We start from the raw sequence: 133,279 nt of genomic DNA, 5'->3' as shown, positions 1-133,279 counted from the left end.
CCTACTACACATACGTACATCTTTCTGCACAGTGAAGCTTAAACATCAAAGCGTGGATACCTTTTCATTTTCAATCTGCTCTTTGTATAAGCGCTGGTCCTCTTTCAGATCCTGGGCCAGTTTGATGGAGCGTTGCTTGAACTTCTCGGTCATGTCCCGCCGGTCGTCTCTGCTGGCAGCCAGCTCCTGCTGCTCCTGGATCAGCTGTTCATGCTTTTTCTGTGGACACAAAAGCTGAAAATGAACATACTTTACCAAAGTAAGCAAACACAGGTGCATCCTTTTACGTACATTTCCCCAAATTCAACCTGACATGTTGAAGCCTCTTTGAAAACTTATTTTGAGCATGACACAAACCCACTAAATTGTCCTTTTATAATTCCCCTTAACTAAGAGGGAATGTTATCTTCGGGTTTAATTTATTGCAATAAAGTGTCTTAGTCTTCTAATCTTCATTTTCTTCAAGCGCTTTTTGTGGGCTAAATGATGACGTTAAAGCCATATGCCACATTTGTTAAAGCTGACGCTGCATGTCAAATGGATAATTCCGTTGGTTCAAAATGGGAATTTTGGCATCTTTGGAAACTATGGGAAGTTAAATAATATGCAATATGAGTTTGGATCTGAATTAAAGAAGTTAAATAGGGCGTGGATTTCCCTTCAGTGTGTCTCACATGGTGGTATGTTGCCACTTTTTATCTTTTTAATATTTTACTGCATATTTTAATTTTGGATTTTTGTTTTTTAAAGTGAGAGTTCCTATTGTACAAACAACACCATTGTATAAATTCCTGTTTCCTAAAATAAATGACAATAAACTTGAACTTAACTGTATTGTTATACATACAGAAGCCTAAAGCATGTGTAGAATATGGCATTTAGATACAGTGAATCTGTGTGAGTAACATCTCTTGTATAGCCTATGTCTATACTTGTTTCCAATATTCAATTGTCACAGATATTATCTGTATATCTGTATAATATTTGAAAATTCTTGTTTTTATTTAGTGCTTCTATTTCTTATATTATGTGCTGCTCTGTGCATGGAAACCTGTTAATTGGTAAAGTATAATCTGCTTCATGTTAAAACACCATACACTGCAGTGCATGCCACACTATACTGTCTACACTGTACTGTACTACTGTCCGATACATGAGTTTAGTGCACCTTGTAGTTGGTGATTAAAGTCTTTATTCCCTCCAAGGTGTTCTCTAATGGCTGTGGGTCCGCCAACACCAGAGAGAAATCCTGAAACACATTGACACACGATTAATGGAGGATAAATAAACTCATAATTTTCATATTAATGTAAAAAAATCCTCTAAGACCTAATCAAGACCCAGGTTGTATAATACGGAAGAGCTTTAAGTTAGGTAGACTTCTTGTTATGAGGATAAGTTAGTAAAAACAGTTCATCTCACAGAGGAAATTATATGTAACATGAATATTACAGATAGGCCTAAATTCAGTAAATTAGCCTATAATGTGTATATATTTTTTAACAACGTAATAAGGAAGAATAACAACACGAAGAAGCAAAGTGACGTCTCACCTCATCTGAAGACATAGTGAAAGTAATCTGAAATAAATCACAAAATATTACAGTTTTTGCATGTTGTCAGTCAAAGTCAGTGTATTAAATGTAGTTAATAACATATGCCTAACAAAGACGGTGTGTCAGTCAGGAATAACACTGTTAAACAATAAACTTTTGGCTATAGATAACACTGTAGGCCCCATTTTCAGATAAACAAACCACCGACTCTTCAAATATCTTTTAATACGTGAGAATCATTTTAAATAAGTCACATTCAACAAAGAGTTATAACATCTGAAAACTAACATTCTATCGTTTTATTAATGTGTTGAACCAAACTTAGCAATATTTAAGTTTTTATTAATAAGCAGTTAGATAAGAACTTACATCCAGTCGACGATCTGTGCGTAAGCCGCGTTTATTCTTTCGGTTTCTTTTCCCGAGCAGCAGTCAGAAGCCTATATATGTGTGGTGCTGCATTCAGGTGCTGTCGGGAATATTCTCTCTTTACATTTTAACAAGCGCAAAGCACCAAACTTATAATATTTAAATAATAATAATTAGGTCTACATTTTTATTGTAATTATGACGACTTATAGTTTAACCCATTGTAGTGTAACATTTAAGTTTTACTCCATCTTGCAGCTGTAGTTACTAGTTACATTCAAAGCCACTTCAAAGTACTGAAATATTTTATGTAAAAGTATAAATCACAGCAATATCCTGTTACCAGTAAAAAGTCTGCATTCAAAATCCTAATAAAGTAAAAGTGCAAAAATATACTTACTCATTAATGCAGAATGGCCCATTTCAGAATGATATTATAATTAGTGATGCATTAATGTGTTCATCACTTTAATGTTGCAGCTGATAAAGGTGGAACTAAATTTAACTACTTTATATAGAGTATGATTTAATAATACATCTTAATTTATTAGTTGATTTATGTTTTGTATTAATAGACCTTTTTCACGGCAGACACTTTGACATGTAGTAGGAAAAGCACAGGTGTATTCAAAACCATTAATGATGGCTGCATTCCACTTAGGAGAGGCCCTGGTATTGTTCATGTTGACTCACTGAAATAGCTTACTGGGACACTTGATGGAATTGAGCCTTCGTTAAGGTTATCAATTTCAGCTGTGCTTTTCCTACTATGACAAGTCAAAATGTCTGCTGTGAAAAAGGTCTATATTGTAAATCTGCAAAGTAACTAAAGTTATCAAATAAATGTGGTGGAGTAAAAAGTACAATTTGCCTCAAAGATACAGTGGAGTTGAAGTATAAAGTTGCATAAACGGAAATACTTAAGTAAAGTACCTCAAATAAGTACAGTGCTTGAGTATATGTAGCATACGTAGTTACATTCCCCCTCTGCTTTGTTATTCGTCCACCACACAATTCATGCTGTGAACAAATTAAGCATTAAAATATATAGCTAACATCATTTCTTTTTATTAAAGAACAGTTTTTTCTTTTAAAAAAGAGAAAGACCATTTTAGCAGTGTGATGCATTTTTAAAGAAATAAATAAACAACGCTCTTTATCAACAGAAAGTTACACACGGAAGTGACGTAGGTGGATCAGTAGTGTCAAAGGTCACAAAAACCATCTCGGCTTCCTTTCCTGTTAGCGGTGGCCGTAGAACAGCATCAGTGAGTGAAATTTCCCTTGAAACAATCTTCATCCATCGCTCCTAATCTGGATAATTTAACTGTTTTTATCATACCACACGTACGACCATCACTCATTTAGCTGAGATGAGTCTGTTATTTTCGTGTGTTTTGAATTGACAAAGGTAGAAAATAAGCGTTTAATGCAGCGCTTCGTCTCAGTAGAGCTCATTTCAACATGGCAGCTTCCTTCATGTTGACGCACAGTTTACATTTGAACCATCTGTTGAAGACGCTAACTTTATATGTTCACACTGTCTTGTGCCATTTGGTTTTACTATAACTTAACTAGATGTAACTCTATCAGTGGCGTGTGAAAATAAATGTTAAAAGGTCTAGAAATTGGTTGATAGCCGTACCTTAGCCAGATGCTAATGCTACCTTAGCCCGCTAACCAGGCAGTGACAACGAGCCGAGAACTGATATTTCCCCAGGTTTCAGTGTTTGACTTAGTCATGTTCACATCAGTAATGTTGCTAGTGACGTATTGGATTTGATGAGGTTACACACGGGTTTGACAATATTTTCTTTGTGGCAGAAATGGGCAAGTTCATGAAGCCTGGGAAGGTGGTGATGGTCCTAGCTGGACGCTACGCCGGGCGCAAGGCTGTCATCGTCAAGGTAAAACATGGCTATGGGTGGATTTTATCCGCTGCTTAATAGGCCTGCCAAATACCTGTCTGTATATATACATGTTCAGAGCGGACATGTAGTAATTCATTCACTGGTAGGTCTCCCATGTTCACCTGCAAGGGTTTACTGACTTTTCCAGTACTGTTATATCCACCTACCTCATGTAACTTGACGTTATAAAGGAACCTATTAGCTACATTAATCATTCCAGCAGTTTACACCAATGCACTATTGTCTTACTGTTTTCAAATGTCAATTTTATTGTGCATTTGTAGTTAAATGCTTGTTTTACCGTTGCTCAGCTTTGTTGTTCTTGTTTTTAGCTGCAAGCATTGAGAACAACGAAAAACCAGTGTTATATTTGCATGTGTTCACATACTTGGCAAATAAAGCTAATTCTGATTATTCACATGGTCTAACACTAACATTAATCAGTTACTCTTTGCCAAATTCAGATGTTAGTATGTGAAATAAGCAGCACCACTGTATGTTTAGTGTCTGCCTGACATCAATCGTTTAATATTTGTCTCTTTGCAGAACATTGATGATGGCACAACCGACCGTCCTTACAGCCATGCTCTGGTCGCAGGCATCGACCGCTATCCCCGTAAGGTGACCACAACCATGGGCAAAAAGAAGATCGCCAAGAGGTCCAAGATCAAGGCCTTCGTCAAGGTGTTCAACTACAACCACCTCATGCCCACCAGGTTGGTATCTTTTGTCTATTCACATTACCCTATGATAGGAGATTCCATTGCTAACTTACTTATTTTACTGATGTGCGGCAGCATACTTAAAGCGATTATTCCCCAACAATACAAATGTGGTAGTAGGTTGATAAAGCAAAACATTATTTGCAGAATAAGTGATGCACTTTAAGGCTAATGATGATGGACATGAAACTGTCCTTTTTTCAATTACTGTAAAAGGAGATTAATAGTACAGATGTATAAATCGGTGGGCATAAAAGTATAAGAGAAACAATCTGCAACTCCCAACCTGCATTTTGTTAGGAAACATTTAATTGCTGAGCCTAAAATTAAATTTCATGTGCTGCTAACTGCTAGATTAAAGCTACCCAAACAGTCATCACTTTAGGATTTTATGAGAATTTTGTATAAATTATGCAAATATGAAGCAGCATTTTGTTCCCAACTACCTCTTCATAGCAGCAGTGATCTAGGCTCGTGTCTAGTGTCGCATTTAGAGCTGACCGCCAGATAAAACTGAGGGAAGAACAAGTTCTCAAACTTAAACTGATGGCCATAATCATTTATTGCTGAATTAACCAGGAGATGGTGTTTCTGTCTTAAGGAAAATAAGGATGTCATTAACAGAAAACTTATTTAAAAATGTGAATTTACGGGGGGGGGGTGGGTGCATCAGAAACCAGTGTCTGCTTCGCAGTACTATTGTCGATTTATAGAATTTACATGAGAAACTTGTATAACAGCCATGTGTTCAGTCATTCTGGTCTTTGTGTTGCTTCTATGGATCACATACCCATACACATTAAACCTCCTCACCCCAGCATTACTGACTCACTCAGCAAAACAATATGAAGACAAACCAGTTCTTAATTTACAAAATGAATCGGTATATGAATGTCTGACAGTCCAAACATTGTATCAGCGATTGTTTTCCTGATGTATATACTCTAGACCATAGCTTATACATTTACTTTTATAGACATTCCAACCTGGAGGGGTTGGAAAGTTTAATATATTCATTTAACTATTAGCTATGATGCAGGAATCGGTTCATTTTTATTGTCACATTGTAAATTTGATGATGCTTTTGCAATGTCATTCTGGAGCAATATTTAAACATGACAAATATTTGAGTGAGACAAAGAGTGGCTGTTGACTAAACATGTCCACTGCTTAAGTGTGTTTTGCCTAAAATGTTGCTTCTTTTAATCGGCTGCATAACTTCAAGTAACTGTTTAATTCCTCTGCATATACTGAAATGCACATAGATGTAATGAGCAGGTTTATGATCAGATTGCAAGTTTGTGTGACACCCAATGAGAATCTGAGCTGTGATAAAGTGTTGCTAATCTTTAAGTACCTTCAGCTGCTCTTGTGTGAAGCACTTGTGTTCAGATGTAAAACAGTATAAAGAAAGCTATTCTGCTGAATAAACCTCCCTTGGTTAAGTGGAGGATTTAAACCAGTTTTTATCGTTGTGTTTCCTTCAGATACTCTGTGGATATTCCTCTGGACAAAACTGTTGTGAACAAGGACGTCTTCAGGGATCCTGCTCTCAAGCGCAAAGCCAGGCGGGAGGCCAAGGTCAAGTTTGAGGAGAGGTGAGTCCATGCAGTTCTGATGGCTTCTCCCATTCAGTGTGCATCTGATTGGACTTTAAGAGAACATTCAGGCAAATGATGGTAGAAAAGTGTCTCTTAAATAGAAGTTCAACCAGAGATATTGCCTTCACCACATGCCGTTAGTGATGTGACACACCTTATCATAATGCCCGTCACTAATAGAACAATATCTTTTGTGAATGCATAATTTGCTTTTGTGTAATAATCCTGATGGCAAACATCAGTAATCAGGCCAAAAAGCCTTTCTATTGCTGCAGTGTGCTTTTTAGAGATCAGTTGCCCAGATTTTGGTGCAGGTAACTTTGAACACCGACAGGTTGACCTCTCGGTTCTGTGACGTGTTATCAGATCCAGTGTGCTAAACTACCGTGTTCTGTTTTTAGGTACAAGACGGGCAAGAACAAGTGGTTTTTCCAGAAGCTCAGATTCTAACTTCACTTTGGTTTCACAAATAAATGTTTAAAAATGGATTTTGACTGTTGACTCTTTATTTACATTTTGAAGTATTTTTACTGTCTTTGCCAAGTTCCCCAGTCTGTTAAATTAAGGATTATTGGTCTGGTTCCTACAATATTTGTGAAAATCCTTTTGAAATGGAGTTTCAGTAGCTGTACTGCATGTACTGTGGAGAGGTTTAAACCCATTTTAGGAGCACTAGTAAGTACCACACACAGTTGTGTTCAGAATAATAGCAGTGTTTAAAAAAAGTGAATAATGCTCAAAATCCTTAGAATAGCTTTTAATTCCATAATATCAATGCATTGGGAACACTGCACATTCAATTCCAAATCAAAACATGACCAAAATTGATCAAGTTTGTGTTATACCTTTACAGAAAGTGAAAAAAAGGAATATTAGGCTGTTCAAAAAATAGTATTTGCATTTTTCTTTACAAACTCAAACATTTACTGTATAAACTGAAAAATGTCTCAAGGGTTTGCTTTACTTTGAATTACTTCACTAATATTTAGTTGCATAACCATTATTTCTGAGAACTGCTTGACATCTGTGTTGCATGGAGTCGACCAACTTCTGGCACCTGTGAACAGGTATTCCAGCCCAGGACGATTAAACTACATTCCACAATTCCACTGCATTACTGGGTTTTACCTCAAACAGCATTTGTGATGGCACCCCACAAGTTTTCTATGGGATTGAGGTCTGGGGATTGGGCTGGCCATAACATCAATCTTGTTCATCTGGAACCAAGACTTTGCTCGCTTACTGGTGTGTTTTGTGTCATTGTCTTGTTGAAAGACCCATTTCAAAGGCATTTCCTCTTCAGCATAAGACAACATGACCTCTTCAAATATTTTGATGTATTGAAACTGATCCATGATCCCTGGTATGCAATAAATAGGCCCAACACCACACTATGAGAAACATCCCCATAACATGATGTTTGCACCACCATGCTTTACTGTCTTCAGTGTACTGTGGCTTGAGTTCAGTGCATGTGGGTCGTCGGACAAACTGTCTGCGGCCCCTAGACCCGAAACGAACAATTTTGCTCTCATCAGTCCACAGAATGTTGCGCCATTTCTCCTTTGGCCAGTCAATGTGTCCTTTGGAAAATTTCAACCTGGTCAGTACGTCTTTTTTTCAGCAATGGGACTTTGCGGGGGGCTTCTAGCTGATAGCTTTGCTTCACATAGCCTTCTGATGGTAACAGTACTCACAGGTACGACCATCACCTGCAAGGGTTTACTGACTTTTCCAGTACTGTTATATCCACCTACCTCATGTAACTTGACGTTATAAAGGAACCTATTAGCTACATTAATCATTCCAGCAGTTTACACCAATGCACTATTGTCTTACTGTTTTCAAATGTCAATTTTATTGTGCATTTGTAGTTAAATGCTTGTTTTACCGTTGCTCAGCTTTGTTGTTCTTGTTTTTAGCTGCAAGCATTGAGAACAACGAAAAACCAGTGTTATATTTGCATGTGTTCACATACTTGGCAAATAAAGCTAATTCTGATTATTCACATGGTCTAACACTAACATTAATCAGTTACTCTTTGCCAAATTCAGATGTTAGTATGTGAAATAAGCAGCACCACTGTATGTTTAGTGTCTGCCTGACATCAATCGTTTAATATTTGTCTCTTTGCAGAACATTGATGATGGCACAACCGACCGTCCTTACAGCCATGCTCTGGTCGCAGGCATCGACCGCTATCCCCGTAAGGTGACCACAACCATGGGCAAAAAGAAGATCGCCAAGAGGTCCAAGATCAAGGCCTTCGTCAAGGTGTTCAACTACAACCACCTCATGCCCACCAGGTTGGTATCTTTTGTCTATTCACATTACCCTATGATAGGAGATTCCATTGCTAACTTACTTATTTTACTGATGTGCGGCAGCATACTTAAAGCGATTATTCCCCAACAATACAAATGTGGTAGTAGGTTGATAAAGCAAAACATTATTTGCAGAATAAGTGATGCACTTTAAGGCTAATGATGATGGACATGAAACTGTCCTTTTTTCAATTACTGTAAAAGGAGATTAATAGTACAGATGTATAAATCGGTGGGCATAAAAGTATAAGAGAAACAATCTGCAACTCCCAACCTGCATTTTGTTAGGAAACATTTAATTGCTGAGCCTAAAATTAAATTTCATGTGCTGCTAACTGCTAGATTAAAGCTACCCAAACAGTCATCACTTTAGGATTTTATGAGAATTTTGTATAAATTATGCAAATATGAAGCAGCATTTTGTTCCCAACTACCTCTTCATAGCAGCAGTGATCTAGGCTCGTGTCTAGTGTCGCATTTAGAGCTGACCGCCAGATAAAACTGAGGGAAGAACAAGTTCTCAAACTTAAACTGATGGCCATAATCATTTATTGCTGAATTAACCAGGAGATGGTGTTTCTGTCTTAAGGAAAATAAGGATGTCATTAACAGAAAACTTATTTAAAAATGTGAATTTACGGGGGGGGGGTGGGTGCATCAGAAACCAGTGTCTGCTTCGCAGTACTATTGTCGATTTATAGAATTTACATGAGAAACTTGTATAACAGCCATGTGTTCAGTCATTCTGGTCTTTGTGTTGCTTCTATGGATCACATACCCATACACATTAAACCTCCTCACCCCAGCATTACTGACTCACTCAGCAAAACAATATGAAGACAAACCAGTTCTTAATTTACAAAATGAATCGGTATATGAATGTCTGACAGTCCAAACATTGTATCAGCGATTGTTTTCCTGATGTATATACTCTAGACCATAGCTTATACATTTACTTTTATAGACATTCCAACCTGGAGGGGTTGGAAAGTTTAATATATTCATTTAACTATTAGCTATGATGCAGGAATCGGTTCATTTTTATTGTCACATTGTAAATTTGATGATGCTTTTGCAATGTCATTCTGGAGCAATATTTAAACATGACAAATATTTGAGTGAGACAAAGAGTGGCTGTTGACTAAACATGTCCACTGCTTAAGTGTGTTTTGCCTAAAATGTTGCTTCTTTTAATCGGCTGCATAACTTCAAGTAACTGTTTAATTCCTCTGCATATACTGAAATGCACATAGATGTAATGAGCAGGTTTATGATCAGATTGCAAGTTTGTGTGACACCCAATGAGAATCTGAGCTGTGATAAAGTGTTGCTAATCTTTAAGTACCTTCAGCTGCTCTTGTGTGAAGCACTTGTGTTCAGATGTAAAACAGTATAAAGAAAGCTATTCTGCTGAATAAACCTCCCTTGGTTAAGTGGAGGATTTAAACCAGTTTTTATCGTTGTGTTTCCTTCAGATACTCTGTGGATATTCCTCTGGACAAAACTGTTGTGAACAAGGACGTCTTCAGGGATCCTGCTCTCAAGCGCAAAGCCAGGCGGGAGGCCAAGGTCAAGTTTGAGGAGAGGTGAGTCCATGCAGTTCTGATGGCTTCTCCCATTCAGTGTGCATCTGATTGGACTTTAAGAGAACATTCAGGCAAATGATGGTAGAAAAGTGTCTCTTAAATAGAAGTTCAACCAGAGATATTGCCTTCACCACATGCCGTTAGTGATGTGACACACCTTATCATAATGCCCGTCACTAATAGAACAATATCTTTTGTGAATGCATAATTTGCTTTTGTGTAATAATCCTGATGGCAAACATCAGTAATCAGGCCAAAAAGCCTTTCTATTGCTGCAGTGTGCTTTTTAGAGATCAGTTGCCCAGATTTTGGTGCAGGTAACTTTGAACACCGACAGGTTGACCTCTCGGTTCTGTGACGTGTTATCAGATCCAGTGTGCTAAACTACCGTGTTCTGTTTTTAGGTACAAGACGGGCAAGAACAAGTGGTTTTTCCAGAAGCTCAGATTCTAACTTCACTTTGGTTTCACAAATAAATGTTTAAAAATGGATTTTGACTGTTGACTCTTTATTTACATTTTGAAGTATTTTTACTGTCTTTGCCAAGTTCCCCAGTCTGTTAAATTAAGGATTATTGGTCTGGTTCCTACAATATTTGTGAAAATCCTTTTGAAATGGAGTTTCAGTAGCTGTACTGCATGTACTGTGGAGAGGTTTAAACCCATTTTAGGAGCACTAGTAAGTACCACACACAGTTGTGTTCAGAATAATAGCAGTGTTTAAAAAAAGTGAATAATGCTCAAAATCCTTAGAATAGCTTTTAATTCCATAATATCAATGCATTGGGAACACTGCACATTCAATTCCAAATCAAAACATGACCAAAATTGATCAAGTTTGTGTTATACCTTTACAGAAAGTGAAAAAAAGGAATATTAGGCTGTTCAAAAAAATAGTATTTGCATTTTTCTTTACAAACTCAAACATTTACTGTATAAACTGAAAAATGTCTCAAGGGTTTGCTTTACTTTGAATTACTTCACTAATATTTAGTTGCATAACCATTATTTCTGAGAACTGCTTGACATCTGTGTTGCATGGAGTCGACCAACTTCTGGCACCTGTGAACAGGTATTCCAGCCCAGGACGATTAAACTACATTCCACAATTCCACTGCATTACTGGGTTTTACCTCAAACAGCATTTGTGATGGCACCCCACAAGTTTTCTATGGGATTGAGGTCTGGGGATTGGGCTGGCCATAACATCAATCTTGTTCATCTGGAACCAAGACTTTGCTCGCTTACTGGTGTGTTTTGTGTCATTGTCTTGTTGAAAGACCCATTTCAAAGGCATTTCCTCTTCAGCATAAGACAACATGACCTCTTCAAATATTTTGATGTATTGAAACTGATCCATGATCCCTGGTATGCAATAAATAGGCCCAACACCACACTATGAGAAACATCCCCATAACATGATGTTTGCACCACCATGCTTTACTGTCTTCAGTGTACTGTGGCTTGAGTTCAGTGCATGTGGGTCGTCGGACAAACTGTCTGCGGCCCCTAGACCCGAAACGAACAATTTTGCTCTCATCAGTCCACAGAATGTTGCGCCATTTCTCCTTTGGCCAGTCAATGTGTCCTTTGGAAAATTTCAACCTGGTCAGTACGTCTTTTTTTCAGCAATGGGACTTTGCGGGGGGCTTCTAGCTGATAGCTTTGCTTCACATAGCCTTCTGATGGTAACAGTACTCACAGGTAACTTTAAGTCTTCTTTGATTTTCCTGGAGCTGGTCATTGGTTGAGCCTTTGCCATTTTGGCTATTCTTCAATCCATTCAAATGGTAGTTGATCTTTCAGGCTTTGGATGCCATTTCAAGGCATTTGAAATCATTTTGGCTGAGCAGCCTATAATTTTCTGCACTTTATACGTTTTCCCCTCTCCAATCAACTTTTTAATCAAAGTCCGCTGTTCCTCACAGCAATGTCTGGAACGACCCATTTTGCTGAGTATTTCAGTGTGAAATGCACTATAACCAGCATGCACAACATTTGCTTCCTTCCTTCCTTAAATATGGGCCATAACTGACACCTGTTTCTTCACAGAATCAATCACCTCACTAATTGAACACAACACTGCTATTATTTTGAACATGCCCCTTTCAATTACAGATTCAATTACACAGAATGAGCAGCATGACTGTTGGGTCTGTTGGTTTTCTATGACTCTACAACAATTACTAGTAAATTATTTGCCGTGTAAAAATATCACTTCTACCAAAACAATTTATTTATGACGTTAGTGATGTTGGACTGCTATTATTTTGAACACAACTGTACATTAAGTTTCGTTTTGAGGTTCCTGTACTGACTGGAGTATTTTCTAGTATTAGTTATGCTACTTTATGATTTTCCTCCACTACATTTGTGACAACTTAACTAATTTACTTTCTGTTTTGATTTTACAAACAAAACTTATGAGCATGTAAAAATATTCATTATAAACCATTAAAGTTAAAATCATCACTTTAATAATTAACAACAAAATACTGCTCACAGTACACATGAATGCATTAGTAATAGTGTATAAAATGTGCAGATTTTTTTTTTGCGTGAAGTGATACATTGTAAAAGTCCTGTATTCAAAATTTTAAAGTAATAGTACAAACATATTGCCATCAAAATATACTTTAAAGTACTGAAAGTAAAATTACTCCTGCAGAATAGCCCATTTCAGAACAATCTATCATTGGATTATAATAAAGTCGGGGCTAATTTGAATTGATATACTTTTTTTGTGATTAAGTTTATTTTTAACACAAAATACAATTTACAACATGAACATAGCCCTCGTCATCACCGCCCTCGTCATCACCACCCTCGAGTTGATAAACTTTATCAGCTTGATCGTCCGAAGATCAATACAGTTTAATCTTTATAATGCGTTTATAAGTTGATTTATATTTTGTATTCTGAATCTATCAAATGTAATAGAATGGAGTAGAAGTATAAAGTAGCACAAGTATAGTACTTGAGTAAATGTACTTGGTTACTTTTCACCACTGATTAAAAGTACAGTATTGGCAATAGATACTTCAATATCAAAAGTAAAAGTTGTCATTATGCAGAAGGATCCTCAGTTGGTGCGTTACTTGGAATATTAATACAGATACATAACATAAAGCATTCTCTATTGCAGCTGGTCAAAGTAAAGCATATTTGAAAGTCTTTATATACTGTTGGGTAGTTTAATCTATAATAAATTACAATATAAATTATACAGTTTGTATGTAAAACCTTGATCTTGAAAGTACTTATTTTAGTTATAAAATCAATGTAATGGAGTAGAACTGTAAAGTAGCAAACAGAACTTGTGTTTAAAAAGTTAAGTGGGAGTAACTCAAATTGAACTTCAGTACAGGACTTATAATAAATAATTCAGGACAACAAACACAATTCGGTTTCTCCCAATACTTATCTTTTACAAAATGAAAATTACTCCACATGCAAAGTTTGTGTGGAACTGATATTCCATGGCAGAAAACACAGCTTTCATATATCTGTTATTCCAAATTAATTGAATACATTACAAAATCTTAAGTATTGAATATCTTACAAACTTAAATGTATTTTTATATTTCATTTAAGATTTGTAGATGTCCCCAACAAATGTGATTTTTGATAAAGACAAAACATTTTCATAAACAACATTCTGGAAGATGGATTATTTCGCCCATTAAACAAATGTTTTTGAAAATCAATACAAGTATTTTCATTTAACAAATACAATAGATGTCTTCAGGAGATTCTGTCCCCTTTGTTCTGCGTGGAATGGGTTCAGATAAAGTTGGATAAAAAATGCTTGCCATTAAAACAAAACTAAATCTATAATGTGTAAAGTTTTTTCTTGATTTCTTTTAAACTGAAAGGATAAAGACTCAAAAGCATCACAGCAGTTGTTTTTTTTACTGTTTAATTTGTTTACATCTGTACAGTAGTTATGCATTAAACATGATAACACTAAAGAAACTCAATTCAAATCTCCCAATATATTATTTGTAATTAAAGCAGTTAAATAAAAATGACATAAATAGCAACATTTAAATGATTGAGCGTGTCTATTGTTTCTAGCTACTTTAAGTGCTAAAACACACTATTATTAAATAAGTACATGAATCACAATGCAACAACAGCTGAACAAAAATGGGGAAACTAGGAAACTAAATATAGCATTATATTTACTACACATAGCTCAAATAGAACACAAAGGCTCCAATTACACAGTGACATAAAATAAACGATAAAATGTGTCTCCAGTCACAAAGTGCACAGCTTTTCATCTCGGGAAATACAAACGCAGGTTTGTCACATACCTGTACATGTGGGCCCAGAAACACTGACGTTTCAATCCCATAAACACCAGGGCAACATACAGCTGATATAAACTCCACCTCAGTTTAATAGCATCTATGGTTTGTACATTCAGAATTTAAGGATATGATTCGTGCAACTCAGCTGTCTCAGGAAGATAAAAACTACTTTTGCTGAAAAAACAGAAAACAAAACTAAACCTCTTACATCCTACAATCATGTTACATACGGGATATTACATCATTCTTATCATACGGTCATTTAAACGTCACCTGAAATAGGAGAAAAGCAGCAGTTCATACAGGGTCTAACACACCCGAAACACAACGTGCTTAAGTGAGAACAGCTTCAGACGTTGGAGTCATTGATAGCTGCGCACATGTGGACAATGTTACACAAAACTTTACATTTGAAGAGTGCATTATGATGGAAACTGTAAGAGGTGTAAGACATTTTAAGTTGACCTGATCAAGCAATCTGCTACACATGATTTAGTCCCGGTACTTTTTCACTGTGAACAATGGACCAATACATCACGAGCTCTTACTTACTGTGTAGAAGCCTTTCTGCTCATTTTTTTCTTCTTCCTGGATTGTCTCAGCAGTGAGCACATTACAGTATTGAATACTGTACGCGTCCAACCTCTCTCTTTGTTGCACGGGTTAGGATGATATCATGTACACGGGGGAATGATCCGGTATGATGAGCACAGGTCAGGAAGGCTTCTCTAAACACAACAACAATCTCCATTCTAAGGCATGTTTACAGTACGCGTAGCATTGTCATCTTTGACATTTTGGCATCTTAAACATAGTGGGATATGCAGATTATGGTTGCTCGTGGCTGACACACAACACAATCATCCATGCATGTACTTTAGACATCACATACTTGCACTTTACTTAAGATGGGTGGCTACTTAAAAAACCTTTAAAAAAGGTTACATACTTGAAGCACAAAGTCATGCTTTTGGTCCTGAACGCCAGGTAAGAGCAGTGTAGTTTAGCTGATAAAAATACTTGATATCAGAGACTGATGTTTTCGTTACTTTTTTATGGGATGTGTTGCCTCCTCAGAAAGCATCCTTAATGTTCTTCAGCTGCCGAACAGCCAGGTCCACCGGGAGGTTGAATTTGAGGTGGCTGATGCGGCCCAGGATTCGCAGGGCTCCTTCGAAGCCGGTCTGGGCCATGTAGCTCCAGCACTGGTAGTGCGGGTGTATCAGAGTACCAGACTTGCACAGCAGGTTGAGCCACGACACCAGCCGCTGCTCGTTCAGAGCCATGCACACCAGCGCTTTGAACTCGGTGTCTGGCCCTCGTTTGTAGCGCCCGTGCTCCTTCAGCACGTTGTGGATGGCCCACAGCAGAGACTGTTTTGGGGTGACGGTCACCGAGCCGCCCCCTACAGGCAGGCTGAAGGACTGTGAAAGCTGGCGGGCCGGTGTCTCCACAAATGCTTTCCCGTTTTTGGAGTGGTAGAACTTAACAAAGAGTTCCCATGGGTGCATGTTCTGTGGGGCTGGTCTGTAAGGCAGCAGGCAGGAAATGGGGGCCAGCACCAGGCTCATGGTCTGGGAGGGGGAGAAGAGGCCGTGAGCCAACAAGTCTTTCAGAGCGACCGCCAGCTCCTTCCTCACCGACGACGTCAGCTCGTCTCGAGGTCCCAGCGCCGAGTTGCTGGTGTAGTTGACGACGTGTTCGAGGGATGGCTGTCTGCACGAGCCCAGCACTCGCACCTTGTCCACAGCTGCCTCCAGACGCTGCAGCAGGGGCCCGTAGTCCTGCTGCATCGACTCCTGAGGCCACGTGTTCTGAGGAAGGTGGCCCGGCCCGCAGCCAAACTGGCTGGCAGCGAAGATCTGCAGCACAGCGAGGGCCTTCTGGATCAGCTGCAGGCCGGTCTCTCGCATCCTGTGGGCCTGCTCCGAGTCTACTGCAATCAGGGATGAGAACCAGAAGAACATACGTATACTGGACAGCAACACCGGTGGTTTTAAACACAACATCAAGTAAACCTGCCTCATTTAGAGCTTACCAGTTAATACATCTTTAAAAACAAACATTTAGGCCATTGGTTGAACACTGTAAAGCCGGGCAGATTCAGCCAGATCTTAACTCCAAATCTTGTCTTCTACTGGTTTTTATTACTACAAACATGAAATGGTACCTGTAGTTAGAGATCTGAGCTGACTGACCTTTCTTCTTCACTCCTGGAGTTCTGGCATTGGCCCCTGCTGCTCGTGGCTGCTGGCTGTGTCCATCTGGTAAGAGAGGGTTCCCCACCTCATCTTTAGAAAGGAAAAGAAAAATCATTAAAACAACTTAAATTTAAAAAAAAAAAGACAACAGCTGTGAAATGAAAACAAGCAGGCACTGCGATGAAACAGGAGATTCTCATCCACTTGACAGACAGTTTGGACTGTATCGGAGACTGTGTACCCTGGATGAAGTTGATGAACATCTCCAGGTCTCTGATCTGGGTTTTGAGCTGATCCACCAGCTGCTCTTTGACCCTGGCTGGGTTCACTATCTGAGCGATGGCAGCGTCCACTCTCTGTCTTAGCTCCTCGGGCGACATGTTCCCGATGTCCTCGTTCAGGTTCACATCCAGCTTTTTGATCAACTCGTCAATGATGACCTGAAAAGACAGATTGAAGGCTAAATAATAGACTTGTTATAGGCTAAACCACTGTGTCTGCAGTGGTAGATTTCTATCGGTGTTGGTGTACATTTTTTTATTTTAGCACAGCAGTGTAAATTACAAAACTTACATCAGAACAACATCCGTTTCATTTTCTCTGCTGTCAATTTTTTTTTGTTTTTTCAAACATAAAGACGACAGGAAATGAATACAGTCTGGGAGAGGTAAGTGTAAAGTGCAGAGTGTTTAAAGGAAACAGAGGGTGAGACCGGGGAGGACTTAAAAGAACTTGAAAATAGAAAATATTAATAAAAATCATACTATTAACAGAAAAAAACAAGAGGGACATTTCAACATTACATTACAAAGTGGTGTTGGTGTTCTTAATGTGTTGGTGGGAAGCTCGATCTTCTGACACTACATAGATGGTTGCAAAGCAGCATTGCATTCACAAAGCTAACTTCTTAGTAGGGAAGTCATTTTTTAGCCATATTAGCAGCATGCGGTCTGTCCTCTACTTTGGTCCAGACTGAAATATCTCAACAATTACTGGATGGATTGTCAATTTTGTACAAACAGTCAGGGTCCCCAGAGGATGAACACTTGTTACCTTGGTGATTCTCTGACTTTTCCTCTACAGCTACCATGAGGTTGACATTTTACTTATGTGTAAAATATCTCAACAACTGTTAGATTGGGTATGGATTTGGTTTATTACAAAATGCTAGAAAAACTTAACATTTCCATTAGCCTCAGCTGTACTTTGCTGATGAGCAAAGGTTAGCATGGTCAACATTACACATGCTGACCATCAGCATGTTAGCATTGTCATTGTGAGCATGTTAGCAAGCTGTTGTGCCTAAGCACAGCCTCACAGAGCTGCTAGCATGGCTGTAAACGCACTCTTAGTCGTTCTAATCTGGTAGACCTTTTAGTTCATCTACACTTTAAAAGGAAAGGAGTAAGAATACAAACATTTGAAAAGCAGGTTTGGGATTTGCAAAATGTATTTGGATAGGCTTTCTGAGAGAATTCTCTATATGAGAAACACTACAGCCTGCAGCGTTTTAGGAACAGACTCGTTACACCTGATCTGAAATAGGTAAACACAATATTATGTGCTCAAACATAACTGACATGTGATAATTAGGATTCAAAACAAGCTTGTATATGTGTTGGGCCTCTTATCACCTCCGCCAAGGAGGTTATGTTTTCGGTTTGGTTTGTCCGTTTATTTTTTTGTTGGTTGGTTTGTTTGTCAGCAGGATTATGGAAAAACTACCCGCCCAATTTATGTATTTATTTATTTTTTTGGGCTTTTCTACCTTTAATGGACAGGACAGCTAGGTGAGAAAGGAGAGAGAGAGGGGGGAGACATGCAGGAAATCGTCACAGGTCGGACTCGAACCCTGGACCTCTGCGTCAAGGCATAAACCTTCATGTATATGTGCGCCTGCTCTACCCACTGACCAACCCGGCCACACCCGCCCAATTTTCCAATGAAACCTGGTGGAACTGGAAGGGTGTAGCATGGGCCAAGGAATGGTAGGAATTACATTTTGGAGCAGATCCAAATCACGGGGTGGATACACTATATTTCACTTTCGTTTACTCTGCATTCATGTGGTGTTGGAACAATGGAAAAATTCACACTGTATTAACACTGTGAGATAGGGCATGCCTTGGAGGAGGTCTGCGCTCTCCGAGGGCCCTTCTAGTTTGGGATGTTGTAATCATCATTTTAAGTATGAGGATTAAAGGCTGATCAGACAACCTGATGCCAGTATGACACATCTACACATGATAGGATTAAACCCAGATTCAGTGGCAATTTTTGCATCAGTACATTTCCACAATCCCACCTTCTGTCTCTCCATGACGACAGACTGCGGCAGCGAGTCGTAGCTGCCCTCCTGATAGGCGTAGCGCTCCAGATCATCCAGCTGTGTCTTCAGTTGGAAAATGAGATCCTTCTGTTTTTCCCTCTGAGCCTCCAGGCGCTCCCTCTTCTCCCTCTCACTCTGACAGGAGGGAAAACACACAATTATTAATATTTATTATTATAAGGAGTCACAGTTCTTTGCAAAAAAAATGTATTCCATTTACAGTCTAGCAGCTTTTTGCAGTCAAGATGAATTCAAGTTTCATTTACAAGTCCATGTAGCAATTTATCATATATTTTAGCTGCATCTTTTTGTACTTGTTGTGTCACAACATTAACACAAAAATACACACACCAAACTCTCAGAGAGACATCAGGTATCATACTCACCAGATCCCCCTGTAAGTAAAGCATGCAGCAAGGGAGAAATGACATAAAAAAGACCTTTAGGGTGGGAAATATGGTGAGAAATAATTCCAAACAATAATTACGTGAGGCCGAGACTTTACTTCAGTTCAGACTAAATGTAAAAAGGCAGGAAGTCAACAATGTCAGCGACAAAGCAGGTTGCTTCAACATGGTTGTGTACACACAGAAGCCTTTATTAAACAGATAGGGATCTGCTGGAGGCATTTTCATTGAGCCTGCAGCTCAGTGCGTCAACACAAAAGCAACGTTTTCCAACAGAGATAAGAGATCAATGGGAACACACAGCAGAGGTGGGCGCAGCAGCCTCGAGTGTGACGTAACAAGCACGCTTTTTATCAGAAACCTCACAGCTACTGAGGTGAAGCACTTCAGGTAATATGACTGGGATTAACACCACAGAGACTCACTGTGCATGTGTGTTTCACGTCTGTATTTATACCTATGCATTTCGTGAGTACAGTGTCCATCTATGTGTCTATGAGTGTTTAATATATCTGAGAGGATCTGCACAACCTGCAATTAACCACTACTTTCATTATTGATTAATCTGACTTTCTCAAATCATTGATTATTACTAGTTTAAAAATGTCAGAAAATAGTGAAGAGTATAGATTTTGTCCAACTTACAGTCTTAAACACAGACATTTGCAGTTAACTGTCACATACGACCATACAATCCTCTTGATTAAGAGGCAGGAAATAGGGACTGTTATGCACTTTTGCCTAAACAAAAAAAACAACCGATTATAATAGTTGTTGATTATTATTTTTCTGTCAGTTGACTTATTGTTCACACACACACACACACACACACACACACACACACACACACACACTCCAGCTTTTTGGCAGAGACTCAGACGACACAGTTGTCATGAATGGAAATACTACACTACAGTCCTAAATCTATGCTAATATAAGTAATAATTTAAAGATTAGAATATCTAATTCAAGGATATTCTATTATTTCATGTCATCTTTTCCTGGCACGCACTCAGGGTGTGTAAAAGAGTGTGTAGCATCATGGTGGTTATATTTTGTGTGGTATCAAATCATGACCAGCAGTCTCACCGAGTTCTCCAGCTGTTTGGCATCTTGAGCTCGGCAGCCCACTACATGCGGGCAGCCCCTGAAGGCGAACTCCTCCAGCTCGGCCAGCATCCTCTCCTTCTCCTCGGTCTGGGCGTGAACTATCTGCTTCAGTCGGAACTGAACCTGGGCAAAGTGTGAGGTGAGGGCAAGGAGAGAGGAGTTCAGCAAGTCCTGCTCCTCTTCCAGCTTCTCCAGCCTGGCGGCCATTTCCTCATCAGTGGCCGAGGACGAGCCTCTCTGCTTCGGCTGGCCAGCGCTCCCGCTCTCATCCTCGGGACTGGCCACAGCGCCTACCGGTGCCCATCGCACCCCTGCGCCGGCGAAGGCAGCCTCGCTGTCCGAGGCTGACAGCTCCTCTGTGGACATTTTGGATGACGGAGTTCTCTCCAGCTGTTTAACCACGTCTCCAGTTTATTAAAAGTCCGTTCCTGCTGCTGTTTTCTTACGTTGCGCAGACAACAACAAGGATCACCACCGGAGAAACAGGTGTATCGCCATCTTGGTAAGGATGATTCATACGTCAAAGCCAAAAACGGAGACACGTCAAGTCAACTGTAAAATAGTGTAGCACGGAAGTCTAGCACGTTTTGGTTTCATAGTAAAAGTGTCCCTATTACATAAAAGCTCCTGTTTCAATGGTGGAAGAAGTTTTCAGATACTCAACTTTAAGTTAAAGGAGCAAATCCACAATTAAAAAAAAAAAAAAAAAAAAACATTTAAAAACGTATTTTTTTAAGATGGCATTTTTATAGTGTTCTAATCTAGGTCTCAATTTATAATAGGCTATATGAATGTAGAAAATGCAAACTATGGCATATCCCTGATAACAATTTAGCATTTAAATTATGGAGGATAAACCGGGAGAAACACTTGATTTGTTTTGTACAATAGTTAGTAGTTTAGGGGAAATTATTTTGTTCCTAAATTAATTTTTCACACTAAATTCCACTAAATATTGTATTGTATAGTGCGTGTAAATACACATTAGATATATTTGATGAATAACACAATAACATATATTTTATGTATATTGCATGTATTATTCATACTTGTCCCCATATGCTTTGTACAAATCATGGCTACTGGAGTTGCACTAGCCTACTGGATTTCGTTAGCACAACTATTTACACAATTCATTTGTAGAGCTTAATCGATTGTAATGTATAGATTTGTGAATATGATTTCTCTATATTATTGTTTTTCCTAATTCATTTCATTCAAACACGTCATTCTTTTTCAGCTTCTCACCTCTAAACCTGCTTTAACAATAAAGTATTTGCGGGATGGATATTTTTTGTATTTTAAGAAAATAAAAACATTTATTTTAGGCTTTTATTTTGAATTGTATAATCGGAAGTGTTTTTACTCCAACAGAGCTTTACACTGCTCACAAAGGGGAGGCCCTGTAGATATACGCCCAATGGGAGGCCTGAAAAGGAATTCCAACCCGGAAGTATGGATAAGGAAATGAAGAGTCTTCTTCTTTGATTAGTCTCGCATTTCTTTCACTGTCAGACCTCCTGTCTCCACAGCGTTGATAGAAACCAGGAAGATACTTTTCCGATAGTAATCATAAAGGAATGATTTGACACGTTGTAATGTTGTAACATCAGATCTTGTTTATTAGTTTTATGGAAAATGTAGAACAAGCATGTTTTTTTATATGTTTGCCTCACGGTGGCAACACCATGCACAAAATGAAAACACAGATTTTAGTGGACACCTCTGATTCAATTGTGAGTAATTATTGATAGAGAAGTGTACTTTACAGCACATGGTAGCTAAAGCAGAAGATACAGTTGATTGACAGGGAATACAATCACATTGCCTGTGGAGTGTTTTTTTTTATGGATGGAGTAGAGTTTGAAGTAGCTTGTAACTGTGCTTGTAATAACAATGATCTGACTTTTAAAAATAGTTATTAAAGTCTTAATGCCCTGATCTTGTTGCATGTAGTTGTTGCAGAACATTATAACTCCAAAGTGCAATTCAATGTCACAGTGTCCCCTTCTCCCTGTACTACTTTCCTCTTAGAACAAAGCATTTAAAAATGATCATAAAATCCCTTTGACATTATTTTCAATTAGTGCGTTGCATGCAGAAACAGATGACAGTGCAGGGGAGGTGTTTTCACAAAATTAAAGCTCTCTTTTTGTTGCTGAGGAACACGTGCCAGTTGTGCCAGGGGAGCCAGCTGTCCTGTATGCAGTCTCCAGTATCGGTGCAGGTGTAACCAGTGGGACAGCAGTGCTTCATGTCGTTGCAGCACACCGCCTGTGGAGAGGACAGAGGGAGGAAGGTATGTAACACAGTCAACTCTAGGTAAGTGAAAGTAGTAATACCACAGTTCATACATACTCTTATACAAGTAAATAATGGCCAGAAGTACAAATGTACAGACGTATTAGCAGCAAATCAGCAAATTTGATTAAGTATCAAAAGTACAAGTACTCATTAATGGCTGCTTTCAGAGTGTTAAAAACATAAGCAGTATTTTAATGATGCAGCCAGACTAGCTGTTTACCCTGTTTTCAGTATTTGTGCTAAGCTAAGCTAAGCTAACCAGCTGTCTGCAATAGCTTCATATTTACGCCGAACTACTCCTTTTGAAGATTGACGTTATGACTGCAAATCGTACATTAGGAGATGGACAGCAGCCCCATTCAGTAGGGGAGGTCCTGCAGCAGGTCTCGTTGTCTGGACAGCTGAACTGTTCATCACACGGGACATCTCTTTGCTTTGAGGGAATGAGCAGGGGTTGATTTTCGGGCAGAGACACCAGTGTTAGCGGGAGGGTGTCCAGCTGCAGCATGATGACCTTCTGACAGGAGTTAGAGACGATGTTACAGGTGTAACCCTGTGGGCAGCAGTGCTTCATGTCTTGGCAGCACACAGCCTGCAGACACAGCACGCACAAAGGTTAGTGAACATGACATGCCTTGTTTTACATAGGCAAACTGACAAAGATAGCTGATAGTGTTTCTTATTCAGTAATTTCTCCACACACACACAGAACGCTCACATTTTGCAGCGGGCAGCAGCCCCACTCGCCCGTCAACAGCTGGCAGCAGGTGGTGTGTTGGGGACATTGATGCAGCCCGTTGCACTGCACAGAGCTGGGATCAGCCTCGATGCTGGAGGTGGCTGGCAGCTTGGTGTACCAGGGAATCACCACTTCCCCTTTGACACACGAGGTCTCGCTCTCGTTGCATGTGTAGCCGTTGGGACAGCAGTGGCTCCCGTCAGCGCAACACACCGCCTGTGGGGAGAAGTGAGAGTGGAAGTGCTACTTTCACATCATCCGTTCTGTTTTTAAGTTCTTCTTTCAAATGAATAAACTGAGAATGGTGAAAAACACAGGTGGTGTAGTCATAGGAATAAAATGGGTGTAGTGAGTGCATTAATGACTCTGTAACTGCCATAACTTTAGAGTGACAGCCTGATGGAATTGCACAAGTGATTGTGGCCTATGGCTGATGGATGCCACTGTAGAAGAGGAACTATATCACCATGCAAAGTAATACTACCATCATTTATCTCTTGATGTTTGAAAAAACACATTGTAATATCGGTCTCTTTCGCTGCTGAAAGCTCCACCGTGTTCACCAGCTGGTCTCTGACTGTGTGCTGCGACCAAAAAACGACATTATGAGAGTGGTAAGAGTGAACCAAAACGGTAAAGTTGTGGACTGGAAAACCAAAGCCATGAGCTTTGTCTCCTACCATTGAAACTGCAAAGTCAGGTGATAATTCTCTCTGGGTTCACTAGGAGCGACCCCTTTCACATTACACATAGTCATGTAATCCATCGTTCATATAAATATATAGATTATAGCTATTTTAAATAAATTATTAAACAAAAATGCAGTACGTTTAAAGGTTTCTGCTTCTCCAACATTCAGATCTGCCGCTTTTCTTTACCTCACATCTTTATAAACTGAGTTTTGTGGGGTTTTTTAACTGTTGCTCACACACAATATGAGATTGTAAGATGACTTAAAATGATTTGTTGTTGGCTGGGTGTTACTGGAGGTCGGTGCTCACCTGTGGCAGCGGGCAACAGCCCCACTTTTGAGACGAGGTCATAAAGCAGCAGGTGGTGGATGGAGGGCACCTGGTGTGGGCGTCACACTGAATGCCTTCCTCCTCATCATCTTCCTCATTCTCCTCCTCCTCTTCGTCGTTTGTCTCCTGTGCTTTCATCACCTCCTTTGTCTCGGGCTCCACTGTTTGCTCTGTGCTTGTTGCCTGACTTTGGGTTGTAGCGCCCACTGTAGCGGGTGCCGCCGTGGCAACCGCAGGTTTCTTCTGCATCATGGGCGTTGAGCCCAAGGTGCCGACACACGAAAGCGTGGTCAGGTCACAGGTGGTGCCAGCAGGGCAGCAGTGTTCATGGTCTTCACAACAGACCGCCTTTTGAACAAAGTGACCAGAATACTTTCAGTCACAAACATTGTTGGATGAATGAATTTGCACAAGGAGAGAGAATTGTCAAAGTAAAGTTCAATGGCAGACAAATCAGTGCTAAAGGGTGTGACATGTGGTCAAATACACTACCTAACTTTAAGGAATAGTGTTTTGAGAAATACGCTTATTAGTTTTCTTGCTGAGATTTAGACGAGAAGATTGATGATACTACTTTTAATGTTTGTACGTTAAATATGAAGCTACAGCCAGCAGCCAGTTAGCTTAGCATAAAGCCTGAAAACAGGGGGATACTGCTAGCCTGGCTCTGTCCACAGGTGACAAAATCTACCTACCAGCACCTCTTAAGCTCACTAACAAACACATTATATCTTCTTAGTTTGTACTAATCTGTACAACAAACTGTTGTGCTAAGTTAAGCTAGCTCTTTTTGCTAACCTGAGCTAACCGGCTACTGGTGGTAGCTTCATATTTACCATACAGACATGCGAGTGCTATCAATCATCTCGTCTAACTCTCAGCAAGAAAGCAAACGAGCGGATTTCCCAAAATGTTGAACTGTTCCTTTAAAGAAATAATGTGTAAAACCACTAGAGCCATACGAGAACCGAACACTGCCAAACACAGACTGTCTACGCTGACTATCATCAGCACTACAATATGTCACAGCTGCATTCCAACTGTATTCCGACCTTTGTATGTACAGTAGGCTATATACTAGTCTCGCTTTGCCAGACCCTCCTCCAAAGCGCACTGAAAGACAGTCTGGCTACTCCACATAGCATTTGGGTATGGGAGGAAAACGTGCTCTGGTTTAATGGCATTTCTTTAAACCAATCAGAATCATCATGGGCGGTGCTAAACTCAGCACAGAGCCACTGCAAAATAGTCATGCGAGAGAAAACTCAGATTGGACAGATAGTCTAGCTAGCTGTCCCAATTTACCATGCAGAGATCTGAGGAGCAGTTAACCATAGTCCTCATAAATCCACCAAATTTAAAATTCCAACACAAAGAAAGCGGAAGGGAACGGAAAATACATGCATCCTGCGGAATTTCCTCTAGCACCCGGAGCAATCCTGGAAGTGGAACGCGAAGGATATAGACTAGCTACGTACTAACACTGCACAGATGTTTACATTTTAACCACACCTTTGTATATTCTTTTGTTTGTACGTATTTATTCCCAACCGTATTACTTGAAGTGGCATTAAAAACTTTTTTTTAAGCCACAGCCATCAGTGTATGCATGTCGCTCTGTGTGTTTACCTGAGGTAGAGGACAGCAGGCCCAGGTTCCTGTTGTGGTCTTGCAGCAGGTGGTTTCATCAGGACAGGTGGTGGTGGAGTCACATGAAACATTCCCCACCTGTGCGCCCTGTCTGGGGATTGCGGGTACCTTCACGCCCTGTCTGGGGATTGTGGGTACCTTTTTGAGCCACGGCACAGAACATGTGTCGTCTTCGCAGGTCTGAGCAGCCAGGTTACATTTCTTACCTTTTGGGCAGCAGTGAATTAAATCTTCACAACATACAGCCTGACATGGTCAGAAAGACAAATAATCATTAATGCATTGTCAAAACCTTTAAAATAAAAGTTAGGACTGTGTAAAAAATGCTAGCCAAAAAATGTACCTCGGGCATAGGACAGCAAGCCCAGCCGCCCTCTTTGGTTTTACAGCATGTGGTGTTATCTGGACAGGATGCTGTATCATTGCATGGGACATTATTGCCTGGAAAGAAAAAAATACCAATATTAATATTTACTACATATCTAAAATTTGCCCTCATAGTTAGACTAAAACTCCAGCAGAATTGAACATTTTCAATGACAAAAAAACGTCACCGGGCACCGGGGTCATCTATTTTTGATTAAAATAATTAAAAAATATAGCCAAATAGTTTCACAGATGAGCTGAAATTCCAGCTTCCTGGAAGACACCTGAGACCTAAACCTGTCCGGAAATAAATGTGGCTGCCTGATGAATGCATTGCCTAGGCACCGTGCCTTTACAGCAGTCAGGTTGAAAGAAAAAGGGTGCAGGGCCAGTCAAAGGGGTTCAATTACAGTAGAGAAGCAATGATAAAAAAGAAAAGAAAAAATAATTTTGTTTCAGTAGTTAACTATGCAAAAAATGGCAAAAAAAGTAATTTAACTACTTGAATCATTGCATGCAAATATGAATGTAGTTGAACTTCCAGCTACTGCAAAACGTAGTCAAACTAGTTTAATTATATGTCGTTCACTGCTCCCCAGCACTGCCAAAATATGATACATTACTGATACTATAACTGATGTTAAACAGTCATTGGTAATGGTAACCTACTACTACCATACTGCATGCAGGAACAACTTTTTGAAGCTTAAATATACCTTTCCCACAGCAGACATTTTATCTTGTCATAACAGGAGATGTTGCAACTTATACCATTTTGTTGTCCGAGTAAGTCATGGGACTCACTGACACGCCTACATTAATTGGAAAGCAGCCATTAATACTGTAATGTTATTATTTAGAACGTCTGTTGGTACCTTTACCTCATATATATATATATATATATATATATCAAAAACTGCTTTGTGGTGGATATAAAGAAAATGCATCTGGTCTTATTATGTACATCTGATGATACATCTGTGATGTGCTTTATTTTTTAGCTGTGTGCTTGTTCTGCATTACTTTTGATAAGTATGATAAGCATCTCACCTGCAGCTGCCTTAGTGACAGATAATACTTCTTTCTCTAAAGGAGGAACTGTAATCACTGTGGGGACTTCAGGGTTTTTTTCTGAGCCACTGTCAACAACTGTCTCTGCGGTGGATTGTTCACCTTTTGGTATTGGAAACAAACAGAGATCAGGGCTGCATGAACACAAACACCCATACTCAGATTTAGACAATGAGTAATCAGAATGAGGAACAAAGATTCACAGAAAACCAATCTGACCCTTCTGGTTCTCCCAGTCGGCTCTAATCCTGGCAGGAAGTTTGGCCCACATTGGGGTTTGTTTTTTGGTAGATGGGGAAATACATTTTGAGTGTTCGACATCACATATACTCCCTTCAGGACAGCAGTGTGTCTTATCCTCGCAGCACACAGCCTGTGAGACAATAAAGAAACACAGAGTATCACCTTATGATACGACACCATAAAGTCACGATAACTGGACATCCTGGCAGGACATGCAAATCCCTCATTTGACTTTCTCTTCATTCATAATCTCAATTATGCATTGAATAACATTAGCATTTCTATAACATTTGTGTATGTCTATAATGAAAAGATCAGCCATTTTGTACCTTTGGCATGGGACAGCACCCCCACTTTCCTTCTGAGGTTTCACAGCAGGTGGTTTCATCTGGACACTCTGACACTCCGTCGCTGCACAGAACCGTAGACACAAGCTCTGCAACAACAAAATTGTAACATTTCATAAAAATGTACGTATGATAACTTGAGGGGACTGTGAGATAAAACTAACCCCATATGAGAGTTAGGCAAGTTAATCTGTAAAGCACCTTTCATCAACCAACCAATTCATAGTGGTTTGCATAAACAGGCATTGAGAAAAATATACAAGGAAGGAGGCAAATAGACAGAAGGCAAAATAAACAAAAAAGTTACAGCTACAGTCCAAAATGTGAATAAATAGTTCCAAATGTATTCAATAAAAGGCAGAACCAGCAAAGTGTTCCGCCTCGATTTAAAAGAGCTGTGTGTATATGCTTATGATGATAGTGGGTTGATTTGGGAATTTTCTTAATGTGGATGTTAAAATTGAAGTCCACGGCTACACAATGATTTCTGGCTTGGTTTTTGGTCTTTAACATTAGCGACTAAAGCTGAGCACTGACTTTTAATTTTTTTTTTTAAATAATTATTTCTGTGTTGTTTGTTTAGGAGGACATTTTGGCACATCCAATCACGGCTGAACAGAAGAGGCCTGAGACTGAAGCCTTGGGGAACCCCACATGTCATTTTTGTTCACTCAGATTTGTAATTACCCATTGACACAAAGGGGTCCCTGTCCTGCAGATAGGATTCACACTAGTTTAGCGCTGTGCCAAAAAGTCCAGGACTGTTTCCAGACTGTAATAATGTAGTAGTGAGTAGAAGAGTTTCACCTTTTTTGATGCATGAGTGGCTGTCTGCGCTGCACTGGTGGCTCTCAGGACAGCAGTGTTTCCCATCAGAGCAGGGGACTCCCTGTCAGGGGTTGGGAAATCACAATTCACTTAATAGATGCAATACAAATTGGAATCAAATGGCTTATGGATTTCCTCTTGTAATCATTTTTACTGAACAATTCATTAATTAATGGTTTGACCTTAATGGTACTTCTCCACATAGTTAGAGCATTTAAGGTGCCATATAGCAAGCCTGTACTGGTCTCTGCACTGCATTGTACATTGTTGCCGTAAAGCATACAGCAGACAACTTAACAGCAACCCATATAGAAACTGCTGCCTGGCCAGGGCTGCAGCTTTTGTATTACAGTCCCCAAAATAGCAGACATCACTTCCTGTCGTCTTCAGTGAAGTGAAAAAGCTTAGTTTCTTAAGCCAACCAGCAAAGATCCGCTTTTGAATAACACATTTTGAATAACACATTTTGAATAACATATGTAAGGGATAATGTTGAGCAAGCCGGTCCTTATTGCAAATTAGAAACCCGACAGGATGATGCACCAGTCTAACTGTATGAGTGGTTCACCAATGGACTGTACCATAGACTTCATGGTTTTATGTGGACTTAAATTATGTAAATGATGTAGCAATTCGGTTACACTTTACTTGAAGGTATCTACATAAGAGTGACATGACACTGTCATGAATGTGTCATAAACATTATAAACAAGTCATAAACGTTTGGTAGGGTCTTATGTTAGGTTTGGGTTAGGGTTAGGGTTTATGTGTCATGACATTGTCATGTGTTCATGACAGTGAACATGAAGACATGTAGATACCTTCAAGTAAAGGGTTACCAGCAATTCTTTGGAGAAAAAGACCCTGTTAAAAGAACAATTTATCAATGAACTTTGTGTGGTTGTTACTTCTGTTTTCCGGATAATTGTACTATTATTTGAAAATATATCCATGTTTAAAAATGCTACACGTTGCATGTTGGGGGTTACTTTTGATTGCAGCATGAAATTTTACTAGCAAATCAGTAATGTTGTTAGAATGAGCTTTTTCTAGCTTTGTCTCCTGGCTAAAGTTAAGCCTTTCCTGAGCAGGCACGACCTAGAAAAGGCTATTCATGCCTTTATTAGTTCAAGGTTGGATTACTGTAATGCTCTTTATGTTGGTCTGAATCAAACCTCCATCTCACGCCTTCAACTTGTTCAAAATGCTGCTGCTCGCTTTTTAACAAATACATAGTAGACGTGCACACATCATTCCTGTCCTCTACACCCTACATTGGCTCCCTGTGCATTTTAGAATAGAGTTTAAGATCTTATTGTTTGTTTTCAAGGCCTTAAATGGCCTGGCCCCGGAGTATTTGTCCGAGATTTTAACCCTGCGTGAGCACCACCGGTCATTGCGGTCCTCAAATCAGCTGGTTTTAGAAGTCCCAAGGTCAAGGTATAAACGTTGGGGTGATCAGGCTTTTGCAGTTGCTGCCCTCAGACTCTGGAACAAGTTACCCCCTGATACTCGCACTATTACAGATGTAGCTCTTTTGAGGTCCAAACTCAAAACCTATTTGTTTAGACTGGCTTTTAATATGTAGTAGTGGTGTGACAATTTCACTCTCCTGTTTCTATGTAACCTTTTCTGATTTTACTGTGTTATATGTTTCATTCTTTTTATTGTATGATATGTTGTTTTATACTTGATTCCTGATGTAAAGTGCTATATAAATACATTTTGATTGATTGATTGATTGATTGTGTTGGACACGGTTTGATTACCTGAGCTAGGGGACAGCAGCCAAACCTTGTCAAAGCCCTCAGACAGGAATACTCAGGTGGGCATCGTGACTGATCAGGACAGATGTTGTCGTCTTCCTCCCCCATGTTCGCCTTGATCATCCTGAAGGACTGCAGGCACAAGGTGGGAAAGGTGGGCTCTCACCTTAAATACGTCAAACTCTCACTCAGTATCTTATCATGAAAGCAATGGATGTCTGTTATTCTTACTTTCGAGAGTCTGGGCTGCTCAGCAGAAGCTCTTTCCACCCAGGGGATGGAACCAGTAGAGTTCAAACAGCTGGACGTGGCATTATCGCAGAGTGTTCCCATAGGACAGCAATGTATATGATCCCCACAGCACTCAGCCTTCGAGGACAGCAGTAGTAGGAACACTTTGACTACCAAAGTTTAAAAACTGTTATCACATTAGCTAAATGAGGCCTGAGCTTGTATCTGGCCCATAAAGTAGTAAAACACCACTGAGCATGAAGTTAAAATTTCTTTTTATTTTAGAGTACACGAGAATGGTTATCTTATATTTACATTTAACTATGTACATTAAACTGAAGTTGAATGACTTTGCTGGGGTTTATCTTATTAAGAAGATAAGTTACTTGTGCTGCCCTACAACAGAAAGCAGTAACTTCAACTGACAAAAAGGAGTTCAAATGTTTCGGCTGGATAGGATGCAGTTCCTTAATTTTATGTATTTTTTGTTCTTTTTATTATATGACAACAAAATGTATGACATATATATTGGAAAACAAATCCAGTATCAACAAACCAAATGGATTCTTTCAACTTTCCGTAGTTTCTTGGAAGAAGTGCATCTGCTCAGGTTAAATTATAGGATGCGGAACATGCAGGTGTACAACCATGTCTACCTGATCAAACGGGCAGCACTCAAAGCCACTGGACGGGTCGTTGCAGCAGGTTTGGCCGACTGCACATCTCCCTCCATCTGGACACTCATCAGCACCAACCAGAGCCAGGAGAACCCAACAGATCACAGCCCACCTCTGCATCTGCGCACACACACACACACACACACACACACACACACACACACACACACAGAGACAGAGGTCATAAATGAAAGTGAAAGGTGTGCATGTGAAATCCCCTTCTCCACTCAGACTAACATGTTTTGCTGAAGCTATTGGTCAAAGCCTGTAACAGAGAGTATATTAAGCACGCTCAGATATTTCAACATGTTCATAAACTTGTGGCTGTCTGTAAAAACTAATCTTGAAAATTTGGTGATTTTAAACCTTTACATTCAATCAAACATTTCCCAGTCATACACCTCAAAAACAAAAATGCAAAGGATGTCTGAGACTCAGCTCTGTCTTCATTTATTTTCTGAAAGTGTAATTGTTCCCTTTAGAGGTGTGTTACTGACTTTATTTCGCAATGAATAAGCAAGTCAAAACACAATAGGAGTTTAGAAAGGAAAAGTGCTAGTTCTAAAAAACATCTCTACTAGTCAGAACAAACGGTGGGCTTTTTACACATGAGGGTTTATCATTTACAACAAAACGATTAAAACAATGCAAGCAATCTAAAACTAAAATAAATAAATACAACAGATGTTCGTGAATCATTAATAAACCTCTTTACTCATTTGTCTAAAAGGACTTCCGTATTTGCCAAGAAAGTATTATGCAAGATTCTAAAAAAAAGTTTATTCTGCTCTTACCTTGATAGAAGACTGAAGGGCTGCTATGAGGAGTCAGGTTTTTCACAAGTGTCTCACCACTGGAAAAACACAAATTATAATAGACCTGCTTTTGTATTGAACACGCCCCAGAGAGAGAGAGAGAGAGAGAGAGAGAGAGAGAGAGAGAGAGAGAGAGAGAGAGGGTGGGGGGGCGGAGATCCTAATTTCTCTGAATACCTTGTAGCACCTCTCCTGGCCTCTTCCTTTAAATCAGCTTTTCTAAATTAAATTTTGCTGATAAAGTTCAATGAAGTTGCTTCTGTTTAGCGGTTTGCTACACTGAACAGGTTGCACTTGTTTACATGTATGGGACAGCTGTGGCGCAGCCAGGGTCCTGTCCACCAGGCGGCGCCAGAGCTACGACAGCAGCAGAGGACGGGGGGCGGGGCCAGGCGAACCCTGACATTTTACATCAGATCTCCACATCATGCGCACGATCTATCTGAATCAGTAACAAAGGGCAATCGCTAAGCTTAGTTTTTTTTAAGTTTACATTTTGTGACTTCCCCCGCGTCGAGCTTTGCCCGTCTCCAAAAAACATGTTTACGGGGGTTATCCGCAATGGAGAACCCGAATAAGTTGCAGCACGACAGAGTGGTTTAAACGTTGGCTCTTAAATGTGGCAACGTAAGTGAAATGGGTGAAGACGCCTCTATTTCACAACGACGCTGGCAGCTAAAGTAGAGGTAAGTAACATTAGCTTGTAATTAAGACATTAACATTAAAGCGTTGCCTGGGAAGCTAACGTTAGCTAACGTTACCCAGCTATTTCACTGACATGCTGACAATCAGCTATAACGTTAGCTAGCTAATCTACATGATAACGTTGGGTTACTGACTTTGAATTCAAACATTTGCTCCTCTCCTCATGTGTGGGTCAAGACATATTTATTTTGTTTGTGTATACTGTTAGCTAGCTAATGGTGGAGAAAAGGGACACAGTGTACTATCACAGAATAACATCCTGTCTATACAGCTAACGTTAGTGTTTACATAACGCTGCACTGTATACAATAAGTAGCTATATTTCATTGATTGAGTTGCAGAATTCAGTGAAACCTTAATCTTATCAAATTTTAAATTATTTTCTGTTGTTTCATTAACTCGTCCTGTCAACATGACTGTCATCTAGGTTTATTCAGAACGAGATATGGTTATGCTTCTTCTTCCAACGTTGTGTAATTACGTGAAGGTGACAGGAAGACCCCAAACACCCTCTCAGTTTAGGACAAAACTTTGTTTTGTTTTGAACACTTGTTTGGCAAAGCAGCTTATTGGCCAGACGAACCCTGAGGGCCAAGCTGCTATAACTGTCACACTTACGTCTAATCTAAAGTCTAAAGTCTAGAAATAGGACAAGCCAGGGGGAACAAATGGCAACCACACAGGTAGTGAAACAGGAACGTTTGAAATGTTACTTATCTCTTTAAGAATATTCAGCCAAGCCATCTTGGCTGCTACTAGTGATGGATTTGTTGCCGTTGTTTTATAATTTCCTAAAAACATGAACAACTTAGTTAAAGACAGGGATTCCCTGGGGACACAATTTGATTTACTTTCATTAGTTTTGGTTCCATTCCAGTATTTAATGTTAAATGTTTATTTATCTGTTACTACCCCCTCCCTCAATTAGGAGTGGGTAGGGAGACGGGGATCTCATTGGCTGTCTGCTGACATGCACTTTGTAGATAAGCTATCACAATGTTTCACTGACCCCAATATAACAACTACGCCTAGAATTACCCAGCTCACTCACTGAAAGTCTGACTTTATTAGACTGTAATTATCTTGACTTTTTAGTGATGTTTCTGAAGGACACCAGTATAAATTGCAGTTATTTAACTTCTAGTATTGATGGCTAACACTTTAACCTATTTTTTGTTGCCAATGACACTAATTACTCACTAATAACTTGGAGCATCTCAGGAGCAAGTGTCACACAATCAGCATTCTGATGTAACAGGACATAAACTCAGTGTTAGGTTTGTGATCGTGCAGGACGCCAACACTCCTCTTTAGTTGTTACTAAACAAGGAGACAATAGACACCTGTCTCCAAAAGTTCAACAGGGTCAGAAGACACCTCTGTTAAGTTACAGAATGTAATGTTCCAACTGTGAAGTGGTTTGGTATTCTTTTTGTGGTCTGACAGGTGGGCAGGATGGGGGAGCGGGCCGTCAGCAGCTCGGTGGCTGCTATCTCTCCAGTGCAGCAGATGCTGGCTTCTGGCACTGGAGCCCTCCTCACATCTATTTTTGGTGAGATCATGGGAACAATGACTAGAAAAAAGCAACTTGTATGCCTATTAAGTGTAATTGATATTTTATATTGGAGTTTCCCCACAGTGTCTTGTCTTGTGCACTTGCTTCGTGAAAGTTATAATGTTCAGTTTTTGTTGAAACGGTTGTACAGAGGTGTTGATTCAGCCGTGCGATCATTTTGGAGGTTTTGTAGTTTGCGGTGCTGTTGGACCGTACTGCATTACAGAGAGCAGTGATGTTGCTAGGTACGCGTCCTGCATCGCTGACGCATTAAAATCCAAAAGGACGCAGTAAACTCAAAACATTGTAAACTCACTATTTTTTACCTTTACGCTCTTATGTATTTGACCTGATAATGCTACATTGTGAACAACACATTTGTGTTGAAATCATAGAAGTAAACAAAAGAAACCTCAAAACCACAAAAGAACGTTCACACTGCTCAATTAAAAATGAAAGAACCCACTCAGTTTCCCCGACTCACTTAAATCACCGCCTGTGAGTCCCAGGGACTCACTATATTGAAAACCTATTAACATCACTGACAGAGGTTCTGTTATTTAGTCTACTCTTATTGATATATAGTGGGCTGGACAAAATAAAAGAAACACCTGCAAGTATTATGAAACAACTAACAGCATCACAAACTACATCCTCCAGAACAGTTTTGACAAAAACTGAACATTATAACCTTCATGAAGGGAAGATTTATTGCAGGCGTGTTATATCAGACGGCGTTAGTTTTAGCTTGGTGTACCTAATAAACTGGCAACTGACTGCATGCCATTCATAATAATTGAGTCTGTCAATGGGTTTGTTTACAGTCACACCGCTGGACGTTGTGAAGATCAGGCTGCAGGCTCAGCAAACACCGTTCCACCAAGGTAGGACCAGGAGCTTGTCTTCTTCTGTTGTTTTAGGTCATACATTAACTAAGGTAATGAAGCACTGGCTTTGCTTTTAACAGCTGCTTGTGGTCGCCACGTGTACCTTGATGCTTTTAACCCCACAACACCTGTTCATTGTGTCTTCATCTTTGTCCTCTCTGCCTTCCTCTGCCCTGCCTTTTGCTTTGTTTTTTAGCTTTAGCGTGTGAATCGGCTCCGTGGGGGGGCGTCATCCGCCCATCCAAGTGTGAGTATCTGACCCACTGTCGCTGCACGTTGAAATTTGGCCGCGGTGAAAAAAATACTGTAGTCCAGCACGACGCTCTGTGTGTACTAGGCACATGCTCGGCCGACAAACATCTCTTGCCGAAGAAAACACAATAAGCCCTTTCTCAAATAGAGCCATATGTTTTCTGTCCGCTCAGATGTATTGGAGAATCTCTACCATCATAAACATGCATATCTTAAAGTTAAAGGTTTAACCTTTAACCTTTTTAGATGTGCATGTTTATGTTTCACTTCTTGGCCTTCAGTCTTATTCGTTTGTTGTGTGGCTGCAGTTTTTGTACCTGGCTTTAAACTACCATTTTATGTTGGTAGATATTCTAAAGTTTGGTAGCTTCAAGAAATGCAAAACAACACTGAACATGTTCCCTAACTCCAGTCAGCCTTTCTTTGTAGAACACTTTCTTTACTCCTGCTCACTCATTACCCTTTCCGAGTAAATGTTATGTTTTTTGTTTTCTGGGATATTTCCGCAGGGTCAAATTTGTAGTAGGAGCAGGTTGTGAAATTCTTCTTCTTTTTTTAGAGTTTTTTTTTTTTTTATTTAATAATATTTCTTGTCAATAGCCATCTCTTATACCAGCTCTAAATAAACACGCAAAGTAAGCAGTGACAAGGACAGCCCTGATGTTATCTTCTCAGTGACACCGCAGTCATTGCCATCCCATCTATTATTAGTCACATTTCTCTCCTCTGTCAAAGATTATATAATTCAGTTCAGAAAACGTGAAAACTTAACAGATTGAGTCATACTAATATGCGGATACTTGTTTAACTAGAATATGTTTTAATTATCTGGTGATTGCTGGGAAGGCTTGTGTCATACAGCATTTTGAACTCTGCTAACCGCTGGTTGTTCTGTCTCTCACAGGGAAGTGTTTCCTGTATTGTAACGGACTGATGGATCACATCTATGTGTGTCAGAATGGAACCAGTTGCACCAGCTGGTACAAAACACCAACACATTTCAGTGGGACACTTGTGAGTACAAGTACATCAGCAGCTTTGCTTCTGCCACAAAATGAATCAAAATGTGTTTACGTACGTTTGTTTGTTTAATCCATAGGATGCTTTTGTGAAAATCAGCCGACATGAAGGACTCAGGTCTCTGTGGAGTGGACTACCACCAACACTGTGAGTGTCGAAACTCTCATCAAGAAAAAATACTTGTAGAATAAATGTGTAAGAACTGAAATTCAGGTTTGGGTGAGAAAGACACTGATGTAAGTGGCCAATGGTTGTTTTTATTCTGATATTTAGTATTTTACCATAAAAACAAGGGTAAAGGTTCCTCTGTAAATGTAATATTTTCCAAATGAAAACAGCATTTGGACTCATTGAATGCTGCGAGGGTTAAGTTTTTAAAACAGGATGACCCGCCACAACCATGCACTTGCAGTGAGAACAGCCAATCATTTACAAAATGTCTTGAACAAATGATTAAAGATAATGTCCCAAGAATTTAATTTGACTGTAGACAGAAAGTCCAAGGTGGTGCCTTTTTAAATGTCTTGTGTTGTCAGAAACCAAAAAAAAAAAAAAGAAAGAAACTAAAACCCGGAGATATTCAGTTTAAATAATATAAAACAGAAAGAAGCAGGGAATCTCCGTATATGAGAGGCTGAAAACAACACTTTCTGCCATTTTTTCATGTGAAATAACTTCTTCAGTTTACCTCTAGTGACACATTTGCATCTTTTTTTGATATGGAAACTTTCTATTGATATGGCATACAGTGTACAAATGTTGTCCTTGGTTTATTTGAATGTGCAGGGTTATGGCTGTACCTGCCACTATCATCTACTTCACCTGCTACGACCAGCTGCGGGACTTCCTGAGATACGGTCTGGGTTTCCAGGGCAGCCACATCCCTCTTGTTGCTGGGGGTCTGGCCAGATGTAAGTCCATTAGAGCACACATACTGTAGATACCCTAACTATAATATGTTAGTGGGATTTGAACTTCCAACGTGTGTCTGTGTGTCTGTGTCTGTCTGTCTGGGTCTGGTTCTGGGTGTGTGTGGGGTATTCCGACACCGTGCCTGCATGCGGTTTAATATTTTCGAGTCAATTGATTTCACATACCAATCGTATGAGAGAAACGCAGCTCTAACTAACGCAGGGCTTAAAGTATTCGGGCCTGGTGACTGATTTCTGGTGTTTGACTATTTTAGAAAAAATAAATAAATTAAAAAGTCCACATGGGATTTGTTTTTGATGCGCTGGATTTAACCAATCATCGAACTTCCACCTACCAATGAAACAAGTTCTAGCCAATCAGATGTAAAGTAGGGCGGGTCTTTGCCGAAAAGTGAGAGTGCGGTGTGGTCTCCGTGGTAACGCGGCTAAAAAAATGGAGGAAAAGTTTATCAAACTTGGAGCATGTAGATACAGCTTTAGTTGAGAAAGGAGTTTAAAAACAAATGGCGCTGGGCATGAATAGAGGACAAGAGGAAAAGGGTGGAGACGGGAAGCCGGTTAGCACTTTGCCTCAAATTGAGGGAGCCGGGTGTTTGCTTCTGCAGCGCATGTTGAAGGAAGATACTGTACGGCAGCAGCGGTAAGACAGTGCTCGTCACAAAGCTTCGGTCCGTGCACTCTGTCATACGAGTAAGTTACCGGCAACGCTGGCTACCGCTACCACTGCGACTGCGCCTTCACTGACCGACCGTGGTTGTGATATAAACAATACGTGTGTGCACGTTCATAGCGGAACATGATTTGTCATTAACGATGGCCACTGTGTAAAAGCTATCTGAAGCCCAAACTGCCTTGACAAAGCTGTCTGTTTGGAATCAGCATGGCAGGTATTTAAACATAACGGCCTTGTCCCAGAGTTTAGACGTCTAGCTATATGAAAAGATAAACAATGCAAAGTTTTTAATAAATGTACATGAAGCAACTAACGTCAACATGGACCAGATCATGAATGTACTAATTCTCTTTTTTGATGATGACCTGGCCAAAGTAACACATCTAGAAAGTTTTGTTTTCACAATGATTCATTGTAGGATTATGATATGATTGCAACATATACATCTCCATTGACTGTTAATTTAACATATGATTGGAAGAAGTACAAATTGATCCAAAACTTTTTACTTCTTAAAAATGATGACTTTTATTATTGTGTAATGGAAGAAGGACTTTAACCGTTGAGTTAAATGAGTGCATAGTGAAACATTACACCCATTGTGTGTGTGTGTTGCAGTGGGGGCAGTGACGGTGATCAGCCCTCTGGAGCTGGTCAGGACCAAGATGCAGTCCCGCCGGCTGTCCTACAGTGAGCTGCGGGTGTGTATCCGCTCTGCTGTGGCTCAGGACGGCCTGCTGTCGCTGTGGAGGGGCTGGGGACCCACCGTTCTCAGAGATGTACCCTTCTCTGGTGAGAGCCCCCCCCACAGAATGCAGAGATCACAAATGCACAATCTACCCAGTTTTATCAAACCTTTTGTTGACTCCAAATGTGGCTGTAAAAAAAAAATTGGTTTCTTCATTTTGGTTACAATACGCTGGAAAATGTATCTTATCCTCTTGTCAAACCTCTCCTGCAGCATATTTCTCTCGTCAGCTGTTATTTCATATCTTCAGTAGGTTTCAAACACTCGTCTTTTCATGAGTTCACAGCTGAATACACTGTTACCGTGTTTTACTATCTGCATCCTTGAAGTTTATGTAAATATTTTAAAACTTCTTAGCTAAGTCCATTTTATTCATACAGCCCAATATCATGCAACACACGTTTGCCTAAAGGGACTTTACAATCTGTACAGCATACGACACCCTCTGTCCTTAGAGTCTCGATTCTGATAAAGACAAACTAATTTTAACAGGGACAAGACAGAAGGAAAAACAGTACTGGTTTTTTTTTTTTGGGAAGGTGTAAAACGTGATTTATGCTTCTGCGTAAAATCTACGCCGTGGCTACGTGCGTTGGTACGTGGAGACACAGACCTACGCCGAACCCTACGCCGTAGCCTGACGTGCACCTCCCGAAAAATGTAACTACACGACGCACATCGCTCGGCTGTGGCTTGGTAGCGTTGCATTTCCCCCGACTCATTTCCTGGTTCTCCTTCTCCATAAACAACATGAAATCAAGAGGAGGGTTAACTTTTCCTGCTACACATTTCCCACCGTGGTCAGAAAGCACAGGGGAGACACTTTGTTTCTCTCACTGTGACTCTAGAGTCGGCACTCGCTCCGAAGCTAATCACCGTCACTCTCTCGCTTTCTCCACACACACATGCCGGCCCTGCTTTTCTTTTAAAGAGATTGACGAACACACCAACGCACAAGTATAAACTTCAGGCCACTTACGTAGGCTACGGCGAAAGTTCTGCGTGGAGCCTCCGCAGGACCATAAATCACGCTTGAGATGACTGTAGCTTGAAGCAAAGCAACAAAACGAGCTGTTCCTGTTTGTGTGTATTTGCAGCTTTGTACTGGTTTAACTATGAACTGGTGAAGGCCCGGCTGTGTGAACGGTCCCGAATGACTCAGGCCAACGTCTCCATCAGCTTTACTGCAGGAGCCATCTCTGGAGCTGTGAGTACTCAGCTTTACTGTAAAGACCCACCTGTCCTCTGTTGCAACAAGGACACTTCTCAGTGCTCATATTATGCTTTTTGGCTTTTCCCCTTTCCTTTTATTGTGTTATATATCTTTTTGTGCATGTTATAGGTTTACAAAGTGAAAAAGCCCAAAGTCCACCCCAAAGGGACCATCTCCAACAGAAAACTCACAAACTGCTCCAAACAAACATGCGTCACGTAACACACGTTATAATGCTCGCCTAGCTGCTAGCGTGGCACACCCTCATACTCTGCTTCTGACTGGCTGGCAGTACTTACTGCGCATGTGCGACTCTCAACAAAGATGGAACAGAAGTGAGATGCCTTAGCCTGACGTCGTCATACTCCGATTCTAGTCAGAATAGGAGTCTGATACCGCTCCATTGGGCTGTGATTATTGGGCGCGTTTCAACCGAACCAGGAAAGAAAATGCCTCTGCACTCAATTGGATAGACCTACAACCAGTCAGAGCAATGGAACTCAACTCAACTGTCAACAGAACCATAGCAACCACTCTTTGCACTCCCGTCCTAACTTCCGACTTCTAGACTTTTTTGTAGCTGGATTATATATCATTTGTTTTGTCTAAATATGAACGTGGATAACATTAGTGGCCGTGAGATGCTTGCTACAGTTGCATTTCTAGAGATGAATCGGCTAAAACATTTTATTTCTCTGATTCACGGCTTTGTTCTAACGCCGCTGGGCACTCTCTCTCTTCAGTCACTCTCTATCTCGCTTGACCAGATAACCTTACCGTGCTTTCGGGCGGACTTGAACAGTTGAGTCTCAGCGACACCATCAGCTGGTTTGAGTCGAGCTGAGACGGGCCAGTTGAGGATTTTAAAATGAATGCGCTGTCGATATCTTCTATAACAACGGAATCTACACAACTCAATTCTCCGAATTCAACCCAAGCGCTCTTTGGTGACGTGGTTGATTCCGTTAGTGTTGATCATCTGTCCATCATCGTATAAAGCCCACCCTGACAATTTGATTGGTCCAAACAGCTCTGGTTGGAGCACAGTTGCTCCACAACGGATCAAGTCCAGACCGAACTTCCCGACCTCAAATGTTGTGGGTGGGGCTAAGTTTGGATGGCATCCAGGCTAGAGATGCCTCACTCTGTAGCTAAAACAGAGCGCTCAACACACAGGGTGAAAAGAGGAGCTGCAGCAATGTGTAGTACGACAAAAACATGGTGTTTTCTGAAAATGAAACCACATAAACCTATTCTGGTACAACCTCTAAATACAATTATGAACCTGAAAATGATCATAATATGAGCCCTTTAATAATATCCTTGTTGATGTTACTTAACATAGAAACACAAGATTCTCCCGGATAAAGTAACAGCCCTACAGGTTAATGTTTAGGCTATATATACCGGTTATAATTATTTCTGAAATTAATGATTATTCTAAATGCACAAATAATATTTAACAGTTTGAAGTGTAATGATTGGCTGCACCTGTGTATTGTACATTTTGTGTGTCAGATTGCTGCGATCCTGACGCTGCCTTTTGATGTGGTGAAGACACGGAGACAGATCCAGCTAGGAGAAATGGACACTCTGGGAGGTCTTTACTTATATCTATATTTATGTTACAGTATGTGAAATGTATTTACTTGTGTGTGCAGCATGTTCTAAACAGTAACTTATTGTGATTCCTCCTAGTTTCCTTAAAGAAAACCACGTCCACGTGGCACATAATGAAGGAAATATGGGCTGAGATGGGCTACAGGGGTCTTTTTGCAGGTACACGCTTACTGTATGCTGTTTTATGTTAAGTAAAAATACGTTTGCTTTGCTCAGAAGTCAAAACAATTGTATTTTCTCCAGGTTTCATGCCCAGGGTGATCAAAGTGGCCCCAGCCTGCGCTGTCATGATAAGCACCTATGAGTTTGGAAAGACCTTCTTCCAAAAGATGAACCTTGATCGCGAGGGACTGGGATCCTGAAGGCTGTCTGTATGGTGCTGGGTGATAGTTCACAGCAGCACATTCAGACAGTGTTATCAGGACAAAGTCTTCTCAAACAGAAGCTTGAGGAACAGTCGGGCCTGCATTTGGTTTTGTGTGAACATAAAATATGAAGAGTCACCCACAAATCAGGGATGTTTCTTCTTTCAAATCTGCTCTCTGGAAATGTAAACAGATTGATAAGACTTGACACACCGTACATCCATGAGCTGAATAACAAGCTTGAACAACAAGCAATGGTGATAAACCTGTTCAGGACATTGGTGTGCGGTTTAATGCTTGATGGGAAAATGTAAACCCTCTTAAGGGCTAAACTGCATCAGAACTGAAGCATGAATAAGATGTTCTTACTCCCACATGTTTTTGCATTGCCTGAGACCAACTGCATGGTGTGTACAACCCTCTTCAATACAGAATCCAGATACGCTGGTCCACCCTGCATTCGCTTTACTGCATTCTCCTGCATTCCTGTAGCAGTAAAGCATGGCAGTTTTGACATCTGTGAAATGAAATCTTAAAGATAAATACATGTTTTTATGTTAGTTTATGTTAGTCTCATCTCGTCTCATAACTGGAGGCTAAGCTACAGTATATGAAACACGAGGCCTGATGGCAAGATTAAAACAAGCCTTCTTGGAAGATATGTTTTCATTGGTACATTAATTTACCCTTTTTATGCTATTATATTACAACAACAACAAATAATTCATGAACATTTTGAGCACAATTATTTTGTGAAAGCTGCTGCAGCCAGCTTCCCAAAAAGCACCCAGATTTTGTTAAACATTTTTTTTTAAGACTTTTTATGTAATAAAGAAAACACAAGAGGCTTCCCAAACTTGCCCTTGATGGTATTCTGGTGATGAAATGCTTTGAATATCTTCCCTACAATAAACATAACATCAAAATGTGTGGAAACACTGGATCATAAAGAAAAACATTGCTGCCTTAACCTGAAAGGTGTAAATCTTTCCTCTTGTTTTTTTTTTTGTTTTTTTGTTTTTATAAATGAAATGGAAATAAATGTTAAGACAGCTTGATTTTTATGCTGTGTGATTCATTCCTTAGGAGGAGTTTGTAAAAGACCAACATCATTTAAAAACATGTACTAGTTGTGTATTATTATTATTATTATCATTATTATTATATGTATTAGTTATGATTGAGGGTATTTAATATATTGTACACGAACAAAGGCATAAAATACACAAAACAAACACCAAATTGTACATTTTTCTCAAATTCACACACAAGTTCAAAGACAGTTGTCCACCTCTGTAGACAATAAAGTTATATTTTTAAAATTGAAAACTCGCTCATATTGTTTCCTAACTAAGTTATGTGTAAGATGTACAGCACTTGAATGTGCAAATCAGAAATATTAAATTAAAATAGATGTCTCATTTGTACTGTTTAAGTAAAAAATAAATATTTAAATATAAATATTTGTTTGGTCAATTAATGTGCAGATACTTTGTAGCGCCAAACAGCGACATCTAGTGGCCGCTGGGTTTAATAACATCTACAGGGTGAAATAAATACCGGGGGGAAGGTCGTCTTTGAGGATAGTCTCGTCGAGTCCCGCGATATTTGCTGGTGTATATATATGAGGTGTTTCCCTTCCAAAGGCCTCTTTGAATCGGATTGGAGACAAAATGGTGAGTGAGTTCGACCCACAGCGGAGAATCTGTCTCACATCTGAGGCATCCTTTACCTTTGACTAATGTCAGACTCTCAGATTACTTTAATGGAATGTTTTAAGTAATATCTTAAATAGATTACGTGACATTTCCGTCCATTATTGCACTTTTTGGAGATTCAAACATAACCATACCGGCAACTCAGGATCCAAAATGTCAACTTGACATAGGCCGCTGTTAATTTCTAAGGAACTGTCTTACGTTAAACACTGATTGCATATAATCTAGTTTTACTTATGCATTTTCTGGCTACTGAGAAAGCTTAGTTTATTTCTAAAGTCAATTTTTACATCCGTGCATACGCTAACGTTAGCTAGCCATGCTAACAACGTGGTGAACTCCTGTTCCCTTGCCATAACTTTAAATTAAATTACCTCAGCTTTTAAATTTGGTACCACTGTGCAGCTATGTAACTTCACGTCCATGCTATATTCGTTACCTACTATACGAACGTCAAATGTTGTTAGCAAGCACTTGAACATCGTGGTCAGCTTATCAAATGGACTAGCTAGCTAACGGTTTCTTCCCTCCACAGTCTCACCGTAAATTTTCGGCTCCGCGCCACGGATCTTTGGGCTTCTTGCCCCGCAAGAGGAGTCGTCGTCACCGTGGTAAGGCCAAGAGCTTCCCCAAGGATGACCCCAGCAAGCCTGTTCACCTGACTGCCTTCCTGGGCTACAAGGCCGGCATGACACACATCGTCCGCGAGGTTGACAGACCTGGCTCAAGTGAGTCGAATGACCTCTTATAAACTGATCTACTTAATAAGGATATAAAAGGTTGTGTATGGGGTGGTGTATAGTGTTCTGCCTATGATGAGTCTCTCGACGGGCGGACATAATGGGGTTGAACTCCTTGCTGAATGTCGAGCACTGAGCGCAGTCTATACCATGAAATGGTTCACAAAATGCAGTTTTGAAAAGTTCAGAGCTTTTGAATATGAAGTTTTTAACGGTTGTATGTATTTTTTTTTCTGCAGAGGTGAACAAGAAGGAAGTGGTTGAGGCTGTGACCATTGTTGAGACTCCACCTATGATTGTTGTCGGAGTTGTGGGTTACGTTGAAACACCCCGAGGCCTGCGTTCCTTCAAGACCATCTTCGCTGAACATGTCAGCGACGAGTGCAAGCGTCGGTTCTACAAGAACTGGTGAGACACTATACAATCACTTTTACTAGTGTTTGAAGCAGGTGTTAGTTGCACAGTGGAAATTTTAAAGATTTGCATTTTCACTGAGTGAGTCTAACATTACGGTGGCCCCTGTGGCAGCTCCGCTCAGGTGCCATGTGCCCTGATGAGCTCCGGGCTCCTCTGGCCAGTGGAAAGAGCTTCTTAGAAACTGTGCCATGAGCCGAAATCATTAGCTGATGCAGCATCCCTGTCCGCATGGAGGGGAGGGCGCGCAGCTTTGCACAGTGTTCTTCCGCTGGCCCTTGGGGTTATGAAGGACCTGTGCCAACCCATGTCCTCTCTGCACTGCATGCTCTCAGGTACAAGTCCAAGAAGAAGGCTTTCACCAAGTACTGCAAGAAATGGCAGGATGATGACGGCAAGAAGCAGCTGGAGAAGGACTTTGCTTCCATGAAGAAGTACTGCCAGGTCATCCGTATCATTGCCCACACACAGGTTAGCATGTTTATTAAATTACCAATGAGATGTTTACTGCTTGTCTGTCTGTGATGAGACCACGGATCTTGCGTCAGGCATGGCGCCCGACTTAGATGAGGATACCTTCCATGCTGCCTTCCTTCTGAGACTACAGCTAAACTATTCACTGTACATGTTAATTATGTTATGTACATTTTCTCTGTTCACGTTGCATTGTATCTGTGCAGATGCGTCTGCTGCCCCTGGCGCAGAAGAAGTCTCACCTGATGGAGGTGCAGCTGAACGGTGGCAACATCTCTGACAAGGTAGACTGGGCCCGTGAGAAGCTGGAGCAGGCCGTCCCTATCAACACCGTCTTCACTCAGGATGAGATGATTGACGTGATTGGTATCACCAAGGGTCACGGATACAAGGGTAAAAGCAGCTATAACGTTAAATCGCCACATGTACTTTTGGTTAAATCAGTATTTAGTCTGGACTCTAACAAACCTCTCTTATCCTCCCAGGTGTCACCAGCCGATGGCACACAAAGAAGCTTCCCCGCAAAACCCATCGTGGTCTGCGTAAGGTGGCCTGTATCGGAGCCTGGCATCCTGCCCGTGTGGCCTTCTCTGTGGCCCGTGCTGGTCAGAAGGGCTACCACCACCGTACAGAGATCAACAAGAAGATCTACAAGATTGGCCAGGGCTACCACACCAAGGATGGAAAGCTGGTGAAGAACAATGCCTCCACTGAATATGATCTGTCCAACAAGAGCATCAACCCCCTGGTAAGTGAGTCATGTAACCTGTACTTTTGTTGATGCCATCTCTACTTGAAGTAGAAGATCTGACCCCCCCTCCTTTCTTTAAAGGGTGGATTCGTCCACTATGGAGATGTTCACAATGACTTTATCATGGTGAAGGGCTGTGTTGTGGGGACCAAAAAGAGGGTACTGACTCTGCGCAAGGTTAGTTTTACATTTTACACTTTTTTCTTTTGACTGCTAAACTGACTAAAATTAGGAATTAATGGTTAGTCTACCATATAGAACTAACATGAATCGTAAGTATTAAAAGTAAATATAAATAAGTATTGTTGTACTAAAATTTGTTTCCTTTCACCAGTCTCTGCTGGTGCAGACCAGCCGTCGTGCCTTGGAGAAGATCGACCTCAAGTTTATCGACACAACCTCCAAGTTTGGTCACGGCCGCTTCCAGACTGTGGAGGAAAAGAAGGCGTTCATGGTACGACTTTGTACTGAGAGCCAATTTTTCTTGTCGAAGATCTTAAGCGACTTATTGAGACCAGTCATGTTTTGAGGATCAACATGAGATGCACTTTTCTATCATACGCTAAGCACTTATTCTTAACTAATCCTCAAATGGGATGTAGCATTACCACATTGAGCTAATGATAAATCTGAAACCTTATGACATAATTCCATACAGCCTGCATGTTTACTGTTTTCCCGCACTGTTCGTAACCTGGTTCAGTCTCAGTGTGAACTCTGGGTTCCATTCCAGTGCCATAGTGAATTCCAGTGAGGCAGGGGAGCAGTGCCTGTTTGTGCTCGCTCCCTGTTCACTCTCTGGGAACATTTGGCTGCTTTGAGACAACACATGGACTACATGTGCAGCAGACTGCTAAGTGCATACAACTAATCTTTTGTTCTGTTCCTCTAATCTCACAGGGACCACTCAAGAAGGACCGTATCACCAAGGAAGAAACTGCTTGAAGTCTACAACAAAAGGCTCTGCTGCATTGACTGACATCACCATTACTGTTGTGCAGTTATTTAATAAAAAACAAAAACCCAAAGAATTTGTCTTGTCCATTTAAAAAAAAAAAAGCATATACAAACTAAGATGTGTAGGCTTATGGTCATAGGAAACAGAGATGGGAAATGTGGTCAGCTGATTGTGTTGTAGATGCACTTGAGTCAGCATGTTGAAAGTTGCAGGTTGATACTTTGTTCAATTTATTTGGCACACTTAACTGATGGCTTACAAAAGGCAAGGCATCTGAATAACTTCAGTCAGTACAAACTGGCTCATGAAAGTTGCCCACTGTAACAATTGTGGTCTATTGGCATTTGTAGTGCAGTTGTCGTAAAAGCCGTGTGAATTTCAGTGGTGGGGGGTATGTGTATTGAGCACATCTCACCTCCATTTTAAGAAAATAATGGCACTGGATTGCAGATAAATTGTCCTGTGGTGACAATTATTTTGAAAGCAAAGTTCCTTCACTGACTTTCAGTTTATACCTTTAGCGCTTAGTTTGTAAAGTGACTAAAGTTGGCAAATGTAGAGAACATGAGGTACAATATTTCCCTCAGAGGTATAGTAGAGGTACAATGTAGCATGAAAATACTCAGAACAAGTACCTCAAATGTGTACTTGAGTAAATGTACATAGTTACTACTCTGAGCTTGTAACGTGCTCTGACTCCCAAGTCCAGCCTCCTGTATGGCAGTTTAAAAGCTCGAGAGCAGCAGCAAGACACTTAGTTTAGCTAACACTGCATGTTTTAACTGGCTATATGTGTCCTTGAGCTGTAAGGCTTGTATTCGGCTGACATGAGAACTCTAGCAGTCACAGTACAGTAATTAAGGCCCAACATCATCCATTCTGACTCATCACTGCCAAAACTAAAACCTCCACTTCAGCAGGTAATGAGAGACCCTGAGAGGGCTTCACAGGCCATTTTGATGTCCTGCAAAATGCCTCTCTGAGACATATCTGCATAATATTCAGCACTCTTAGCAGAAATGTGGATTTTCTGCAAGGATTGTCAAGGTCCCACCTTCTTTCCATTAACCTACAGTCGAGGGAGTTGAAGCACAATTGTTCTCCGTTGAGCATCATTTCAAGAGTTTGAGATTTTCTCTACCAAAGCAGAACATATCCTCTAAAGGATATTGTGATAAACTGAGCCCTGAAAAGAAGTTGTACATGTAGAGCAGCGGGAGGAAGAAGCAGGGTGAAGCCCCATGTCTCTGTGGCCAGAGGACAGTCATGGAGATGGCTTTGCTGTTACATAATAACCTCCAGAGGCGCTGGCCTCTGCCCTGCTGCAGAGCTGCAGTTCAAAGCTCTCACACAGCCCTGCTTTACATAATGCCCCCTCTGCTGAACGGGACCGTTAACAGTGCAGAAGTATGCCATTAATTGCTCCCTCTGTCCCATTCAGGTGAGGTTGGGTGTCCTAGCAGGCGCTCTCTTTATGACCCTGTACATCTGCCCAAACAGCATCTCTGTGCAATTTCCATAAAGGCCTGTTCGTACCATTTCCCCCTATTAGTCCAGTCCTCCATCATCTCAAATGAGCTCTCCTCGGAGCCAGAGACTAATGAAGCAGGGGAGGGGGGCCAGACTGGGGCACAGATTCAAAGAAAGGGGGCACATTTAAAAATGAGTAAAATGCTAAGACTAAAATTTAAAGTGCTGATTCTTGGCACTAATAAACTGTACATTTTGAATAGTTACATTATTTATCCAGTGTAATAAATGAATAAACAACTTTTAAGCAACATTGTGTAACATTGGTATTTTTTTGCAATTCGGCTTACTTGAATGTAGCCTACCTTAACTGCTCGGTTATAACTATGACTTTATTTTTTAGCAAAAAGTAGTGTCTGTTTTATATCTGAAACACATTGTAGTGAAGACGCTGTTTAACATTAATTGCCAGAGCAATCCAGCTGTAATTTCTGTTATCACGGGTGAGAATTTGGAGTTTAGGGGATCGCTATATATGTAATTAACATTATACTTTCATGCACGCTAGATTTCATTAGCAAGCCAGCTAATGTTTGCATCACTTTGTGGTCATTTTGTGTGAATTTGTGGTCATTTTTCATCTCTGTGGTTTGTTTTATGGTTGTTTCTCTAGTAATTGTCCATCAGTTTATGGCTATTTTGCATCTCTGTGTGGTTGTTTTGCATCTCTGTGTGGTTGTTTTGTGTCATTTCTTGGTTGTTTGCATCATTTTGTAGTCATTGTGCCTGGTGGTTTTGCGTCTCTTAGCAGTCGTTTGATTAACTTTCCAACAAGAAATGTTATCACTGTCACTTTATACTGAGGTTCAGTTTCGGGGGACCCTGGACCAGCATCCAGTTCAGTGATCCATCCATGATACAGGCCTACTACCTATCACCTTCTGATTCTGGTAAGGGGACACCAGAGGCCTGTACTACGAATCAACACAGGAGGAAAGCTGGCAAAAAGCTGACGCTGTTATGCGTAAATCACAACGCTTATCAATATCACTTCCCCATCAGTCAGGCACTAGATCTGACCATAATTACACTTTTGCTTTCAATAAAATGTCATTGTTTTCACCTATTATATTATCAGTTGCAACCCTGGCAGTGGTAAGCAATCGTGAGAGAAAATAAAAAATATAAAAACATAATTCAAACCGATGTGCGCATTGGCAACACACGGCTCAAGAAGCCGAAAAATAGCCTATACGTAATTACCTCCAATGAAAAACTATATCTTTCATAAAAATACCCATCAGGGAATGTTAACGGGGTTGTCGGTCTCTAAATGTTTAAACTTTTCTGAGTGCACCTCTCTCTCTCTCTCCCTCTCTCTCTCTCTCTCTCTCTCTTTCTCAGGGGAGTCACCTCTGACCCTGATGGTTTGCTCTTTTATCATGAGCTCTGCTTAGACGAGCCAGGGACAGCTGAAGAGTGTGTGTGTGTGTGTGTGTGTGTGTGTGTGTGTGTGTGTGTGAGAGAGAGAGATCCTGCAGTGGATCCACCAGTCCAGTCCTGAGGTAGCAGCTGTTGCTAGTGGGACAGCGGCCAGGTAACCAGGATGCATGCTGGGACAGCAGAGAGAAGGGCCAATTATTTGATTTATGTGAGTGTGTGCAGTTGCTTGTACGTGTAAGTAGGTGTGTGCATCTGTGTGTTGGTGTGTGTCCTGGCATCGTGGTCCGCCGGCTGGCACAGAGTCAGCAGCAGGCTGTCCTGCAGAGTGAGGGAAGTGCCTGGGTGGGGCTGCAGCGCGGCGTCTGACAGGAGGACAGACTGTGGGAGGGGACGACCACAAACGTAGCACCATTATTACACACGATGGAGGCCACAGGCTCGGCTACTACTGGTCCAATGGTGACTATCTGACTGCTTGACCAAATGAAAATTGTCTCAATGGCCATCTTACTAAGAGGGGCTCCTGCATGAACACACGATTTAAAAAAGTTATTGCGTATTTGTATCCATGTCTGTGCCTTTCTCACTGATTTAAAGTCTATATCCACGACGTTCCACTTCTGGGATTGCTCCAGTGCTGCCAGAAATTCCACCAAATTGGTCATGCACTTCCATGTACCAATCAGGGTTTAGCAACGTTCAAATGTCAATCTGATAACAGTTGTTTGAAGCAGATTAGCTGAGTTGTATAATAATACAGTATAATAAATAAGACTTTAGCTTTGATTATTGCAATTTGAGTCATTCATATTCAAGGTTATAGAGAAATACTTAACATTTCAGGGGTTCTGAGTCATTTATCAAGCAATATTACTAAACATTTGCTTGTTCCAACTCCTAAAATATGAGGATTTGCTGCTTTTGTATCAGTGTAAATTGAATATCATTTTGGTTTGGGCTGTTAAGCTATTTGTAGTTGTCACTGCAGGCTTTGGGAATTGTGATTGGCTTTTGTCAATGTTTTCAGAACATTTCCAAACTAAATAATAAATCAGCTAACCAAAAACATTATCTGCATTATCACTAACCACAAATAATCACTATTTGTAGCCCCAGTGTCTTTTATTTTTGAACGGTAGAATTCAATGCACCACAGGTTGCTGCAGGGTGGAGGAGCTGGAGATGGTGCTCCGTCTATATATTTATCTGTTACGTGGATGAATGGCTTCAACATAAAAACGTGTTTCACGGCTTGTATTGTTGAACACAATTCTTTTGGCTACACTCCAAACAAGAACATATTTACATTTCACGCTTTTTATACCAGACTGAGCATTAGTCACAGCCAAGTCACAAATCAGGATGTAAACCGGTGGAAATCATTAACACACATCAAAAGATTCCCATCCATATCGTATGTAACACTGACTAAAGCTTTATTGTATCACAAAGGAGGCAGCAGCCCTCTGTGTCTATGCAAAGGACAGTGAATCTGAGCGTTCCTCCTGGGCCTGCCAGACTGCAGCTCCTGCACCCCTGCACTGTGGCATCAGTATTCCAGGCCCGTTCATGGACGCAGCGTTCCCTGAGCTGACGGAGGCAGCCCTGCACTCCGTGTCCCATCACACCACCAGAGGGCAGAGCGCGGCGCTCCATTTGCTTCACGCATCCCAGAGCACTTTGTGTGCTGCAGCCTACTTTGGTTCCTCCTCTTTATCGCTCTCTTTTTTAAAAAACTGCCCTCTATTCACAGCTGCATCTAAAAGCTTCAGATGATTTGTGAAATAGCAATGACATAGCTCAGACTCTTTAGTGCATATATTTTTTATTCAGGAAATGGTAAAGCTTCATACTGCTTGTATCAGCAGAGGTGGTGATGTGAATGTGTCATGTCAGACTATGTTTGCTCCAATGATTTTTTCTTCTTTTCTTTTTCAGTTGGTTGACTGTGCTTATAGCTCTCTGTTGCCATTCAACTCTGCATGACCCACAAATAACCAGGGGTGAGCGCAGTCAGCAACTGTTTTCTGGTCAGCACAAACAGGCCGCACACACACATTTTGCACATGCAGATTCACAGTTTGCACGCACAGGAAAAAGAAACATTCCGCTGGTAAAAATACACACACACACACACACACATTTTGCATTTTGTTGCCGGAGTGGTAATTCACAGAGTGAATGTCGAACGCTGCAGCCCCCTCCTCAGTGACTTAAAGTTGGCGGTAGCTTTGGAGGCTTCAGGTGACGCGCCCACACAGCTCCCATGGGTGCCTGCTCACTCTGTCCCAGAACGTTGTCCAGTAAAGTCAGAGAAAGGTCATTTGTCGGTTTGATGTGAGGTTATGTAACTTCACAGTCTGCCAGAAACTCAACGCCATGCTCAGAGAGAGAGAGAGAGAGAGAGAGAGATATTGCTCCTAATATTCAGAGCCAGGAAAGGTGTGAAAGGGAATTCAAAAGGGAATTGGGATAAGACAACCACGGTGCGAGGGGACTCCGACTGTCCTTACACTCGGCTGTAATCATGCAACGGCGGATGTTATTGACGTGGGTCTGCCAGCGCATCTGGGTACTTCGCCCTGTGCGTTCTAAACATCATGTTTCATGCAGGCTTTTATAAACGTGGACAACCCGGTGGAAAATATTACTTCATCACCATTTTTTTCCCCTTCTTATTCTGCAATAAATATGTCGTTTCATGTGAAGCACTCATAGGTTGTATGAAAGGTGTTCAGCAAATAAAGTTTATTTTCATTGGTTGCTCAGCTCACCCTCCTGTCCACTCATTCTGATCCACATGAATCCCAATTAGGATAAATGTATGAAAACAATTGTTACATGTATGCAAGATAAGCAGAACGCGTTAGACCTACGAATCTACTGTAGGCTACAGATTCTATGTTATAAGTGTTAGATGGTTGCGGGTGGGTGACAGAAATACATTATTAATGAGGACAATATTCTTTAAACTGTAAATAGAGCAGAGCTGTCTGCTGCTGTGCGCATTTATACACAAGGACAGCAGTCAGCAGCGTCAGTCCATCGAATATTTCATAAGCTAAAAGTCGAGTAATGTTTTCTCTGTCAACTTTATAGCTACAGTTTTTAATTTTGCTGTTTAAATGTCCCACGATATCAGCTACAGTGAATTACTGCGCACATGGAAACATTTACAGATACTAAAAACAGCTTTACTCATCATTACAGTAAATCTTTGAAGAAAACACTGATACATCACGACAATGCATCATTTAAAAGCAATAGCCTACAGAGACTGTAGAAAGGGTGCAAGTAACTTATTTGGGAAGGTGTGGGTGGGGTATTTCATGTAATTGATTTGAATGCCGTCAGAGCCGATCTGCACATTCTCACATAATATTCCTATTTTCACACATAGGACGTCATAATAATGTAGTCATGTCTGTAGTGAGTTTTTAACAAAACATATATATTGAAATAAGCCATGATGGGCAAACAGGTAACTTGTTTCAGACGCTGCTCTGGGCTCTAAATAAACCAGTGTCCGGTGCGCTGTGTAACTTTGGATTCAGCGATCCATTCATTCACAGTGCTGTAAACACATGCTCACTGTCATGTTACGCGTTGGACAGGAGAGTAAAATTCTCGCATTAACCGGTTTATTAAACCACTCAAACAGTGCCATGAAGTACATTATCATTATTAGGCCTATTAGATGTGTTGCAATGTCTCACTGAAAATAAAATGCACACACGGTGCGTACAGGATTACGGCGCTACTGCGCACCTTATATTGATTATGAACAGTGAAATGGTGATGCGTCGCTTTGAATGTGCTACCGCAAGGACTTGTGGGAAGGCATTATCTCCTTTACTAGGTAACAAAGGACGCAATGAAGCACCTTTCCTTATCACTTAGACAATTCGAACGGCTCTTATCATGGCAGCCACTTAACTACTTCCGGGTCATTTCACTCCGTTAGGAACCTTCCTAATCAAATTTGACTATTCAACCGCAGCCAGTGTTTCTCAGGCCTCACCTCCTCACCCCGATACCTCCCCTCCAGTGACCCCACCCCAACACCCAGCACCAGGCTGTTCCCCTCACTTTTCTTATCACACGGCACTGCAGAGACACTTGAATCACCACAGCAGGGATGAGAGAAAGAGGGAAGGAGTGAATAAAGGGATGGGGGAGTAGAACAGTGGTCCTGGTGATGAAGGCTAATTCCTCCCATCGTCTTGCACACCAAACTGCAGATCTCAGAGCTCCCCCACTCACTTGAAGATTAAATTTAAGAACTTCGCAATTGTTTGCCAAGATTTAAGGACTTAAAAAGGGCATGTTTTGGACTAAATCAAGAGTCAAGTCAGAGAGGCCTCTTTTTATTGTGATCTCTAAAAGTAAAAAAAATCCTGGTGAAATCATTAATTTGCTGTCTTAATGCAAAATTGTCCTCATTTTGTGAAGCGTTGAACCATGTATGGACAGAAGGCCCAGAGAGCTGTGCTGTAGCCCAATCAGAACCAAGAATTTTAAAAGGATAATTCAAGTTTATTACAACTCTGGGCTTTTTTTTGTAGCTTTAGCCATCATTACCTTTGCCAAGGTGGTTCAGTTTGTTTGTTTGTCTGTCTGTCAGCAAGAATAAAGAATAACTACTGGCCTGACTGCCATGAAACTTGGTGGAAGGGTGTAGCATGGGCCAAGGAAGATCCCATTTCATTTTGGAGCAGATCCGAATTACACGGAGGATACACAAATTATTTTTCACTTTCGTTAACATTGCGAGATAGGCATGGCCTTGGTGGAGGTCTTCTAGTTTCTATTGGTTTTGATGATTTTGAGGTCACCAAAGTCGCTGACATCTGGGAAAACAGTGACAGCACCACTATAAAGACTGACCTAGCATCAAACATGAGCAGTCAGAAGATCAGACAGGTTGTAAACAAGCCAACAGTTTAGTCAGATTATTTAAACCCCTTCATTTCAAATCCAAGCCAAACGTCAGTAGTAGGCCTAATACTTCTTTACTGCAGTCTCGGTTAGAGACAGAACAGAGTGGAGCATTTAGCAGCTAAAGAGACCGATATTTCCTGCAGGAGATGGTAGAGACCAAAAACGAAGCTAAAAGAGAGAGAGAGAGAGAAAGAGAGAGAGAGAGAGAGAGAGAGAGAGAGAGAGAATATTGGACTTACATTCACCAGGTGGACACAAACAATGTTGCTCCTTATCTCCTGGATTTGGTAAATTGGCAACTGTTTGCTGACAAGTTCACCACATCAACCTTAAAGGTGATTTGTTTCTACTGCCCCCAAGTGGCCAAATAAATCATTTATTGTGGGTTTAAAATGTGCTTCTTGCTCCATCACGTGTCCCCAGATGTCAGCAGTAATTACGTAAGTAGGTGAGTACATTTATTATCACAAAAGATAGAAATGCTAGCAAAAACGAAAATCGAGTTATCCTTTAAGGGACTATTTAACCATTTAAAAAAAGAAACCAAACTTTCAAGACACTATTTTATATTTTCAAATACCAAGGACTTTTAAGGCCCATGAGTGAAGGAAGGACACTTCCACATCCACACACAAAAACACAATAGAAGGCCAGAAGGGAGTTTTTTCCCCCTGCCCTCTCTCTCTTTCTTCTTGTCCTATTTCCAATAAATGACACTTTGTGCCCTCCAGCATACACAGCATGGAAATCTGGCCTCTGTGCATTACAGGGCCCCGCTCCGGCTGGGGGTGGAGCTGTCATCAGTTTCGAGAGCTCCAGCGCTATAATATCATTAGTATTAGTGATGGAGCTCTCGCCCTGACCCTCCCTGACATCACTGAGCAGTGTCCAACTCTGTCAGCCTGCCAAAGAAAAAAAAGAAAAAGGCTTTGACTCTTCAAGGGCATGTCTCCCTTCCTCTGGACTCCAACTCCGCTCTGCGAGGAGCCAGAGGATGAGGAGAAGGGAATGTTTCTTCATCCCACACCTGCACAGTGAATCAACCTGTCAGGAGCTGCAGGAACATAATACAGATTAATGTCACTTGCAGTCTTGTGACTGTTCCAATTTTTTTTTTCACCAGATATGTTTGTGTTGTTTTTCACCATTTCACCAGCTGCGCCTTGAACTCGTGTCCCAGTAAAAAGAATAGTTTAACAATCAATCCTCAATATGTATTATTTTCCTATTATTTACCTGCAAACCCCACATAATAAAGGACAGTCTGAAACCCCTATATTGATTTAAAGGGTTAACAACTCCCCAAATTAGAAATAAGGGCTGAACTTGTCCTCCATCTCCCAATCTGTGATAGCACAGGTGATGTATTGTTTATGTATCATAGTGAAATATGTGACATGTTAAAAAAAAAGATGAGAAAGAGACCTAAGGGGAGGATATACGAGAGAGAGAGAGAGAGAGAGAAAAATAAATATACAGACTTATTCATTCCTAAAACATATTTAAAAAATGAGATTCAGACACCTGCACTGGGGCCAGGTGCTGCTTTATAAGAAAGCCAGTATCTCTAAGCCTCCTCCCCAACACACACACGCACACACACACACACACACACACACACACACACACACACACACACACACACACACACACACACACACACACACACACACTCTCTCTTTAATGTAATCTAGGCTTGTAAAATGACTTATGCTTATGAATTCTGAATAAAAACGGCTATACATAAAAAAAGACCTATTCATTTAGACTGCTACGTTGACATATTTTCCCGTCAAATTTATGTAGAGCGGCTTGTGTCAGTGAACTCAAGATAAATGGCAAATCAGGATCGCAGCACTTTTTCTAATGGAAACTTTTTCTTATTTGATGAATCTGCTGGCCTCTAAACTCCGGGGAGCACATACTGTGCATACTATCAAACATAATTCATGCTGTGAATCCCTTTATTTTACTTATTTAGTCTTTTCTAGACGTCTCTCTGCACTCAACACATAACATAAAACACACCACATTCCTGAAGAATGAACCACTTTTGTCTCACAAACAGATTTGCTTTGTATCTGCATATTTGAGCACTTCCTCACACATACACACTCACAGCAGTATGTTAGACCCTGAAAGCAATGCTTTTAGGGCAGCGGTGTAGAAAGGTGTTGGATGTTCCCTTTACAGTAGAGTAAACTTGGTGGTGTTTTTGCAAACCTGTGTTTCTTTCTCAGGGATGTCTAGAGAGATGCCATGACTATCTGTGTCTTACATGCTGTCTTTTCTGAGGCTTCTTACCTCGAAAGATAGAGAAAATATATGCTCACTGGTGTGTAAAAGAGCTGTATCTGTGCAGCAGGAGTCAACGCTATTATGGTTCTACTTGATAGATTGTTAGTTTGAGCTGCTTTATGCTAAAAAACAAGCTTATGAAGTATCTGTACATACATTAAACTTTGCAGGCATCTGAGGGCCAGTGGTGATATTTTTGGATTGCGACTCCCTGTGGTCGATTACAGCGTGTTATCACCATTTTGCAACAGCAGGCAGAGGCTGTGGTTTTAGCAGAGCACACAGAGTTTTATGTCTGACAACTCAGCTCTTTTTTATGGCTGTATGAAGGCTGATGCCAATATATTTCAGAGTGAAGTTGCCAAAAGCCAATATTTTGTCAATATTCTGCCATTTTTAAGCCTAAAACTGTTTTCTAAAAAGTATTTCCTCATCCCATGTCTCTGCCAAATCAGTTCTCACTAACATACAGTAGAAGTACAAGAGCACACACACACACACACACACACACACAGACGCGCATTTAGTACTGTCATTCATGTGAGGACCCTTACTGACATAATGCTTTCCCTTCTCCTAACTTTAAAGGAGCGTATGCAACCTTGGCTTGTCGTACTTGCCATATCTCAGATTGTGTTTAAGTTAAAACCCTTACATTTGGTATAACATCAATTAAATACTGTATTTTTAGCTGGAAGTATGGAAACGTCCATATGTATATGCTTTGGGGGGACTGCCTGGGGCCCAAAACCACCCATTTTACACTTTTCTTTCCATTCTTAAGGGCCAGTAATTTAGCATAAAATATAACATCTGCTTGTGCCTTTCAATTATTTTTTATCTGTTTAACACTGTTATGTCTATGTATAATATGTATGAAGATATTGAACATTCCCAGTGGCCAAAAAAACTATGCAATTCTAAAAATTCATCCAAGAATTTGTTTGGTGTCAAATAGCATATACATAAAGTTTGAACAAAATCTAAAATGTAAACAAAAACCTCTATCTGATTTGACACAGAATGACTCCCATGCTTACGTTAACACGTGCACACCTGGCCAGTCACTGTATGAAGTGAGGGTCAGTGTTGAATAGTTGATTGTGGACAGTTACAGAAATCATCAGACACAGCTTCACGCATTTCTGATGTCTGAAAGGAAACCCTCTGAAAGGGGAGCGGGTTTCAGACATAGTTCTACCGTCTGACAAACCTAACCCCAACCAGACTGATCTCATGAAGTTGCGTATGGATGACATGCCAATTCATATGCCATTTTTGACATGTTATCAAGACACTTACTCGCTTTTTAGCGTGTTTATCAACACCGTTTGGCCTCCATTGACTTACATTACCTTGTGATTGCGTGTGAATTTACGCCGTAGTGAGTAGTATGAAATGGCGAAAATCTGCATAGGGGGTTGGTCAGGGTGGTGGATGGGTCAAACACAGGACTTTCACCCAGAAGACCGGGGATTGTGTCCTGCGTGTCACGTTTCCTAAACTCAACCGTCACTTTCTTCTTTTCCTAAACCCAACCCCATTCTTCTTTTCCTAAACCCAACCCGTCCACTGTATGCGGTGCTCAAAATGCGTACAGATAACATGCCACTTGGCTTTAGAAAGTGGGCATGTATGTTTACGCGAAGTCATGATGTCATTTTGCCCCAACACATACCCTAAGCCTAATTCTAACTATAAAACTGAACCCAAGTTTTAACTTTCAAACAGTCCTTTAAAGTGACTATATGTAACTTTTTAGTGTTTCTGAAACTCTTATCATTTTTCATATAAGGATCTTAAATGACCTGTAAAGCAAACGAGACTAACAGTGAAAAGAACGCTATTTTTACGTAGTTTTTCTTAGTGCCGTTGCTTGGGTTCGATTTTTCCCGCATAGTCACAGAATGATTTACGGCAGATGGACGGTGCTACAGTAACGCATTCTGACGGGTCACAGATTTTGGCTGAAAGCCTGTGTTACTGTATCCATCCAGGTAAAAGGAAGCAGGAGATTTCTTTATATAGGCCTAATTGTATTTTAATGTTATTTTAGAAGTTGTTTAGATGTAGTTATGGCTGATACTGGGGCAGGGCCATCACAGAAAAGAAGGAAATTAAACGAAGAACAATTAAAAGCTAAAAGGGAAAGGGAAAGACAACAGGCGAAAACGCTTGTCAACTACTTTTAAACAGATGGAGACAATTACGGGATTGTAAATGATTCAAAAACGTCCCCGAATTGCCCCTCAGGTATGTTACATGTCTATTTAATTCATAAAATAACTTTACAATGCGCAATGTGTTTGTATGTCAGTAGCCAACATTAAATTACCTCCTCCGTCCATTTAGTGTGAATGTTTTATTTGTTTTAGTCCGTGTTTGTGTTGGCCTACTATTTTCTTTTCCCTTGTCCCCCCCTGTACTTGTGTAAAGCATCCTTGGGTTTCATGAAATGCGCTATATAAGTTATTACTACGTTGGTTGCTACAACAATCTCTTAATGCTTTGGCTCCTGACACAGTGACATTGATAAGCGGTTTAGCTCACGAGACATCCAAAGTAGGCTAAGTTACCGTATGCAACACTTGAAATGCAACGATGCATCTGTAACATATTCTCTTATTGTAAATTAATGATTTTCTATTTGAGCAAAACATTCATTGTGACTATGTGACCTCTCCATAACGCTAACTTGGTAATATACAGTGGCCAACACAGCACCCTAAAGAAAAGACCTTTACGACAGCAGGTGTGGTAAAAACACTACCTGAAAGTTACATATAGCCACTTTAAAGAAGTGAGAACCAGTTTGAAATGTCCTTATTTTGCAAAAATGTTCTTGCCCTTAAAGTCTGAAACTTTTCCACTGCATAGTACGGCTCAACTAGACTTTACTCGACTTTTTTGGTTTTTCATTAGCAAAAGTTGTGGATAGTAACCCTAAAAAGTCTTAACCTTAACTAAAGAGGCAACTCCCAACAATGTGACTATATGAACTCATTTTTGTCCCCACAACATGATTAATACAAGTCCACACACATACTATCCCATATGTCTTTTATGGTCCCAAGGGATAAGAATAAAAAAACGTATTTTTATTACACACACACACACACACACACACACACACACACACAAAATTATATTTTGAGGGCCAAAGTTCATGCCTGACCTCGGGAACAGACATTACACTCTTAACTCAACATCAACTTACTTGATTTTTCCAGAGCTATTAACCGCATCTCATGGTCTTCATCAGCAAATGGAGTTAGTTGTGTGTGTGGAGGAGTTGTCATCACTTGATCTACAGTAGGTGTGAAACTTGGATCACAAAACAGTTGAAAGACAATACAGTTGAAGGACAAAACAAAAAAAGATGAAAGCTCTTAAAAAGCAAGTAAGTGAACATTGAGTTCAGATTAATTTGTCAAAATTCAGTTTATTTCTTCTGATGAGACACTGGATTTGCTCATCTTTTTCGGGCCTCTTAAAATCCTTCAAATGAAACAATCTGAGACTAAAACGTGTTCATAACCTGTGATGGACATTGCTTCATTTTAAGGGCACTCTATTCTACAGCTACAGACAAAAAGTATACTTTCAAGCCCAATTTAGTTTTTTTTGCTGTCTGTGAAATGGAAACAACATTGCAGATATGATGATGTGACAGACAGACAAGTGTTAGTACTGATAACAAGAAGGTGTTATAAGGTAAAGTGTTAGAGACACGCAGGAAACATGGTGATTTGTTCCCCCTAGGGTTCGTATTTTATTCATCAGGACTTGATGCATCCAAGTATAGGATCATTCGGTTTTGGCACCTTTTAAAGATTTCATTTTCAATTTGAACAACACATTAAAAATCAAAAGAAACAAAGAAATGACTAAGGCTGTGTGAGTTTTTAAAAATAAAATACATACATACATATATTTATATATTTATAAAGAAATCAACCAAACCATTTAAAAAAGCAGTTTTGTTCAATGTAGATTGTTTGGTTTGTCTCACAAAAGCAATAAGATAAAATATACTAAATAAATAAAAAAGAAAACATAAGAAAAATACACATGAAAACATTAATACGTTAAACTTTAGCGTCTTTGCTTTTTTCCCCCCTTATAATTATTAACCTTTAAAACTTAAGTTTCTCAAGAGCAGATTTGCTGTAATTTTATAGCATGCATTTAATTTCTGAAATTGTGAGTCACTTAGCTTCTCTTGTACTATTTCATATTTAACTTGTTTTTATTTTTGTGTTTGGCGTCCTCTTCTTTTCCTTCCCCTCTGCTCCTTCCTTTTTATTTTGTAGAAGTCGTGTTTGGAGTCTTTGTGAACTTTGACCCCTTTTGTTGGCTCTTTCTGTTAAGGGGTTCAACTCTCCCGTTACGACCCCCCAGAAAAGAAAGCGAACAGGGACTGAGAAAAAGACGAGAAGGTTCTGTTAAAAGAATAGATATTATTCTACTGTTGACTGTCTGCATCTGCTTTTGGTGGCGTCAGTCGCTGTGTACTGCTGCCACCTAAAGCACCTTCTCTTGTTCTCACCCTTCAAACGAACAGATACTAAAAGAGTCTTTTCTCATACCAACAGCACTTGGTTTAGTTAACTTGGTTTTTCTTCTTTTTTGCTTCGGTAAAGTCTGTAACTCTTGATTATTAACGTAATAATTTATTTATAAAAGTAATATATATATATATATATATATATATATATATATATATATATATATATATATATATATATATACATATACACACATATATATATATATATATAGTACCTTTGTTAGAGATTACAGATTGGGCTAATTCTTACTGAATCCCAAACTGTAACAATTCACAGTTTTAATGCAAAAAGAATGAGTCTATAAATAAAAGAGGTGTGAATCTGAGTGGTGGGCCTGCTGAGGGGGAGCTTGACCTGTTGCTCCAACCAAAATTGCGGGGCAAAACTGTCAAACCAAAGGGCTATGAAATCATGAAATCTATATCTCATAAATGCCCAGACTCTCCCACCCTGCCTTTCAGTGCCCCAGACCTCATAAACAAACCCTGCTCAAAAAATGACAGATCTCACTCTCTCAGGACACCCTGACCCATTCTCACTGTTCTGCTATTCAATCCAGGAACACAGCAGACTTGTTGAAACTCTCTCAACAATGGTAATGGAAAAGTCATGCAGCTGAACAAAAAGAACAAATGTCTATAAACATGGAAATCCATCTTCTCCTGGGACGTACTGCGCCCACAGGGGTTCCCGTGTCTCCTGGTCTCCGCCGGGCTGCCCTGGCCTGTGTCGAATCCCTCATACTGGCGTAGTGCGGCGATTGGCTGTGTTGGTCTGGCTCGAGTCTTTCAGGTCCTTCTGGATGCAGTTGTGGACTTGCAGGAAGCCGTGGTCCCTCTCAGAGTTGTAGGTGGCGGTGGGCGTGCCAGAGGACTTGAGGGTGTCCCGGGGCAGCGTGTACATGGAGATCTCCGTGGATGGCAGCGCGCTGAAGCCCTTGAGGCCCACCGGCGAGGTGTCACGGGAGTGGGACGGGTCTGTTGAGCGGGAGGAGGAGCGCGAGCGACGTCTGTATCGGTAGCGATAGCTGGGGATTCGTGTTATGGCCGAGCCTTGGAGGTAGTCGGCTGCGCGCGCCCCTATTCGGAGCTGTCGATGGCGGTCGATGAACATGTGCACAGCCAAAACGCCCACCATCTCAGCCATGATGAAGGAGAGGGCACCAAAGTAGAAGGACCAGCCGTAAGAGTAGCTGTTCTTCTTCGAGTCGCTTTTCGAAGGGTCCCCCGCGTTGGCTGATATGTACACAATGATCCCGATGATGTTGCTCAGGCCTGAAGGGTTGGGTGGTGCAGGATGGCGAGGGATGGGTTATGGGTAATGGGTTCGTGGGGAAAAGGACAAAGAAAACAAGACACAAAGTATCAGTCAGGATGAGCTCATAGGCTGAGTTATTCTTAGTGTATGCTTAACTTAATGCAGTATCATACCAAATATGTTCTGATTCATGCACTGTACACAGTGTACTAATCCTGTCCAACTCTCCATCCAACATGACTGATCTGAGACTCCTAATCTTTGCCCTTGCAGCGAGAAAAAAGGCGGCTTCCGTTCTTGATGCAGATCATTTGGGACAGTATATAACATAATCATTACATCCCATCATACATCCACATACAGTATATATAATTTGACTTGTTGGTTAAGTCACACATGGCGAAATGTTTGATCTAGGAAGATGGATCGTAGGGAAAGTGTGTCAGGGACACCGTATTTTTAGAGATGAGTCCCAATGGATGACTTTAGCCCAGCAACAAGATCAAGAGAAAAGAAAAGAGGACAAGATAAGGAAGAATAGAAGAAGTGACTTGTCGCTGCAGTACAAGAGACGACCGGTGCATGGCCTTTTTAATTTATTGTTGTGATATAATGTTAATCACAAAAGAAGTGAGTAATGACAACTTTATGAAGGAATAGTTTGACATTGTAGTTGGATGAGAGGATTGATTCGACTTGCATGTCTGTATGGTAAATATTACTGCTACATCCAGCAGACCACCAAGGGGTACAAGATCCGCCTATTAAAACCTCTAACTTTGTTTGTTATTTGGATTAAACAAACAAACAATATATAACGTGTTAACTAGTCAGCTTTAGAGGTGACGGTAGGCGGATTATTCTTACTTTGGACAGAGCCATGCTGACCAGTTGCTGGCTGTATATTTAGTGGAAATGTAACATGATGGTGAGGTTGGAAAATAATTTAATAACATGAAACCTGAAATTCATCTGAAATGACTGGCTCATACATTTTGGTGGTCATTTTGTAAGCTGCTATTCTAGAACCAACGAAAGGCTTTTATTGTAAAGCCACTGCTGGAAGCAGTCATGGAAGTTAAAAAAGTACTTTTTTAAGATTATGTATTTGTCATTTTTCCCCTTTATTACATAGTTTGACAGTGAAGAGGCAGACAGGAAACTGGGGGAGAGAGAAAGGGACTAGAAGCAACTGCAGCAACAGCTGGAATCAAACCAGCAACATTGCGGTTATGGGGGACACACTGTAACCACTTGGCTACCAAGGCACTACCGACCAGGCATTGTTCAATAAAACTGGTCAAATTCAAAGACACAAGAATCGCTTTCAAGAGGTGGTTCGCCTCACCTGCAGACACAAAGAAGATTCCTGCGCTGAGGATGATGTTGTGGCGTGACTTGTAGAACTCACTGGCAGCTATACACAGGCCTCCCATGAAGAGCAGGATGACACTGAGGATGGGGAAGATGCTGGAGGCTCGCACCGCACCTGCAAATCAGCGGAGGGCAGAAAAAAAAGGGTGGAAGGAGTGCGATGGGAGAATGGGATGTCATTTTGGTGATGAGAAGAACAGCAACAGGGGAACAACGAAAGAGGGGAAATGGCAGCGGGTAGTGCAGGGATGAAAGAAACGATGAGTGTAAAGAAACAAAGAGAGAAACGCACATTAGAATCCATTTCAGCATCTGCTCCTTGTGTGTGAGCACATCCTAATCAACACCCCATCAGGCCTGTGAAAGACTCCATCAACACTGTCTAGTGAGTGTGTATCCCCACAGTGAGCCTGTTACCCAACCTTATGTAATCACACTGCTTGACTCTCCCTCTCCCCCTCTCTCTCTCTCCCCCTCTCTCTCTCTCTCTCTCTCTATGCAGACTTCTCTGCAGACCACAGAGCTAACTGGCTGCTTTATGTAGCATTGTGTGAATGGCAGTCAACAGAAGTGCTACAGGGCTCTGGCATGTACTGTATATGAGCCGGGATTGCGGAGCGGAGGGATGCAGCCCGGGTTCTTGAAGCAAAACAGCGTCCTTGCAGCTAATTATCAAGAAGCAAAAAGGGGAAGAGGTACAGTATATGATGTTACTTTTGAGGTCAAGCCAGGGTCAGAAAAGAGCTGCGCCCTCAGGTGTCAGGTAAAATTAGAGTCATATTTGAGTTCAAGAAGCAGACAGTTGTTGGGAAACAATGAGTAAGTCTCCCCCAACTTGTCCATTTGTGTCAGTCACCTCCAGCCATCCTTTCATACTCTACCTCCCCTCCATCTCTCCCCCCTCTCTCCTGTTTAACATGCACACTTAAACTTTCATCAGGCTGGTTAAATTTTCACCACTTCACCTCATCTCCCCACGTGGCTGCCGCCTCAGCACTTTCCCAACTTCTCCCCAAAGTGCTGACGCCGGGCTGGGTGGCTCTGTGCTGAACTCGGCCGCCTGCACCTCCACAGGGACCCGCCGAGGCTCCTGACGGCCCATCTGCCTGCCTACCTGCTGCCATTCATTGCCCACCCCCACCCCCACCCCTTCTCTCTAACAGGGATTCACTTATCCTCTACTTATCCTCTACCCCCCCCCCCACAATACCCTAAGGCTTTGTTGCACCCGGCTCGGTAGGCAAGCTACCCTTAGCCCACAGGCGGGCTGATAGGCAGCAGTCAACAGCTGCAGTGGAAGAGAGCGCCAAGCGGTGGCCATGGCTGGCTCATCGCTTACCCTCCACTGGGCTCTCAACAGCAACCACAGCGAGACCAGTGCCTGGTAAGGCTCTGTGTGCTGCTTCATACTGTATGTGCTATTGTGCTGCATGCATCCAAACATGAAGATGTTATTCACACAATTATTGTGTGTGTGTGTGTGTGTGTGTGTGTGTGTGTGTGTGTGTTTTTGTGTGCACGTAAACATTTTTTGTCTCCTATAATATCCCCTTTAAATACAACCTGCTCCAGCCATGTTGTAATGTGAAATATGAAAATGAAATGAAAAAATGATTTTGGTTAAAATATTAAGTTGAGACGTGTTTTACAGTGATGGGAGAAACCGATTCTTTTTACAATATCGGTTCCTTTGAGTTGAATGTAAATCAAACCTTTTGAAATTTGATAGTAATTGCAAAATGTGCCGTCTTAAATATGGCAGTTTCTCTGTGACACTCTTCAATGCATTACCAGTCATCATGTACAACTTTACATAAGATAACATTTTAATACATTGATTCAGCATCCCATTTGAATGTAGGTAGGCTATGTAAGATCAGTACGATGTTACAGAAATATGATTTGACTGCATCGAGACGGCAGGGCTGGATTGGGACAAAAAATCGTGATTGGTCAGACACATTCCCTGGAGACAGTCCTCTTAAAATATGCGTGCATTCTATATGAGTTGCCTGGTGTTCTGCGTTCATGTGATAGTTTTGGATCCTTCAAGAGGGGTCTCAAGACTTAACTGTTGATCTGCTAAATACAATAACCATAACCATAACCCTTCCAAAAAGCAGCAATAAAGCTGAGAGCAGTATATGCCCTGGAAAAGAACACTTTGGCTTTGCAATGCTACTGAATAACATTAGCTAATTAAGCAATTCAAGGAACACTGATGCTTGTATCAACACTGATTTTATAGATCACACAGACTTTTCAGCTACCCAACAGGCCAACCGCTAGCATTTTCAATGTAAGCTTAAGCAGTTAGGTTACCTGACAGCCACATTAATGTTACAGCCAAACTGCTTGTTGTCGTTATGACGTGAGGCGCACATAACACACACACACACACACACACACACACACACACACACACACACACACACACACACACACACACACACACACACACACACACACACACACACACACAGCCTCCGTCCCTTCCTGAGAGTCCCTGTTCATTTGCATACTCCTTACCACGTTGTCAACTACTGTCTCTTCCATCTTTTCCTCACTCACTCCCATGGCCCTGACATGGTCACTCTCCTCCTCGGCTTCTTCCCTGTCATAATGTTGTTTCTGCTTCTCTGTATAGCCAGCCACCTCTCCTCCTTCCTCTACTTCAGGTAATGCTGATGTTGAAGCAGCTATTACAGCCCCAAACATGTCCGGAATTTTGGCACATTTTGAGGCATCCGCCTGTAGATTCTTAATCTTTTTCTCCTGTAATTTCTCTGCACCTCCCTTGCGCTTTGGTGGTTGTTTGTCCATTTTAACGTGGATGCTAAACTTCCGGCATAAGCATAACTATTACAGCTCATGTCTCAGGGCCGGGAGTGGGGAAGGGGGTTCCTGGATTTGATTGGGCCGGGCCAGTGCCGATAAAGAAAATTAACTAATGGGCCGCTGTCAGTTCTTTATGGGCTGGTGCGGCCGAAATAAATAAATAAATAAATAAAAATAAAAAAGGCTTATTATATTGGCGATTCAGCCCAAAAGTGCCTCGGCCCACCGGGAAAATGCCCGGTATGCCAGATGGCCAGTCCAGCCCTGCGAGACGGTGACTGCACCACTGTGGCAGGCAGCGTGAGCAGTACCCTACGATAACAGCGAGTGCGTGGGCAGAATGAGTGCGACTCATAAGCATTAGGTACGTTCGACAGGCTGACCTGGTACATACACATACACACAAAAAGAGTCGTTCCAAAAAGATTTGTTTGTTCATTTTCGCCCATCACTAGTGTAAGACATTTAAAAACACTTTCCAACTTGACTGTAATGTCCCTTAAGTTCCAACATCACACTCTAAATTGCATATTGGACCACGATTAGCTTCTTATGTGACTTCTTCAAATTGAATTGAATTGAAAAAATTCATCATGTGTTGTTTGGTAAAGATTTTGGTGTCCCATGATGATCTAAATGCTGGTTCAGAGGCATTTATAGCAATAAGGCAGCAGGGAAAGAAATATAGACATACATGACAGCTACAGAGATTCTTCTCATACTTACTGTACAGAAGGAAGCGTGAGGAGTTCACAGGTTTCTGTATATTCAGGTTGATGTGTGAAAATTGCACCCATTAAGAATACAGACTATATATTCATTTTTGGGCATGATGTGAAATGGTCTAGAGGCTGGTGACATCAATCTATTTGTCCAACATTTGGTCCAACTACTGACCACATTGGCGTGAAATTTCATACGGTTCTTTGCGCTCCCTCCCTGAGGCAGAATACTAATGATTTCGTGACCTTTCCGCCTTTGCCACCATCAGGTCAAAACCTTTCACTTGGAATATCGTGCACAAGAAATAACAAAATCTAATGGAGAGATAAACATGATAAACATTTAGTGGACACAAACGGATACATTGAAACAATACATTTTCATCCCAAACGCTGGGTCATTAGAAATAAATAATCCATATGATCATTCTGTCCAACGATTTTGTAATGTGGGCTATAATAACCTAGAAAAAATGGATTGTTTGATATTCATTTATCATCAATTCCTGATTTGATTGTCCGATTAGATATCAATTAATTGAATGCTTTATAACTATTCCCATGACGCTTGTGGTCCTCCATACTTTTTATTTAGTATTACTATTTAAATGACTTGTAATAGTGTAATAATTATTATATAAATTAATTATTCTATCTTCACATTTGTGTGTTTTTGTGTATAAAACCTTTAAACTTGACTCAACAATAATGGCGGACTGATCCATCTGTTTTATCATAATGGGATGGAAGCTGAAGAACGTTTTGTATCACTAGCGAGCACCTTTATGAATGTGTTTTTGACCCGACACCTTAATGTGTCTGCTCCCTGTCCCACCTGTGCTCATCATGTCATCATTCAGCATCATGATGTGCTTATGACTTTCTTCAACCTTGACGGAAACAGCCCCGGCGTCTGAGCTGCAATCTATGTGATGAAGAAGACTTTAATGCCGTTATTCTCCGTCCTCCATCTTTCTGTCATCTGTCTGTCGCTGTCTGCTGCACACAGTCATCTTGCCGTCTTTGCCACCCAGCAAATCTTTTCTTTCACTCTTTTTTTCTCTCTCCATCTCTCTTAATTCACACTCAGTCAAAGCACGAGACGATTTGAAATACAAAGCGTTGTTTCGTCCTAACCCTGTCCCCCACCTCTCACATGTCTCCATGCGCGACCAGAGGGGATTGTGGGGTTTAGTGTTACCGGTGAGGTTAGTTAATTAAATATTAAGTTGTCCTGAGAGTTGACCCTGCTCCTGTGTCCCTCTCTAAATGCATCACTCTTCCTAACCCCCCCCACGTCTGTGCCTCCATCCCATCAACCCTGAAGATATTGACATGGTTGTTCACAGCACATTACCTGGGAGAAGGCACAGGGGTTCTTTTTCATCCATCAGCTTCATTTGCAGAGACAAAAGAGAAATAGAGGGCCTGACTAAATGTATTGATTGTTGACAGAGGGGCTGATCTCAAGGTGACACCAAAGTTTAAGAAACCTCAGAGAGGTTCTGTTGCAGTCAAATGCAGAGACAAAATGGTTTAAACTGTTTAAACTTTAACACCTGATCATGTGTCATTCCAGCTGTTTGACGTAGACCTGATTACAATGAGGGGATTTTGCCTTTTTATTTCACCAAGTTGCTGACCTTCACAGGCATAGTTTTATTCACTAAATCTGATCTCATTGTGGTCATAATTTAGCCCAAAAATAGTATTGGCAACATGTTTAATTTAGTCCATTTTGGTCCAAATTAACAGTCTGTTTTAGTTCCTAAAGTTGTTGCTAAGCTTTCACAATGTTACACAGCCTCATGCTGTAGCCTACTTTGTGTAAATATGATCCATTACATGACGGCCACAAATATGAGAATAAGACCCTGGTGGAAAAATACCAGAATGTCCCTTTAAGTCAAACATGCAAAAAACTAAAACTGCCAAACCTGCAAGAAATTAGTATTATTATTGCATGTATTATGTATTCGTTTTTTGTGAACTAATTGTTTAGATGCTGGATCATACTGCCATAAACGGTTAACACTAAATAACTGTCAATAGTGTCCCATGTTAGTCTAAACACTTATTTTCCTCCCAATGAGCTATCTGTGGAAACACTGAGCAGTAAAAGGTGGTCACCCTTAAAAAAGCACAATATATAAAAATACTACTGCAGACTATTAACAATATGAAATTATATGAAGATCATATAGCAGCATCCACCTTATAAAGCCCATATTATTTGAACCCTTCTCAAAAAAACTTGTGAAATCCAAAGATAAGAACTCGGTGTGGCAGCTGGTCTCTGCAGAACGAATGCCTCAGGTTTGGAGAGCTTCTGAGAAATCTTGAAAGCAGTGATGAGTTCTTGTGATGTCGGAGCTTTCCGGGGCAAAAGGATCCAACTCATTTGCATGGCTTCGAGGATCGGCTGGCCCGCAGTGCTTCTCCGGTCCGATGCATTCTCTGTATTAACATCCATGTTTTAGCAGCACATTTACGCCCTGCTACACCCTGTAACGCCCTGCAGTGCCCTGCTACGCCATGAACTACTATAACTACTATTTCTAGTTATTTCCATTATCTTTATTGTGACTATTATTTCCACTGTTCATCACACCCCCAACCGGCACCGTCAGACACCGCCTACCAAGAGCCTGGGTCTGTCCAAGATTTCTCCCTAAAAGGGAGTTTTTCCTCGCCACTAAATGCTTGCTCTTGGGGGAATTACTGGAATTGTTGGGTCTTTCTAAATTATAGAGTGTGGTCTAGACCTACTCTATCTGTAAAGTGTCTTGAGATAACTCTTGTTATGATTTCATACTATAAATCAAATTGCATTGAATTGAATTGAATTGAAAAAGTGCAGTGGCCTTCACAGTGACCTCCCAGCATGCACTGTTCCTTCCCTGGGATCGGGTTTGCTGCCCCTTGGTTTGTCTGACTGTGCTCTACCTGGCTGCAGATTTTTCATTTCAGGATGCAACACTGAGTGTGTCTCGTAGCCATAGCTCGTAGCGCACATATAGAGCTCAGACTGCCGGGTGTCCGAGGCTGCTTGTTGCCGGGCCGACGGTTGGAATTGTTGGACAAAGACGGGACAATAACTATGCCCCGAGGCAGTGAGGCTGAGAGGCCACCTATTTAAAATCAATCCTTCCTCAACACATTCAGGAGGTTTCACATCTTCACTTCCCATCTTTTAAGGAGCAGCTGTCAGAGTTTTGGATCCTGCCTGGAGGGATGTTTAAGCATAGCAGCATCCCGGGGGGAGGCAGGCAGAGAGACTGACAGGCTGACAGATAGACAGGGAAGTCTCTGCTGTGGATGGGTTAGTGCAGAAACAGGTCCATGCTACTCTGTGTTTAACAGCCCTGCACAGAGACAAATATATTGATTTGTAGATATATCAAGCTGATGTAGACCTTTTATTAAACATCAGCTTTTGGCTTATAATGTCAGCCACCTCTGACAGATTGAAGGTGTTTCACCTGCAATGAAACGTGATTTTTTTCTGTGGTTTATTTGACTTGTTTTAGCAGCTCATGACAACTTTAATGCTAAATTAAATGAATGACAACGCCAATTAAACGCTCAAATATAAAAAGAAGCCTGCATTAACTTGATAATTTGATTTCTATTTTCCTGGAACAAAATAACTAAAAATTTATAATTTCATATTTTTTTATGCCTGTGATACATTAATAAACACAGGGCATTTGTGCTTCTCTTAGTATGCAACTTAATAAATACAAAAAAACATATTGTTTTTGTTTGATCATTGTAAAAGAATACAAAACAAGGTCACATTTGGGCCCATTTTTGGCAAACTATATCTTTTAGTTTTTAGTAAGTATTCAGATAATTTCCTGAAGTAAAGTACCAATACAACACTGCAGAAATACTTCATAAAGTTAAGCCCTTAAGTAAAATGCATTAGAACTGTATTTATGGTGCATCTTTTGAAAACAAGATGGTACATCTCAAGGGATTATTCCTAATGAAGAATGTCCAACAACTTTGGGGATATTCATTAACTGTAGCCTACATGTTACAACTTGACAGCATGTAGAGAAAAGTGAGCGCCCATTATCTCAGCCAGGATGACATAAGTATATTAGAGCTGCTGGGACGGCTACAGTCCTGAGAAAGAGTTGTGGCAACACTCCTGTGTGTTAAAACACTGTCCATCCAAATGAAAGCTTTGACCTCGGTGCTAATAGCTAATGACAGTGGCGACCTCCGCAGCGTCTTGTGTTTCTGAAGCCCTCGCCTCGGCCCACATGAAAGGATGCTCCAGGGAGCCCTGTGATTAGCACTAAGGTCTGCGTTTTGATTTGGGTCGAGGTCGCGAACACAGAGAGCGGTGCATCTTCTGTTTCTTCCCCCCATGACACCCACATTCATGTGACACCCAATTAAAGAGTGTTTCTGGGGCTGAACACCAGCTCTGCACTCGGCTGGTTACATATTACACCGTGTTTCGACATGTAGAGCTAATGCGAATCATCGGTCTTCGCTAAGCCCCTTTTCCGAACTGCGATTGTCCGATCTTAGCTTGGCAACTGTAACACAGCAAGGCCTGTCAAGCACTGAAACATGTGTGTATGGGGCTTAAATAATAGAGATACTTGGTATCTCAAGAGTTTGGAAGGTGGTGTCTTTTATTTAGCCCTTCCAAAATCAAAAAATACATGAGCAAAAGTGAAATTAACACCCGCCCACGCGCCAAATGTGGGGAATTGTGCCATTGGTGGGTGAAACTGTCAATCTACCTGTCACAATGGCGGGTTGCCAATGAGAATTGAGAACTGCTTGCGTTACTTCCAAAGGCAAGGGGGATGCTATTAGCCAACTAAGTACCTTATTTTGTGGGGTTACAGGTTACGTTAGAAAAATACCTATTTAGGACTGGAACATCCGCTGTATGGGAGCTAAGATGCTACCACTAAACACTCCTCACTCCCACATCCAGCCACTCCCTCCGGCCTTGCAGTGACCCCTTTCCCTCCAGTCCCAGATCCCGCCCACTTGCTCACCTGTTCCCACTTTCCTCATCAGCCCTGCACATATTTAACTAGCCTCAGATCGTCAAAGATGCTTTGTCGCTTCTTGTCTTTGCCATCTAGCCGCTGAAACCTGAAGTGTGTGACCTGATGGTTTTGAACCTCTGCCTGATGTTTTTGGAATTTGGATTTCCCGCCTACCTGCATTTGTTTACCTTTCTGGTTCCGTCCCTCCTACATCATTAATCTATAAGCTTATGTACCTCCAGTTTTTACAATATATCCCTGAACTGTATCAGTCTGCCTGCATTGACTGCATTTGGGTCCTTTCTCTGCTGCCCCGTTTACACCAGCCGTGACACTTCATTTCCAGCTCCAGCGAAACTTATGTTGGATTTACTGCATATGTGTCACGCTAGAGTGGAAAGCTTGACAGGCAGAGTCAGTTAAATCTAACTTCACACATCTTTTTACTGACAGAATATAGTTTAGCTACATTTACATTTATAGTATAAATACCAGGAAGGTGCATCAAAGTTCAACTCAAATGAGACTGAATCTTTGAAGGCAAAGAAAAACAAAATTGCATCTTTTCTCCAACTCTTAACTGATTTCTATTCCTACTGTTTGCCTTGTGATGATTGGCACTTTCTATTTACCACCACTATCACTGGCTGTTTTCCTGTCAGTAGCCAAAATGAGAACTGGCACACGAGTTTACCCAGATGGGAGGAAATCTCATTTACTTTGATTTTATTGAGCAAGAACACTGAATATTGTCAGTATTTGGTTTCCCCGATCCTTCACATACACATGTAGGAATAGGCGAGGAGTTGCCCCTGAGGAAGTAAGAGAGGATGGGAGAATGAAAGTCAGAATCTAAATTAATTTAAAGTTATGGCTTCACCAGTAATGATTTAGGTGTGTCCTATTAAAGGGGAGAGTATTTTGTGATTTATTTGGATCACCTGTCTGTTGATCAGTTTGAGAAAAGGCACATTAAATCCTCTGTAAACTAACGAGGAATGTCACAATACAATACAGTGATGAGGTTACTTTTTCACTTATATACTTTGATTTTCCTACAAATTAAACAAACAATATATAAAGTGTTAATTAGTGAGCTTTAGAGGTGCTCGTAGGTGGATTTGTGTTAACTTCTGGACAGAGCCAGGCTAGCGGTTTCCCCCGGTTTCTAGTCTTTCTGCTAAGCTAAGCTAACATGCTGCTGGCAGTCGATTCATATTTCCCGTACAGATATGGTGGTATCGATCTTTTCATCTAACTATTGACAAGAATGTGAATAAGTGAAACACTGAGTAACACTGGCTGCATTTTGTCTTTTTCTGCAGCTCTGTACAGTATGACAGCACAGGCGGTGTCTCGCTCCGCCTGGCCTTGTTGGTGGCTGCACCGGGGTAGGAGGAGCTGAGTAACGGAAGCCGGTTTGCCCCGCCCCCAGCCCGGACCTGTCTTCCTGTCAGCATGCGTGCCAACCTGCTCCCAGAGACACAGGGTGCTGTGTGTACTGTATTGACTGGCACGGCTGCAGCTCAAGCTGGTGTCTGAGCGCTGGCACTCTTCAGCGCTGGCTGACAAACAACTTAATGAGACTCAATACCCATGCAGGCCGCGTGGCTGGGTTTCTGCAGCAGCTAGTCCTCCTCAACGCCACTGTGGCTTCACGCATGCAACCTGAGTAACATTATGGTAAATAATCTGAATATTTAAATCAGGCACTGCAACCGAGACTCACGCTGTTGCTTTAATTTCCCAGAACACCAGGAAACAAACGCACAAGGGAGCAGAAGAGTCAATCCACCAATGGGTGAAGTAGTACTGATCTTTTTACTTATACTTACTGTAAGTACAACTATCAATACTACAGTGTAGAGATACTGTTACAAAAACTTTAATAAAAACTTTATAAGCATCAATGAAAGTACCAAAAGTAAAGTACTCATAATGCAGAATGGCCCATTTCAGAAAGCACTATTATTGGATTATGATTATTGATGCATTATATGTTTCATCACTTTATTGTTGAGCCATTTTAACTACTTCATAAACAAGCTGGTATCTTAGTTGATTATATTTTGCATAATCTAAATCTGCAAAGTAACTAAAGTCGAAATGAAAAAGAAAAATGTACAATATTTTCCTCTGAGAAGTCGAAGTATGAAATACCATATAATGGAAATACTCAAGTAAGATACAAGTACCTTAAAACTGAGTACAGTACTTGAGTAAATTAGTGGAATTTTTTTTATGGAATAAATGACATAGGCCGTATTATAAAATAATAATAATCGTCCACTGGATTTTAGTTTTTTTGTCCATGACACCTCCAGAGCTCTGTGGATCTTTGCTTTCTATTAGAATGAAAGAAAATACAAGGTCATGTTTGAACCCATTTTTGGCAAACTATAGCTTGTGCCCCATCTTTTTATATTCCACTGACATCCATAAACATAACTTAGTACATGTGCACAAATAGTGACACCACACACACACACAATGTTCCGTACATGTGAGTAAACATGGACACTATCCTATTTACAAAGCCGTCTCTCTGCACCCTCCATCCTTCCCTCTCTGTCTTTCTTACTTTCTCTCCCTCTCTCTTTCATTGACAGGGCTGAGAGGAAATTAGCATTGGCTCTTAATCAGCCTCCCCCAGCCCAGAATGTGCTGATGTGCAGGACAGGGTCATGCTAATCAGGTGCCTCAGCTCCCAGGCACATTGATTTAATACTACAAACACTTATTAATCCCCTCCACACCTCCTCATCCTCCTCTTCCTCAATACTGAGCCCTTGCATCGTCCTCGTCCTGACCAAGAGGCTTGTTGCCCCTCGACCCCAACTCTCCCCCCTCCCAACTTTCCCTCCTATCAACCCTGGCATCAAACATCCACAAAACACCGTGGGATAGGCTGCCGAGTGCGTTGAAATGTGTGAATCAGTGTGCATAAACATAGGAAATTAGCTTTGGTGGCTAAATTCAAAATTTGCGAGAATGCTTACGCAGTGTTCAGCTTGCATCTAAAAGCTTATGTGTCCTGACAACACACCGCGCAGGCAGAATGCAATTTGACTTTGAATTGATTAGAAAAGAAATGCAAAGTCCCACTCGCTGGCATTTAACATGAGTGAGAGCCAAGATGTTCAGATTTGACATTTTTAAGACGCTTTTGGGAATTCATTAACAAATAATTTTGTGTCTCATTGTTTGTATTTACACTCATTTATGTTGTCTTGATTATTTTGTTCTGGCAGTTTCTTTGTTAGTCATGTCCTTTATCCATTTCCCATAACTTCTAATGGATACCCGCTCATTTATATGTTTAAAAAAATCCGATCAGATTTATATAGTAAAACTCTGTGCATTATGGTGATAATATTGGATTTTAACTGTGTAAATGTAGCTGGAACGACTTCATTCAACATAAAATGAATCTTTCAAACTATTTTTGATAATCTGTTAATCATTTAAGTAACTAAGTAGACTTAATCAAGTACTGTACTTAAGTGCCAATCAGACTTTTACTTTACTTGAAAGTTTCAATTTTATACTTCTACTGCACAAATCTCAGAGGTAAATATTGTACTGTGCTGTACTTTGTACTGTACTGTACTCCACTCCATTTGTCTGGCAGCTTTAGTTCCTTTCAGATGACTGTTTTTCATCCCCTTCCTGTCCAGTGAAAACCACGGCTCTCCAGACGTGTTGATGTTGAATGTTTGTGATAAACTGAAGGATGAAGTGTTCTTTTATATGTTGAGAAAATTCTCCTACTTTTTAAGCTAAATAAAGTCTTTAAAAAAGCCTCTTGGATCAGCGGGAAAATGCATCGTCACAAAGCTGGAAACAGGGCTGTTCTGACACCATGAACAGTTGACTTTTTAGAGATACGTGGTTCTTACAGGACAGCCACACTACAAACATATGATGATCTTATAGAATATGATGCACTGCTGTAGATTAAACCACCCAACAGCATATTAAGGAGATAAATTAGCACAACCTTAAACATCTACAGCAGTAAAATGCAACATACACATTAATGCAGCAGTAATGTTAATCCATCAGAGTAAAACACTAACAGGGAATGTTTTACTGCGCAATAAGTACTTTTACTTTTAATACTTTCAAAGTGTGGTATTAGTATTTTTACTTAAGTAAGGGGATGATCCCTGCACATACACAGAGCTACACCATTAGAGCCCTGTAGTCCTCCCACTGAGTACTGCTCCGTGATAACGCACGCACACACACACACACACACACACAGACACAGACAGACAGACAGACACACACACACACACACACACACACACACACACACACACACACACACACACACACACACACACACACACACACACAGAGACAGGTCAGTGGAACACGGTTGGAGAGCTCCCCTTACACTGAAATCTCTTCACATGACAGGCTTGCCCAGACAATTAAAGTTCCCTCCACAGAACACACTTCAATTACTGTAATTACCCTCCACTCCTCTGCTGATGTCCCCACAGATCACGCCGGAACTTCTGCGTGACAGCCAGAGCCATGCGTGGCCAACATCACACGTCAGTGAACGCCACACTGAGTGACATTAGCACAGGTTTTATACTTTGGTTACACCAGTATAACGATTATGGAAAACTAATAAACACAATTGTTCTGCTCAACATGCTCTTAAAGCATACATCAAACTAGACTCAGAAATAAAAAATATGAAGGTTGGATGTGGACAAAATAAATACTGTGATCATTTCTATTCCCTGATAATGATATGTCATTGTAAAAAACTGAAGTCATACAGTTTTTGTCCCATTGAATCAATGTTTGAGAAACAAAAACTGAATAATTTTCAAAAAATATATTAAGACCCTCCCAGTGACAGAATGGTGAAATTAAATAATTTAATTTTAGTAATCATTTATTTACATGGGAATTGCAATTTCTGAGTATGAAACGCCCCTTTCATAATACACTTATGTGAAAGATACTAACCAATGTTGGTACCTACACAACAATGCATCATGTACATGTTTACATTGATCAAAACACACTGCATGTATCTCCCCGTGAAACATTGGCAAAGCCATATATATATTTGAAATCCTGCACCGTTTACATCCATGTCTACAACAGTCTTCTTCTTCACTGGCTTTGTTGGCATATTGGTACATTCGTTGGTGTGTTAAGGCCAGCAACTAACAATCTGTGAAATAGCTCAAAACAAAACGGGGACCCTCGCATAAAACATTACTCCATAGTGCTACTAGTGCTAGTGCTCAAAAACGAGGGTACCTTTAAGTGGATCGTTATCATCCTCCTATAGCAACACACTCAACCACACAGGGTTAAAAACAACAATTAGAGATTGAATGGCACAAAAGTATTCTAATAATCTGCTACAGTGCAGACAAACCAGGAGTGAATCAAAATCTGTGACCTAGAAATATGCACACAAAGCACATTTCCATGATGTATTTCATACAGACGGGTATGGCAGTTGTTTTTTCTTTATGCGACACTAAAACTATTCTTATTTTTATATTTTTGCACAAACGGTCAAAGCTGACTCTCTACTGCTTCATGTTTGGAGAATAAAATGGACACAAGCATATCATTTGCTGTTTTCTTTCACAGTGATGGGGATTTTCAGGCTGTTACATCTGATGAATAAATGTAAAAACTGATCTGAGATGGTGCGGCCATCTTTTGATGATGCTCCAGTGACAGTTGAACACTGTATATTCTATAATCTTGCTTTAATATGAGGACACACACTCTCTCACCTCTGTGTTTTACAAGCTGCACCGTCTCTCTAGATTCCCCGTTAACAAGATATAAAGTTAGAGTGCTAGCACTCACTCGGTCAACCAGGACAAAAAATGATTGGCTTTTAATTTATTGGCCCATGTCTGTGTGCTGTGTTTTTATGTATCAGTCGATATATTCCTTATTTGTTGCCTTGGATACCGCGCGAGAAACAGGATGCTCAATGTCACCACTGTCAACTGACAGGGATAAACCTGATAAAGCAAACACATGGGGCGCGGGCTGGATGTTAACATACCCCTCGTATACAAACTGCTACTAGAGACTCTGCAGTGGTCGGCCAGCCAGTGTTGCTGCCGCCCCCTTGCTCTGCCCTACAAGACCGTGCATGTCCTGCCCCTGACCCATTGATTTTATTGGGCGCACCACAGCCAGTTCAGGCCAGTGTCCAGACTGCCGCGAGGCCTCGGGGTGACACAGGCTGTGACAGGCCTGCCCTTCTGTCACCAATGTCAGCTAATACTCTCAGATGAACGCCTGCAAACACCAGAGGCAGGGATTAACGCTGGCTCGGGGCAATAACGTCCGGGAAAGTTCATAAGAAAGTTAATTGAGTGGGTAAAAATGGCCCCAATACTGCATCAGAATGTAGTGCATACTTAAAAGTATGTTTATAGTATGGAAGTGGGACACACTGCAAGAGTGGGGGATTCTTTTCAGTGGGCTGCAGCGCTTTGTGATCTGACAACAAGCAAATATGCAGTCTGAAGCAGCAGAAAATGTTAATTAATAAAAACCATTAAACAACAAGTTGCATTAAATGAACCAGCGGTTAAATGATGGAAGAGGTTCTGCACACAGTTTTTATTTTACAGCTGAAAAATCGATTAATCGTCTCAGTCATTTTTCAAGCAAAACAAAAATAGTGAAAACATGCCAAATATTCTCTGGTTCCTGCCTCTCAAAAATAGTTTAATATATTTGTTAAGAAAATATATTTGGCATTTAGACTATTGTTGGAACAAAACAAGTCATTTGAAGATGACACCTTGGACTCAGGGAAGTTGTAACTGCTGTTTGACATTTTATAGACTCAACAATTCTTTATAGCCTATAATGAAAATAATCAGAAGTTGCAGCCCTAGGGCAGCAACTAACAGTTATTATCTATCAATAAATCTGCTTTATAGTATGGGTCATTTTCTCAACTCATTGTTTGGTCTATAAAATCTTGCAAAAAATGACCACCACAATTTTCTAAAGCAAAAGGTGAATGAATGCAGTCCAAAATCTTAAGATATTTCAGTTATTCTCACGTAAATCAAAGAAAAGCAGCTGGAACCAGAAAAATGACGAACGATTATTAGATTACCGAAATAGTTCTTTTTGTTGCTATTATTTTTCGATCCACTGACAATGGCGACAATGATGATGTATGCACCAGCATGCATCCATGGCAATCAGACACACACACACACACACACACACACACACACACACACACACACACACACACACACACACACCCCTCCTCCCCTCACATGATCCTCCTCTCTATATTACAGTGAATTGATGTCTTTCAGTTTAGCATTAGTAGCTTGCATAACTGGGCGTTTTCTTCCCCTCTTTCTTCTCTCTCAGCTGCTTAGCGCCCAGTAGAGCAGTGGATGATGTGAGCTCCAACACGGCATGATCTAAAAACCCACTGGCGCTTTAGTGTGCCTCAGCTGGCTTATATAACCCTGTGTGGATGTGCAAACTGCCTTGCTATTTGGAGAGCACACGGAACAGACACACAAACAAGGAGAAGCTACAGATATGTGTGTGTGTGTGTGTGTGTGTGTGTGTCAGCATAAGGACAGCAGATCAGAGTGTGTGTGTTTGATGAAGCGGGGGTGCATGTTTAGCAGAATATAGTCAGATTTGTGTGTTTTCCGCTCAGCACCAAATATCCCCCTCCTCCTCTCTACGCTCTTTGATGACATCACCAGTGTGTCCCCTCGATTTTGGACTGGCAAACTCCCCAGTGATGTCACTTCAGGTGAAGGGCCTGGCGGAAGTGACCTCACCGGGGAGCTCGCCAGTCCAAAAAAGTTCTGTTGCATAACTAACCCCCCCTCTCCCTCTCCTGCATGTGAGAGCAGAGGCAGCTTTTCCCTGTCTTTGGCCACCCAGAGGCGCCGTGTAACTCCTCATTATGGAAATACCAGGTGTGTGTGTGTCCATGAAATGGAAATGGCCAGATATAAAAATACATCACAGGGGTTTAATACGGAGACACCCACCAAGATGTCCTGTGTGACCTCTTCATGCACCCTTTTTCATCAGCTTAGTAAATCGTCAGGTCTCTCTTTCAATCCAACAGGAACTACACAACTCCTGACATGAAATATTCTGGGTGTGATGGTGAAGACAAGCAGAGTGTGAGAGACAGCAATCGAGAGAGGCCTGACCTATATAAGAAGGAGGCTGAAATATTTATGGATGTGAGTGTCCTAATTGGCAAGCCACTGGGAGCACTGCGGCCTTCTCCTCCAATCACAGCCTAGGAAGAGGTTAACACACACACACACACACACACACACACACACACACACACACACACACACACACACACACACACACACACGCAGATGAGCGTCGGTGGTCCGAGTGAGGCCTCTACCCCGTGACCCTGTCATCCCCAGCCTGAGAGACAGCTCTTTCTAAAGAGAGATCTGCCTTCGCCAGAACTCTGGCATTGTTAGAATCATTACCAGAGCTGTTATCATAACCGTCTTCTCTGGCACATATGGACGGGAACAACCGCTCAGAGCGCTAAGTCAAACAGCCTAATTGGCTGGGCTTAATCTCCAGCACTGTCACGCAGTGCTCGGCTCTCTGAGAGGCCTCAATAACTGTCCCCGCTGATGGAGACGAGGAGACGGACACTTTCTGACTTCTAGTTTCAAACAACTGCAGGCTGCAGCAGGAGGGAGGGTACCACATACCACATCTAGGGTCAACAGGGACTAAAGTTGGCAACTAATGTGGCATTTTATCAAATATAGCAAACAAAATGTAATCAATTTCACATGATTGATATGCATTACTTTAAAAAAAAAAGTACATCTGAATAAAGGTCTACTACTGTGCATGTGCAAAAGTGGTATAAAGCCTTTAGTTTCTCCAGAGGGAGCTGTTTGATGCCTGATAAATGTCCGCAAGTGATGTCACTTGAGTCAGTGTTGGTTGAGACTGAAGACTACAAGTTTTAAAATGAAAAACAAATCTGTTGGTGTGGAGGTAGAAAGAAGTGAGACCCTTGTAGCTGCTTCTCATCTCTGCTGTAGGCTGGAGGCTCCAGGCCACATTAGCTGCTGCTACGTAACTGTCGGCGGTTGAGTTGCATTATGGGTAATGTAGGCACCAAGTTTTGTCAAGGAAGAAGAATGTGTGGAATGGAAAAGATGATATCTCTGATTGTTCCGCATCGATTTTGATAGTTTTCCCCTAACTGCCCTTAAACAACTCAAAAGCGTCTACACATGTCCCATAATGTATTTAATACATGTAGAAATAGAAAATGAGACATTGTGGTTTAAGAAGCAGCCAGTCTACATGTGATCCTCACAGTGAAGATGAGGAGTTCACACACACCTCCAACTCTCAACAAAACCAGGAATTATTGAATGCATGTTAGGCTAACATTAGCAAGCCCGCTAAGAACACACATGCAATTAAGACACATTTTGGAGTATCATTTCTCCTATTCTGTCCAAGCTAACTTGTTCGGCATCACTCTCTCCACTGAACACAGGCCAGATTTATATAAACCCAGCATCAAACTCCCAGTAAAACAGCGAACAAGCCGAGCCCACAAACTGTTACTGGGATTAGCAACTGCAATGTAATGATTGTAATCCCTTACACTGCTACTGTGTTACATGTGTCTGTGTAAACAATGCTTTTCCAATGCAGTGATGCTCTCCAAAAAAGTTTCTCTATCAAAGCTGTTTTAACAGATTGCCTCACAACAAAGAATCGTCCAAATAGACATCCAAATTGAAAAAAAGAAAATCCTCCTGATATGACCAGAGCAGCAAAACTGCAACATTTCAGTTATTGTCTAAAGTAAAAGTAGATTGATTGATTTAGTGTGTACAAAACAAGTACGTAAAAATGGTATTTGTTCTGGTATTTATAACTGGTTACTTTCTGTATTACAGTAAGTGACACAACAGCAGAGCAGAGCTGTAACCATAGAACATTTTTTGAACTTGCTTCTGTTGCTACACTGTGACGGTGACCATAGAAACGGCTGTCTTCAGCATCAGTTGGCTACACTGTAGCAGAGTGGTAACTAAGCAACATAAGCACATGTAAGATTACCATTCATTCTAACCAGTAATGAAACATGTCGGGTCTATGACTATATTAAAAGCATTATTGGATAAAACCTTTTTTAAATTTATTTTAGCACAAGATGTTTAACTCGTTGAGTCTGTAATTCATGAATAAACGTCTCAAACACATTCACTGGCCAATCAGAAGAGAGTATTGAGCTCACAAAACTAACAGTACATCATGATAGCAGGCAAATGAGTTCGACAAGCATCTCTGTCTTGCTTGCACAAAGGGAAAGAAAGCAGAAATCAATGGGCTGTGTTTACAGGGTACACAGCCGACTGTAACACTGCACATTATGTTACACACAGCCAAGCAGTAAAAACAGACGAGCTGCTTGGCAGGACTCAGTCTGGCCGGCCTCGTGCTCAAAGCAGGCAGAGACAGCAGTGACACACGGGCCAAGAGCAGTTACTGGCACCGCGCTCCAGTCTGAGACAGAGTAAAAAGTGGGACAGATTTTAAAAATATTCCGAGTATATGTCCAGAGAACATGGCAGGGGGGGGTGGGGGAGAAAAAAGCCTGATGATGACAAACATTTGAGCAGCAAAATACAATCAATCTTATGTGCCAACATGATTTCTTTGTGTGAAAATAGGGAGCCGAGATACTCACGTAAGAAGTACTCAGATGGGTCCGCTTCGTAATCTGTTTCCTCAGGAAAGTGGTCTATCTGTTTACACATCCCTTTGAAGTTTCCTGTTGGGGAAAAACAGAACGAGGGTTCAGTGGAGTTGTTACAAGAAGACAAACCTGTTTTAGTGTCAAACCAGAGGACCATTTTCTCTGGCCACGGCTCTCTCACACAGACCAGAAGATGCTCTTCAGAAAGCAGACCTGAGCTCCAGGCCTCTCCGGCAGCAGGTGGCGGCTTGTAAACACGAGCAGCGCAGCTGGTGCGACCTGGAGCCGCTCCAACTGCTCTGCACAGGGAACCTCATCTCTTAATGCTCGTTCATTTGGCTGACACCTTGTCGTCCAGCTACTTTGTCCATCCAGGAAGCAGCATGCCGGCTTCCCTCTCCCTCCCACTTCCTCCTGTGTGCTCTCCTCTATTTGCAGCCTCTCTGAGGAGTTTTGGCATTGATGAGGTCACTCAAGGTGCCGTTGCGGGGGAGGCGCCCATAAGGCGGCCATTACGGCGAGCTGCTGCTGCAGTGAGGAGGCAGATGCCTGGGCGTTTGATTGGACTAGATTAGCGTTTCATTAACTTCTTCATCTCCTCTCCCTCCAGTGTCCCTCTAATTAGGTGAACAGGTGTTGGTTACCATGGTGCCAGGTGTTGCAGAGGAGGTTTTGGCAGTGAGGCATGATGGGCACAGCGGGGTGCGATTATTACTGTGTGAACGGCCCACATGCAGCGGAAAGAGAGGGGACCCCCCCGGTGATGACCACCCCCGGTGATGACCACTCAGACATTATAGAGCGTGTCACCTGGAAAAAACGAGCCATCAAAGCGTCCTCGATCTGCTCTCCCACCCGCGTACAGTATTTGTGTCGGAGCTACCTGCCGGTCGACTCACTCAGCTCAGGATAAATGTATTTCAACGTTTGTTTTGATTGTCTCAAAGTTGTCAAAATTGTCTCATAATGCTCACCTAGCTGCTAGCGTGGCACACTCTCATACTCTGCTTCTGACTGGCTAGTAGTCCTTACCTAGGTACTGCGCATGTGCGACTCCCAACAAAGATTGAATAGAAGTGAGATGTCTCACTATGTAGCTAAAACGGAGAGCTCAACACACAGGGTGAAAAGAGGAGCTGCAGCAATGTGCAGTACAACAAAAATATGGTGTTTTCTGAAAATTAAACAGTGTAAACCTATTCTGATATAACCTCTAAATACAATTATGAACCTGAAAATGAGCATAATATGAGCACTTTCTACAATCTACTACTGTTGGATTATATTGTCAAACCTCTAATGATGGAAAAACATGATGGAAATATGACATTTCTGTTTGTTTCATATATTAATGTGAGGAAGGTTACAGCCTCTTCATCGCTCCACACCGATCCGATCTTTTTAGTGGAAACTTGTGATGTTCAAAGGCTCCATTTTGTAAAAATGGGAGATTTCCATGTATTTATCTATTTTAAAGCAGGTCTAGGCGAGTGTGGGAAACTCTGCATGAAAAATCCTCTAATCCTTAATGGACACAATGAAATGTACCTACTGTGTGTGTCCACTCCTTTCTCCCATTGTCTTTAGCTCTGGCCCACAGTTACATTTTTTTGTTGGATTTTCATCAACAGGTTCTTTGGCAATGAGGACAAGAGAAAAGGAGCGATAAAAACAGAGGAAAGCAGGGAGAAAGACAATTTAACGGGAAGAAGGAGGAGGGCTAAATATATGAAGGGCATGGAACAGAAAGGTTTTGAAGGGCAGAGAGGGAAGATAGAGTGGGAGGTGGAATACATCAAGTTTGAGTGTCACAGTTTAGGCCTCAGTAATTGCTGAGCCATGGAAAAGCCCTTCAGAGTTTAACGGACCTGCACAGTTTTGAACTTGCTTTGAAACACGACAAAAGCTTTCAGCGGCTGACTGGAGATTAGAGAATTGGGCTTGTTTCAATCAGCTGGAAGGTGATCTCTGTTAACTAGCGAGGTGGCATGAATCTCAAAGTAATCCTCCGACAGTGTTGGGCAAGTTACTTCCAAAATGTAATACATTATAGATTACTAGTTACTGTCATTTGAGAGTAAGTAGTTATATTACAATATTACTGTCTCTGAATTGTAATGCGTTACACTACTTTTGCATTACTTTTGAGTTACTTTCACCAAAATAACAGGGGAAGTTTGATTTGGCAGCTAGCTTGTGAATTTCACCACCGGATCAATAAAGTCTCGTCTTTATCCACTTTAATACATCATAGATTATTCATATTTTGTATAATTAATATAAATATGCAAAGTAACTAAAGCTATACAAACTAGATAAGTAAAACATATAATAGGCAAGTAGGAGAAAATGAAAATACTCAAAAGTATGGCATTGTTGTAAAATGTTTGTTTATAGCACTTCAATAAGAAATTCATGTTGTTTAGGTTAAAACACTCTAAAGGAAATGTTCAATTATAGTGTGATTAAAACTCACTATTAACATTATTTACAGTACTTGATTTACAGCTGATTTGTGAAAAGGTAGCCTACACAACCTTATTTAACAGTAATTTAGTTTTACTGCGAACCGTCACAGGAAGTGCTTTTATTTTGAAGTAGGCTACACGGAAGTTGTCTGTTGTGTAGCCTACTCTTGCTAGCTTACTGAGAAGCAACATGTCCGTCAGGCTCAAGTTGTTCACTTTCTTGTTTGTAAAACTGCAACATATTGAACAGTAAATGGTCACAGTAAAAGACAAGCGCTTTTGGTCGTCATTCGAAGCCATTCCACTACAGGCATAGTTACTCTCCACGGCTGATAAAATGCAATGATATTTACGTGTAGCAAGCCTCAGCATTAATTCCCGACATGTTTATATCTGTCAGCCGCTGACGTACCGTCACCTGTTGGGACATACATGCTGTCCGTACCGTCTCTGGTTCTGACCACGGGAACAGAAACAGGACAGCTCACTTCAACGCAGCGTAATAACTCCTGAAAATAATATCCATCTCGCAAATGTATCTGTCTCTACAGTCATCTCAACCATCGAATACAGCGACAGGAAAATAATACGGCTTTTTTTTTTTCCTGTGAAGAAATGTGTCGCAGTGTTGGTGAATTCTTAAAAAAAAAAAATGCACCACTAAATGTTGCGTTAAAATGCATTGTAACTCGCGTTACGGAGATTGTAACGAGTATAATATTACCGAAATTTAATTAGTAATGCGTTATATTACTGCGTTACAGCAAAAAGGAATACATTACTGTAATTGCGTTACTTTTGTAACGCGTTACTCCCAACACTGTCCTCCGAAGCTTTGGTGGAGATGCTCGGCAGCTAACTGTAGCACGCCAGCTTTCAGATGTGAGCTAGTGCATACTGTAGGTGTAACGCCACCTCCTGCAACTACTCCCCCAGACTTCAGCTGGAAATAACAATATGTTCCTCTTCAACTTGCCTGCTTAAATAAGCTCTAGATAAGTTTTATTTCCAGGGGAGGAGAACACACTTGTGCCGCCTCTCAGAGCATATTTCACTGAAAGATGACTTGTGTTTACATACAACTACATTGCATGCTCCCAGTGGAGCTGCCTGAGCAAACTAGCAGCAGCAGCAGCAATCCACAGAGCACCATGTGTGTGTCTTAACAACGTTATCAAGTGGGTGTAAGATTTGGTTTGCAGCTGGCCGTCCCATCCACAGTTGTAATAGCAGCTGTGGAGAGTGGCCTATTGGGGGAACCACTTCAATTAGCGTGCTGAAAGATTTATGTGACACTTAACTGCTCCAAACGGTCCTTTTCTTGTAAGACATGTAAACTCAAGCAGGCTGGTAAATGTTTTATAATGGCATTTTCATTTCAGAGACCTCCCCACGTGAGTGTGAGCGCAGGGCCGAGGCGTGGAGAGAGAGCCGTCAGGCCAATAAGAGCCAAGGAGAGGGACCACTGTTTGAACGGAGAGGTGTGTTACCGGAGGCACAGGTGTGTAGTGGGTCAAAACACTTATCACTTAGAGGAACACCTGTATTCACTGAGCAACACGTTCAGCACTGGATTACTAAAAGGGGCTCTGTGTTTAAAGTCACATGAAAACTGTGTCTTGCTTTTGCAGTTTCACATTTACCTGACAGAAACTGGATGTAGGGGCAAGAAGGGTTTTGAAGATCCCAAATGTTGACACCGAAACAGGACTGAAGAGTCTACAGCAATTCTAGTGGCTCTGTGAGGCTGTACTTAATCCCTAAATTAGCATGTTAGCATTGTTGTTGTGAGCATGCTGATTTAGTTAGTTTAACAGGTACTTTGACCTAATAGTGGTGCTAGTTGAAAAGTCAGAGGATCACTAAAGTTATTACAATTCATCCTGAGGGCAAATGAATGTGTGAACTGAAATTCATGGAAATCTGTCCAGTGATTGTTGAGTATTTCAGTCTGGACCAAACTGTTGGACAGACAATGTTGCAACATGTGTCATTCTAAAAACCAATCAAAAAGTGTACTTAACAAAAAAATTTGAATTTTTTAAAAATTGTTCTTTTTTTACTGTATGCCAGAGAACAAAAAGTAAAATTCAGCTCAGTGGGAAGGAAATACAGTCAAGTTTTGTTATTAAAATAGAAAGCAAAGGTTTTGCACATTTTTTGGCATGTAATTCTCTAAAGACAAACATTATGACGTGAAGAATTAACTAACAAGGTGAAAACGTGTTTTTCCCGACCGTAAGGGCAGTAAGTCAGCCTTATTTGTCTTTAATCACTGTTACATTATCAGAGGGCTTCAGATAATTTAACACAACAAATGAAAAATTAAAAATGAAACGCTCCGAACTCTGAACCCTCGTCGAGAACAAGGTTTAAGAATTGTGCTGAAATCCAGATGGTAACTGTAGCCCGCATAGCCTGACCGAACGTTATAAATCAAGCAGTAATAATGTGTAGAGGCGTCATTAAAAGAGGGAGCAGGTTGTCTGAGATCTCTCCTGCTGAGATCACCAAACACCCTTGGACCCCTGTCCTGGGGTCGGGGCGATGTGTATGAGTATGTGTTCAGGTTAGGGGTCCAGACTTACTCAATCAGCCCAGTCACCGCTGGCCACTGAGCCCCCTATAGTAGGAATGAGCTATGGGCTATAACCCCATGCCCCCTGCGTCCCCTCCCATCCTCTGCAGCCATAAAGCACTTCATTACCACAGAGCCTGGAGAGACAGAGAAACACTCATGAGTGGAGTGCACTGGAGAGAAGAGAAGGGGGTTGTTGTGGAAAAGAGAAGGGGGGTGGGTGGATGGATGTAGATTTATAGTTGCCCACCACAGCGAGGCTCTGAGTCTGCTCCTGAGGGACCCAGGGTTTATCCGGTCAGCGTTGAGCCCATTTTCAGACCGCCGTTGGCACAAACACACAACCACGAGAAGAAGCTATTCCTGGGCCTGTGATGTCATTGTGTAGCTCTTTATTCATGTTTTTGTTTTTTTTAAAGAAGCTTTCCCTGGGCTGATGTTCACATATACGTGTAGGGTTTTGGAGCTGCTCCAGCTGTGGCAGAGCTCTGCTTAATGTGGAAGCCTTCCAAGGTTTAGGTGTTGAGTGGTTAAGAGAGGTCTATGATGCAGCTGAGAAGGTTTTTCTAATGCTATTGATACCAGAAGCACGGCCCGTGGCTCCTGGTTATTAGGCATCTTTCTCTGAGCGGGGACGTTTCTTGCCTGCTGCTGAGGCTGAGCAAGTTTTAAGGCAACTACAACCCATTTCTCCCTCCTGACTCAAACAGTCATGAAAGTGTTATGCTGAAGCTTTTTGTAAATGACTTGCCTGCTGATTATTATTTGTGCAATAGGTTATTTTCTCTTTTTATTAATCATTAGGCTATTAGTAAGAGGTGGTTATACAGTAGCTTTCTCTCTTTCCCAACGCTGTCCACGGTTCTAACATGCTCACAGATGTATCGCCTCAACTGATCAGCTTACTTCTGAAGTTGAAATGAATTAAATTATATTTTTATCTCATCTGTAACCATGTCAGGTTTGTCTACGTGTCTACAAGTTCATGTAGCGATAGCAGTGCAAACATAATTGGGCTCTGTTTTCGTGGCGGTGCAGCGCTCTGACAGTTTGGTATTTTCCTGGCCTTGAAATTCGCTTTGCCCGTCTGTGTGGTATATTTTGGTGACCAGTGCAGAGTGCATGGTTTTCAGGTGGGAGGTTCAACTAATGAGGCGACCCAAAGAGAATTATTGGTATTTGGGTGGAAATTGTGTCTTAGAAAAAGAATGACAAGAATAGACGGCTCAGAACCATGTCTTCCCTGAACTTGTTTTTGTTTTAATCTTAAACTTGGACCCTCTCACTGTGTTTTTTCATTTCATCAAAGTTAATTGGAACTTTGGTTGCTTAGAAATGCTTTATTCAGCGTTCCGCTAACCAAGCTAACTAGCTACCACTAGCTTTAGCTCGTTACTTAACTTTTCTGTTCTGCCGTACATGCAGATACATGGCGGCACCACCTGGAGGTCCGCGTTTACCTGCTGGTAAATCTCCACTGGATGACTTGCTTCAGAAGGGTTGAAAATCAGCAACTTGTCCTCTTTAGCGTTTAGCTTAACAAAGCGCCATTGCAACGGTAAACAACACTGGCTTAACCCTAACAAATGTGCTGCTATTGCACTTGTTACTGTTACTGTCACTATGTCTGTGTCAGATCCAGCACACCCCATCATACCCAGGGTGCATGAATAACAGCCTCCTCTCTCTAAATTGTATTGACATTGGCTATCATCACACTGTATATCTGCAGGTAGCCTATAAAAAGTAGCAGAACCAGACGAATCCTTCTGGGACGCCCGAGGAGAGAGACATCCTGGCCGGGCCTGCCCACACCCGAAACCCTCAAACTGCGATCAAACATGATCACAGCTGCCACAGCGCTGCAGACAGAGACAAAGGTTCGATGAGACACAAACACGGAGGAGGTGCATGATAGGAAGGGGAGGGTGGCATGAGGAGGACTCTTGACTGAGTAGGAGGTGCCTTTTAAAAAGAGTTAGAGAGAAAGAGATTCAAGCCCACTTTTGATTCGTCAGTGGGCGGCATTCTCAAAAACTTTTCAGGCAGCCACCGAGTGCGTCAGCATCCAGAACCCCCCTCCCCCTCCTCCACCTCCCCCTCTCCTCCTTCCACCTCCGTCCTCAGTCCCTATGGCAGCCGTTGCCATGTGGACATCAGGACCGTTCGCTTCGGTTGCCATGGATATAGCTATCTGGGATAGGGGAGGATCACATGGATGGAGCTGGTGAGGTGTCTTTAACCCCTGGACACAGCGGCTTCAGTGACACAGCATGCAGCATTAGTCAGCTGCTGTTACAGTACCAGCACGGCAGCCTGTAAGCTAGCGTTGGCTGCACACAGCAGCCTGCAGTCAGGTGTGCTTGCGTCCTTTCAGGTCAAACACATAAGAGAGATATATTGCATGCACGGGTCATTTAACCGCACAAATGAACACAAATGGCCCCTTTTGGTGTGGCGTGGCAGCACTTTCATGTGCATGCATGTATAGGTATTTGCGTATAAATCCCCTGTGGATGAAAAGGTAATGGGTTCACGCATGTTACATGCTGACATCTCCCCCCCCACCCCCCCTGATGAACAGCCGCCCTAGCAGCAGTGACAAGAGCCCTAATCGCCTTATTCGTCTTCATAATCACACCTTATTCATCCTTATAATCACTATATTCATCTTGGTAATGACCCCGCTAAGGCAGGGAGGCCCGTATGCACCGTCTCCCCCTCTCCCATCACACACAACACAGATGTAGCATCTCCGGCTCTGAAAACATGCTTTTTTCATGTCAGCGCTGCAGCAGAACTGTTGTGTGAGGCCTTAAAGACACAGTGAAATGACAGTTAGAGCATCTTTAGTTTAAGTAATGTGACGTATTGCAAAAGTGAAACAGAATATACGGACAGGGTATAATTCAGGAGGCATCCGATCAAATCGTTCAAGGGATTTGAAAATGGACGACGCACTTCAGCTCTCTGTGAAGGGCTGTTTGCATCCACTCACACCTCCCTCACCAGGAGCTAGAGGAGGAGGCACTAATGGATAAATTCAAGTCATTTAGACAGCAACCATTCCCTTTTAGAAATGGAAATAAGGTAATCTGACATCCAGACATACCTCCAACCTATCATGAGCTACCAAGTCACGTGGGATCTATTGACCAGAAGGGTTAAGACCATAATTTTGTCTAATCTGTCTACACTGTAAGTGGGAATGTGGTCCGTTGTGTATTTTACCAAATACAGTTTCTCAGCAGTTTTATAACGTTCAGCATGAAGGACTGACAGAGTTTGAAGAAAATAAGACTCGCTTCCACGGCAGTCTGACAAACATCGACTGATATTAACATGAATTAGTTTAGTTGTCTTGTGCAGCTCTGGAATCAGGTAATCATGTTTCTGTTATAATAGTCACATGGTGACTGATCAGAATGTGTTGCTATTTGTGTTTTATTAGGTGTTTTTAACTATGAAATTAGAACAGAAGTAAACTCATACAGTATTTATAAGCATCCAGACCAACAAAGTTAAAAATCAGCAGTTTATTGCTTGTTTATGAAGAAAGCAAATAATGTTAATTAAGTTATCAACAATAACCTGCCTCAAGTTAAAGCTGGGGTAGGCAGTTTTCTGGAAAAGGCAAAAAAAGCCAGAATTTGAAAATCCAGCCCTCCTCTCGCAGCTCTCCACTCTCTGTCATCGGCCCCTGCCTTCATACAGTAACCTGTACGAGTACTAGTCATTCATTGCAATCATCCCCATTGAGATTGTAATCTTGATGCTTTTATACACACGCGTTATACACATGCCAATTCTTCAAAAAGTATTTTTTTATAACATTAAATATTCATGACTAAATAAGCAATGATAAAAAAGACCTTTAGGTATTATTAATTAAAGCAGCCATATTATGCTCATTTTCAGGTTCATAATTGTATTTTAAGGTTGTACCAGAATAGGTTTACATGGTTTAATTTTCAAAAAACACCATATTTGTGTTGTACTGCAGTGCTCTCTCTCACTGCTGCAGATCCTCTTTTCAGCTGGTCTCTGTTTTAGCTACAGAGTGAGACCTCTTTTCTTCTTCTTCTTCTGTACTATCTTTGATTGCACTGCACATGCCCAGTAGCTCAGATGTAGATCATGTCAGCTAGCTAGCTCCATAGACGGTAAAAGAAAGGCTGTTTCTACAACTTTGGTCAGCTACAAGGCAGGATTAGCTGGGAGACTTCTAAATGAGGGCGCACATGTAAGTAGTTCTTTTGTAGATTATGGTGAACTTGTGTGTGTTGTAGCAGTGCTTTGCTATTGAGAACGAGGTAGCATGCTAGCGTTAGCATGCTAGCGTTAGCCATAGCATTAGCATGCTAACGCTACGAGCTAATGTTGCGGTTAGCCTGCTCGTTTCGGCTTGTGACGTCACAAGCCGTGCCGATTTTGAACAGCTCACCCGGAGACTGAAGGCAGGACACATTCAGAAACCGTATCTCACTCTAAACAGCATGGGTGGATTTTTTTCAAAGTTTGTATGTGTGTGGAAGCACCAGAGACACAACATAACACCCCAAATCCCAGAAAAAGTGATTTTTTCATAATATGGGCACTTTAAGAGTTTAACACTGAAAACTGCTTTTATTTAGCTGTCTTTAATGCTGCAAAAAAGATGAAGCAAGAAGAATACAATATTAGCAGCTTTGCCAATAAAGATGCATCTTGTAGGCTGTGGGGAAGTTGGCAGCTATGCAACATGGCAGCTGCAGCTGAAGGTGCTGTGGGAGGCAGACTAACGGAGGCAGCGAGGTGCCGTCAGGTTTTGGCTCGTTGGAGGATGACTGACAGATGTTAGACAGTCATTTGACCTCCCACGGCTCGGCTCTGAGCGCTTTCCCAACAAAGCCGCTCCTCTCTGCCCTGAATGCTGGGATGTCCGCACCACATCTGCGTCTGTCTGAGAGCTGCTGCAGTGATCTGTGGGTCTGTATACCCCTGAGATGATGTGTTGTTGATGGAGAAGAAATAAGATGGGAGGAGGGGATCGCCTGTGAGCCACCACCAAAGGAACAGCAAACCTGTAGGGAGGCCAGAAACCTCTCCGTCATATTCGTTTCACCCCGCTGCTTTCTCCTCTTCAATCCCTCTTTATTTATAGTCTCCTGTTTTTTATACTGTATCAGTCCTTTTCCACTAAAGGAACTTAACGTGTAGCCATAGTTTCCAATGTATTTCCCTCCAAATTTTCTGAACCCAAATTTTAGCGCTGCTCAGGAGGTGGAACTAAGTCCAAGTTCCAGGTCTCGGAAAAAAGAAATGCATCAGTTTGTTTGCAACAGGCAGTTAATGGCAGGACTTGTTTAGATAAGCAATGCAAGTTGTTTCAAGATACGGGTAATATTCAGATTCAGAATATCTGACCTGCGTGTTTTCCTGCTTTATTTAAAAGAGTTTCCTCCCAGGAAGGATGACAACAGCATCAGTCATTTCAGAAAATGAACTTCTCCTACGTTGTGTTTCTGTTACAGAACCAATCAAGCCACGCTTAGTAGTGGCTCTCAGTCGTTCTTTGGCTCAGGGTGCGCTGAATGAGAGTCTAAACGAGTGTCACGCTGAACGAGAGTCTGGAGCAGCATCTCTCAGAAGTTAACCTGGCTCTTATGCACAACTGCGCATTCACACAGGTAAAACACAGGGGAAACATAGTCAGAACCTAAAACCAAGACCCATGGGTTCTCACGAGTTCAGGTTATGGGTTGTTTAGAGATATAATGTAGTTTTTCAGCACCCGGTTCAGAACCCTTTCTCCCTTCTTGATTTTGATTCTTTACAACAGGCCTCCTCTCTCTGCTTCTCTGTTAGGTGTCAGTAGTTCATAAACAAAGACAAGACAAGCAGCATCACCCTCCGCTCATGTCAGAGGGAGTGGGAGAGTTCTCTTCTGCCTGTGGTCCGTCTCGAGTGTCTCAGTTGAGACGTGTGGACACACTGGGACATACAAGGTCACGGAGCGGGGCAGAAGGGCAGGATGAGATTTCACAGATCCAGGAACAGGGAACCAGTGAGTCACCAGTGTCACAGCGGCGTGCGTCACAGCCTTCTGGTCAGACAGGGCGAGAGCTCGCCAGTTCTCAGAAGAGTCCCTCAGCAGCAGCACCCACAGAGAGAGGCATTCCCAGAACGCAGGCCAAGTAAACACCTCATGCTAATGACAGCCAGTGCAAAAGCAACACCTCACCTACGCCGATCACAATCATGTAATCAGCTCGGCGGGAGGAAACTGTTTTGCATTTATTTGTGATCCTGCACTTTAGAAACACACACAACCTCATTTAAAAACAGCGGTGTGACATCAACCAGCTCAACTTAAACCAGAGAGGAAGGACTCACCAGCTTAATGTGCTTTAGTGTTTATTTGGCAATTTCATTCCTGAAGAATGGCTTTGTCCAAATCGACTGAGAAACCATATTTATTGGCAGCATGAACACACGCATAGTCACTAGAAGAATGCAAATGCAGCAAGATGGATTCAGTTTTGCTGCAGGCGAAGTAAAATGAGTCAAAGAGGAATTGACTCCAGTTTAAGAAAATTACCCGACTCAGTGAAGAGAAAGACAATCAACTAGAGGGAAGTGAGTAAGAGCTTGTAAACACTGGGAAATGGAAAACAGAGCTAAACCTCTCCATGTTAAAATGTTTGTTAACAGCAACGCCGACCAATAACATTCAGTGCTGCTTCCTATCTGCCAAGCCTGGTGTCAAATGATGAAAATTCAGCGTCAGAATAAAAATTAGGATGCAAAGGCAGAGTTTGAACTAGTCCACACTGACTCATCCACAGGGTGATGTCAACCAAAATCACAAATTATAATGGGACCACAGAGACGTCAATTAAAACAACTCTACTCAAAATCTTAATGGCTCGGTCTGTTGTCCTGCTACTGTCTGTTATCACGTCAGACTCCACGTCAGCCAATCCAAACTCAAACTTTGCTACAAAAGCCTTGTGTACCGTGACAACAGCTTTTTGTTTCTCCTGCCTTAGTTGCTTCCAAACCAAAGTAAAATGCCAGAACAATTCATATCAGGTTATGTCATCTTCTGAGTTGCATGTCACATTTTTCCTACTTTTAAGGCGTCTTTAGACAACGATCGTATAAGTTTATTGAATGTCACAGTTTGCAGGATGGGTCCAATAAAATATTGGTTGTAGTCTGTGTCAGAAGGAGAGTGTTCGTTTTCCTGAACTTTATTTAAAACAGTGTGTACGAAATTACGTGTCAGCCAGTGTATTGTGCGTCATTTCATGTTGTACTGAATTAATTTTGACACACACTGTCTTAGTTTAGCTGTCGGTAAACTGTCAGTAGACTATTCGGCCACTGCTGTTGACAATATCTTACACAGTTGTCAACTTTCATCTCAGACAGCCGAACTTTGCCAGTTGCCAGTCAGTAGCAACATTGTGCCTCTAAAAACGGTTGACCAAGACAAGGAAAAAGAGATGTAATGCGTCTCTATTTGACTGTGCAGGAGGCAGAGCTGTAAGACAGAGCTAAACTAACCATCAGGTGGATTCGCCATGCCGCTGTTGGACCTAAATCGTCCTCTCTGCAGGACTGAACTGAGTCCTGCCTGCAGCACAGCGCCGCGCTCCAACAAACCTCCACCTAATCCCCCAGACCTGAATTAATAGACCGGCATGAACTCAAAAGCTTCATCCAGAGTCCACAGCAACATGCTAACAGCCTGAGAAAACATGGCAGTTAATGATCCTCACATAGTTTAATTTTTCCCAAATGAAATAAAATATGTGCAGAAGGTGGTTCAATGCAAACATTCTAAATCATACAGTTTTTTGTCTTTAAGTCATTTGCTAATCATTTGTTCATTTTATTATATGGCGGACAGTGGAGAGATGAAATGAGTGGAATGAATTGTAAAAAAAAGAAAATGCTCCTCACAATTTCCCAAAGCCCAAGTTTGAATATTTAAATTATTTTTCAACAGTTGAAAGCCCCAAATTTTTGTATTTTTGCTAAAAATAACTTGATATGATATATATATATATATATATATATATATATATATATATATATATATTTTTTTTTTTTTTTTTTTTTTTTTCATTAGAAATGAATTATCTCTCCATTAACTACTCAATGAATCAACTAATTGTTTGAGCTCTACATGCAACAAACATGGGAAGTTGTGGCTCAGTGCTGCCATATAAACCCCTTAGACAGTTTTCTTATCCATGTTTATTAGACAAAAACCTCAACTTTCACTCTGGAGCTACACTTACACATTTTAGGTGCTGACCAGCTTATGAAATTCAATTCTTGTCTGGTCTTCAACCTACCCAAGTTCTCCCACACTACACCACTCCTCCACACCCTTAACTGGCTACTGCTGGTAGCTGGAATTGGATGTAAGACACTGGTACTTGCCTACCACGCTGCGAATGGCTCACGCCCATCCTACATCCAGGACATGGTCAAACCATTCACCCTACTCCCCACTGACCCATCAGGACAGCAATAACCCTACACATCTTCAGTTGCAGACTGAGCACTTGTCTACCTTTCTCTATCTCTTGTTTCTAAAATGTAGCACTTGAAGCTGAATTTGATGTACTCACATGATTCTTGCGTGCATGTTTTGGGTAGTATGTTAAGGGTTGAATGCACTTATTTAAAGTTGCATTGGATAAAAATTTCAGCTAAATGAATGTAGTGTAATGTAATGTAATTCAAAACCAAGAATCTGACGTATTCGGTAGTCTGAGTTTTGCATTCTGCTGCTCAAACTCTATTTAAAACAATTCAGCCTCAGCCCCAACCAATTAGATCTGGAGATGTGACTTTGTTTGCTGTGAGGTGGAACAGCGAGAGCACATGAGGACACTGATTACAGGAGATGTTATAAATAAATAAATGTTTACATGCATCCTTGGTCCAGGATGTAGCATGCGAGGAACTCTCAGAGGGTTGTAAGTGTATTTCAAGTTCAGGCCGACATCAGCTCCTTGAACAAACACTTCATCCTCCTCAGCAGCAAAACAGCTCAATCCATGTCTTTCCCTTTTTATAACTGCTTCCCTTTTATCACTTTGGGTTAGCTGAGGCTAATCAGATAGCTGTTGTCAAAGTTAGTGTTGCATGGAAACAAGGGTGATGTTATGCTCCTTGTGTGTGTGCTTTGCAGCCGAGCGGGAGAACAAAGCGTCCTTTAAACTTTCTCACCTCGGGTTTATATCCACAGCCTGGAAAACATCACACTTAATTCAGCTCAGTGTAATAAACTGGCAGCAGCGCTGAAGTGGATTGTTCGCCTCTCTGCGCTGGTGATGATGAAGTTATAGCTGATGCTCATTCGTTGTGATGAGATCCTAAATGATTTGACCCCCGCTGCCGGCCTTTTTCTATGATTTACATCACACAGCCTGGAAGTGAGCTCATAATATCAGTGCAAAATCTGCACAGTGAGCACGGCGGGACGGTTCCTGGGCGTCATAAATTCCCTCTTAAAACAGCTGCACATTGATCTTATGAAACGTGCAGCGCTCTTATTTAAATCAACTGGATTCCCAAACGCCGTTAATAACAGCGGGAACACTTGAGGACAGATATAAAAGGGGGGGGGGGGGTTACTTTTACTGGCGACTATAAAAGATTACAAATCAAAGACAGTCGATGCAGCGTTTTGACTAGATTATAACGATTACTGTGAGGACGGATGCTAGAGAGAGCTACAAGAATACAGCAGAGAGAGAGAGAGAGAGAGAGAGAGAGAGAGAGAGAGAGAGAGAGAGAGAGAGAGAGAGAGAGATGAACTATTTACTGTAAGATATTTAGACCTGATTATTGTCATATAACTTACTACTATATAGCTACTGGTACTGTACTCTATACTGCACTGGCTCCACCTGCCTACGTACCTGCCTACGTACCTGTTTACATCTCAGTATATATACTGTGTATATATATATATATATATATATATATATATATATATATATATATATATATATATATATATATATATACAGTGTACATTACTGCACAACCTGTTTACATTAGTTTATACATTTTACTATTAGCCTACTATAGCTTTTGCATACTGTATATTCCAGCTGCTGCACTATTGTATGTCTTCTAATTAGATTTGACTTGCATGACTTTTTTATACATATTTGTATGAACATTGTTGGAAGGAGCACCAGATCTAAGAATTGAATTGCCAGTAACTGCTTCACAGTAACTGCTGAGCATACAGCATGGCAATAAATAACTTGGACTGATGGAAGGAGAAGAGACAGTTGTTCATTTTAGGGTTAATTGTAGAACTTCTAAACCAACTGTTTTGGACAATATCAATAAAAATGTCAATTAAGGCTAATAATTATTATTAATTAATTTAGTTTAAAGTCCACAGGGAGTTACTTAAAAAGTGAAAACCTGTAGCAGCAGGTTAGTAAGTGTCAGGAAATGTGTACTGTGGAATTTAATTTAGTAAAACATTTTTTTATTCCCACTGGATTGTTATTTTCTAAAGTAATATAGCATGTGGAAGCGGGTCTTTTTTTCCAGCATGGTGGCAAAAACCGAACCACAGCCTGACCAAGAGTATTTTTCTGCACATCATTTACAACGTTTTTACAAGAGTTTAAAACATTCTACAGCATTACCAGCTGTGGGCTTTCAGTTTAACATTATACTTTTCCCCTCCACCAACTAAAAACTGTGTCTGTTATTGAGCCGCCTATATAATCAGCTGCAAATAAAAGTTGTGTGAATGTAAAAAGGTTTATATTTTGAGCTATACGATTCATGTTTATGTGATTTAAAAAAACTTGATCTTGGCAGCAAATTTGGATGAAGACATTTTTTACTGTTGGGTCAATAACTCTAATTTAAACAGATTTTAACTACCCCGATTAATGACAGAAAACTGTGTCCTCTAATTCATGCATTCTGTCAAAGTGTTCTTGACCACGACACTAAACCATCTACCTGTTCATGCAGTGTAAACCATTGGTGTCAATTAAAATGTAATGTAAATGTAAATGAGGAGAGAAAAAGATACTGAGACAAGAGCGTGCTGGGTAATATACTGTAGTGGGATTTTTCCAACCAGTGGCCTGCTGGACACATCACTGACACATCAGTGCTGTAATAATAACTTTATTAAAAGTAAGCTTTTATACAAGACGGTAAGTTAAAATGGTTTGAAAAGCTTCCTTAGTTAAAGATCCTTTGAGAGCTGCTGTTCTTCCTCTGGCTGTTGAGGTTGGTCGATTCAAAACTCTTCAGGAGGACACCAGATTGTGCAAAATTGTGTCCTATTTTCCTCTGTACTGTACAAAGTAGGATGATTTAAGAGAGTTCATTTTTCATGATAAAGCCCTGAAATATTCTGCTGTACAGATGCTATTTTGATGTGTTTCAGTTGCTAACTTTATAACAAAAGCCTAGAGAAGGACTGTTTAATTCATATTTACTCTGATTTATCCAGCATTATATGGTAAATGTTTATGACAGTGATTTATGAATTCTATTGCAGACAATAGACGGTCTGAAGATCTGATGGTAAACATGGATTGAGTTGGTTTTCTTGTGTTTGAAAATGTCTTTGACACAGTCTTCTGGATCTGCCTGATATGAATTTGTAGTTGTATGCATGACACAATTCTAAAAGCCCAATTGATTAATTAATGTAAAAACACAAAGTTCAGCAGGAGAAGAATCATGTATGCCATGTATGAACAACCAATAACTTTTTAGCATTCCGCCCTCTTTTTTTTTTATAAAAGTTTGGGGGACAGGGATGTTCAGGGGTATAAAAGGTCAACAGTATATGCCACATAGAAGTAGGGTACATCATCTGAAAGCTGGGATGGTTTTTGCCCCAAACTGCATGGGATTAGCACAACGTGGGCATATTTGTAAAAAGGAGACTCATGGGTACCCATAGAACTCATTTGTATTCAGATATCTAGAGGTGGGAGGTCAAGGGACCCCTTTGAAAATGGCCATGTCAGTTTTTCCTCTCCAAAATGTAGCCTAACTTTTGAGCATTATTTAGCCCCCTTATCCCAACAAGCTATGTCATGGTTGGTAGCAATGGGTTAGGATTCCTTAGATCGTTTAGTTTCATATGATACGATTACCTTCACTTGAGCTTTAAAACAGAGCCCACCAAAGCCTCTGTGAGGCAGGATGTCGGCCGGGCCCACCGTACGGGCCGTCAGATCGTTAAGAGGTTTAACTTGGCAAAAACCAAAATGTCTCCTTAAATGCTCTAAATGGGTCAAAAAAGATTATTAATCCTGTTATATTATCAGTCTATGTAAAGGCAGATAACGACTTTAGCCCAAATATTGACATTAATTCACATCCCTTTCACTTGAATTCATTAGCAGATTTGGTCAAAAGCTGGATAATGTTTTTAGAGCTAATGCATTTAAATTATGTGTACATCTGTGCCTTGTTTGTTGTATATTATATATTATCATATTGTGTAATCTCTTAATGAAATGATCAGGACTACAGGCCTGTAGTGTAGGCTGACTCACTCTTGTGTTTGCAGGGCATTGGGGGTCCTGATTGCTCCCCCCTCCCCCCCAGCCTGCTAAATGCACTTCAACGCTGCTCTCAGCAACACGCACACACACACACACACACACACACACACACACACACACACACACACACACACACACACACACACACACACACACACACACACACACACACACACACACTACCTGAATATGCTGTGTATTAAACTGCCCACCTACTCTTCCCTTATCCATCTCACACTGGTATGAAAACCACCACATGAACACACAGGTTTTCTCTCTAGCTTTGCTCTGTGTGTTGCAGTGTTTGTAAAATGATTATCCAACACTTGCAGTAATATCACAGAAGTACTGCGGACCTGTTTTATGAAGTCCTTGTTAAGGTTAGATCACAAGCCGACTGAGTAGGCCTACTGCAGGCTGATGTTTCCCTTTTTTATTTTCTACATAACATAGCTATGGGCAAGTACATTTACTCAAGTACTGTACTTAAATACACATTTGAGGTACTTTTACTTTACTTGAGTCTTTTCTTTTCATGCCACTTTATACTTCTACTTCACTACACCACTACATCTCAGAGGGAAATGTACTTTTTACTCCTGGCAGCTTTTGTTACTTTACAAAATGTGATTTTTGCACACACAAAATATGAAAATTTACAGGTATAGCTGAAACAAAAATGAATTGGCAACTATAATCATTTAAGTCATTTTATTATGCGAAGGGGGGATTGTACGGTCACGGAAGGCTGTATCATGTGGACGCGCCGACAGTGTTGTTGTCTTTACTTAGAATTCCTCATGGGGGTGACAGAACTACACACTATAGCTTTAAGTAACATTTTCAAGGCAGGACTTTTACTTGTGTGGTATAAGTATTTTTACTCAAGTGAAGGATCTGAATACTTCCTCCAACACTGGCTACAGGTCACAGAATCTGATGGGTCACAGAGAAAGAGAAGCAGAGCACTCGTTCTCACTTTAGGAACAGAGTAGGGATTTCTGGCTCAACCCCACCTACTTCCATGGAGTTCCTCTTCACAAGTTCTTACTTTAACAAGATAGACAGTAGATAAATATTTAAGCAAGGGTCTTGTCGTGAATACCCTCCCGCAAATATTGTATTTGGCATTTGGCAATGTGTCTGCCTCAGTTGTGTTTATTCTTGCCCATTCTGTCCTTTCTTTCAGCTACATTCCCACTTCCCTCATGGTCATTTCTCTACCTGTCCACCAGATGTCCTCAGACTTTTCCACCTCCTCCAGTCACCTGACTTTCACACCCAGCCACTCCCTCCTGCCCTACAGTTACCCATTTCCTGCCACTCCCATCACCTGACCTTTCCAACCCACGTGCTCACTGGTTCTCCATTTCCCTCATTAGCTTGTCAGTATTTGTACCAGCCCCTTTTCACCAGTCAGTTTCCAGATTGTCCGTTGCTTTAAGCCCTTGTTTTCCACCTGGACCTCAACCAGAACCTGAACCCTCTATAGGGGCTTTCCGACCGGAGGAATTTTTGCAGTTCTTAGAACTAAACGTTCCTAGAACACTTTTTTCGTCGTGTTCCGACAGGAAAAAGTTGGGGATTTTTAAGTTCCTCTGGCCTCAGTAGCGTACGTTTTAGCTCCTACTTCAGAGCAGGGTCTTTTCCCTTTTCCCTTTTCCTAGGTGTACTTGATTGGTCGAACTTATAAGTCACGCCCACTGCCAACTCGGAACTTGCAGACAGAGCAACAACCAACAACAGGACATTTTCTTCATTCAATTCAATAATTCAATTACTACGAGAATGGACGTGCATTTAATATGGGGGTGCACAAGTATTAGCATCATTTGTTGTTGTTGTATGTGGCGCTAAGGTCTAGTGACTATGCTATAAAGACCGTTGCCGTGCTTGCGTCACTCCCTTACCCCTCCTACCAGTCCCTATGGCCACTTGGCCAGTGGGAATGCAAACGGAAAAAAAGATTTTGGGGGAGAATAGTTCTTAGAACTGCTTAGAAGTGTACTTTTCCTCTAAAAAGTACAAGTACTATCAGGTCGGAAAGCACCTATTCTGTGCATGCCTGACGTTCTGCCTGCACTGACTTTTCTCTGCTTTACCTCTTTGGGTTAGTTTGCATGTTTTGACGCCCTCCTGGTTTTGACCCTCACCTACTTTTGTAAGTAAGTGTTTTTGTGTTCCTGTTATTTCTGAGCAGTTTCTTTGACCTTATCCACTGTAACTGTATCCCCACTTTGGAAAGATTAAGATAAGGCGATCTGCCATGTTAACAACTGAGCCGCTGAGTTGGCATGTGTTTTGTACATGTCACCTGATATTTTTCTAAATCCCTGAACTGTAGACATACACAGCAGTGCTAAAAGTACAGTAGTATGTATCACTCAGGAACATGATGCTGCCAACAGGAGTATCAGGTTATACATACAGAGCATCCAGAGTCAAGTCATTCCACCTGATGTATCTTTGTTGATATTGTCTCTCAGTCTAGACAACAGCAGAGTTGGATAGCACAGTTCTTCAGCTGTTTAAAAAGAATAAAAATGCACATACTGTACAGCAGCAGAAAATAAGCTCAGGAAGCTCCTCTTGTGTGTTTTAGAGATGAGATGACAAGGGCTGAAAATGCATCTATCCATCCTGAATATTAGAGCCCATAATCACATTCTCTGAGAGGGGGAGTGAGAGATACTTTTTACAGTTGGCTACATTTACAGTGATTATGATTCACTCTAATGTTCATATGTCAGTCTTTCTTTGCGGTGAAAACAGGATGTTTTGTGTTCCATCTCTCGCTAATAACACATGGAACGATAAGTCATCATCATAATCCGGAAAAAGGCTCAGTTGCACCACATCCAACTGCCAACTCCTCGAGAGATGCAGAGATAAATCCTAACAGTGTGATCAACGGTCTTATGCAAGATTTTTTTTAAAGTTCAAGAATGAGCTCTCGGTCCTTTTATGGGCTCAAGGGTGGAGGAAGAACACAAATCTGTTAGTCACAACAAGTTCAGACACAGTAAGAAGCATTTCAGTGCCAGGGCTCAACACAGTGAGTGTTTCCTTATTCCCTCATTATTTACTGCAGTGTTGAAGCTTAGTATGACTGCAGCTCCTGGTGATCGAACATCACTTGACTGACTGACCTGAATTTGGTTCCTCTTGCACTGCGAGAAACACAACTTTAGCAAAAGTAGCAAAACACAGTGAAAGAAATACTCTGTTAGTAAATGTCCTGCATTTACAATTTTACTGATTACACTTAAAAGTACTCATTACTGTATGCAGAATGACCCATTTCAGAATAATACATAGTATATTTATATTCCTCCACAGCACTGCGGAGGAGGGTCTGGCTAGTCCACACAACATTCCGGGAAGGGAGAAAAACGTGCTCTTTAAACCAATCACAATCATCTTGGGTGGTGATAAGCATTGTATGGAGCCATGGCACCACTGCAAAACAGCCTCGGGAAGGAACTTGTTTTGGTGGAACATGTGTACGTTCGAAAGTTGTTTTGGTTGTGCAACAGAAAACTCAGATTGGACAGATAGTCTAGCTAGCTGTCTGGATTTACCCTGCAGAGATCTGAGGAGCAGTTAACCATAGTCCTCATAAATCCACCAGAGTTTAGAATTCCAACACAAAGAAAGCCCAAGGTAATGGACATCGGTGAAAAGAGCATCCAGAAATCCCGGAAGTGGAACGTCGTGGATATAGACTATTTATAATATAATAAAACACTCAATGGGTTATTCTGCATAGTTAGTACTTTTTTTGTAAATTTTAGGAGTTTACATAATGCTTGCAGTTTTGTTTTTTTTTGCATTGTGGTATTACTACTTTTACTTAAGTAAAGGATCTGAGTACTTCTTCCACAACTATTTGAATGCTTCCAAAACCAGAGATCTAAAAGTTTAGTAAAAAGGAAATAATGCAATCATTTAGTGCTCTTCCAAAGGTTTTGTTTATGTGGTTGCCTCATTTTTCAGTAGGATGAAGCCCAACACTAAATATCAAAGTTACTCCTGTCCTCAGTCCCATTTCATTAGATGGAGCTCAAAAGGAAGCCCTCAAGGTTTTCCTTGTGTCTGTGCTCTCTTTGCTTTAGCCTGACCCCTGATATCCCTCTCCTCCCAGCATATGATATTCATCTTAACACCCTCGCTCTCCTCTCCTCTGTACAATGCCCTCATCTCCTTTTTTGTTTTTGTTTTTATTCTGAAAAGTGCCTGGTAAAATATCACTCCCACCATCACTGTGAATGTACTATGTGAGAGAGAGAGGCCTTTCCTCAGGCAAACAAAGTACTTGTTTTAAGTGCAGTGAGAACTGGCAGATGGGGGGACATACTCCTGTTTTAATGCAATGCTTTTTAACATATCTAGTTGTAGAAATTTTCAGCCTACTTTTGTACACTTAAATCTTGTGAGGCTTTTTAGCATTACAGGCAAGTGTAAACCTTAACTCAAGTAACCTCAGAATATCAAACAATTACGCAATAAACCAGCAGGTTCTCAGCTTTTGGCCACTTCCGCCGTTGCACACAATGTCGCCTAATTTGTGATGCTTCACAAAGGAGATAACAGCGCACACTCTGACGTTACAGCCAAAGACTTAGTTCTCCTCGTCTGTACTACAACACTGAAAATGAAGATTCTGAAAATCTTCACCCTGGAAGGAGTTTTCCAAAAGATATGTTTTGTTAACATACAACGCAGTTTGTGTGTAGACAAAAAACCAGAAGTATTTTAAGTTACAGCTGTAATAGATTTTTTTATCAACAAGTCCTACAAACCACACAAAAATATAGGTCATTTATTCCTACCCTCTAATATGACCCATAGGAACGTTTTCCGTCCTTATATCTAAACGTAACGGTCACAGTTTGAAACGTGGTGTTAACGTTGTTAAGCATTTCATTTTTACATGCAGGAAGGCCAAGGCGAGATTTGCTAACGTTAGCCAACATCTTGCCGTTTACTTTTATTTTCAAACGGGACACGAACCTCTGCCTCCTGGGTGAAAGTCCTGTCTTTGTTGTTGACAAATGCGCTCTTATACTTCCTGTTTTCTCCCATCGTTATTACTACCATGACAATAAAATGTAAATATGGGTCATAATTGCTAATTGTACAAACAACTTATGAAGTCAGTAATTATCAGTTGAGTTACTCAGTGATCCTTCCCGAACCCTCTGGCAACTGCGAAATAAGAGTCGACAAATGATAAGAATTTCAAAAAAGCAACCGGTGTGACCCTAAATACGCTAAACTTAAATAATTCCATCAGTGTCCTCTTGTTCCTGAAAACTGCAGACCTCAGCAACACTTGAGCAGTTTAGTAGATAAGGTTATTGAGGAGAGATAAAGTCTTAGCACAAAGACAAACACACAGAGAGGAATAAAAGCCAAACTCAGAGCAGCAATTTCCAATAAAGGTGAAGTGAGGTAAGTGCAGTTACGTTTGAGTAGTGATGAATTTGATGGCAGGAGTTTGGGGCAGTTGGGAGAAAATAAGCCCGTAAGAGTGACTAATGCTGGTTTTACTGTAAACACAATATCTCATGCCCACATTACAAATCTTGTGCCGTCTTGGATAGTATTGGATGTCTCAAGTGGAAACATTACTCAGTTTACAAATTCACATGATTCCTAGGGCATTCGGACAGGATGATCAATATTTGTGATCGTGAACCTCTCTCGCTCTGTCTCTCTCTCTCTCTCTCTCTCTCTCTCTCTCTCTCTCTCTCTCTCTCTCTCTCTCTCTCTCTCTCTCTCTGAGCCAAAGACTCTGATGTCATCAAAACATGCAGCCTGGAGCTGCTCCATCGACAGCAAACGGCACACTGACTTCATCCAAACGAAAGGCCTATTTGAGCTTTTCCACCAAAGCCGAACTCCGTTTTTAAAAGCAGAGATAACAGGAATCAGAAAATGCATGATGACACCATCAAAGTCACCTTTCCCATCTCTGCCAATTACAGCAGGTTCTCTGAGGTGCAATACTGTAACTCAGCCCGGCATCACATCAGCAGGGGAGACAAATTCTAGCATTGCGAGACAGCTGCTGTATGCCCATGATTACAAATTGAATTGTGTGTGGCAGTATAATATATCTGAACACTAAAGTACAGAGTTATTCACTCTTATTTTATAAAGTCTCAACCCACATTTTAAAATATATGTAAAAAGGAAAACCTAAATGAATAGTGACTGCTAAGCATCCACAACGCCCCAGGCTGACCTCCTTACTTCATCTGTGTTGTATGAAGCAAAACAATGGACAAATCCTTCATACCAGACCCGATCCATTTCCAAGACATCCTCATACTTAAACAACAGAATAGGTCAATTGCCAATGACTCCCTAACCGTAACACATGACCCCGGTAGCAGTTTTAAACCTGACTGTTCTATGTAATTTAACAGGCACAGTTTTAAACACTTAGTTAATGTTGTGAAACGGAACTAGTTACGTTTAGGAAACAAAAATACTTTGTTATGGTTAGGAAATCATTAGGGATTGGCAAAATGAGTCATGTAAAACTACTAAAAACATAACTGTGTCACAGACTAAGGTCTGTATAAAAGTCAGTTCATTTAAAAAAGTTTACGGTTAGGGTTAATTTGCACAAGTACTGTACTTAAATACAGTTTTGAGGTACTTGTACTTGAGTATTTCCACTTTCTGCCACTTTATACTTCTACTCGACTACAATTCTGACGTATATATTGTACTTTTTACTCCACTACCTTTATTTGATGACTTAAGTTACTTTGCAGATTCAGATAATACAAAATATAATACTGCATACATGATTCTTAAATGGGACATTTTGCGTGAGTACTTTTACTTTTGGTACTTTAAGTATATTTTGATGCTAATACTTTCTATCGCACGTAGAATACACGGTACGTAGATTGATGCACATAATGGTTACCAAAGTTCCGCCCAAATTTTTTTTGCCGTACGCCGTTAGCAAAATATGTACTGAGGTTAGACGAACAAGCGGAGTGGCTTGTGAGTCAGTCACGCTATGCCAATCACTGGGATGAGGAAAAAGCAACCTGTATTTTGTATCTTCACTTTCATAGCATAAGAGATGCTTTTTGGTTGTATAGCCTGTTGTGACCTTTTGCCTTTTGGGAAAGTGTTTCTACAGTGTACAAGTGTACACAAGTGTTTGAAATGTTCCATATTTTTTATAATGAAAAGAGTTTACCAATGTTACCTCAGTCCCTGGCAAGATGATTTTTTCTGTCTTTGACACTTTAACTACAGTCTGTTCAAAATAAAATAAATGAAAAGTATCCTTATGCATTTGGGTTTATTTCCGCTGGACCAAATTTACAACGAACTGTGACACCTACACCGGGGTGCGAATCAAACTGTGACTTTTGTGCACCTTTGCACATCTAATTATAAGCGTTATTAGTCCCATTTCTAACCAACCAACCTGCACACCTACCATCAAATCAGCAGCACTACATTGTATTACTTAGTAAACACACAACCCAAATTATGTTTTCAAAAGTAAACTTTCACAGTGGAAACTCTCAGCATATTGTTGTTCCTTTAATGCCCCCCATACTCCAGTTCACTGCTTTCTTGCCTTAGTTTCAACATACTATTCTGATAGTTGAGCGTGTGTGTGTGTGTGTGTGTGTGTGTGTGTGTGTGTGTGTGTCCAAATTCCCCAAATTCTTAACGCCTTGAGAAATCGCTTTTAATACCTTTCTGTAGCTTTCTAAATGCCCCGCTCTCTGGTGCCCCACACTCATCCCCACTAGCCCCACCACCTCCTCCTTTGGACTGCCCAAGGCAGAATGATTAATTTGTGGCTATTGATTTCTCTTCCTGAGCTGAAAGTATGAGAGAGAGAGAGAGTGGGGGAGAGGGTGAAGTAGCATGAGAGAGGGTCAGAGAAGCAAAGGGGTGAGGAGATAGAGACTTGGAGAGAGGAGCGGTGGAGAGAGGAGTTGGGGGGGAGATACATCCAGTATTCAGTGTAGTGCTTCTCTGCAGTTCTTTTTTTCTAATCTTTAATGTAGGGGAAAAAAAACAGCCAATGGTTGCAGTCTGGATGCGTCAAACCACCTCCCCTAAGTCTCTCTCTCTCTCTCTCTCTCTCTCTCTCTCTCTCTCTCTCTGTGTGTCTCTGTCTCTCTCTCTCTCTCTCTCTCTCTCGGTGGCGATTGGTAATTCACTCAGTGTCCACATGTCATCTCTTGCCCTGCTGCAGCGGCGAGCAGCGCGGCATGCTGGGAGGAGGAAGGGAGGGCAGGCAAGATTGCTAGATGGATGGAGGCATGTATTCATCCATCCATTTCCCTGTTTTATTACATCTATGTAAATGCTGCTGGGTATGTTTGCGTCTATGTGTGTGCTCACCCCCCCTCCTCTCATATTGGACAAGCAGTGAACAGTTTTCTTCCCTGCCAATTCTTCATAGCCTCTTTTCATTCCTCTTCCCATCCTTCCCTGTGTCTTTCTCTTCAGTTTAATCCCCATGTAGCTGCTGAGGAAATTTATATCATGGCCTCTGAAAAAAATGGGGGAGGGGGGTCGGGTTAGAGGAGATGAGAAGCCGTGTGATCGGCACTTAATTCTATTGGGTAATCATTTTAATTAATCCTGTATGTGGTTAGCAGTGACGAGCCCGTCTCTCTACGTACTACAAGCACATTTCTGACAGGATGACATTTGGAGAGGAGTATGACCTACATTTGCTGTTTGGGAATCACATTCACAGTAAGCTTGACTCTATATAGTTAGTGAGAGAAATTAAATATGTAAATATGTGATCAGGAAATGTCCATTCATTTTGTAAGTGACCTTTCAAGGGCATATAGTGTATTTACAGTAGCGGTGGCAGTTGATAAAATGAATACATATGCCAAGTGAATCAAAGCGGCGTAAACTAAGAAAAAGACAAATCTTCTTGATCAATAAAGGTTACTGTTTTAGTATTTACTTCCAGGCCTGTATCCAGGATTTTATCCGATTTTATTTTATTTCCCTGATCTAAATATGCGCATTTTAAGACGTTAGGAGAGCAACTATTGTATAACAGTAGCTTCAAATGCGAGACTAGTTGACACTATACCCAAAAACCACTACGTTGACCAAAGATCGTATAGTTACGCCAAAATTCCACTTCACCGCCTACTCAGTCACCCACAACCCACAAGCAATGACGGTGATGATGATCAGACAGAGGAACAAGTCTTATCTTGGCGTTGTACAAGTTTATTTTAGGCAGTTAAATCACTTTTCTTTTTTGGGGGGGGGTGTCCTTTACAGTACAACCAATTACATTATAGCCTACTATCTGCACTTCATGATGAAAGCTAGAAAATCCACTAAACACACTTCCAAGGTTGTGAGGGATTGTTGTAGAATCACACATATATTAATTCCATTGAAATTAGGAAAATGTCTTAGTATTAGACATATGACATTGAAAACAATATTGTGGCAAGTAAAAAGTCCAAGGCGGAGGTTGAGGATAAGTTTACCTTAAGCTCTGATCATTTTCCCTGCATATATTTATGTAATAGGAGGAAGAGAACAGTTGTATTTGATAATGTTATTAATGGCTGCATTCCATTTAGGTGAGCCACCTCCAGGATCCTGATATTGTGCATGCTGGCATGGCACATGGGATAATGTTCCATTATATGGAACACAGCTATCATTAGGGCCTGCTGCAACATGTTCTTCTCATCCCAACTGACGCTTTGTCGTCAACGCACTGGGTAGCCCTGCACGTCAATCTGTGACGCTCCACTACGGTCACTTTTTTAAACACAGGGAACACGTTGTTAACATTGTAAGTTCAAACAAAACTATGTGTTTAGGTTTAGGCAACAAAACCCATTAGTTATTGTTAGGAAAAGATTGTGTGTGGGGTTAAAATAAGTAAGTTTGTAACATGACTTCAACAATGTAAAAAATAAGGGCTGACAATCAACTTGTGCAAGTTGTTATGTTTATTTGATGTTAAGGTTTTGAAACTGAATATAGTTAGTTAAACAACTAAAGAGGCAGATATTCTTCTCTGCCGTTGGTGGAGACCAAAGCAGAGCAAAAAGGAGATTGAATATTTAACTTGCATCACTCAGGTGCACAAAAACGTGACTACAAAGGGGTGTACACATTGCTCTGTATTGGCTGGATGTGTATTTTGCTAATATTCTTGCTTAAACAACTTTATAAGCAGGTGGTTTATCATGGTTGTGTTTCTGTGAGTTTAGTTTGTGAGTAAAATTATTTCTCAAACTGTAAACAAATGTTCTTAGCTCCACAACAGGAAATGTAACTCTAACCTTTATCAAAGTTGTATTACATGTCTCCACCTAATTGTTTGCTTATCTTGTTGCATTAAAAACAACAGAAAAAGCCCAATCAGCCTTTTTTCAAAGAAGATGCGTTGTCTTGTCACAGCAGGCAAAGCACAGGTGTGAATAATAATATAAATGAGTAAGCCAACATAACATTGTTATTAGAAAAATGTTTTCTAGCCATGACATGTTATTTTTAACAAACTGTGTCTGCATCACTGAATATACAACAAAAGTCATGAAAGGTGTCGTAAAATGCTTAATCTGTTTCTTATTATTGGATTTAAATATTCATTTAGCTGAATTTATTCTGCACATTATTTAGGCAATAATATTGGCTAATTGGTTAGTATTAAAACCACATTAAACACTGACACATTTTCTAGGCTTCTTTTATAAAAAGTTTGATAGAAAAGTGTGTTTATAGTCAGCAGAATGAGGAATGAGTGTTATATATTAGCATTGATCTTGAAAGAAACATCATCTGAATCATGGTGAGGAACATAATGTCCACAACATGTAACCTGTCTGTGTCTTATTTCACATAATTTAATCAGATTGTTCTGCTAATTCTCACTGTTTTATTGTCGTAACTCAAACTGGTATGTTGCCATCAAGGCCAAAGATGATTAGATTCTGTTCAGTGATCAATGCAGACATTGGAAAGGGAAGCCCTGGAGGCTGTTATATTCAGTTTTACTTCATTTCCCAGACATGCAGCCTTTTTATAGTTGTGTTCTGACTTCTGTGGCCGAGCTGCCCCGCAGCAAGCTGTATGAAGAACACTGTGGGTAAATAAAAGATTCATTTTCACAAGTTGTTCAAGCAGTCATCCTAAATACTGGCACAGCGTCAGCTCTGTCACAGAATCACACACACACACACACACACACACACACAAATTGTAATGCAGTGTGTGTCACACTGCTGAGAGGAAAGAAAAAAGCATGCATGTGTGGTTCATATCTGCATGACATCTGCAGTCATTTCCAGGTGAAGATGTGTTCTTACATGTGTGTGTTCATGAGTGTGTGTGTTCCCACCCAGAGCTGCCTGTGTGCATGCTGCTATGATCATGAGAGACTCCCTGTCCTGGAAAGCGATCTGAGGGAGCAAAGGGAAGCCACGCTGCTGCTCATTAAAAATTCATCCTGTTCCTTACTGCTCTCAGAAACACAGAGACGATGAAGGTGAGTGCGCGCACACACACACACACACACACACACACACACACACACACACACACACACACACACACACACACACACACACACACACACACACTCATAGGACAGAAGAGAGGGGGAGGAGAGAGGCAGCATGCTCTCCTGGAAATTACATCATCCTCCTCAGTGGACTTAGCAACACATTATCCTCGCCTACATCAGGATGTAGAGATGATAACAGCGGCGACTTCATTTTGACGAATTCCCTGATTCGCTCTGATCTGCAGATTAGAGCACCGTTGTCTTTTTATCCCGGCAAAAAATCAGCAGCATCGTCAGCAGTTCACCAGATACTTTGTCTAAGAGTCACAGTACGCACCTCCACGGACATGAATAATCGAGTGTCAGCCTTTCCCAGACACCAGGTTTACATCATTTCCTGTAGGAAGCCTATTAAATCATCAACCTTCAGGTTAAGCACCCAACTCACTCTATCAAGCTGATCCATCTAGACATCTGAGTGATAGAACAAACAGCGTCTAAATCAATTAAAGTTAGGTCACATTTAAACATTTGCTAAAATGAAAATACAGTTCAGTCGTTCAGGTCGTGCAGTTCAGTGGTTTGGAAATCCACCCAACGTACACCAAAACAAACTAAATTGCTCTTAGATTAACCTCGTATAAGAATTCATCTCTGTGACATGACAATCTCCTTCTCACACTCTTGTGTTTTAGATTGAAGCACTTTTCAGCAGTCTCAATTGACAGATAGCCTACAGTCTCATTACAACTGTTTGTTTTCCCAACAACACCATTTGCAGTGACAGTGGGGTCTGCCAGCCCTGTCGACTGCAGTAAATACTCACTCTGGAGTGCAGTAAACATGACCATCTGAGCAGCGTCACACTGACGGCCAGCTCTGACGTTCTCAGAGGCAGACAGGCAGCCACAAAGGCCAGGAACATACTTCATTATTTACATTTTCTATTTTACCAATATCAGTCTGGAAAGTGGTATTCAAAAATCATTAAAATATTTAGGTTAAAGTAAAATAAAAATATATGAACAAAGAAATATGATTTGTAGAGCAAATACTTGTTTGCCGGTTATTGTTAAGAATGCAAATGGCAGTCTGTCCACCACTTTGCTTCAGATTGAAATATCCCAACAACTATTGGATGGATTGCCATGACATTTTGTACAGACATTCATGTCCCCTAGAGGACGAAAGGTAATTAATTTGGTGATCCTCTGGCAAATCAGTTTCAAAAATATTTTACAATGTTAATTGGCAATAAATCAAAACAAATGATGAGATACAAAATGTCTTCAGTGCTGTATCTTTTCCAAACTGATGGTGCTGGTGAGATGATTGTTCACACTTTAAATGTTTATTGATTTGCAATGATTAGTTGATTCATCAATTAGTTGATTGAGTCATGTCAATCAGTAAAGAAAATAATCAGCAGATTAGTCGATAATGAACATAATAGTTAGTAATATTATTATACTTCTTTGGGAGATAATAAGCTAAGAATGGAGGTTACAGGGGAAGAGGAGCAAAACGCAAACTGTCTCAGCCTCCTAAACTGTAAAAAAAAGAAAAAGAAAAGAAAACCAATTCCATTAGATTAAGCTGTCTCTCTGAAATTACAATGCTGTGTATCTTTGCAGAAAACACATAAACCATATTGGATGTCAAATATCAAAGTCATCTGATATCTAAATACCCTATAAATCCTTGAGTATACACTTTACACACCTGTGCTATGCTGAGGCATCTGGACCAGATCACCTTTATCCTCTCAGGACGGCTGTTAAACATCACTGTAGAAGTACATCATGCTATCTCTTTCCTTCCTCCTTGCCCTGCTCTCTCTTCTCCATCTGTCACGCTCAGACTCTGCCCTGCTGGCGTTACCTCCAGCCGTCCTCCTCCATCCTCCACTCAGCCCCGGCAGTGACCCCCAGCTCAGATACAGGAACCTTCAGCCCTCCCCTGCCTCGGTCTAAGCCTGAGACTCTGCTGTCAGCAGCTCTCCCACTGGGTACTAAGAGGGCTTTGCAGAGGTGGGAACATCTCTGTCGCCTCTCTTCAGCTCTGTTTGTTTGTTTATTAGGATACCATTTAGCTACTGCATCACAGCAGCTATTCTGTCTGGCACATGCATGATAATTCAACATTGTGACAATAAGGAATAATCACGTTACGACTGCAACTAACTGTTATCACTACTGATTAATGTACCAACTATTTTCTCAATTAATCGATTCATCGTTTGATCTTTGGAATGTCAGCAAATTGCAAAATAAAATGCCTGTAAAAGATCCCAGATCAGGTCTTTTTTTGTCCAAAACCTAAAGAAATTCAGTTCATGAAGGACAAAGAAAAACAGAAAATATTCACATATACTTACTTACATGACAATAAATCCTTTTCTGATTTTCTTCTGATATAAGAAGCTGGAACCAGTGAATTTCTTGCCTTAAAAAATACTTAAATGACTAATCGAAATAGTTGCAGATTCATTTTCTTTTGTTAGTTCTTCTAGTTAGCGAATCGACTAATCCGCCAATCATTTCAGCTCTAGTAGGGACATTAATATATATCACAATGCACATGTATACAGGATCAGATAAAAAACATTAACTTGATGCTAGATACAATAAACTGTGCTGCACTGTGAATTACATCAAAAGAAAAAAATGTATACATGTGAAACAATAGCTTTAATAACTTTAATGATTTTGTTTTTAATGACAGTTTGCTTGGAATCACTGAGTTTGGCACCCAAATTTTGTAAAACAATGACTAGATGTAGTCATATGATTAGGACAGCAACTAACGATTATTTTCTTGATCGTTTAATCTGCCAGTTATTTTCTGTATTACTTGATTAATTGTTTCGTCCATAAAATGCCGCAAAATCTTCAAAGTGCTTGTTTTGTCCAACCAACAGTCCAAAACCGATTATGATTCAAATGAGTTATCGGTAATAAAAATATTTGGAAAAATATTTGCCAACTAATCAATTCAGCTCTATTATGATTGAAAGCTTCAAAAATAATATTTGATAAACTCAACAGCAGCATGTCTTACAGACAGAAGTCAGAGAGTGTTTATTGTGTGATTTGGGTGAACGAACCCTTCAAAAAAAAAAAGACAAACACTATAAGACATAGATTAGCTCTGACAGAATAAATAAAAAGAGTTAAAATACTTATCCCTACAGCCGTCACACGATTATTACTGTTAGTAGTAATATCGGTATTATCATTAGTGTTATTATCAGCAGGCAGTGGTACAGTCAACTGGTTTAACACTAGAAGTGCCGGAATTCCATAACTACTAGAACTGCCGTGAGCGGTCATTTTGACCGCCAGATTCCAAACTCTATAATCTCTCATGATAAATACCTAATTGCAATATTGTATTATGTATTGTGTTAGGATATCTTTAGAAAAACGTAATAACACCGAAATGTACATTTTTATGAGTTTAATTATACATTTGAGTAGTAATACGTGTTTCAATTATTCATATCATGGCATAGTAAACCGTAATTATTTCATACATTCATATCCCGAAAAATATGGTTTGGAAATTCATTCAACTTAACTCATAACAGCCAAATAACAATTATAAGTATCTTATTTGAACATTTAGCTATAACCTAACCTGGCACTGCCTCCGTTTTGGCGTCTGCTGCGGTGCGCAGCGCTGCCCGGACCGTGAGCCGCTGCCCTTTTTTCCTCCATAAACTCCGCTCTCAGCTCCTCTGCCAGTTGCTGCATGAACTTCCTCCGGACAATTTTACTACTGGTGCACTCCTTGGAGAGGATGTGTGCAATGATTCCAGCCAGTTCGAGGATGTATAAAGTTATATGAACATGTAAATAGCCACCGGCCATCTACGTGTACGGCGCCTTTCACAGAGCAAGCGCCCGGTGTTTGCCTTCTGATTCAGAACAGAGTGCCTCCACGCCGTAGTAGCCTACGTTACCGACTCTGGCTTTGCCTTCGGCCCATCGGTGATGCCCACACTTGTTACTCGAGACCGCTAGTTACGTTGCTCTGACAGAGACTATGGTAGTTACTAAGCAACCAAGATGCATCTTCAACCGCGTGAAAAATTAAAAACAATACCGCGAAAATCCAAGCGGTCAATATGACCGTGTATGGCCGAAATAGGTAAAAGTGATTGTATTTTCTTTGCCTTTTGTGTAATGTATATAAAAACAATTTTAAATTAAAATACAGACTCTTTTAGGAAAAGTCAGGGAGCAGCAGGATTGTATTTTTTTATTCAGCAAAGTTATTACACATATAAATTTCAAAACGGTCAAAATGACTGTCATGGCCGTTCTAGTGTTAAAGCCACCAAACAGACTCTAACTCTCCTTCTGTTCCTTCCTCCAACTCTGAGATGATGCAGTGTGTTTGGGCTGCATTCTGACACAAAGCAAATACGGTGTAATAGATTGCAAATGAACTGCACCACGGACACCACCAATTAATCAAAAGGCAGATTGTTGTACTTTCTCCGTGCCACGGCAGAAAAAAAAGGGAGGTGAATCGCACCTCCTTCAAATGAATGGATTGTATCTGCAGTTAATTATCATTTACTATAGGGTCTCTTTGGGATGTTTCCACAGCTTAAGGATACGGCCGGTGAAGTGGAACCAAGAGGAGGTCTGCTGCGATGGAGGCAGAGATTGGTCTGCTGGTAATTACACTTTCATTGTATGAGGATCAATTCCACGTAATCAGAGTGCAATCTCACTGAAAATCGAGTGATTATTCAAACCACTTTAACATGGAAACTCTACATTTTCAAATTTAAGGGACAACATTTGTTTGATAAATGGCAGCAGAGAGCACATGCAACACCATGGTTGTGGAGTCCGATCACAATTTTTGCTCTTGACTTCTGATCTCGTTTTTGTTATCAATTTGCTGCTAATTAGTTTCAATGAATCAATTAATCCATAAAATCTAGGAAAATAGTGAAACTTTTAAAGTTCTGATTTCCCTGAGCCCAAGGTGGTGTCTTCAATATATATTATTCAGTTTATTATGACAGAGAAAAGTCTTCATATTTGAGAAGCTGAAATCAGAGAATGTTTGATATTTTTGCTTGATGAATGATTTAAATATTTAGTCAATTACCAAAAAAAGTGTTGCTACTTAATATTCTGTCTAATTAGATAATTGATTAATCATTTCAGTTAACAGTATAAAAATACCGATTGATCTTATCCATTGCAAATTTTGTGACAGTCGGCATAGTAAATATTTCAGCCAATAATGACATCATAGGTTTTCCACCAGTCTCCCATTTGAATTTTACCTTATAAAAACCTTTAACTTTGCACTTTTCAAGCCCACAAAAAGATTTAGAAGAGAAGAGAAGTTGCCAGGCAACCAGCAGAGACTCCAGGAAGTTACAGGTTACGAGCAACAAGTAGTTGGGTACGTAACCCAGGGCCAGCCCTAAGCAGGATTTCGTTTGGGCAAATTTTTCTGCCAAAATTAGTCTAAACATGGCTAAATACACAGCTTGAGTTTAATGCTATTGCTTTCCTTTTTAGCGGTCACTTGCAACTGCTTGCTTCAAGCCAACAAGTGTTGACACTAAAAACATATTTTTGGTGGAGTACTCCTTCAAGCTTTTGCATGTATTTGCTGCAAAACAGTAATTTGTCCCGTGCAAATCCTGTTTCAAATGTAAATATGGTGAATTGCAGGAGCAAGACATTGGAAATGCTCGTGCACACAGGCATTCAACAGTCCTAACGGTCCTATCATGGTCTGGTGAGTTGTGGTGCCACACAGTATGCTTACACAAAGACTAGCTCAGGGTATGTTTGATATTGATTTGTTCTCTGGTCATGTAGGATAAAAACAGACCCCACCCAACAGGACCAACTGCGGCTAAAAATAACACGTGTAAATCAAGGCTAGACACACACACACACACACACGCCCACGCCCACACACGCACACACACGCACACACACACACACACACACACACACACACACACACACACACACACACACACACACACACACACACACACACACACACAGTCCTGCTGGCTGTGATGATGTTGATGTGTCGGGGGTCAGAGGGGATAATTATTATGTAGTAACTGAAACCCTGCTTGTCTTTGACGCATGTCCTATCTTTAATGCTTTTATTTTAAAAAAAATTCTAATTTAGCAGAGGCTCTTACTCTCTAGACTGTGAGAAGGGGGGGGGGGGCGTGGAGGGCATCTCCACACAGAGGGTGACAGCATTTATGGGAGAGTGCCGCCGAAGTTTACAGCCACTCTCCCATCGACCAAAGCCATCTGAGCCATTAATCATACACTAAACCAATTACCATGCCATCACACCCGTCTACTGTCCATCTCTCTGACTCGGTCAGGACGGCCGAACGCTGCTTCACCAAGACATGATTATTAATATACAAGGAGGGGGAATCACAATGGCGTCTCAAAGTGTGTACTTTAAAGGTCCAAAATGAAATATATTAATTGTATTAAATTAAAACAAATACCAAAATATGTCACCAGATATTAAGGAAACATGCTAAGTTGAAATACTATGGAATGTCTGTTTTTATTTTGGCCTGTGTGTTGTTGTCAACTGTCAATTTAGACACCCGGGTTGCCAGACATGAAACTCAAACTTTTGTAAAAATTTGTAAAACGTTTTTCCTTCATTTTAAAAGACAATCTCATCCACACAAGCACTGTTTTAAAAAAATCTCCGTCCAAATTAAAACGCAACAACACGGTCACAAGAGCATGCCACACCAACAGACGGCGATTTACCCCTCACCCTGAAGCCATATTGGCCAATCTTGCAAAGAAGAAGATGATGTTGACCAATCAGAAGCCTGAAAAAAAGCTTATACTCTATCTGCTGTCACTTATATGTTTGAATGCAGATTTACACATTACACATTACACACAGGCTACACATTATCTTCTTGGATTAAGTTCAAGTGTGATGCAAATTTTAAATATTTATTTGAAGAACGACTTGAACAATAATGAAATAATAACAATAAAACAGTACTGTTAATAAAATGTGACATACCATATTTGTCGAAAGTGCTACACCACAATAGCACTGGTATCAAACCTAAACAGACCTGAGGCTACACTCGAAACACAATCAATGAACTCTACACTGATACCCGGGTACCAAAGTCTGTTGATGCACGTCGCTGTAACTGAAGAATTATAACAAATGACAACCTCAACAGTAATACAACCCAAGGCCACAATCCTGCATTGTTCTCCGGTTGTCTCTGTTCTCAGCCTAATCCGGTAAGGTCTGGCCTGTAATTTGGCTTTAGTGGGCAATAGAGAGGGAGAGGTGGAAACCAATAAAACAGTCGTGTTCGGCAGTGACTGTCTGCAGTCTCAGCGGAGGGCAAAATGAATCCCATCCATCGCCGGCTGCAGGGCAGAGTGACACTGCAGAGCAATAGAGCTCAGTCACTTTACACAAGCTGCTATCAGCCGAGGGGGGGAGTAGATACCATCCTGAAGGAGGCTCAGTTTTTACTCTAACAAGTGGCTGCGAGGCCACTGAATGCACTTTTCACTCTCAACTTGTGACTAACTGTAATCAGGCCCGTGAAGCTGGATGTACAGTGGATCGTGTGTCATAATACAGTGTAATGCCACTTTATTGCTGGGACATTAGCCTGGGTGGACATACTCCAGCTGGGTAATCCTTATCTGATTGGACTATGAGACTAATCCCGCTCTTCTCTGTCGCCGTGCTATCTGCTTTTATCTCTGGACTGCCTCTCATCCTGCTGTGCTGTACACACAAGAATACACAAATATCATGCACAAGAACAAAAAAGCACACACACAACATACTCCCACATGTATTTTCAAATGCATGAATGTGCACTACATTGATACTCCCACGAGCTTATACATAAAATCATGAGGCAGTATGTGTGAACTGTGATCTGTGGTGATTGACAGCAGCTGTGGGAGGCCATACTGAAGTGGTAGCCATTTTTGCTAAAAAAGGAAAGCACATTTTTTTCTAAATAATCTCTGTTGGGTGAAGAAAACTTGGGTGTGCGTACAAAGAAAGACTTGTCATGGCTACAACCCAAATTTAAATTTACAGTCTAAAGGCGAATAAGACAGTGCAAACATTCGTACGGTCATAATTTCCACAAGATTTTGGTATCCTGTAGTCTCATTTTATAGTCTGAACATCAGTTTAGTTGATAAAAATGCAGATATGTTCGTCCATGTTTCCTTTGACTGTTAACTTTATGAGCAAAAGCGAGCACTTTGCATCTGATTGGTGGCACTTGTTGGGTTCATTTAAAAAAAAAAAAAGAAAGAATAAATAAATAAAAGCAAAGACAGTAAAGGACTGTCTGTGTCTTTTTTGTCTTTTCTACAAAGACAGTAAAGTAGCCATATAAGATTTCTATTAATATAAAAGGATGACTGGGCAAAGCACAATGTTTGATCAGACAATATCACAACTACCACTGGATGGATTGGCGCAAAATTTGGTACAAACATTCATGGTTTCCAGTTTATCCAGCCTGATATTTCCTCCAATGACACTAAGATAGTGAACATAATAAACATACTCACATAACATCAGCATGTTAGCATTTAGCTCAAAGCACTGCTGTCCAAAACAGCTTCACAGAGCTGTTAGCATGACTGCAAACTTGTTTAAGCGTAAATGCCATATACTGCCCAGTTCTATCTTTTTCTCTAATGTGAGATGGTAAACTTGATATCTTTGGTAATGGACTGTTGCTCTGACAAAATAAGCAAATTGAAGACTTAAATACTCAGGCTTTAACAGACTGTGATGGCAATTTTTCAATGTTCAGATATTCAGATGAAATGATTTGCAAATTGCAAAGCAGATATCATGTGCACTGTGGACGGGCAGGAAATTGCATTTCCCATATAGTAGTTTAGCTCTTTGTGTTTTGCAAGGAAAGAAGAAGCACCTTGAATGATGAACCTAAACGGACTTCATACAACAGGTAATAAAAGAACAAACATCAGACACCATAGTGGCCCTCCTTTATCAGGGTCCACCATTCCTGTCCCACACCTCCTCCCTGACTCTGTCTCTCTTCACTGTGGAGCCTGAGGGCGGCGCTGTAATGAAGATGAATAACTCAGATTAGCAGCAAATGCAGAGCGCTACACCTGGCTGAGAGCACAGGGGGGCACAGTGACTGCTCTTACAGACGTTCTAAGATAGGACGGAGGAGCGGTGGCCTCCAGGGCCCAATTCATCAGCAACACACATGTTTACTGTGTGCACCGCTCATGCCTCACCAGCTGAATCTCTCTCTCTGCACCCACACTCTGAACTTTATATACAGTTTCAAGACTGTAAGACTGAACTGCACACTTCCAAAATACTTTACAACATCAACAGAGTACCAATAGGTGCAAATGATGATTAATAGCGTCAGAGTTTTGCATTTTGCCTAATCTCAATGTCTGAACTCAGCCCAAATAATTTTCCACATTCACACACTCATTTTCAGTTGCATGTGAATATGGACTTGCATAATGCTGCACAGTATATCCCGGCTGTGGTAAAGGAGAGCAGCGCTGCAACACAAGCAGGCTGAGGTGGACAACACACAGTAGATTTCAGTAAAGAAAGCAGATACTGATCCATTAAAATGTGCCCAGATCGGCCCAGATACTGATTGTTGCAGCATCGGCTCAAGACATCTCTAATATATATTTATATATACACACATATTTGGCTTAGTTTTGCCCCACCCCCACTTCTGAAACCAGACCTATGCCCTTGCACCAGATACACAATCCATTCGTCTTCCATGCAGGAGTGAGATTATTGTGTTTCTCTGACGAGCAGTGAGCAAAGCAGAGGTCGAGGTGATGAAGCACCCAGTGTGGGTATTCCCATTTTACTTGTTCACAGGTTCTCCTCTCCAGTAGCTGGTTATACAAACACAAACCGTCGCCCACCTGTGTCCACTCTGTGAGCAGGATGTGTGGGCCTGCGCTGCCAAACACAGACTGTGTTCTCTGCTGCGATAAGGCTTCTACCATCAGTCGCTGCCTGATCACCAGTAAGGCTTTGTTTAAGAGGAGCTGGGGGAAAGATGAATACTAGTCATCTTGGCACTTTGAATTAATTGAGCTGAGCTAAAAACTGAAGCCTAATTAACATTTGAAATGTTAAACTTCACTCCTGCTGACTATCTAGGCTGGATTTGCAGCCTGCTTATCTCTGCAGCTGCATCCGCTCTGTACTTTCCTATTTTTCAATTTCCCCCCCGATTTTTGGTTTAAAATGTGCAAACTACCTATAATTAAATGTACTCGCTTTTTAAGACCCAATTTCCTGAGCAGGAAGTCATTTGAATTAGAATTTAAATGAATCTGACCCCGGTAAGTAAATGCACTGGCCCCCGTTTTTCCACTCTTCTGGGCCAGGGATCATTCATGAATCACAAATGACAAATCTGGGTTTATTTCCTGCCATTTTGATCTTGGATTCAAAGAGAGAGGCTCATTGTGCCGATACAAAAACACACACACAGCCGAGCCAAGACTGTGATGTTTTGATCTCGTCTTGACTCTGTGACGTTTGGTTTGCCAATTAAATAATGGCCTGGCAGGGATAAAGGCCAGTCACTGTCACAATTACACTCCAGCTGTGATTAATCCCATGTGTGTAGGAACAGTTAACACACCAGAGCACAGCATCCACATTCAGCATTATCTCTTTTATATATCCAAGCAAGAAACACTTTGTAACACCTTTACAAACTTACAAACACATTCACATCTGGAGTTGTACCGGTAAAACCATAGTTTTCTGTCGTTGACACCTGAGCAGCTTCTCGGGAACAGCTGAGGTGTAAATGCTGTGATCAGAAGTCGAGGTAAATACCAATTAAACTTTTTTTGTTCGCGGTGCTACTGGGATATTTGAATTTCAGTTTAGATACTTAAGCCCACATTTTTTTTCACACATCACTATTGCTTGGTAGGAACACTTTTTCTCTCATTTAAAAAATCAGTAAATGACCTGCATTTATATATTTTGATCTACAGTTACTGTGTCTATTCACAAACACAGATGGTGGCAGCTTCCATGCAAGGCACTGGCAGTGTTGGAAAGTAACTGGCCTAACAATAAGGAGCAATTTGGGACTCATCTGAATAGGAGGAGTCTGGGATCAAACCACCAACCCTGTGATTAGTGGACGATCCACCTGCAGTCAGCCGCCCCCTAAAGTGGTCACAAACACATTAGTGTTTAACTGTGTCTAAACACATAGAGCCATACACAAATTTGGCTGAATAAATCAGATAATTGCCCAAAGAATCGATTCACAAAACTGTGTTCACCAGCTAGTCACTACTGCTGTTTGCGGCAGAGCATGTAGTGTACTGTGGGGTTTTAGAGCTTATTCGCTAAAAACGACTGTGGCCGAAAATGACGCTATTAAAGCGGCGAGAGTGAACCAAAACAGAAAAGTTGTGGGCTGGAGAGCTAAAGAATGAGCTGAAACACATTATAAAGATCCATCATAAAGCTGAGGGGGGGCTCTTTCACATTTTCACATTGTTTTCACAGTGTGCTTATATACATTATTATTCTAAAAATATTGATTATTATATTTAAAATGGACTTCAAACCAGTTATTAAGCTTTGAACAGAAGGTGCACATAGTCAGAAGAGCCAGAAGAGCATGAAGGCTTTTCAGGATCTCACAGCTAAGAAGATGAGCAGATTTGTAACGCTCTGCGCCCTCACAAGGTTACAGTGCCGCACTCCAAGTCAGCACCCCAACGCCTCCGATGGAACATGACAGGAAGCGCGTCGCCTCCATCTCACAGGGCAGGCCGTCTCGAAACCTGCGCTCAGGATGTGAGGCTCAGCTCAAAGGTCACGTGACAAGCCCCGCCATCATGGAGGTTGTCAGGCATGTCAGCAGGCTGCATCTCTGCTACCATGACTTTACTTCTGGGGTTTTATTATGAAAATAAACACCCTGTCCAAACTGCTGGCCCTCTGTCACATCCTTTTTAACTGGACAGAACCCCTGCAGCGTCCCTTAATTAGGGTTAGACCAGTGTATTGGTTTGCCAATATATCAGGCTGTTATATGATGAAGCTTCCACCCTAACTACAGCTCCTGAATATGTTATTATTTCATTATTTAAGCTCTAATGTCTGACGAGAGAAACTGTTCCAGAGTGGTGTGGGAGGCTTTTATGCAACAGCTTCAGGCTGCCACCAGAAACCTGCTTCACCCTGCCTGCAGGCGCTGAACACGCTAACAGAATTATGTATATTAGTCTGGATTTAGGTGGAGAGTTTTAGTGTTGATGGTCGATATCCAAGTTTTTTTTTTAGTCTCGTGACCCATTAAATGAAGCAGTGTCTCCCATTGTGTGTCATTTAAACCAAACGGTGATTTTTCTTTGTGATTTTTGTTTCATTAGAGATGAAGGTAGTCAAACTATCGGGTATTTTGCGTAGACAAAGATTAGAGATAAATTAGAACAAAGCTATGAATTTTGGTAGCAAAATTTGTGTTTTTCTCCTCTCCTATTAGTGGAATAATGCTGCAACCCCTCATAAAAGCAATGAAAGAGGTCCCACAACAGAAACCTGCTTCACCCTGCCTGCAGGAGATGCACACCCTAAAAGAAATGTATTAGGGTGGATTTAAGTGGAAAGTTTTAGTCTAACTTTTTCTTGCGACCTTTAAAAATGCAGCAATGTTTGACTGCAGCATGTCACATTTTGCATGTGTCCTTACAACCCAAAAGTGATGTATTTTGCAAGGGAAAAAAAAACGTAACTTTGAAAAATCTCTTTACGAAAGACATTTTTTGTAGCAGTATTCATTTTTTTTCCTCATTTCTGAAGTCCTTCGGGACCCCTCAGATTTCTCCTGCAACCCCTTGAAGGACGTACCAAGACAGTTTGTATTTTTTATGGATGCAGTCAGCTTTGCTGTTCTCCAATCAGGTATGGCCTTTAAACACAAATTCCAATCAAATCCTGCTGTGCATTTCATGTGAGGAAACTGTTGTGGGGGCATACTTACCCTGCAAGTTGCATGGGAGGAAAAAGCACAGAAGGACTTGACATCCTACAATAGAATGGTATGTTGTGGCCTGCCAGGAGGGCATCGACAGCTTTAAACCACACAAATGGAACCACGTTGGGCAGCAGAGAGTCTTTCCTCTTACCTTCCAAGCAGCACGTCCTCCACAGGCCCGAGTGGGTCATCACCTCCTCGTTCTTCTTGCTGGTCTCGTTCTCGTTCATGGACTTGGACCTGCAGACGCCGCGGGAGTACAGCCAGTAGTCCGTGCCGACCGCGATGGTCATGAGGCTGAAGGCCGCGAAGGCTCCCACCGTGGTCAGCAGCATCTGGACTCCGCGGTCGAACAGACCCATGTTTCCGCATTCCATGAAAGGGGGACCCCCTTTCCTCTTGATGTACAGGAAGTAAATATTTGAAAATTTGCGGGACCAAACCAAACCGAAAAAACGGGATATACTCGAGCGGAAGGAGAGGGAAGAAGGAGGAGGAGGATGCGGTAGGAACCTTATGGTTGCGTTTGGGTGAGGACCAAAACAAGAGAAAAACTGAGGATGGAGGTTTTTTTGGGGGGGAAGAGAGGAAGAGCCAGAGATGTCTCTTCCTCCCTGTTTTTTTTTTCTTACTTTTATACCCCAAAACAGATTAGAAATCAGGTATGGAGAGGATGACAGCACCTCAGCAGGCCTCCAGCTGCAGATGTATGGATAACAACACTGAGCAAAAAAGGAATAATTATGCCTATAGTGGCAGCCTAAAAATAGAAGTGAGATAAACCACACTGAGGTTTATTCTTTACAGGCCTGCAGTAGAAAAAGAAAAAAACCTGTTTCTTGACTTGTAAAGGTTACAGCTGAGCACAGAGCTGAATGAACATAAGCTCAAATGGAGCACAGAGATGGCTAGGGGGGCGATGTTAGAGTAATGGCAGGCTTAGTACAACAGTTCAATATGTCTGTTATAGTGAGTTACAGTTACTTTAGTCAGAGGTTATATCATTTAGAATTGAAGATTACAACTAAACCCAAAGCTACCCTAAATATTATTAATAATAGTATTATTCTAATGTGCTTTGTTAGTCCAAAGGGGGGAAAGCAAGGAGATAATAAAGTGGGTAGGGAAACGAAGGACAGCAGGGGAATCTATCATATTAGTGGAAACAAAAGAGAGTAAACAATAGACGGATTCAACTCCTGTCGAGGGGAAATAAAAGCGATTCTCGGAGTGTTTAATAACGACCTATTGTGAGCTTAAAAGAAAATATCACGCTGGCTTCTCACAACCCTACACACTGTGGAATGAGGAAATCAACCCTCAACAAATAAATAAATTAATTAGCAGGTTTTAAAAATACCCCGAAAAAACTCACAAAAACCTAAAAGAAAAAAAACATGAAATTAACCGCGTAGATTTCCTTTTTTCCTAAAATTTTGATCCCCAGTTTCCATATGTAGCCCTATAGCTCTGGGAAGGTTTCCGCCGAAAATGGGGGTCTGCGGTCAGTGGAGGTTCGGTCGTCGACGATCCGGAGAGAGCGGGGAGCATCCAGCAAGGCAAGCCGACCATCACTCGACATAGAGCAGGCAGGAGGAGGACGGGGAGTCGGTGTGGTCGCCGCCGCAGCCGAGGATGCTTCTTCCGTGGATGGAGGAGGATACTGCCGCCGCTTCTGCTGCTGCTTGAATATCCAAATTCACCGTGGCAGTATCACACCCAGGACGGTCCCGTTTGTATAGCCCTTGCGCCATGTAATAGGAAGAAAAATAAATTCTGATGAATGTTGCAATACCCCCTGTCTGTTTTCCCCTCCTCCTCCTCCTCCTCTTCTTCTTCTTTCTCTCCTCTCGGATGCAGCTTTGGCCGCTTGCAGGGAAAAAAAAGAAGAAGATATTACACAATCAGGAGAGCGAGTTGCACAGATCCACAGACAGTGCTGGTGTTGTCACGATGTCAGCAGCGCTATACATTCAATCCATTCAGGTTACAGCCCTTCTCCCCCCTTTTTGTCGGATGATGAGTAATGTCAATGTGAAGAAGATGCTCTTAATTCTGCAGGCTATAGTTTTTCTTCTTCGTTTTTAAAAGACCCACAGTGTGTTCGTGTATATGCATGTGTGTGTTTGCGTGTCCTGCAGCAATGGAGGCTCGTTGCTGGAAAGATATTAAAGATTTTTTAATTCCATTTCTGTGAGTGAAGGGGGCGGAAGGAGGGGGTTTAGCGATGGTGGACTCTCTCTCTCTCTCTCTCTCTCTCTCTCTCTCTCTCTCTGTGTGTGTGTGTGTGTGTGTGTGTGTGTGTGTGTGGAGATGGAGGATTACTGAATTGCATTTGTGCATACAGGCTGAGATTTATGAATTTCTGGCTTATAATTGTGGCTTATAATTGTCCGATCCAATTGTTGCTGCACTCTCTCACTCATGTCTTCCCTGAAGTAGCCTAATCTCACTAAATGTCCGACTTGCGGATTCACTTATCTCGCTTTCTTTCTTTTTTTTTTTATCGCTCTTTTAGGGCTGCAGCTCACAGCAGCCCTAAAGGCCCTAAGGCAGATATAGGTGTCATCATCTAATTAAATGATTCTCCATGAATGATAATTAGCAACGAGGATGAAGCTGTGCTACTCTGATTTTGGTGATGTTGAGGGTTTAAATTCGTGAACTCAACTTCATCTTTTATTTTGTTTTGTATTTAATTGACCGACTTCTATGTAATTAGCGTGCAGTATTAGCACATGATGATCTGTGTGTGTGTGTGTGTGTGTGTGTGTGTGTGTGTGTGTGTGTGTGTGTGTGTGTGTGTGTGTGCGCTTGTTTTACTATATTCGTGGGGTCCAAAAACCGGTACAAGTATACAGTATACTTGTGGGGTCTGCACATCCTTGTGGGGCCCAAAATGCTGGACCCCACAAGGTTAAAGGGCTGTTTGAGGGTTAAGACTTGGTTTTAGGATTAGGGTTAGAATTAGGTTATGGTTAGGGTGAGGGTAAGGGTTAAGGTCAGGCATTTAGTTGTGATGGTTAAGGTTAGGGTAAGGGGCTAGGGAATGCATTATGTCAATGACGGGTCCCCACAAAGATAGTGAAACAAACGTGTGTGTGTGTGTGTGTGTGTGTGTGTGTGTGTGTGTGTGTGTGTGTGTGTGTGTGTGTGTGTGTGTGTGTGTGTGTGTGGGGGGGGGGTGCTGAAAGGACAGCTCCCTCCAGCCCTGCTTTCCCTCTGCGGAGTGTGTCGCCCCCTGCTGTTCAAATGCCTTTATCACAACTAATAAAACATCAAAACCAATCAAAGACAGTCAATATTTCTGCTTTCTTTTTAAAATTATACTCTTCGATGGCATTTTGATCTCTCGTGCATGTTTCATTTCCTCCTAACTCTAACATCTTGTCATGTTGTGGTGTTTCTACTTAGAGCACTTTACAAACAGCACTTGGAGTTTGCTTTGGCCACTACCGAAGGATTATGTATTTACAAATCAAGGTGTTTGGCTTATGTTTTTTCACTTGTTGTCCAAGCGTCACTGTACATGATGATTTATGTGCACAGTTTGAAACATCTGCTGAAGGTGGAAAGTTCATCTGTGCTTGCCAAAACCAGAGTTAGACGTGCACATAATGAGTATGATTTTTTCTTGAGTATAAACCAATTTGGAACCAAATTGTAGTTTGGAACTTATACAAGTGTGATGTTGAGAATGCACTGTAGCCCAACTGATTCTGGATTTTGAAGCTGATATTGATATTTAAAAAATCCGATAATTATATGTGGGCCAGGAGTTGTTTCTTTTGACACAGATCCCTTAAGAGGAATGTATAATTTACTTTAGTAAAAGTATCAACACAACAATGTAAAAATACTCTGTAAAAAGTCCTACTTTCCAAATCAAAAAAGTAAAAATGTCCCCTGTGCCTAATATATATTCATTCTTAGAGTAAGGTTTAGTTCAGTTGTTCCCAGTCTAGGGGTCGAACCCCTCCAAAGGGTCAGCAGATAAGTCTGAGGGGTCGTGAGTTGATTAATGGGAGACCTGGACCTTTTCTTATATTTGTTAATAAATATATAATTTCAGCAGTTATTAAAATGATATACTATGAGAAGTTCATAGTGGAAATCACTCATAATGTCTGAAACACGACAAGGGGCCCTAACTACTTGTTTGTGAAGTATGGGATCCAATGTACAGTACTTGAGTAAATGTATAGTTCTCTGTGGAAAACACTGTGCCAAGAGAATGTTTGTGACTCTTCTTTTAGCTCCTTTTTGTGTTTCTCCTGTCTAATAGCTTTAAACTAAAATCTCCCAAAGGACTTAAGACTTTTTCCTATTGAACTTTAAGTCACTGAGCTAAACAATTTCCACTTTAATTGACTTTTGTATGCAGGTAGAAAGCTTTTCATCAAATATATCTCCCAGGACAACACCTGCTTCCATGTTTAGAAAAATACATACCGGTATACACATTTTGAAATTGTCTTATTCTTGTGATATAATGAATTAACTAAAATAGCAGACTAAAAATCATTTTCATGTCAGAGTTTGCCATCGTCCACATTTACGGCTGTCAGTGCATCATGAGCGGGCTAAACTTTGTTTTTATGGGTTAAGACCCGCAGCTCTGATGATGTGGATGAAAAGTGTTGCTAAGCAGTTCATGTAACCAACAACATCAGAGAGAGAGAGAGAGAGAGAGAGAGAGAGAGAGAGAGAGAGAGAGAGAGAGAGAGAGAGAGACTGTGCAGGTTGGACGTCTCCTTGTAATAAAAAAAGTCCTCATCATGTTTCTCTCAGGCCTCCGGGCCACATGTCAGATCCTTAGATGATCCGTCCAGAGACTAGTTTGGACATTATGATTTCTGCTGCTCTTAGTTCAGCATTTATCATTTCTTAGCGGCTGAGTCGCTGCATGTTGAAGTACACTATAAACCTGTGATGTAAATTAACAGCTAAAATCTCACAGTATCTTACTGTTTTAATGTTATACAGGATCATACTGTAAATGGCAATGCATTCTGGAAGAAAAAAATACTATTACAGCACTATCTGTGAATGTTACAGATTACAGGTATTTACTGTTAATACCAATGCATCTTGGGAAAATAAAGGAAAAGGCACTACACTGCACTACACTGGAATTACACTGCAGCTAGTATATTACTGTACATTCAAATAATACAGTAAGAACATGTCTATTTACAGTAAAATACTGTTAAGATGCAGAGAGAATAAAGTACATTGAAAAACCAGAACAATTAAATTGAATTGAACTGGTGGAAGAAGTATTCTAGTTGTTGAGAAAATGCAAAAGTACTTAATAAGAAGTAAAAGTCCTGCATTCAAAATGTTACCTGAAAATCTTTTAAAAAATGATCAGCAAAATGTACTTAATATATCAAAAGTACTCACTATGCAGAATAATGCCTTCTATCAGTGTTATATTTTTTATGTATTATTAGTGGTGGAAGTGGCCTACTTAAGTACAATTTTGAGGTACTTGTACTTTACTTGAGTATTTCCATTTTACTTTATACTACTCCACTATATTTCAGAAGCAAATATTGCACTTTTTACTGCACTATGTTTGGATTTTCAGATGTGGAGTATTATTAATACAAAATATAAATCAACTAATAAATTATGATATACGATTATAGGTCAAGCCATACCCAGGATTATGTAAAGTAATTCAAATCAGCTCCACTTACCAGCTGCAAAATGAATGTGATGAACACATTACTGCATCAACAATTATAATCCAGTATTATAATAGATATGATTTTGAAATGGGCCATGCACAAAGAGTACTTCTACTTCAGTAAGATTTCATATGCAAGACTTTTACGTGATACAGAGTATTTCTACACTGTAGGCTACTATCGCTACTTTTACCCAAGTAAAAGATCTGAATACTTCTTCCATTATTGAACAATGAAGCATTAATATGTAAGCAGCATTTTTAATGCTGTAGCTCCTTAACATGGAGCTGATTTTAACTTTTTCTTTATTTTTACTACTCTTGGGTAGTTTATAACTGGTTATAAATGTAAAATCGTAATCCGTAAATTAAAAGGAGCTACAACTGTCAAACAATATAGTGAAGTCCAAGTGTAAAGTGGCATAAGATGTGAATACTCAAGTAGGAGAACCTCAAAATTGTACTGTACTTGAGTTAATGTGCTTAGTTACTTTCCACCACTGTTAAATTCCTATTTTCTGTCCTTCACATATGCTCACACTGATCTCATACTCTGTGCTGAACAAGAGGGGCTATAGATCCAAAGATCAGTAGAGTGTGTCGCTGAGGTTTCCACGTCTGCGTTTGCTCCTTTTCATGAAGTCTGTTCCTCAGCAGCAACATTATGAAACCAGTGTTAATTCCACAGTAAATTCGCGTTGAAGAAGAATCTCTCTTGCAGATACCAACACTTTTTCCCTGAAGAGAGACCTTGAGCTCTGACTAAAGACCTCTCTGATTCTCCCTCTCTGCCAGGATTTGGGACACCCTTCGCTTTCATTAAACAATTATCCCTGACAGGCGAGGGCGTGCGGAAATCAGGTCCCAGGCCCGCACCCACACTGGTCCCACATGGACTCTTTATGCCAATCTGACATTAACTCAGCAAGCTGCAAATCCAGCCCTAATCGGGGCCTTGTTAGAGCGCCCCTTGGGCATTGGCTCAAGGAGTGTTTCCAGGAAATTGTCCTCTAGAGTAAAAGAAGGGAGAGGGAGGGAAAGAAAACAGAGGCTCTCTTAAAGGTGGTTGCCCTTTGAACGTTTCTATCCT

General features: G+C 41.0%; 8 protein-coding genes, 1 long non-coding RNA gene and 2 other non-coding genes across 16 annotated transcripts in view; 6 read left to right on the top strand and 5 right to left on the bottom strand.

Moving 5' to 3' along the window:
- ifi35 (interferon-induced protein 35) overlaps nucleotides 1-2,041 on the bottom strand; it is a 7,213-nt gene extending 5,172 nt beyond the window's left edge. The window contains exons 1-4 of the mRNA XM_031318884.2: nucleotides 1,926-2,041; nucleotides 1,554-1,580; nucleotides 1,169-1,249; nucleotides 61-219 (exon numbers count right to left, since the gene is read on the bottom strand). Coding sequence (XP_031174744.1) covers nucleotides 61-219; nucleotides 1,169-1,249; nucleotides 1,554-1,568 — 255 coding nt within the window. The 5' untranslated portion in view covers nucleotides 1,569-1,580; nucleotides 1,926-2,041. The remainder of the gene's footprint in view (nucleotides 1-60; nucleotides 220-1,168; nucleotides 1,250-1,553; nucleotides 1,581-1,925) is intronic.
- A 1,011-nt stretch (nucleotides 2,042-3,052) lies between these two features.
- Nucleotides 3,053-6,646, top strand: LOC116063888 (60S ribosomal protein L27). Its single transcript, XM_031318888.2, has 5 exons — nucleotides 3,053-3,193; nucleotides 3,750-3,832; nucleotides 4,382-4,551; nucleotides 6,045-6,155; nucleotides 6,560-6,646. Exons 2-5 carry the CDS (start codon nucleotides 3,752-3,754, stop codon nucleotides 6,606-6,608), a joined length of 411 nt encoding a protein of 136 aa, XP_031174748.1. The 5' UTR covers nucleotides 3,053-3,193; nucleotides 3,750-3,751; the 3' UTR covers nucleotides 6,609-6,646.
- Nucleotides 6,647-8,201: 1,555 nt separating this feature from the next.
- Nucleotides 8,202-10,559, top strand: LOC116063726 (60S ribosomal protein L27-like). The gene is made up of 3 exons (XM_035996889.1): nucleotides 8,202-8,464; nucleotides 9,958-10,068; nucleotides 10,473-10,559. The coding sequence occupies exons 1-3, from the start codon at nucleotides 8,382-8,384 to the stop codon at nucleotides 10,519-10,521; spliced, it is 243 nt and encodes an 80-aa protein (XP_035852782.1). The 5' UTR covers nucleotides 8,202-8,381; the 3' UTR covers nucleotides 10,522-10,559.
- A 3,906-nt stretch (nucleotides 10,560-14,465) lies between these two features.
- Nucleotides 14,466-21,005, bottom strand: rundc1 (RUN domain containing 1). Of its 2 annotated transcripts, XM_031318881.2 has the most exons (6): nucleotides 20,410-21,005; nucleotides 19,300-19,308; nucleotides 18,890-19,048; nucleotides 16,826-17,024; nucleotides 16,582-16,674; nucleotides 14,466-16,319 (listed from the first exon to the last, which is right to left on the bottom strand). In XM_031318881.2, exons 1-6 carry the CDS (start codon nucleotides 20,794-20,796, stop codon nucleotides 15,457-15,459), a joined length of 1,710 nt encoding a protein of 569 aa, XP_031174741.1. In that variant the 5' UTR covers nucleotides 20,797-21,005; the 3' UTR covers nucleotides 14,466-15,456. The 2 variants fall into 2 exon arrangements, with proteins under 2 accessions (XP_031174741.1, XP_031174742.1); XM_031318882.2 differs by lacking the exon at nucleotides 19,300-19,308 and having other exon boundaries at nucleotides 20,410-21,002.
- Nucleotides 21,006-22,029: 1,024 nt separating this feature from the next.
- grna (granulin a) lies at nucleotides 22,030-32,715 on the bottom strand. 3 transcript variants are annotated; one of them, XM_031318879.2, is made up of 15 exons: nucleotides 32,469-32,715; nucleotides 31,654-31,794; nucleotides 30,998-31,135; nucleotides 30,770-30,898; nucleotides 28,980-29,061; nucleotides 28,155-28,261; nucleotides 27,802-27,955; nucleotides 27,562-27,684; nucleotides 26,489-26,586; nucleotides 26,125-26,391; nucleotides 24,610-24,843; nucleotides 24,475-24,579; nucleotides 23,453-23,689; nucleotides 23,069-23,326; nucleotides 22,030-22,704 (listed from the first exon to the last, which is right to left on the bottom strand). In XM_031318879.2, the coding sequence occupies exons 2-15, from the start codon at nucleotides 31,792-31,794 to the stop codon at nucleotides 22,561-22,563; spliced, it is 2,217 nt and encodes a 738-aa protein (XP_031174739.1). In that variant the 5' UTR covers nucleotides 32,469-32,715; the 3' UTR covers nucleotides 22,030-22,560. The 3 variants fall into 3 exon arrangements, with proteins under 3 accessions (XP_031174739.1, XP_031174738.1, XP_031174740.1); XM_031318878.2 differs by having other exon boundaries at nucleotides 24,475-24,843; XM_031318880.2 differs by lacking the exon at nucleotides 27,562-27,684 and having other exon boundaries at nucleotides 24,475-24,843.
- A 176-nt stretch (nucleotides 32,716-32,891) lies between these two features.
- On the top strand, nucleotides 32,892-43,497 carry slc25a39 (solute carrier family 25 member 39). 3 transcript variants are annotated; one of them, XM_031318885.2, is made up of 12 exons: nucleotides 32,899-33,175; nucleotides 34,641-34,746; nucleotides 35,574-35,633; nucleotides 35,833-35,883; nucleotides 36,793-36,902; nucleotides 36,988-37,055; nucleotides 37,695-37,819; nucleotides 39,132-39,305; nucleotides 40,359-40,468; nucleotides 41,993-42,074; nucleotides 42,173-42,253; nucleotides 42,338-43,497. In XM_031318885.2, exons 2-12 carry the CDS (start codon nucleotides 34,650-34,652, stop codon nucleotides 42,454-42,456), a joined length of 1,077 nt encoding a protein of 358 aa, XP_031174745.1. In that variant the 5' UTR covers nucleotides 32,899-33,175; nucleotides 34,641-34,649; the 3' UTR covers nucleotides 42,457-43,497. The 3 variants fall into 3 exon arrangements, with proteins under 3 accessions (XP_031174747.1, XP_031174746.1, XP_031174745.1); XM_031318886.2 differs by lacking the exon at nucleotides 35,833-35,883 and having other exon boundaries at nucleotides 32,898-33,175; XM_031318887.2 differs by lacking the exons at nucleotides 41,993-42,074; nucleotides 42,173-42,253; nucleotides 42,338-43,497 and adding an exon at nucleotides 41,783-41,957 and having other exon boundaries at nucleotides 32,892-33,175; nucleotides 40,359-40,528.
- A 508-nt stretch (nucleotides 43,498-44,005) lies between these two features.
- rpl3 (ribosomal protein L3) lies at nucleotides 44,006-47,587 on the top strand. The gene is made up of 9 exons (XM_031318883.2): nucleotides 44,006-44,135; nucleotides 44,713-44,905; nucleotides 45,157-45,325; nucleotides 45,667-45,802; nucleotides 46,012-46,198; nucleotides 46,291-46,553; nucleotides 46,638-46,733; nucleotides 46,891-47,010; nucleotides 47,457-47,587. Exons 1-9 carry the CDS (start codon nucleotides 44,133-44,135, stop codon nucleotides 47,499-47,501), a joined length of 1,212 nt encoding a protein of 403 aa, XP_031174743.1. The 5' UTR covers nucleotides 44,006-44,132; the 3' UTR covers nucleotides 47,502-47,587.
- LOC116064036 lies at nucleotides 45,845-45,936 on the top strand. The gene has a single exon (XR_004108431.1). It is a non-coding gene; the product is annotated as a small nucleolar RNA U83B (small nucleolar RNA).
- LOC116063889 lies at nucleotides 47,087-55,937 on the bottom strand. Its single transcript, XR_004108393.1, has 3 exons — nucleotides 55,927-55,937; nucleotides 52,932-52,935; nucleotides 47,087-47,192 (listed from the first exon to the last, which is right to left on the bottom strand). It is a non-coding gene; the product is annotated as an uncharacterized LOC116063889 (long non-coding RNA).
- On the top strand, nucleotides 47,235-47,366 carry LOC116064035. The gene has a single exon (XR_004108430.1). It is a non-coding gene; the product is annotated as a small nucleolar RNA SNORA54 (small nucleolar RNA).
- Nucleotides 55,938-61,411: 5,474 nt separating the features above from the next.
- On the bottom strand, nucleotides 61,412-128,674 carry cacng2a (calcium channel, voltage-dependent, gamma subunit 2a). Its single transcript, XM_031318962.2, has 4 exons — nucleotides 126,646-128,674; nucleotides 84,221-84,304; nucleotides 64,843-64,983; nucleotides 61,412-63,511 (listed from the first exon to the last, which is right to left on the bottom strand). The coding sequence occupies exons 1-4, from the start codon at nucleotides 126,869-126,871 to the stop codon at nucleotides 62,976-62,978; spliced, it is 987 nt and encodes a 328-aa protein (XP_031174822.1). The 5' UTR covers nucleotides 126,872-128,674; the 3' UTR covers nucleotides 61,412-62,975.
- Nucleotides 128,675-133,279: the final 4,605 nt, after the last annotated feature.

This window comes from Sander lucioperca, chromosome 21 (genome assembly GCF_008315115.2).
Source record: "Sander lucioperca isolate FBNREF2018 chromosome 21, SLUC_FBN_1.2, whole genome shotgun sequence".
NCBI classification, from domain to species: Eukaryota; Metazoa; Chordata; class Actinopteri; order Perciformes; family Percidae; genus Sander; species Sander lucioperca.
Note: the sequence above shows the minus strand (reverse complement) of the source record. Positions and strands in the feature narration are given on the sequence as shown.

Bases quoted from the DNA above. Each gene is read 5' to 3' on its own strand.
- LOC116063888 (XM_031318888.2), top strand. From the start codon at position 3,752: ATGGGCAAGTTCATGAAGCCTGGGAAGGTGGTGATGGTCCTAGCTGGA. The intron at 3,833-4,381 runs GTAAAACATGGC...GTCTCTTTGCAG, and splicing joins GCAAGGCTGTCATCGTCAAG to AACATTGATGATGGCACAAC. The intron at 4,552-6,044 runs GTTGGTATCTTT...TGTTTCCTTCAG, and splicing joins AACCACCTCATGCCCACCAG to ATACTCTGTGGATATTCCTC.
- LOC116063726 (XM_035996889.1), top strand. From the start codon at position 8,382: ATGGGCAAAAAGAAGATCGCCAAGAGGTCCAAGATCAAGGCCTTCGTC. The intron at 8,465-9,957 runs GTTGGTATCTTT...TGTTTCCTTCAG, and splicing joins AACCACCTCATGCCCACCAG to ATACTCTGTGGATATTCCTC. The intron at 10,069-10,472 runs GTGAGTCCATGC...TTCTGTTTTTAG, and splicing joins AAGGTCAAGTTTGAGGAGAG to GTACAAGACGGGCAAGAACA.
- rundc1 (XM_031318881.2), bottom strand. From the start codon at position 20,796: ATGTCCACAGAGGAGCTGTCAGCCTCGGACAGCGAGGCTGCCTTCGCC. The intron at 17,025-18,889 runs GTGGGATTGTGG...CTGTCTTTTCAG, and splicing joins TCGTCATGGAGAGACAGAAG to GTCATCATTGACGAGTTGAT. The intron at 16,320-16,581 runs GTCAGTCAGCTC...CCCTGATTGCAG, and splicing joins TCCAGGAGTGAAGAAGAAAG to TAGACTCGGAGCAGGCCCAC.
- grna (XM_031318878.2), bottom strand. From the start codon at position 31,794: ATGCAGAGGTGGGCTGTGATCTGTTGGGTTCTCCTGGCTCTGGTTGGT. The intron at 27,685-27,801 runs GTCAGATTGGTT...CAATACCAAAAG, and splicing joins CGACTGGGAGAACCAGAAGG to GTGAACAATCCACCGCAGAG. The intron at 23,327-23,452 runs GTGAGCGTTCTG...CTGTGTCTGCAG, and splicing joins GCTGCTGCCCGCTGCAAAAT to GCTGTGTGCTGCCAAGACAT.
- slc25a39 (XM_031318885.2), top strand. From the start codon at position 34,650: ATGGGGGAGCGGGCCGTCAGCAGCTCGGTGGCTGCTATCTCTCCAGTG. The intron at 35,634-35,832 runs GTAGGACCAGGA...TTTGTTTTTTAG, and splicing joins GCAAACACCGTTCCACCAAG to CTTTAGCGTGTGAATCGGCT. The intron at 42,254-42,337 runs GTACACGCTTAC...TATTTTCTCCAG, and splicing joins CTACAGGGGTCTTTTTGCAG to GTTTCATGCCCAGGGTGATC.
- rpl3 (XM_031318883.2), top strand. The intron at 44,906-45,156 runs GTGAGTCGAATG...TTTTTTCTGCAG, and splicing joins GGTTGACAGACCTGGCTCAA to AGGTGAACAAGAAGGAAGTG. The intron at 45,803-46,011 runs GTTAGCATGTTT...GTATCTGTGCAG, and splicing joins GTATCATTGCCCACACACAG to ATGCGTCTGCTGCCCCTGGC.
- cacng2a (XM_031318962.2), bottom strand. From the start codon at position 126,871: ATGGAATGCGGAAACATGGGTCTGTTCGACCGCGGAGTCCAGATGCTG. The intron at 64,984-84,220 runs GTGAGTATCTCG...GCTGATTTGCAG, and splicing joins CCCATCTGAGTACTTCTTAC to GTGCGGTGCGAGCCTCCAGC. The intron at 63,512-64,842 runs GTGAGGCGAACC...CCAACCCTTCAG, and splicing joins AATCTTCTTTGTGTCTGCAG to GCCTGAGCAACATCATCGGG.